Source organism: Nuphar pumila, chromosome 13, assembly GCF_984573655.1.
Source record: "Nuphar pumila chromosome 13, dmNupPumi1.hap1.1, whole genome shotgun sequence".
NCBI lineage: Eukaryota > Viridiplantae > Streptophyta > Magnoliopsida > Nymphaeales > Nymphaeaceae > Nuphar > Nuphar pumila.
Window position 1 is genome coordinate 17147624 of NC_143261.1, and position 139943 is coordinate 17287566.

General features: G+C 38.6%; 5 protein-coding genes and 1 non-coding gene across 9 annotated transcripts; 4 read left to right on the top strand and 2 right to left on the bottom strand.

The window, feature by feature from the left end:
• Positions 1-1374: 1374 nt before the first annotated feature.
• Positions 1375-9526, top strand: LOC149817943 (UTP--glucose-1-phosphate uridylyltransferase-like). The gene is made up of 21 exons (XM_089984594.1): positions 1375-1654; positions 1784-1831; positions 1960-2051; positions 2549-2639; positions 3154-3214; positions 3336-3413; positions 3513-3563; positions 3642-3715; positions 5740-5812; positions 5924-5981; positions 6115-6161; positions 6235-6300; positions 6964-6996; positions 7110-7162; positions 7254-7329; positions 7438-7494; positions 7604-7687; positions 7775-7873; positions 7959-8063; positions 9114-9185; positions 9271-9526. The coding sequence occupies exons 1-21, from the start codon at positions 1584-1586 to the stop codon at positions 9295-9297; spliced, it is 1416 nt and encodes a 471-aa protein (XP_089840720.1). The 5' UTR covers positions 1375-1583; the 3' UTR covers positions 9298-9526.
• Positions 9527-28703: 19177 nt separating this feature from the next.
• On the top strand, positions 28704-45202 carry LOC149817944 (protein VACUOLELESS GAMETOPHYTES-like). 3 transcript variants are annotated; one of them, XM_089984598.1, is made up of 3 exons: positions 28704-29282; positions 30454-30497; positions 44787-45202. In XM_089984598.1, the coding sequence occupies exons 1-3, from the start codon at positions 28895-28897 to the stop codon at positions 44787-44789; spliced, it is 435 nt and encodes a 144-aa protein (XP_089840724.1). In that variant the 5' UTR covers positions 28704-28894; the 3' UTR covers positions 44790-45202. The 3 variants fall into 3 exon arrangements, with proteins under 3 accessions (XP_089840724.1, XP_089840723.1, XP_089840725.1); XM_089984597.1 differs by lacking the exon at positions 44787-45202 and adding an exon at positions 38177-38406; XM_089984599.1 differs by lacking the exons at positions 30454-30497; positions 44787-45202 and adding an exon at positions 38177-38406.
• An 80-nt stretch (positions 45203-45282) lies between these two features.
• Positions 45283-69593, bottom strand: QPT (quinolinate phoshoribosyltransferase). The gene is made up of 10 exons (XM_089984595.1): positions 69468-69593; positions 69234-69376; positions 67740-67873; positions 67602-67665; positions 67406-67488; positions 66769-66852; positions 66524-66676; positions 49966-50142; positions 49751-49818; positions 45283-45470 (listed from the first exon to the last, which is right to left on the bottom strand). The coding sequence occupies exons 1-10, from the start codon at positions 69563-69565 to the stop codon at positions 45374-45376; spliced, it is 1101 nt and encodes a 366-aa protein (XP_089840721.1). The 5' UTR covers positions 69566-69593; the 3' UTR covers positions 45283-45373.
• On the top strand, positions 54530-54601 carry LOC149817946 (small nucleolar RNA snoR60). The gene has a single exon (XR_016427499.1). It is a non-coding gene; the product is annotated as a small nucleolar RNA snoR60 (small nucleolar RNA).
• Positions 69594-71511: 1918 nt separating the features above from the next.
• On the top strand, positions 71512-101542 carry LOC149817947 (nudix hydrolase 23, chloroplastic-like). The gene is made up of 7 exons (XM_089984596.1): positions 71512-71851; positions 72450-72581; positions 74223-74299; positions 99530-99665; positions 99758-99898; positions 100422-100480; positions 101135-101542. Exons 1-7 carry the CDS (start codon positions 71606-71608, stop codon positions 101193-101195), a joined length of 852 nt encoding a protein of 283 aa, XP_089840722.1. The 5' UTR covers positions 71512-71605; the 3' UTR covers positions 101196-101542.
• A 25884-nt stretch (positions 101543-127426) lies between these two features.
• Positions 127427-131781, bottom strand: LOC149817948 (actin-like). Of its 2 annotated transcripts, none has more exons than XM_089984751.1 (5): positions 131654-131781; positions 130019-130095; positions 129307-129700; positions 128067-128680; positions 127427-127771 (listed from the first exon to the last, which is right to left on the bottom strand). In XM_089984751.1, exons 2-5 carry the CDS (start codon positions 130076-130078, stop codon positions 127706-127708), a joined length of 1134 nt encoding a protein of 377 aa, XP_089840877.1. In that variant the 5' UTR covers positions 130079-130095; positions 131654-131781; the 3' UTR covers positions 127427-127705. The 2 variants fall into 2 exon arrangements, with proteins under 2 accessions (XP_089840877.1, XP_089840878.1); XM_089984752.1 differs by having other exon boundaries at positions 130019-130098; positions 131654-131778.
• Positions 131782-139943: the final 8162 nt, after the last annotated feature.

The following is a 139943-nucleotide window of genomic DNA, read 5'->3' on the forward strand; positions in this document are numbered from 1 at the left end:
AAGAGATCAAACTTTTATATTACTTATTAAACACCACAGCCTGGTAGCCTTGAGAGAGAGAGAGAGAGGGTTGGCCACCCACAGATCCAGAGCAGCCAACCAGGAAAGCGGATCACTGTCATTAAATGAAAAGTCAGACCTATAATCGCCATCCTCTTTGCGTCACGGTCGTTCTTTTTACCTTTTATATGTTTTTGTGCAACTTAAAAAGCGGCCTTGCACCCCCCTGCTCCAACTTCTTTAAAAGCATAGAAAGTTATGTTTATGCCCTCAACCTTTTGCTTAATAAAAAAATAGCAAAATAGATCGTAATAAGCATTTGCGGAGGGTTTAGTTTTTGTGCTTAGAGAGTTATGGTGGTTCGGTATAGGGCTGATAAACGATCGTGACTTGGCTCGGTTCGGCTAGCCACGAACTTGTTCGTGATCGATTCGTATAGATGATGAGCCGAGCCATGAGTAGCTCGTTTAGGTTAAACGAGTCGAGCCCGAACATAAGGTGTTTGACTCGAGTCGAGAGAGCTCGTATAAATAAAAAATATATTTTTTTATGTATTTTAAATGTAATATATAAAAAATAATACATAAATTATATATAAAAAGAGAAGGATGAATGAAAAATATATGCATAAAATATGAACTATTAAGTTTAATATATAAAAATTATATATTTTGAGTGTAATATATGAAAATATATATATTTCATGTATTAATAACATGAAATGTTTTTACATGAGACGGCTAGGCCGAGCTGAGCTAAAAAAGAACATGAGCCTAGCTACAAGCTTAATTTACTAGTAATTGAGTCGAGCCCAAACATGCCATGTTCGGTTCGTTCGGCTCCCAGCCCTAGTTTGGTACCACAATAGACACCCATGCCTTGGCATTTTGAACCTCGGTCCTGTTGTAAGGCATTTGACATGGGATCCACGAGAAGATCTGAGGTATTCAAACACCGAAAACTGAAATCCACCCCAAAACCGAGATTTTAGACTCAAAATTTGAATGGAGATAAATGGATCTTTGAACCGAAGGGGGACGGGAGTGTCGGGTCAAAGGCACATGCATCTCTGACCCTTGGATCTCAGATTCAATCGTCTAGATCCGAATCAAACGCCCCCTTAGGTTGTCGAGAGAGAGAGAGGAACAAAGGGTGTTATGGTAAATCTGGTCATCCAACGGTTATTGTCAGCCCTACGAATACGATAGCCCCATGGTGACTGTACACGTGGTGGGTGCCAGAGACTTAAGCGGGCCCACATCATCCAGGAGAAACGTAGCGCCATCGTATCACCCCCATCCAGGCCGTTCATTTCTGACACGCGTCAGAATCCCACAATGTCAAATATTGGCCGGAATATTCTCTCATCGTGCGCTGACGGAGTGAATCGGGCCCGGCCAGTGAGGCCTATAAATACCGACCGAATCTCGTTGCCCCCCTCCGTCACTTCACTTCCGAAGCCTCTCCCTCTCTCTCTCAACAGGATTTTCTCTTTTCCCGTTTTTCCAAATTCCCGATTTTATTCTCCACAGGAGAGGGAAGGAGAGACGTAAGAGATCGAGTGAGCTCCATCAACGCCGTCCATGGCTGCCGTAGCGGAATCCGAGAAGATCTCGACCCTCAGATCTTCCGTCGCCGAACTCGGCCAGATCAGGTGAGCTACGCCCTCGCATTTCCCGGCATTCGCGGATTTCTCAGCGTCTGATCGCGTCTTTTCCAGAAAGTTTTCGTGTTAGACGTTCAGTTTTAGATCTGATCGGATTTTTCTTCGTGATTGTTTCAGCGAGAGCGAGAAATCGGGATTCATAAACCTCGTTTCGCGTTATCTCAGGTGAAATCTTGCTTCCGATTTCGTTATTCTGGGGTGACCGTAATCCCTTTCTATTTTATATGTCTTTTGCTTTAATTACCGGATTATGGATTTGGTTACTGAAATGTATGCGTTTGGGTGGATTAAAGCGGGGAGGCACAACACATCGAGTGGGAGAAGATCCAGACACCGACTGATGAGGTGGTTGTTCCTTATGAAAGCTTAGAACCTACTTCTGAGGGTAATTATTCTGTTTTTACTCCTTTTTTTCCCTCCCTACTTGTAACAGCGATACCATGGTATCATCATTCTAGCGGGTTGATAAGTTTATCTAGTAGTTCTTATTGGTGGATGGCATTCAAAAACGTGCAATTCGTCTAAGTATTTGAAACACTCGGGATGGGCTTGAATCTGTATAGTGTGCAGGCAGCTTGGAGATGCACCAAATTCATTCGACGTTCATCTCCATAGATCAGAGTCGGGAGTGAGTGTCTGGATCCAGATCACTCAAGCTGATTATGTTGTCGATTTGTTGTGTATATATGAAATTCCATTTGTCTAAGCTCGGATTTGGCTTGGTTGGCCAACTCTTTCCTGTTCATAGCAACGGTAGTTTTCATCCATCTTAGCTATCGATTTTCAAATGAGTCCCTACCTTGTGATTTCGATACCCTGTTTCAAAGTTTGTTCATTGTTGTAATGCTTCTGATGCTCTTGATGGGAACGAACATTGTGCAGATCTTTCGGAAACTAAGAAGCTTCTAGATAAGCTTGTTGTTCTAAAACTTAATGGAGGTCTGGGAACTACCATGGGTTGCACTGGTCCCAAGTAAGTATCATGTGAACATATTTGATGTCCCATTCTTGTTGTTGCAATTTTATTGTGTGCTCCATTGTTAGCTTTATCCTTTTTCCTGTGATTACAACGTCGATGTTGTCTTTCTGAAACAATTAGTTTAAACTTTCTGAATCTGAAAAAGCCTCATATGCATATATATCCGACAGAGGATGCTATGGGACATTGTGTAGTTTTTATGTGGAGAAATAATTTTGACCCCTAATTTTTAAGCTTTTTGGCAGTTCTGGTGACAGGCTTTTCTGTGTCGAGAAAGTTCATTCATAAACAGTAATCAAGAATTGGTGCAGACATAAGAAATGCCCATGTTTGTCACTGTCATTGGGTCTTGTAAAATGCATAGGGCTGGGTGATGGCCAAAAGCAGACTTGCTTCAGTCTGCACGTTTTTCTTGCTGATCATTACTTCTATTGGATATTCTGGTCTTTAGCTCTCATAGTCTAAAAGCACCCATCTCATTGCTGTTCAAAATTTTTCCTTCCTGCAGATCTGTCATTGAAGTGCGTAATGGATTGACCTTCCTTGATTTGATTGTAATCCAGATTGAGGTAATTTATGATCTTTGTAGATTGTTACCTTTTGCTTAGTTTGTACTATTTTTCATTTCTTTATGTTTTTTGGCATTTTTTGCTATGGACCTTGAATGGTTTTGATGTTTTCTTGTTGTAGTCCTTGAATAACAAGTACGGATGTAAGGTTCCCCTTGTTCTGATGAATTCTTTCAATACACATGATGACACACTAAAGGTAATCAATATTGCCATTGACATCTAGGTCTCTAATCATGATAGGTATGGTTCTGGTGTATTTGGTTTACTAAATCTAACAATTGAATCCTGTTTTTAGATCGTGGAGAAATATACCAATTCCAACATTGAGATTCATTCTTTCAATCAGGTAATTGAGTCAACTATTTTCACTTTTGGGCATCTGCTTGTTCGGGGCAATAAAACTTACGGGATGATTTTCTTTCAGAGCCAATATCCTCGTCTCGTTGTGGATGATTTTCTTCCACTTCCATGCAAAGGTGAAACAGGCAGGGATGGATGGTATGGCTTTTCAAAATCTCAGCCTCTTCAGTTATCTCTGGAGTATAAAAGTTTGGTTGGTTAGCGAGATGTAATATACTAATATGAACATGAAATAAAAATCTTTAGATTAGGAGAATGACGTTTTCTATAACTGAATTTTGTTGCTATCTCTTCCTATGCATATCAGTCTTTATCAATGGGTCATAATTGACTCAGACACACTTAACAACTAAAAGATACAGCTGTTTGCCTAATAAGCCTTGTGAATGCAGAGTCTGGGTCTGCCAATCTTAACACATAGGGAACCTATTAAAACAAAACGAAGATGTAAAGTGCATGACCGTGGTATCTGGTGAAGTTTTGAAAGGTGTCACCATTGTCATTCATCCTCCACTAATCACTTCAATCCTGGCTGGAAAAGTCTGATCACTCTCCATAAACCATGCATATTTATGCTCATTTGCTGTGCATTTTATGTGTTAAATGCGTGAGAAGAAAGTTATTGAAGCATTGTTTGCTACAAAGAATTCACTTTAGCCTTAGTCTGGGCAAAATATTAGGTTATGCCGTTATGCAAGATGCTTGATTTAGCATAGTGATGGAGGTATATACCCACAATTTCTATTGGTCTTCCATGTCACACTTTTAGTTATGTTCTGCATTTTAATGTTGCACAGACCATATCATATCATATCATATGATACAATGAATTGCAATGTCAGAGGTCCATTCGATAAGATATGCCCCTTGTGTTGGAAAAGGGGTGTGTCATATGGCTCATATCATATCATAAGATACCATTTTTTGTTGGTTTTTAAAATCTGAAACTGTAAAAACAAGTCTCCCTGTTTTTCCTGTACAAATAAGACTACATGAATGTCCTATTGATACAACAATTGTTTTGGGATGAAGGCGTAGTTGTTGTTGTTGTTGTTGTATTATGCTAAACATGTGGGCCAAACATAGGATGAGAGAGAGAAATGCAATGACTTTAAGGAAGTAGACCAACATTTCAAATTTGCTTTCGTCATTATGTGTAGAAGTGTTCGGTAAGAGACATTGATAATCTTTTTTGTTATTATTTAGCATATCAATTTTAATCCTTAGGATCTCTATTCCAGAACTATACGTGAAATTCCCATCTCATATGTCTGCTCCCTTCTGCAAACATTATTTTGCATTAGGTCAAAATTTTGTCTCTTTTGCTCATGTTCAAAATCTAGATTGACAATAATGTAGTCTTGGGTTCAGTTTTTATGTACTGAGATTCAGGTTATGTTTTATAATAGTTTAAGAATAAGAAAATTGTAAGGTAAGAAAATAAAAAATTTTAAGGCGAACAATGAGAAGAAATAACGGTTGAAGGAGAGATGGATTTTGTGAATATTACAAGCTAAACATGAGATAAGATTGTCTAAGATGAAAAAATCAAGACCTTCCCCTCAGATAGTGGGATAGGAAAATCTTATTGAAAGAATTTATTAGAAGTGGTGATTTTCGTTAGAAAAAAGTTTTTTTTTTCTATTTTTTTTTGTTACAATCAATTTTAGCTTTAAGCGAGAAGATGGAAGATATGCTTATCAAGATTTTGGAGTATATTTGTGGTTTCTTTTTTTAATTTTCTTTGTATGCTTTACTCTGTCAGTACAAGAAAAAACTTCTCTTTAAAGAAAACAAATAATAACTTAAATGGTAGACCAATAATTTCCAGGATCATGGAATAAAATGTTGTTGTGATTGTATGCAAATCAGTTCATTCAGTGTAGGACAGTTGACTTCTCCTTGTTGAAGGGCTATCGTATGAAGAGTGTTTTGATAGAGTAGGTTTAGGTGTAGTAGTTTGTAATTGGCTTCTCAACAGATGAATCTTTAGCTTGAGGGATACTTTTGCTTTAGTTCAAGCCTGTTTGATTGGTACTCAGCAAAGATTTAAGTACATTTTCACAAATCTTTTTCATAACACTTCATGCAAGCAAATACAGTGAAGACTTTGAGAAACCAACAAGTTTGTCTCTGAGTTTGATTTTGATACATTATGTAAGGTACCCTCCTGGCCATGGCGATGTTTTCCCTGCCTTAGTGAACAGTGGCAAGCTTGATGCATTTTTATCACAGGTATGAACAGAACTTCGCCACATCCAAAAACTGCCAACAGTAAGAAATATGGCACGCTTTATTCTAGATCTCTAAGCCACTTTGCATTTTTTGTTTTTTTCCTGGTACCAGGGTAAGGAGTATTTTTTTGTTGCCAACTCAGATAACTTGGGAGCTGTTGTTGACATAAGTATCCTAAATAGCAATTCAAATTTATTTATATGTTTTATTTTAATTGATTATTTATTACTTTTTTTGTATTCAGTTTTTACATATGCATATAAAGAAGAAAAATGTTGGTTCTCCTTGACCAATTGTTACAGAGATCCTTAATCATTTGATAAAGAACCAGAATGAGTACTGCATGGAGGTATTCACTGGCCAGCATCGTGCTTATACTTGTTGAATGTGCAGTTCCACTCAAATGCTCTTTGATATTGCAGGTGACCCCCAAAACCCTTGCTGACGTTAAAGGTGGTACCCTTATTTCATATGAGGGAAGGGTTCAGGTGCGCATTGGAAACTTTTGACCCCATGCTTTTTTTTTTAAATTTTCTTTCCGATTTTCTTATAATTTTGTTTTTGAAACATTTTCATGCATCTGTGTGTGTGTGTGTGTGTGTGTGTGTGTGTGTGTGTGTGTGTGTGTGTGTGTGTGTGTGTGCATAGCTTCAAAGGATGGTCCTGATTTTTGTCTATATTATAGAGGAGGAGTTGGATCATGACTACCATTCAAGATTCACACAGCAAAATGTTGCCACCTTGAACAAACAAGTGCTTGTTTAGGTTGTTCTCTTTTGGAAGTTGTCTATGCCACAAAATCCTGGTTCTATTTTGTCAACAATCCTTGATCTAATAGAATGCACGATCTTTGCAGATTTCATGAGTTATGATTTTTTTTATTTTATTGTGATATGTAGAAGGTAATTGGCTATGTTAAAAATTATAAACATCATCTGCAAACATATGAAATTAGCAGATCAATTATCATTGCTGGTTTGGAAACTATTTATTCTGCATAATTATAAACCATTTTGATATATTGGTTTTAATTTTATCGGATTGAGAATAAACATTGACATGTGATGGCATTTTTATCTCATCTATGTGAATTTTCTTCCTTGTTTCATATGATGCATTGATGTCCTGATGCAGAGTTGTTTCTGTTGCAGCTATTGGAAATTGCTCAGGTCCCTGATCAACATGTAAGTTACTTTTCATGTGTCTGTGCTCGACTTCATAGACTTTTGATTACCAAAACTACCCCTATTTTTTACATTAGCAGAGATGCTGACTTAATATCTTATTATTTGTTCAGGTCAATGAATTTAAGTCAATACAGAAGTTCAAAATTTTCAATACCAATAACCTGTATGTGATTCTTGATATGGAAGCAATCATATATCCATGTATAAATCTTTTATTACGTTCTTATTTGAAATGCTAATTTCTCTTTCTGAAGATGGGTGAATTTGAAGGCAATTAAAAGACTTGTTGAGGCTGATGCACTTAAGATGGAGATCATTCCGAACCCTAAGGTTGGTGCCTTATCGTTTCATTATCTACTGGAGTCCAAAGACGCCATGGACAGTTTGGTTTTGTGTGATGTTAGTGCATGAAGTGTTGATCAATATATGTATCTGCAGGAGGTAAATGGAGTGAAAGTACTTCAGCTAGAAACAGCAGCTGGAGCAGCAATACGGGTACTCAATTTATCAAAAACTGTTGATTATTTTTTAATTCCGTAGGGCCATTTTCCATATTTTTTCTAGGAAATCCTAAACTCTATTTGATGCCTCTTTTGAACACAAGTTCTTTGATCGTGCAATTGGTGTCAATGTTCCAAGATCTCGTTTTCTTCCAGTGAAGGCGACGTCTGATTTGCTACTTGTTCAGGTTATCTATTAGATCTCTTGCTGACTTTGTTTTTCATTTTTCTCATCAGTAGTTGTTTACATGTTTTATTTTTTGGCTTTGTTGTAGTCGGATCTTTATACTGTGGTTGATGGCTTTGTGACTCGAAATGAAGCGAGAACAACTCCAGCAAATCCAGCAATTGAACTAGGGCCAGAATTTAAGAAGGTAATGATGTTATGGTCTATGCATTGATTGAAAATTACATTTGTTAGATTTGCTTTTTAATTTGTATTTTTTTTTCATTCTTCAGGTTAGCAACTTCTTGAGTCGCTTCAAGTCCATTCCTAGCATCATTGAGCTTGACAGCTTAAAGGTGTCTGGTGATGTATGGTTTGGTGCCAGTATAACCCTCAAGGTACTTCTCTTGTTTTGTTCCCAAATGATGCTCTTATATTTCCAGCTATTAACATACAATAACATAACCTCTCTATTGCAAGATAATTCATGCATGTCCAGCATTTGATTTTGCAATTCTGATAATATCTTTGCTTTATCAATTACTTCTGGAAAGAAAAGTTGCAAAAGTTATTAATTGGATAACGAAAACTGTAGAAATTCTAGCTGATAAACAGGATTGAAACATGTCTGTACAATAAATATAACTATCTAGAACCCTCAAGTATGTGGGACTCCCCATATTATCTTGACTATGTTGGCCTACTGATCTCTTTCAAGCCTTTCAATGTTGAATTTGTTGTAAACTATAGTTTTTTCTTTTCTCTTTTTGACTTCAGAATTATGTTTCCCGTTTTGTCCCCGTCTTTATAGGGTGTTATGTACAAGGATGGTTATTTCAGCTATTTCCTTGCCATCTAAGTCCGATGATGAATTTTCATGCTTATATCTTCTGTGCATGTGCATATTCATATGGAGATACGTGGCATGTGCATGCTTGTGTCACATTAGTTTAGCTTTCCAATATGAGACCATAAACAAGTTGAGATTCCTCCACAATTAACCAGCGATCAGGAAGCAACAATTCTAAGGGCATGGTTGACTGAATGTCTTATTTGGTGTTGATCAACCCAGGAAAACACCATGATTGCAGAGGCACAGCTCAGCTGGGTTTGTAAATGAAATGGATAATTGGATACTTTGTTTTCTGTGGAACTGCATTTGTTTGTTGGGAAGCAGTATCCCTATTTGTAAAGGGGAAGACCGAATTGTTCCTGATATCACAAATCAATCCTTGTCACAACAGGTGTTGGTTGCCCATAGTTGCCTGTGTTGGAGTTGGATGATTCCAAGATATGACCTAGGTTTTAGGCAGATCTTAAATAACATTACATGGTGACAGCAACCCTCTAAAGTGTTGGACTGAACAGTGATGACAATGACTCGTTCCTTCTGTTTTTGGTTATTAACAATTATCTGAGTCTATCTATTTTCTTCTTGAATCTTAAAGGGAAAAGTGAGTGTCATTGCTAATGCTGGGGAAAAGCTGGAGATTCCTGATGGAGTGGTCCTTGCTGATAAGGTACATGCTGCTCGCATAGCCTCAGCAATCGAAGGAGTAGAAAGAAAGCTTCAAATTTTGACTAACAATTGATTGTTTCTTTCAGGCTGTCAAGAGTCTTGACGACATTTGAGAGGTTATCAGAAGCCTTGTGTTGGCCCCATCCATACGTCCCTACCGTGTCTTTTACCCATGGAGAGTCTTGTTGCTTGTGTCACTCTAGATGTTTGGAGGGCTTAATGTGAGTTTTGACCGAAATCGTCAGATTTATGACAATATAAAGAGACTATATTTGGAGCCATATAAAATTTTGTGTAATAAGATTTCGACTTTAGTACCGTATGATCTTGTTCAATTTCTTCCATTATTATTTATTGCTTAGGTGTTGAAGGGCCATGTGCCAGTGAATGTTGGCCACCTTTTGGCAGGCCAAGCTGACCCCAATCTGCGTGTCAACAAATTATTTCAGATGGTTGCATTTACTTGCATGTGTGTGCTTGTAATAAGCTCAGTTGCAACACCAACTTCTAATGACAATGCTTAATGACAAATTCACTCGTTGCCAAAAATCTCTGTTTATAAATATGAAACATGCTTTGCAAATGTGGAAGTTTGTTACACCATATCAAAGCATATCTGATAGATCTGTGCAGCTGCTAGGCTTTTTGGGCTTGGAAGTAGGGATGACAGTGAACCCGGGGACAACGGGGCTCCTCCCAGCCTCGCCCCCTTTGGACCGGGGATGAAGGGCATGAAATGGGGATGAAGGTTAAAATCTATCCCCGTGCGGGGATGGACTTACACTTTTCCCTGTGCCCCATCCCAATCCCTGCCTAGCCCCGTCCCGTCCCCAATCCTTTAAGGAATGACTATAGACTAAGGGGAAACGGGCCCTGCCCCCGTTTGGACCGGGGGTGGAGGTTAAAATCTTGCCCCGTGCAAGGATGGAGGTGGGGGTGGAGGTTCGGATTTTGAAACGGGGCAGGGGTGGAGACCTTGTCCCCTGCCCCGGTCCACTGCCATCCCTACTTGGAAGGGCCACGTCCAACAGCTTGGCTTCCTAGGGTCGTATTGGCCAAAATCACCTAGATCACATATGTTTTAAGATGCATAGATTGTTTACAAAGAATGAGAACAAGCGACTCTCTTGGTTAAAACGATGATGTAAAACCCACTTTATTTTATAACAAATGGTTCAAACTCATCCCACCATCATTAGAATGAAGGATGCATTTTTTATTTCAGTTACTCTATTAAATGACATAAACAAGGAATCTTAACACAAGACAGCTCCACTGCACGCCAACACCAGTGGGAGGTCAAACAACCAAACTAGGATCCTGTGGACTCGCCTGAATAGGGAGATCCAAAGTCCAAACTGCCTCCACTGACATCCGCCCCTGTACCAACCATGGATCCAATATCCAAATCAAATCCAACTCCTCGATCACCTGTAGGTCCCAAACCCATCGTACCCTCGAGTCCATGACAGCTGCCCAAGCTTGTCAAATTATCCAGTATCCGAATCTGAGCCCCCACCAAGGACATTCAATGGGATATTGTTCACCATGTTCCTCATGGCCTTTCTCCTGAACCCTTTCATCAGGACATTGCCAATTGCATTGGAATTCATTGGACGTTGCAAATTCTGATTTCCACTATTGCTGCCTCTCACAGTTTCTGACAAGAGCATTTGTAGAAATCCCACAGGATGACTGCCAGTTGGCCTGCAGCTGGGGCTGGGGTTGCATCGATTTTGCAGTTGCACAATCTGAAAAGTATGTAATTAAAGAACTGAAAAGCCATTTGAAAATTGAAAATAGAGACACCCGTCCTGGTCGCTCGAGTGGCAGCAGGCATGGGGGAGAAGGTGCTGCTCTCCTAAGGCATGCAGGTGCCTTTAACTGGTGGGTTCCATAAAGGCTTGGATGTCAGTAACCTTACCCGCAGTTTACCTCACAAGGGGGTGGGCCTACTATGTGACCCAATTCTCGGAAAGGGTTCCTCATCGTTAAGGTCATGCTTGATGGCTTGTTCAGGTTTGGATAAAATGAACAAAAAGGACAGAACAGAAAATTGGTTTTGTTTGTTCTGTAACAACAATTTCAAGTCCAACGTTTGTTTCGATCGTACTCAGATGCCATGTTTCAAATGTTCATTGTTTGATAATGAGGTACAGACAATTTGGACAGTCATGGATAATGGGTTGAATTGTTTTGTTTTGGATTGTATGACCTGATTCTTACACCATTTTACATGTTTTAACAAGTTTATTATGATTTTTTGCCTGAATATGGATTCAATTACGAAATTATATCTAAAATAATGAATTTTTGCACTAAATATGGATTTGAAATTGGATTTTTGCCCCCAAATATGGATCTTAAATGAGATTTTTGATCTGAATATGGATCTCAAATTGGATTTTTGCCTCCAATATGGATCTTGAATTGGATTTTTGCCCTGAATATGGATTTTTGCTCTGAATATGGAACTCAAATTGGATTTTTGCCTCGAATATAGATCTCGAATTGGATTTTTGCCCTAAATATGGATCTTGAATGAAAATTTTGCCCCAAATATGGATTTTTGCTCTGAATATAGATCTTAAATTGGATGTTTGCCTTGAATTAGAGTTTTGCCTCGAATATGGATCTCAAATTTGATATTTGCCCTGAATATAGATCTCAAATTGGATTTTGCCCCGAATATAGATTTTTGACCCGAATATGAATATCAAATTGGTTTTTTGCCCCAAATATGGTTTTTCAAAAACTATTATACATTGTGTTGATTTATCAAGGTCAACATTTTTGGATTACCTCAAAGTCTTAAAAAAAGGTAAAGAAGATTGAAAGAATCTTTCAATTCATAGCATTTGTGGAGGCACTCGCAAGGTTATTGTTAGTTGTTTTATCCTTTGTCTCAATGAGTTGACTAAAATTAGCTTAAAACTCTTCTAGGAATATATCTTTTATGCATATGTATTTATCTTTATATTTTGCAGTTCATGGCATAAAATAGAAATAGTGTGCGATCTTTGTGATCATATTCACGGAGAATTGGACATGCTGCAGTTTAGATCAACTTGGCGTTGGCAATTTAGATCATTTAGTGAAAGAGCAGTATTAATAAAGATGCATGACTTCATGAAAAGGTTCAATTGAAAGCTCGAGACTTGTTCTAATATGAAGTAATTTTACCATCAAACTATTTCATATCCCATTATAAGCATCATTCAGTTGAAAGGTTTCAATCCTTATCTCAAAAGTTCATTTTCATGAAAAAAAGAAATTAGAAATATTTGAGGTTAAATGCACATGAAAGCAGCATCAATTGAATTATTAACAAAAAAAAAAACTCAAAGATGTAAAACTTATTACCAAGCACTTAGCTGATAGCATGATCAGTTTGCTGATCAAAATACATAATAGAAAGCAACACAGAGATGTAGTTTGTTGCAGCTGTCAACAAATATCACAATGTCAACTTTGAAATCAGCAGGATATGATTATCTCCAACCTCATTTGATCAAACATAACTCTATGCTTCCAAATCATTGCGATGAGCTAGACCGAGCATCTCTGCAATTTCAGAAATGAACCGTATTTACTTCTACATAACAAGATCACGAGAAGTCTAGGTTAGTTGCAGCCACCAACATCTACATTAGCACCTCATTTGCTTTTGTCTTTTCTTTTTTTTCATTCTCAGAAGTTTTCGTTCAACTACCCATTAATGTCTGCTCTTACAATTTCTCTTACTAACTAATGTACAGACTTTAGTCTTTTATATCCGCTCAAAATACCAATATGGAGGGGTATGTTAAGGAATTTTAACAATTTCTCTTCAGAATCTTCCTGAAAGCACTAAACCAAGGATTCCATAAACATTCTAATATTCTCAGAATCATGCTCATATTCAACATACTTTTGTGGCTTAAACAGTTGGGAAAATTTAACTGTCCGCTTGCTCTTCTGTACCTTTTCTTTGGTCAATTTTTCAAAGATGTTTTCACATTTTGGATACGGATTGACAAAGAAATTGTAGAATTTGTGCTTGCTAGGCTTCACCAAAACCTTCAATCCCATCTCAACACCAAGCCCACCTTGTGACCTCAGCCATTGAATGACCCTATATCTGGGAACAATCTGTTTCTCAAGATTCACACCCAAGTACTCTGGAACTTTAACCAGGGCACTGATTGAAAATCTGATTTCATTAGTAAGAAAATTGATCTTCCTCCCCACATCTGCTAAATCATAAATGAGAATTCTAGCCTCTCTCCACAACAATTTGAATGCATCTCTATGATTCAACCCGTGTCGGCAAAGGCAACCTACATTTCAAATTCTTCAACAGATTCACACATCTACCCAATTCCCCCCTGCTTCAATCCAAAAAATTCGTGGGTTGTTGACGGCGCCTTATTAATCTCAAGAAAACCAAAACCCAGTTCCCTAAACTCTGAAACTAGAGGTTTTAACCTGTCCTCCACCCCAAATTCAAGAACCCCTAGGAGATCTCTGACAATGCAATCGATTTCTTTGCTTCTAAATCCAATTCCCTTCAAATAATTGATCTTCGACACAATCTGCCTCGCACCCAATTTGAACAATTTCGAGAAATCCATCTAAATCCTTGTTATGGCTTCGTCTCCAATGTCGACATCCCTCATAACCCCCACTCTTGGTTCCAATTCCAACCACCGATCCAAGAAAACCAAACGCCCCTCCACTGGCCGACTCTCAGAGAAAGCTCGTACCTCGGCCTGGCTACCACCCCTTCGCCGGCCGCTGCTGAGAGAGAGAGTACCGCCCCTCTGGCCGCTACACAGGAGAGGGAGAGACAGCTATGAGAGAGAGAGAGAGAGAGAGAGTGTTGAGCGTCCGAGAGATGGTCCGGCATGCCCGCTACACAGAAGAAACCCTTGCTGGAGGAGCGACTTCCTCTGAAGGCGCTCTTGCAGGAGGAGCGGGTAGTGCCTGAGATCGAAGAGCTCGCGGGCGCGCTCGTCGAGAAATTTTTGTCTCCTCATCCCTATTACTTTTTGTAACAAGGGGGAGGGTGGAACGAAAAAACCACCTATATAAGAACGCGGCGGACGCGCTGAACGCCGTCTGTCGCGTCCAACGTTTGTTAGAAATCGCCTTTCCCAGCGAGATTTTCATCCAAATCACACTGGGAACGGTGCATCAAACATTCCCTTAAAAAATAGAAACAATAAAAATAGAGTTGCCTCAAATGGTTTGGATCGATGTGAATCGGAATCCAAGTACATAACCATTCCACCCCTTTTGGGTCATGGATTAAGGGCACCTTTGAAATCATATCCAAATCCAGATCCCGATGACATATTCCCATATGCCTGCATGCATGCAGGAGTGTGTCCGCACAAACACATGTGCAGAAGCTGTCAGTAGCATTCAGTGAAATACCGAATCATATGCATGGACACCAATCCCGTGAAAATGTTGGCTGTATGTAGGGGTGTCAACCGGTCGGGTTTTGGTTTAGACCCAGGTGGAACCAGACTTGGACTCAATTTTCGAGTATGGTATCGGGTCTGGACCCAGGTCTAATCGGGTTCACTATAAGAAAAACCATACATGTACCTGATAAGAACTACATGAACCAGACCCAGACCACACCCGGTAAAACCATATTTTTTATCTTTTTTATATTAAAATATTATGGGTCTTAATCCAAACTTGGGTTGGGTCCGAGTCAGGTATAAAATTTCACAAACTATACCCGAGTCCATGTATTAATCGGACCTTCGAGTCCAGACCCGGGTCTTATTATTTATCACCATACCCTGACCCTATAGGGTTTGGTTCGGGCTGGGTTAGGTAAACCCGACCTGTTGACACCCCTAGCTGTAAGCGCCAATACACACAGAAATCTCCATCCAGATAGCAGATCGAGTGATCTGGCAAGGTAGTCGGCCCAAACACTGTCGATGTCACAAGGACACTCCACTTTCAGAGTCTTTATTTTAATAACTTTTATTATTTTTAAATTTTATTTCAATAAAAAACTATTTTAAATGTTAAAATACTAAAAAATAGCTTCTGTAAAAAAATAAAAAAAATCTGTGTCCTCATGCAAATTAAAAAAAAATCAAACTTTCGAATCCAACCTGAATCCCATGTCCTTGTGTCCACGAATCATTGTGACAACTATCAGCCACGTCCCAAACCAGCACATACGAATGTCATTGGTTGTGTAGCAGCTTCAGGGTGATAAGCCGTAAGCACCCAATTAAGCACAAACCTAACAAATCACGAGAATGTAGGCTGCAGGCCGGAGAATAGATCTGGTGATTTGACAAAATACAAATTTTTGTATTTTGAAATCACTACCGTTCATCACTTATCACCACCATCTATTGAAATGATGACATCAGCACTTTTGTGGGTCCCAGTGTTTACACAATGAATGGTAGTGATTTCGAAACACAAAAAGTTTGTGTTTTATCAAATCTCCAGATCCGTCCTCATTGCAGGCCCCAACAAAGCAAATGGGACCCAGTTAACACAAGGAAATGAGATCGGCATGATAGTGACAGGATCTAATATCAATGCCATAAGCAATACTGATTCTAAAGAAAAAAAGTGACAAGCAATATCAATATCACAATTAGGGATGTAAACAGTTCAGATTTCGGATCTCAAAATAAATTGGCGAGTCCGATTGATTCAGATCCGGAATAACCAAAATTTACAAAAATTCCCCTCCTGAATCCGACCCGTTTGCAACCCTAATCACAATACCAATCGCATGTGCCCCATAAAACCTTGTGGGTCCCACTAAAAAATTCAACTGCAAACCCTTCACAAGCAGACAGACAGGATCGTATAACCGATTACTAAAGTAAATGCAAAATCATTTTGATATTAGTGCATGACTATGACTTGTTGACAGGTAATTTTGCTGAACTGTATATAAACGGGATCAAAGGATCTCTTTAACTGATACCTTCTGTATCCCCCACTACCCAATCACATGGAGGCATTACATGGGCCCTGCAACAACAGAATGCAGGCTTCCTTCAAAATATTGCCATGTGATTGGCTGGGGCACATAAGGGATCTTTTTAGGGATACTTGAATTGGCTATTTTGGCAAGTTATGTCACAGGGATTCGGCCAACAGGTTGTTGCACCCACAATGACACGATGCAACTCGGGTACGGGTGTGGCACCCGGTGCAATCAAGCCCACCTTGAGTACAGTTCATTAATATCTAATATTAGATTAAAAAAAAATTAAGTATTATAGATGGTAAGTTATCATGATAAAACTTTCAACAAGTACCCACAAAGACAACTCATCTAGTAGAGAATCAGAGGTGATTTGTGAACATCACTAACTTGACGAGACGTCGTAAGTTCAAAACCCATGTCTTGCAGTAAGGTGCAAAGCAGATCAGGTGATACCTCAAAATACAAAATTTATTGTATTTTGAAATCACCACCACCGGTAGCCTTAGTCTTTTTAATGATGATATGACATCAGCACATTCGGTGGATTCCACTCTTTACACAGTGAATGATGGTGAATATAAAAAAATTTGTGTTTTGACATATGACTTGATCTGACCTTGGCTGGCCGAAACTGGGTGTAATTTCTGGTGGGGCAGGGGACTCAGGGTTTTACCAGCCTCAAGCCTCACAATGTACAGTAGATGGGTGTGGAAGATTCGTGTTCCCCTCGGCCTAACATTAATGAAATGTAAATAAGCATGGTTGGTACGTATACGTAGAGAGAGCAAAGCAGGTTATATGTTTCCTTCAAGACGCACCGGTTGCTACAGTACTTGTTTGGGGTTCGAACGAGCGCCACGTATATAAGCTCATGGGGTTTGGATCCTCGTGTGTGTTGGCATCACTTAGCATCAGAGTCCAGTGCAGTTGCAAAGACTTAAGTACCGTTTTCTGCTATTAAGAAAAAAACAAAAATGTTCTCCATCTAAAAAGGTGAAACGATGGTTCAAAATCCTCTATCTAGAAAAGTGAAATGCCGGTTCGAGAATGATGTTAATTCTTCAAAGTCCAAATGTTTCGTTTTTACTCTAAGCAATAAACTTTTAAACCATCTACTGTATCAGGAGCTCCCTTTGACGATACACCCTTTGTCGTCGTCTACTACCCCCATATCCTCCTTTGTCTCCGTCTGCTTTCACCGGAGCACCCTTTTGCCTTCGTCTGTTGCCGCAGAAGCAACATTTGCCTTCGTCTGTTGTTGCTAGAGCAACCTTTGCCTTCGTCTGCTATCGTTGGAGCACCCTTTGCCATCGTCTGTTGTCGCTGGAACATCCTTTGTCGTCGTCTATGCAGTGGCGAAATCGTTGTCATCATCGACTGCGCCTACCTTATGTGTGTTTCTTCTCCACTGTCAGATTACCAAAACTCGTATAATTTTGATGAGTTTCGTGTAAGGTTTCGTTATGCAAATAAATCGATTTGTAAATCTGAATGTTAAATCTTACACCTGGTTTTACTATTCATGCTAAATAACACTTATTTTCATACTAAAACAAATCGATTTGTACCTATCTACCTTCTGGGCATCGAAAAACAGTTAGCATGATTTGTTCTTATGAAGCAGCAACGATTCAGACGTTTAAAACAATAATGATTTAATGAAATTACCATGATTTGTACTTAAGTTTGATAAATCGTACAACAATGTTTATATATGAAACCCAATCGTTACAACAATATGTACTTATGAAGGTTGTGATTTCTACAACGATTTGTAAGTTTGAAGCAACAACGATTTATACATTTAAAGCAGTAACAATGTGTATTTATGAAGTTTCCTCGATTTATACTTAAGTTTGTTAAATCTTATAACGATGTTTATTTATGAAGCCAAATATTGCGATGATTTGTAATGTTGGTAATTGTTTAACGAATGAGATAATTTATAATATTATATACTTGGGAAGGAAGTTTTAACATATAATGATGCGGTTAAATTTATGTGTTGCGCAGGTTAGCAATGTCTAAAGCTCGTCAGACAAGAAATTCTCTGTCGTTCGATTTCATGAGACTTACTAAAATGATCCGCCAGTCTCATCTATATGAGCGTTATGAAAGGTACCAAAATATAATGAAGATTGAGAATAATAAAGAAAGTGACAAAGTGTTGAAATTGTATTATGCAGAGCAATATCCATCAAATATCAAAGGAAGCATGAGGAAAAACTAAAGATGAAGAAGAAGAAGAAGGATGACGAAGAGAAGAAAAAGCAAAAAAAGGAGGAGAATGAAAAGTAAAGGCAAATAAAGAAGGACGAGGAGAGGGAGAGGAAAAGGCAAAGGAAGGAGGAGGAGAGAGAAAGGGAAAGAAAAAAGGAGAAGAAGGAAAGACAAAGAAAGAATAAGGAGGAGGAAGAGAAGGAAAGACAATTGAAGAAGAAAAAGGAGAAAAAAAGACAAATGATAAAGATGGAAGAGGAAAGGCAAAGGAAGAAGCATCAGGATGAGGAAGAGAAGGAAAGGCGAAGGAAGGAGAAGGAGGATGAGAAAGTGAAGGAAAGGCAAAAGAAGGAGAACGAGGAGGAGGAAGATAAAGAAAGAGAAAGGAAGAAGCAAAAGGAGGAAGAGAAGGAAAGGGAAAGGAAAAAGCAGGAGGAGGAAGAGAAAGAAAATAAAAGAAAAAAGCAGGAGGAGGAAGAAAAGGAAAGGAAAAGGAAGAAGCAGGAGGAGAAAGAGAAGGAAATGAAAAGAAAAAAGCAGGAAGATAAAGAGAAGAAAATAAAAAGGAAGAAAGTAATTGAAAAGCATAGTAGGAAGCCGAAGGAGCAAAGGAAGGAAGAAGAAAGTCAGAGGATGGAGGGAGGGGATAAAGAGAAGAAAAGTATAACCAAGGTACGTAAATCGATCATGTCTATCATGATTTACTGTGAGAGTTATTATTATGTATAATGATTACTATGTATAACGATTACTATGTATAGTGATTATTGTGATAGCGATTACTATGAACGATTTACTGTGATATCGATTACTATGTATAACGATTTATTGTTATAGGTATGATTATGTATAGCGATTACTGTGATAGTGATTACTATAAACGATTTACTGTGATAGCGATTACTATGAACGATTTACTATGATAACGATTACTGTGAATAATTTACTGTTATAGGTATGATTATATATAGTGATTACTGTGATAGTGATTACTATGTATAGCGAGTATGCAACGAATATTATTTATAACGATTAATGTGTACAACGACGTGTAGAACTACAAGTGGGACTAATTTTGATTTGATACGAATAATATGCTATTTTGTGTTACAGGGAGGTCACAAGAGAAGTAGAGAACCAGGTGAAAAGCTCAGAGGGCGATGTCAGTGGCTTGTAGTTATATCATAGTGTGGACAACTGAGTGAATATTAGAAAGATTGATTGTGAAATATGCATTTTGGCGGCCTTCTGAACCAGCAATCTTTTAAAATGTGCTGGAACACCATAACCCACCTGGTAAATAAGTAGAATAATAAGACAAACACATTCCAGTTTGATTTTTTTGAGATCACCATGGCCCTAGAATATGTGGCACGGATTACGAGCTTTAAGTCCCATGAAAGTGTTGTCCTATTATGGGATTCAAACTATACTGCAAGGGACAAGTGCATGGCCCTTCTAGGAATGTCGTTGGAGGAATGAAGGCAATGTATTTCTTGTAGAAGCAATTCCACATCAATTAAAGTTTATTCTTTTCGTAATAAATGGGAAGGCCGGTCCGCTACATATGCATCTGAAAGAGCTGACCAAGATTGCGCGACTTCTTTCTTTATTTTTTAGGACTTACTTTATTTTTTGATTTGTCTAGTTCAAGAATAAGTTACCTGTGACTGCAATTCTTGAAAGACTTAGATAAAGTCGACAACTATGCATGGAGTGTTGCTATGCTCGCACACTTGTACAGTCAATTTTACTGTGCGAGTAATGGTACAAAAACTATCGCAGAGTTTTAGCCATTTGTCCAAGTAATTGTTTATTACATATTTTATAGTTGTAGACTAAGATAGTTAAAGGTTATAGTCTTACTAATATATATGATTTTGTAGGCCTGGTTGTGGGAGCATATTGTCGCGTTGCGTCCTCAGTGTGGCCTTGCGATTTGTGGTTTTCCAAAGATCGATCGGTGGGCTAGAATAAATTTAATGCAAGATAATGCTAAGTTCATTTTAGATGGTCTGCAATTAAATGAGGTAAATGGTTTAAAATTGTTTACAATCGTTTCAACATTTATCATTCATTAATATAAATCATTGAAATGTTTAGCATTCTTAAGTAATCATCGCTGCAGGATTTTTACTTCATTAGTACAAATCATTCTAATGTTTAACATTCTTAAGTAATGATCGTTGCAGGATTTTGTATTCTTTAGTACAAATCATTATTGTTTTAGCATTTAACTTTCATTAGTGTAAATCGTTATAATCGTTAGCATTCTTAAGTAATGATCATTGCAGGATTTTGTATTCCTTAGTATAAATCGTTATCACTTTAGCATTTAACTTTCATTAGTCTAAATCATTGTAATCATTAGCATTCTTAAGTAATGATCATTGCAGGATTTTGTATTCCTTAGTATAAATCGTTATCGCATGTAAATCATTATAATCGTTAACTTTCTTAAGTAATGATTGTTGCAGGATTATTTCTTCGTTAGTACAAAGCGTTATCTTTTTAGCATTTAGCATTTGTTATTGTAAATCATTGTAATATGTAGCGTTCAATAGTGTAAATCATTTTAATACAAAGCTCTCATTAGTAACAATCATTGTAATATATTTAGCACTCATTATTATAAATTATTTTAATATTTAGCATTCATTAGCATGAATAATTATGTTTTTACCTAAACCATAATCTCCAATGTACAGGTTGTGTGGAGACTATATGGAGATGGGGAGGACGAGGACCAAGAGATTGTTGCTCAGGCTGTGAGACTGTCTGGCTGTGATATTTGATTGTTTAGCAATTATAAAGCCGAGTTGCAGCATGGTAGTCGAGTTCTTCTACAAGCTGGCTTGGGATAGTCTACCCCAAATCAACTTATGGAAGTGAGAAGAAAGATGAAAAGTGGTGGGGCCAGGAACATGAATTAGCACGATCGCTTCAGAGAACAATTTAATAGCTGGAACAAAGGAGGTGTTCGTGCCATTGCATATGATTATAAAAAATGACAATATGACCCCAACTATTTCAAAAAATATTAGGAACCCATGCGTCAAAATTTGGAGATTGAGAATAAGAATCATGAAAATGTTGGGAACCCATGCGTCTCTCCTGTCCTCCATCATGTTGTCTCCTAGCATAGAAAATACGTCCATCATGTCCCTTCGGCTACAATAACAATTTTCTCAATTACAGTACACGATGAGGAGTGAACACAGCTCACAGAAAAGAAGGTAGACTCTGCCACAAAGTTTGAGATATTAGAGAGGGAGAATAAGGAGTTATGGAAGCAGGTGAGGAATTTGGGGAGACAAATATAGTCACTGGTAGAGCTAATTACTAGTAGTTTTAATAAGATCATGGGAACCAAGAGGCAACCAAAAAAAGAGAGTCCACCAAGAAAAAGAAAAAGATGATTTATATGTCAAAGTCCATCTGAGTCATCAAGTGCCACTGAATAAATATTATATGATTTTTTTATCTCGATATTTATTTGTTGTAATTTTATAATTCTTTGTTGTAATTCTATAATTCTTTTTTGTAAAGTGATGTTCTATAAATGTATAATTCTTAATAAGCGCAACACACAAGTAACACTGAACAAATTGTTGTAATGTTCGGCCTTCATAAAAAAAATCGAAGAAGCATTTAGAGTTGTGTACTGTGCAAATTATGAATTGCGTTTACGAATTGTCTTCATATCATGATTTATACAAACATTGATAAATGAATGAAATAATTTATACGCATAAATACTATACACTATCATGATTTGCTATATCACGATCTATACAACCATGCCACCAAAACCCATCAAATAATCAAACCAAATTTGTTTGAATATTTGTGATCATCGCAAAAATTTTCCTCTCGTGGTTTCTCTCTCTTCCTTCTATTTTCCTTTCTATCCTTTATTTCCTCCTTTCTGAAGGGATAAAAATAAAAGACAGAAAAAGAAGAGAAAAGAGAAAAGAAAGGAAAGAAGAGAAAGAGAAACTCTTTTGCGGGGTCTCACTTGACCTTAATTTTTGAAAATATTTGAGAAAATGACTCGCCTCTGTTTTAAAATATTTGCGGGAAAACTGGGAGACGGGATTCGCTCGTCGATACGAGGTTCGACAGTTCCTGGGGCCTTTACCAGGGGTAATCGAACCAAGGGTTGAATTTATGCCTTTTGCTTTGCTAAGAAATTATCTAAGAATTTATTCTAAGTCTAGATGCACAAAGAATCATGTTTGTGCAATGCAAGGATGTATGCTTTTTTCAAAATGGTTTTGGAAATCTCCAAGTGCTCCGAGATGATCTTGATAATGGAGTGAAGAAATGATTTCTAACTTAGAACTTAAGATTTAAAGTTCTAAGTTTTCAGAATAATCAGAATTTGAGAATAAATCTTGACTTTGAAAGGAATGATTCTGAAGTTGAGATAAAAGGAGAAGAAAGGAAATTTCAAAGCCATAAATGAACTTTGAATCAGAATAGAGATGAAATGGAATTATATTCTAACTTTGAAGTTTGAAATAAAAATGAAATGTGGGGAATAGAATTGGTTTTTGGAATTTTGAGAATCAAGATAAACTTGGATTTTGAAAAATGGAATTGGATTTAAGGATTGGAATTGAGAATGAAAGTTGATTTGAAATCTGGAATTCAAGATGAAATTTGAATGACATGTAACACCTCTTTCTTGATCCATTCAAATACAGTTAGTGTATACAGAGCCGCAGGTCGCATCAATATCTTCATGCCAAAAGTTAGAGGTCGTGTATTGAAGCATTTCACGTCTTGTTCAAGCTCATTTTGTCTTAGACCGTCTACAAATAGTTCATATTGTTTTATGAAACGAAACATTGTTAAACATGAATACAAGGTTTTCTTCAGCGTGGCATGCATAGATTTAGCTCTTTGTGTGCTTATCATACCTGCACAAAAGTATTGTCTTCCATATGCCAATGCCCACTTCTCTTTTTCTGCATATAAATTTTGTAACCAGAGACAGTCTTTAAGGTCACATATCAACACTAAAACTCCTCAAAAATATTGAGCGGACCTTACACCAATGGGGTTTGATCTAGTGCCTCCATCTCAACACCCTCACAACTACCCCACTGGCCATGCGAGCAACCCTTGTGGTGGTAATACAAGTTTAGATTTGGTTTGGATGCATGTTAAAATGAACAGTTATGGTCTGGTGTAAAACCTAGTACAAGATCATTCTCCTCTATTCTCCACACTCTTTATCTTCATCTTACTATTGTCATTGTAGGTAGCTTTGTTTTTAGCTTCTTCAATCTGGGTATTGAGGTTGTCAACAACCTCAAAGTTAGCTAATGGGTTAAACTTCTTTACCATTGAGTTTTTCTTCTTCTTAGATGCTTTTGAGATGAAAGACATGAATGTGCCCATAAACTTTTCAATCTTTTTTTGCAAATTCTACCTCAAATTTGAGTCACGATGAAATTATTAGTTGATGTCTGGCCAACATTGAAGGTGTTAGTTGTTGCTTCTTGTTTGAACGTAGCTTTTTAGGTTTTTGATTAGTAATGTTGCATTTTCTATAGTAAATGTCAAACACTCAGGCTTTTGACCACGGAACATGCTTCTTCTCTGCCCACATGTCAACCCTTCTTTGTACTTTATAGTAGAATGTATTACTCAGATCATGTTTTTTCTTTTTTGACAAATTTTTGTGTTCCAACACTGGTAGATGATGTAGTTGTGGACAAAAAAATTCAGAATTTTCTACAATAACAAAACAAAAAATACAAGTAAAAAGGCAGGCAATATAAACAAGATATAGGCTATTAAAAAAATATTATAAAAAACAAACATAATATCCTATTCGCAATGCAAAAACTCAAATCATTAAGGAAAATATAAAAAAATAAACATTCATAATCATGTTTATAATACAAGATACACAACATATAAGCAACCAAACTGGAGGATAGAAGCATACAAATCGTTAAGGAACTAGTTAGACAAATGAACACTTACAAGCAAATGATTTAATCAATAAAAAAACTATAATAAACTATTGAACATGTAAAGATAACTTAAAAGCCATGCATTTCTTCTACAAAATAACTAATTAACTCCTGCCAATGTTTCAAAAAAATTACTAATTTAAACCATTGTTTCAAAAAAAATAATTGCTTCAACTGTTACATATGTACTTACTGAAAAAATTTGTCACTTTAGCCACTGATTCTGAAAAATGTGATGATGAATCGTTGTCGAAAAAGTTGCCAAAATTAGTGGCCAAAAATTATTGTGAGAGGAAAGCACGTTAGGGATCATAAAAAATCCTAGTTTATATGAAAATGGCTTTAAGTTGTGGACAATTAGTTTTTAAACAATCAAAGAGTCTCATTTAATGATCATATAAAAATCCACAAACAAGTAGAATAATCACATTTTTTTAAAACATTGGCATGACCTTATTTGCAATGTTTTAAAAGATCTACATATTTGTCAGAAAATTCACATATAAAGAGCATATTTGCTGAGCCCTTATTTGCGAAGTTAATACCTTATTTGTTCCTTTCGGAGTGCGAACTTCATAGAAATTTGCAACATATTATATGTGTAGAATGCCATATATTTGTGGATATCCTTGAGGATCAGTTACTAAAGGAGGTTCATAATGTATCATGCGAATTCGCATTATTTAAGTGAATTTAGTAAAAAAAAAATTGTATGAGAACCCTTTCACATCTATGCCAAAAACCTCAAAAAAAAAATCTTGTGGTGACTTGAGCCAAGTTTGAGCTCATCATAAGCCTGAGCTAAATGAGCTGAGCTCGAGCTGGTTTCTTTATGGAAAATGCATTTATTCAGAACCGGAAGTAATAGGATTACTAAAAAAAGTTTTAGAGCAGAAAGCAACAAAACTTTACCTCTAAACCGATTACTTGCATACCAAATGCTTCAATCATGTATTTCTTCACTATATTTCATGATGTAAAATATATCTAAAATGCATTTATTACTTCTTAACTACCACGTGGGAGCTGAGCTGAGCCAAACACTTGGTTTTTTCCTTTTTGGTTTCTCAAGTTTTTATTGTAGAGGACTTTTTTATTTGGCGTTTTGCTAACTATATAAGTCAGATAGACCTGATCCAAACGGAGAAACCAACTTGTCTATTCTCGACCTCATCGCTGTTCATGGTAGGACCAGGATTAAAATTTTAGACCCAGTTGCAGAATGTTTAGTTTCGTGGTCCACTACTATTTTAAGTCCCAAAATGTAAAAATCATACTCTGTACATCTTAATGAATTGGTTCTCTATTAGAAAGATGGGAACCAAGCGGATCCACACCCTATTTACGGTGAACAGTTATGTATACTCGAACAGTTAATGACGATATGTATCTGGACTGGTTGTAGCTGATGCAACTTCATGACCCCTACGGTTTCATCCTAAATGATAACAAACAAACTTGATTCAAGGTGGTCTCTATGTTAGGATCTAAACGATAACAAACAAACTTGATGCAAGGGCACTCTCAGGACTGAAATCGGTATATCATTTGCCAACTACCACCTCTGGATGGTGGTAGCCGAAAGGTGGAACCGGTGTCGGCAAATGCCATGCCAGTTTTCATAGTTCCTTTATTTTTTTCCGTCCCAAGCGGAAGTTGGTGCTGGGTAGGGTATTCTCTAAATCCTTTCCGGCTGCCTCGACGGAGAGTTTCCAAACAGGGCCTTAGTGTTCGGCCTGAAACACAGAACCACGCGTCTGGAAGGTAGCGATTTTCTGTGAGCTTCCTCGCGCCTTCCCAAACTCGTTTCCGTGGTACCCAAGCAAAAACCTGCACGAGACAAACGCACCACCCTCTATCCAAAGCAGGTTATATGTTCCCCCCCCCGAACAGGGCAGTTAGCTACATCTCATGATCGGGGGTCCCAAAGAGCACCACGTATGTAAGCATGTGCATCTCGTATCCCCATGTTTGTCAGCATTAATTAGCGTTGGAGTTTGATGCGATTGCAAAGACTTAAGTACCCTCTCCTCCATTGGTGCAAAAAAAAAATGACGGTTCTTGAAAAGGAGTGGTTGTAAAGACTTAAGTGCCCCGAAGATGATTATTTAAGACCCAGTCTCTGCACTGCAAGATTATCCGAGAAAGAAATCTTCCCTGGAGGAGGCCATGAACATCAACCCTCTTACTCTCTCTCTCTCCCTTCTATTTATGCTTCTGTGCACATCCATTAGAAGATCATACATTGCTCCATCAAGCACCGACTGACCTGCACATTGACTGTTGTGGAGCCTGATTCAAAGTTTTTACCCTTACAGGAGGAGGGTTTGGGGGCTCATCCCAGCGTGGGTAGCATCATTCAACTCTCACTCTCTCTCTCTCCCTTCTATTTCTGCTTCTGTGCACATCCATTAGAAGATCATACATTGCTCTATCAAGCACCGACTGACCTGCACATTTACTGTTGTGGAGCCTGATTCAAAGTGTTTACCCTTACAGGAGGAAGGTCTGGGGGCTCCTCCCAGCGTGGGTAGCATCATTCAACTTGAAGAGTTGTGGAGTCTGATTTAGAGTTTTTACCCTTACAGAAAGGGGGGTCTGAGAGCTCCTCCCAGTGTGGGTAGCATCATTCAACTTGAAGAGTTATGGAGTCTGATTCAGAGCTTTTACCCTTACAAAAGGGGGGTCTGAGGGCTCCTCTCAGTGTGTTCATGGCCTTTTGCCCTTACAGAAGGGGGGATTTACATTTCGTAGAACACCCGTCACCGGAACTAGATGAACACCCGTCACCGGAACGACGGCTCCGTTGAGACCTCCTCGCTAGGGAGAAGAAGACGACATGGTGGAGCTTCTGCTGGCCATCCTCAGCGCGACTGCACCGACTGGGTTGCTGTCGAGGAGGAGGGCGAGAACGGTGACTCTTAGCTTGGGCAATATTTCTTTTGATGATTGTGGTTGTAATGTATCGTTGAAGTTAAAATGGGGAATGAAATGACAATAGAAATTGCTGAAAATTTACAGAAATAAACTAGACTCAATAACGAAGACACCACTTTTTACGGATTTGGAATATGACCTCCGGTTAGGGAGATATGACTCTGACAAGTTGGTCCTAATTTGCGGAAGACACTACAAATCGCTATAGCGATTTGCGGAAGACACTACAAATCGCTATAGCGATTTGCGGAAGACACTACAAATCGCTATAGCGATTTGCGAAAGACACTACAAATCGCAGATTTGGAATATGACCTCCGGTTAGGGAGATATGACTCTGACAAGTTGGTCCTAATTTGCGGAAGACACTACAAATCGCTATAGCGATTTGCGGAAGACACTACAAATCGCTATAGCGTTTCGCGATTTACGGAAGACACTACAAATACTACAAATTGCTGTAGGAAAGCCCGATAATACTACAAATCATTGTTGGAAGGCCCAAAAAATTTTTGGTCCGGAGGGCGCTTCCCCCCGAGCCCCCCGCCAGGGGCGGTCCCCCCTGGACCCCCGCTCGCTGACCGCGCAGCGGGATCCGCGCCGGGGGGGGAGCCCCCGGACCCCCCTTCTGTAAGGGCAAAAACTCTAAATCAGGCACATAAGTAGAGAGAGAAGGGAGAGAGAGTGAGAGGGTTGGTGTTCATGGCCTTCTCCAGGAGGAACCCTTTACCTCTCTTGATTTCTTCTCTACAGAGAGAGAGGGTTTTACAGTGTTTTACGAAGAAGGAAGAAGAAGAAGAAGAAGATGACGATGCAGCAATGTAGGATCGTCTGTTGAATGTGCACAGAAGTAGAGAGAGAAGGGAGAGAGAGTGAGAGGGTTGATGTTCATGGCCTTCTCCAGGAAGAACTCTTTGTTTCCCTTGATTTCTTCTCTAGAGAGAGAAAGGGTTTTACAGTGTTTTACGGAGAAAGAAGAAGAAAACATGTTTGTCCTTTTTTTGAACAGAAAAAGAAGAAGACTTTGAAGAGTCAACATCATCCTCGACTTTCTGGATGGAGGACATGTTTGTCCTTTTTTTGAACTATTTGTTTTTTCTTTTTTGAATGAAAGGCATTTTTGTCATTTTCTCAAACCATCACTTTATGAGAAGAATAGCAATAAAGGGTACTTAAGTCTTTGCAACAACACCAGAGTCCGATGCAAAGTTATGTCAACATACAAGGGAATACGAGCCCCATGTGCTTGTATACGTGGTGCTCATTCAAAGCCCCGAACACAGACGTGGGATTCAGTGAATCATCGGGGGCGAACATACACCACCCTCTCCCCTCTATCCGCGTGAGATTAACGCACCCCTCCTTTGTAATATACCTCCTCTCTTTGAACCCTTCATTCATAGATCATTGAAATTCCATCTGTGCAAGAGAGCGACAGACAGAGAAATGGAGAGCTCGCAACATCCTCCTACAATTCCCCATTTCAGCCACGCCCACCCCCTGCAGCTCTGCAACATCTCTTAGATCAACACCCAGAAAGGAAGTCTACGTTGCTCCGGATGCAAGGAAGAGCTCTCCTCCTCCTCTGGCGAAAGCATGATATACGCTTGCGGTCCCTGCAAATACTTCCTCCATCCGGCGTGCGTGGAGCTGCCTCGCGAGCTTCTTCAGCACCTGGGGGATCCGCTGCACCCTCTCACTCTCGTCGCGGTCCCGCCGTACCCTGGAGAAGTGTTCAGCTACAAGGCGTGCCGTCTAACGGGCAGCGACTTCTTCTACCAGTGCAAGGCCTGTGGGTTGGACATGCACCCCCGGTGTGCCAACATCCCCGCGAGCATTCAACACCCTAAGCACAAGCACGCGCTGGTCCTCGCCACCAAGCCCGGCTACGGGGGCTTGGGTTTCTTCTGCGAGCTGTGTGACAAGCCTGGCCGAAAACGTTGGTATTACAGGTGTAAATCTTGTGGGTTCGAACTGCATGCAGGTGAGCAGTCGAAAGGTTGATTTTTTAGATTTTATTACGCGGAGAAACCATCCCCAGGATCAGAGACCTAGTCATGCTCGTTAAACCCTGTCATACTTGCGATAGCTGTTCTGCTAGAGTAAAACTCCAGAAACTTGTTACCCTCGGATTCAGAATGTGGGCTTACACAATAGAATGACACTCATGAGATTTGAACCTAGACCACCTACCTAACATATGAGTCCCATTCAACTATGCCAAACCCAAACCCAACCCCAAGGAGGTTGGCGTAGTGGGGTGGGGGGCCTTGGCTGCTAGGTGGGCAGTCAAGGTTCGATTCTCTCCTCTGTGCAAGCGAATCACGAGTATAGGGGTCATAACCTCTAAGTTTTAGGCTGTCGGTACAATGATCATAAGTATAGTAGGCTGAGCCAACGCGACCAGGTATTTGGGAGAGTTTTTTGGGGTTATAAATTAAAAAAAAAACTATGCCGAACCCCTTCGGGCTCTGTCAAGAGGTTGATTAATTTCCTATTCGTTTGTTTAATCCCACAACACGTCTACGACACGTCTCAGTTGATGGAGATGTTAGTGGCTCCACTCCCACAGTTCCCAAGTGAGATGTGTGGTGGGGATTGAAAAGAATTGTTCATTGGTTGTATAAAGTTGAGGAGAGGTTAAATATTTGACTGAGTCCAGATCCATTTAGTCAGATTCGGTGAAGAAAACCATATCGGATTAATTGTCAAACTTGGATTTAGTTTTGCTATTTTGAACTTTAGTCCAACTCAAAATTTGACTAATTAAGTAGGAAATGCTTACGCTCAAACACATATCAGGTTAGAAATATAATGCTAGGGTGATATGCTGAATTGGAACTTAATTACATCAAAATCTTGCCCACAAGGGCATTCGCTCATCTGGTAGAGGAGACTTATGAATGTCACCAAGTTGACGGGATGACTCACAGGGCGTTTTTTGCTGCAAGGTCAGCTTATGTGCGATCGGTGATGAAAGGGTTTTTCACATGGATTATAAAAAAACATTGCTGCAAAATCTTTCCTTCAAAGACTGGAGAAAAGAGAATTTTGATTAAATGTTTGGATCACAATTCTACCCAATTCCACAAATCCAAAGATGCACCCTAAACAAAATTTGAAGAGTCTCATGATGCATTTACTTCTCTTTGCAGAATGCGCACTCAAGGGAAAACCAGATTCGCCAGATAAGAGTTCGGTGAGTTTTCCCTGCTTTATTGACTAAATTTGTGTACGCATTGATCCAGTAGGTATCAGAAGCAAGTAGGAATATCAACGGATCGGGTATGACCGGATCTACCTATGCCGGATCCTACAGAGTTAGGGTTTGGTTACCAAGAAGCGGGTCCGATTAACTATCGGGATCAGACCCATGAGGTCTGATTATTAAATGGTCGGTATGGTTTATGAAATTTTATACCAAACCCTGTTCCAATTAAGATCCACAAATTTTCAATGTAAAAAAACTTTAAAAATATTACTTTATTGGGCCTGAACGGGTTTTAGTTTATGTAATTCTTATTGGATTCAGGTATGGTTTTTCTTATAAAAAATCTGGTTGGATCTGAATTCAAAGCTGATACACAAATCATTAGTCGGCTCCAGGTTTGAACACACCCATTTTGGCAAAGGACCGAACCAGTGTTGGCGTAGCGAGGCGCTCCACCAAAATATGAGGCGAGGCGTAAGCCTAAGCCTAAAAAAAAAATTAACTTAAAAAAACTATAAAAAATATCTAAAATTATAAATAAATAAAAAATTGCTTTATTGATGAAGCAACAACCAACAAGAAATAAAAAATCTCAAATAAATACTGAAAAAAGTAAAAAAAAAAATAGAGTGTGGCCGGGAGTTAAACCCCTACAAATAACAACAGAATGTATTAACAATATTTGCATCCTATGTTACGTAAAAAGAAAACAGGCATAGCCTGTCTATATTCTTGACAAAAGGATATGAATATCCTTAAACAGATCATCAACTACAACTATAACCAAAACAATAGAGAGCTTAACTATAGCAGACAAATAAATTCTATAAACACTTTGACTAAAACTAGATTGCTAAAATGGAAAAGAGACACACCTTTAATTTTGTCGCTACCTGCAAAAAGTAATCGTTTCCAAATAAGAGACATACATGGTTATAAAAAGAGAAACTATAATTGTTCCCTTGCGACTTACAGTGTACAATTGCGCTTAGAGTCTGTTTTGCTTTTGTTGAGTCTGATGTAAGCTGCCCGGTTCAGGTGAATCAATACCCCGAAGGGGCAACCCATATACTTGAACTGTAATAGCCTGCGGGCAAAAATGTGAATGAAGTAAATGCGTTGAGCTTTCTTTTGTTCACCCTCGTTGTGATTGCTCCTTGTGATTGCAATTTCTCTCCCTCTATTCTCTCTTGCTCTCTTGCACTCTGATTACAAGCTTTCGCGATCGGCAAGCGAGCTGACAAGTAGACTTGCGGCGGTGAGGAAGGACCGTCGCGCCGCGCTGGCCCATTGAAGGAAATAGGCCTGTGACAAGTGGTACCAGAGCCCGCTCTCGTGCTGGGGAAGGGACTCCGGAGTCGGTGTCGACAGACACGCCGACAGGCTGCGATTTGTGAGCAAGATATCGTGGCGCCTTATCAAAACTTGCACAACACCAAAGGCAAGGCAGTTGCTGAAGCTGAGGAGATGAGTTCACCTCGGAGCCAAGAAGAGTTGGCTGCAACTGTTAACAAGCTGGTGGAAGAGGTGACTTCGCATGAGAAAGTGAATTCATGCGCATGTGAATCATTTAATGGATTGAATGATGTGGTGGCGAGCCTGCAATAGCAGGTAACTTTATTAATGGGGCAGGTCACTTCGTTGACGACTACAGTGGCCGACTTGCAGACTGAAGTAGGGGAGCTTCAGTTGAAGAACCGTACGTTGCAGCGGACAGTGACCCTAAATGGCGGACATGGTGAAAGACCATCAAGGATTGATGTACCAAGACCCGCAAAATTCAATGGTTCTCGTGACAGCAAGGTCATTAAGAACTTCTTGTTCCAAGTAGAAGACTACTTAGATATCCAGAATGTGACCCTCGAAGATCTGAGGATTAAGGCTGCAGCGGCCTTACTTGATGGAGATGTTATCGCTTGGTGGAGGCGGAAGTGCAATGACATGGAGAGGGGTCAATGTGTGATAGACATCTTTGATGACTTCAAAATTGAGTTGCGCAACTACTTCATGCCAAGAAATGCGCAGAAGCAGGCTTACCGGATGGTTCGTGAGCTCAAACACACTGGTTCTTTGCAAGACTATGTCAGAACGTTCCAGAAGCTTATGCTGGAGATACTTAACATGCCAGAAGACGACATGTTCAACTGGTTCATTGTGGGACTTCAGCCATGGGCACAGTCTGAAGTGGAAAGGAGCAACCCCAGTATTTTGGAAGATGCATATGTGGCGGTTGAGCGCTTAGTTGACACTCAGCGCAAACCTTTCACCCCATCATCCAAAGTTGGGAAGAAGCCTGACCACAGAGGAAAGAAGGATGAGCAGCGCAATGACAAAGGTGAGGCGTCGACACGCCATCAATCCAAAAAAAAATAAAACTTCACAAAGCATAACAACAACAACAAGGGTGTGGTTGTGACATGTTGGTTCTGCGGTGATAGACATATCGCCAGGCAGTGCCCAAAGCGCCTTGTAAAGGACGACGAGCAAGCCAATGCTGCACGGGAAGAATGCAGTGATACTGAATGCAGTGACACTGAGACCATGCAACCAAGGATGGGGGTCATGCGATCGATTAACACAGCTAGAAGTTGCGCAGTTAAGAACATGAAGGTCAATAAGGAACTTATGTACGTAAAAGTCATTATGAATGAAAAGTCTACTTCAGCAATGATAGACTTCAGAGCCACACATAACTTTTTCTCGCGGGAAGAGGCAGAGCGATTGGGCTTGAAAGTTGGGCCAAAGCAAAGGACTATCAAAACAGTAAACTCTGAGGCCAAGCCCATCCTTGGTAAAGCAAGAGATGTGGCTACTCAAGTGGGGAGTTGGTTCGGCAAAGCCAACTTCTCTGTGGTGCCCCTGGACGATTTCAAGGTGATTCTGGGTATGGAGTTTCTGCGAAGCCAGAATGTGATGATGCTGCCAAAGTTTAACACATTGACGATCATGGAATCAGACATGTCCCACACAGTGCAGTTTCTTACGCAGAAAGACAAGTCTTTAGTGTTATCGGCAATGCAACTGAAGAAGGGTGTCAAGCATGGGGAGCAGACATTCTTAGTTGCAGTGCGTGCAGATGAAGGGAAGGTAGAAGCAGCAGTGCCGCCGACCCTAGCCCCACTATTGGAGGAGTTTCAGGGGGTGATGCCTCCGGAATTGCCAAAGCGTCTTCCGCCAAGACGTGAGGTCGACCACAAGATTGAGTTGACCCCGGAAGCGAAGCCTCCCGCAATGGTTCCATACCGTATAGGGCCAGCTGAACTGGAGGAGTTGCGCAGGCAGCTAGACGAGATGTTGGACGCAGGCATTGTGCGTCTATCAAAAGCCTCATTTGGTGCCCCAGTTCTTTTCCAGATGAAACATGATGGCTCTAAACGGTTATGTGTGGATTATCGTGCTTTGAACAAGGTCACAGTGAAGAACAAGTACCCATTGCCATTAATAGTAGACTTGTTTGATCAGCTAGGCAGTGTCCGTATCTTTTCCAAGCTAGATCTGCGATCGGGTTAGTAGCAGGTGAGGATTGTCGAAGATGATGAGCCAAAAACAAGTTGCGTCACCCGCTATGGTGCTTACGAATTTCTAGTAATGCCATTCGGGTTGACAAATGCTCCAGCCACGTTCACGACTTTAATGAACCAGATCTTCTACCCTTACTTAGACAAGTTTGTGGTAGTCTATCTGGATGATATCGTGATCTACAGCAGCAACATAGAGGAACATGTCAGGCACTTGCGAACAGTGTTTCAGGTGCTGAAGGAGAATGACCTCTGTGTCAAACGAGAGAAGTGTCTCTTCGGGCAAGAGAAGATCAGCTTCCTTGGCCACGTTGTGGGGCGTGGTGTGCTGCGTATGGATGAGCAGAAGATAAGGGTCATCTAGGAATGGGTTCCGCTAAGCAAAGTGTCAGAATTGCGGGCATTCCTCGGTTTGGCAAACTATTATCGGTGTTTCATCGAAAGTTATTCCCTCATTGTTGCACCCCTCACAGATTTGTTAAAGAAGAATCGGGTATGGCTCTGGACAGAAGCGTGCCAAAATGCCTTCAATGGCTTGAAGAAAGCCTTAGTGAGGGAGCTAGTGCTGCGACTGCCGGATCATTCAAGACCCTTTGAAGTCCACACGGATGCCTCAGACTTTGCCATTGGCGGAGTTATTATGCAAGATGGTCATCAGATTGCATATGAGAGTTGCAAGCTGAAAGATGCAGAGAGGCGTTACACAGTGCATGAACGTGAGATGACCGCCATTGTGTATTGCCTCAGGACCTGGCAGCACTACCTTTTGGGTGCCGAGTTCATCGTCAAGACGGACAATATGGCCACGAGCTATTTTCAGACGCAGAAGAAGTTGATGCATAAACAAGCTCGATGGCAGATGTTTTTGGCTGAGTTCGACTTTGCCTTGGAGTACAAGGTTGGAAAGATCAATGTTGTGGCGGATGCCCTGAGTCGTAGGGCTGAACTGGCAGTTGCGCGCGTGGAGCCTTCTGAAGTGCATTTGAAGGGTGCATTGATGAGCCGCATCTGCGAAGGTACGCAGCAGGATCCGACCACACAACACCTTGTTTCTCTGGCGCAGGCAAGGAACACTCGGCGATTTTGGCTACAAGATGACCTCCTCGTAACAAAAGGGGGATGCATCTTTGTGCCACGGTGGGGAAGCCTTCGCCGAGAGCTACTCAAGGAGTGCCATGATACACTATGGGTCGGCCATCTTGGTCAGGAGCAGACCTTAGCACTCCTTGAGCGCGGCTACTATTGGCCGCAGATGAGAGACGACGTTGAAGGGTATGTGCGGACATGCCTCATCTGCCAACAAGATAAGGGGACAAACTAGAAGGCTGCCGGTCTCCTTGAGCCTCTACCAATTCCAGAACGTCCTTGGGATAGCATCTCCATGGACTTCATTGTTAGTCTGCCGAAGGTAGAGGGTCTCAGTTCCATTTTGGTTGTGGTGGATCATTTCTCAAAGTATGTCACCTTCATCCTAGCTTCCAAGGAGTGCCCTGCAGAGTTGTTCGTAAAGCATGTGGTGAAGCACTGGGGCATACCAAAGAGCATTATGAGTGATCGCAATGCTCGCTTTACGGGCAAGTTCTGGCATGAAGTATTTCGACTACTTGGCTCTGAGTTGTTGTTTTCAATAAGCTTTCATCCGCAGACAGAGCGCATCAATGGGATACTGGGCCAGTACCTTAGGCACTTTGTTAGTGCCAATCAGAAAAATTGGGTGAAGCTCCTTGATGTGGCACAGTTTTGTTACAATCTGCAGAAGAGCGAGTCTTCAGGCCACATTCCGTTTGAGATAGCCACGGGGCAGCAGCCACTGACCCCGCACACTCTTGCCGCATAAGAAAAGGGAAGGTCATCCTTCGCCTATCAGTTTGTTCGCGACTGGCACGAGCAAAATGAGTTGGCGAAGGCATTCTTACACAAAGCGGCAAAGAGAATGAAAAAGTGGGCAGACAAACACTGTCGGCCCGCAGGGTTCCAAGTTGGAAACCAAGTGTTGGTGAAGTTATGTCCTGGTCGCACAAGCATCTTCCGCGGGCGGCACCGCGGACTACTCAGAAAGTATGGGGGACCCTTCACCATCACAAAGAAGGTGGGCAAGCTGGCATACAAGTTGGAGTTGCCCCCAGACTTCAAGGTGCACCCGTTGTTCCACGTGTGCAACCTTAAGCAGTTCCATCCAGATGATGGAGACCCGAAACGCAGTGTGCCACAACGCGCTCCCATCATGCAGAGGGCCACGGCAGCACAACGGGCCGAGAAGCACCTTAGTCAGATCCTTCGCCACAAGGTCAACTACTTGGGGCAAGCGAAGAAATACTTGGTGTAGTGAGAGGAAACAACGGAACCAACGTGGGAGCCTGCATTTCGAATGAACAGTCGCTACCCGGCTAAAGTCAGGGCTTACCACGAAACAGATGGCGCCGAGGACGGCGCATGATTTGAAGGGGGGAGCATGTTACCTTGCGACTTACAGTGTACAGTTGCGCTTAGAGTCTGTTTTGCTTTTGTTGAGTCTGATGTAAGCTGCCCGGTTCAGGTGAATCAATACCCCGAAGGGGCAACCCATATACTTGAACTGTAATAGCCTGCGGGCAAAATTGTGAATGAAGTAAATGCGTTGAGCTTTCTTTTGTTCACCCTCGTTGTGATTGCTCCTTGTGATTGCAATTTCTCTCCCTCTATTCTCTCTTGCTCTCTTGCACTCTGATTAAAAGCTTCCGCGATCGGCAAGCGAGCTGACAAGTAGGCTTGCGGCGGTGAGGAAGGACCGTCGCGCCGCGCTGGCCCATTGAAGGAAATAGGCCTGTGACAATAATAACTATGATTAAGTAAACATAATTGTTTACTATTCCTCATCCAAGAGAATAATGCTGACAGTGCTACACCGATTCCAACTCAAAAGAGAACGTGGAAAGACAAGAGAGAGAGAGAGAGGGGGACTGCGAGAGGCGAGAGAGAGAAGTGGGAGAGACTGAGACGAGAGGTGAGAGACGAGAGAGATGAGTGAGGGACTGAGAGAGAGAGAGAGAGACCGTGAGAGACGAGAGAGAGAGGGATTGTGAGAGAAGATAGAAAAATTAGGGCCCCCGACCCTCATTAGGGTCGGGGCCTTGATTTTATAAAATTTAAGTTTTGGTCAAATGAGGGCTTTGACCCTTAGTTGACCAAACAAATGAGGCGTGAACGCCTCACCTCGAGGCGTACTCCTCAAGGCGTATGAGGCATACGCCTCGAGGCTTTTACGCTTTATGCCTGCGCCTCAAAGCACAAAGGCCCTCGCCTTGAGGTGATGCACGCTTTTTGCGCCTTGAGGTGCATTTTTTAATAACACTGGTCCGAACCCATTGACACCCTCAGAAGCAAGGAATTTTAGATTTTCTTAGTATGATGCCACAAACCTAGCATTAATGAAGGGTTGTCTATAGAAGTCGGACTTACTATACTTTATAGCATATTAATTTTAAAAAAAAAAACTTCATAGTGTAACTGTTACATGTGCAAATTCGCATATATATATCATCACTCTTTTACTATAACTATCTTTTATGTTAAATCAATAATGTAAACTTTATGCATGTTATTTAATTGTTTAATAAACCATGGCAGCTATAAATACAAAATTGCTAGTTAAATAAAACTATAGACACTTCTCTATAAATATTGATAAAAAGCTTTTAACACCTTTATTTATGAGCTTAATAAGCTCCTAATGAACTTTTTTTTAGGCTTGAGATTGGCTTGAGCTAATTTTTTTTTCCTTGTGTTAATTTTGATTATGAGGCACTGTTTTTAATACTCATATCTTAAAATCAAACCACACCCAATGCCACGCTACCATGTAACCTACTTTATACCAACAGGGCCTCCACTTGGTTGGTAGGAGCTGTCAGTGCAAGTCTCCTTGTGGTGGGACGTTGCAGGCTCAAAACCCAGTGGTACGTTGAATAATAACTGGTTGGGGTCTGCCTTACCCCCAACTCACCTTCCAAAAAAAAAAGTCTACTTTATTTCACTAATTGCCAATGCATCTCAGACTTCATACACATGCGACAAATAACTATATACGAACTTGCCTTCAAATGATAGCTGTTGATATCATAGTCACAATATATTTTTAGTTGCATGCGACATTATTGCTTGATGTTGCAGAAAAAGAAGCATGGTAGCAAGAACAAACGAAGTGCTATTGAGAAGGAAGCAAAGAAGTAAGTAGAGAGGGAAGTAAAGAAGGAACTTGAGGAGGAGTTATCCGAGGTCATAGATGACATTTTAGATAGCCTACTGTAAATGGCTTTAAATGGTGCAATCACAATCATATTCGTCCAGAGTGTTAATGGTTAATTTATCCTTGTGATATTTGATAGGTTTGCATTTATGAAGGCTAAAACTTTTTTTTTTCTTTTTGTTTTTTGAGAGAGATGGAGGCTAAAGTATTAGATTGATGGCATGTTAAGCTAGGGACTTGTAGGCATGCATGTGATGATTGGTGCCTATATATGGTATTCCACTCACCAATTACTCATCCAAACCAAGTGACAAATATCGCCAACTTTTTGAGCAATTGATATTCTCAAAGGGCAATAATATACCAAGAAAACACGATATTTTAAAACATCGCCTGTTTAAAAAATATAATATTTTTTAACTTGATATTAACATGATAAAACACATTTTTCTTAGTTTTTATATTCTTTAAACGAATATGTTTTCATACTTATATAAAACGATGTTTTTCTCAGATTCTTCCAAGAAAATTCATGTGAGCACCGTGAATTCTTCCAAGTTGTAATTTTTTTTTTCTACTCACTTTTCATACTATGTTTCTTCTTCCAAGTAAAATTTTCTTTTATACTCACTTTTTTTACTATTTTTCTTCTTCCAACCGTGCCCAAAACATGACCACGTTGCTCACATGTTTTTAGATCATAATAACAAAATTGCTTTCTCAAGAAAACATTCCATCGACTGCCACTCTGTCGCCTTCCTCCTGTGCACCTCCATTTTCAACTCTCTCTCTCTCTCAAAGGAGGTCTGATCAACCCCCCTCTCCCTATATTCCTTCAATAAGGGGCTCACAGATTCAACCACACAACACCAGTAGCTTCTCACTTTTTTCAGCCTGTTTTTCTTATGAAAAATATCTGAACACGACAAAATGACACATTTCTCAAAATGCATCACGATTTTTTAAATCTACCCCATTTTCAAATTCTCAAATGTCTGTCTTCTTTAAGAGCTTTTCACTCTTGCATGAGCAAACTTTTTAAGGTTTGCGCAATATATGGATACACTCTCCTGATATTGTAAACTCTCACTAAAAAGTAGATTCACACATTTTTTGTGTGGACCTCATGAAGAACATCTTATAACTGAAACTTGTTCGCAACTACCATACTAAATTGGCATATATAGTACAGCATTCACGAGATACCATGCAAACCTCTTTTAATAATCGATCTTTAAGAAGATCCGCAAATATATGACGATCTATGTATATAATATGTTGTAAAGTTCACACAACCAAATTAGCGAACCTCACTAAAACCTGCATTACTTCGCAAGCCCCATGAGGGAGCATTTGTTTCACCCACTGCAAGAAAATGACCCATTTTCATATGAAAGTCGTGAGAAATTCTTGAGAAATAAAAATGTTTTAATATAAAAGTATATGAAAGTGTAAACAAAAACATAATAAAAGTTACCACAAATATTTCCAAAATAGGCCCTAGCATTATACAAGCCTTTGAAAATATTGTGATAAAAATCACAATATATTCAAAATATCATTTATATTCGTGGCATAGGTTGTGACATAGCTTGAGCTTTGTAAAATATGTCCGACAACCATCTGTTGTCACAATTTTTATTTGAATGGCATTGGAGCCTCTCAGCACACCTCAACAACCAGAAGATGGCAAACTGAGTCAAAAATGCTATCAGGTGCAAAACTACATTAGATACAAGGCACTTCATTTCACGCGTGTTCACATCTGCAACAACAGTACTGCTAAGTGATAAAGATCATGCAAACATGGTAGACCCAAAGAGTGCAGACGTGATAAGTCGGAAGAGTCTAGACTCAGAGAATCCGGTTCCAACTCAAGATTCTCGAACTGTCCAGAATTATGTGATTATCAAAAACGATAAGCAAAAAGACTTCTCTCAATGACACCGTTTTATGATAAACGATAATCTGGAGAGACTTATCTAGAGTTCTCTTTTGTACCCACTGTATACAATATTGTTTTTCCTGTACTATCGTTTTAATCTATAAATACCATTGCTCAGTCTCTCGGTGAACAGTGAGAGAAAATCAAGCTTTTAAACTTCTTGTATCTCTTTCATGGTGTCAGAGTCATCCATCTCCAGCAAGCTTTCAATGGCCGCTTCATTGTCTTTCTCGTCCTCCATGACTCAATGGAATGCCATCGCTAGCCTATTCTCGATAAAATTAAATTGAGACAATTACTTGTTGTGGAGATCACAACTTGAATCCATTATGATTAGCTAGGATCTCCTCAAGTTTGTTAATGAATCCTGTCCCCAACTAGATTTCTTCACTGTCGAAGGAGGTAAGATCGAAAATCCGAATTATCCTATTTGGATTCGTTTTGACCAGTTGGCCCTCAATTGAATTAAAGCAACTATTTCTGAAATTGTTCTCGGGCAAATCATAAGAACAAAAATGGCTCGTGAAGCCTGGCTTCTTCTAGAGAAAGCATATGGGTCTCAATCTCCTTTGAGACTCATGCTTCCGAAGAAAGACCTCACTTTTATCAAAAAGAAAAGTATGAAGATGTTGTCCTATCTGGACCGTATCAAGTTTTTATCCAACTCTCTTGCTGCTGCCTATTATCCTGTAGAGGACAAAGAACAAGTACAAATAACCCTAAACAACCTTCCTTTTGAATATAAAAGTTTTGTAACTTTCATTATAACCAGTTTAGCCATGTATACCTTCAGAAATCTGTATGATCTGCTCCTCAATTAAGAATGTCGTGTGCACCTCACTCATGTCAAGCCTCCTGAAACTCAAGAACAACAACAAATTGTTTTTACTACATTCAAGGGTAGAGGACGCGGTCACGGTTTCTATCGAGGCTGTCGTAGAGGACGCAGGAGAAACCTCCAAATATGTCCAACAACAATCATGTGCCCCAAACGCAGGGTGCTCGTGGAGTAGTTACTTGTCAATATTGCAGCAAACGTGGACATGTGGCCAAGACGTGCTAGGATATCCTTAAAACCTTTTCGGCTATGTCTCTCCAGCAAAATACTGATGAATTTCGGTATCTTGACACCGGTGCTACAAATCATCTAACCATGGATGATCACCACTTCTCTCAGAAATCACAATATCAAGGGGGTGAGCAAATCATGATTGGTAATGGTAAGATGCTTCATATCTCACATACCAGTAATCTTATTCTAAAAGCTCATGACTCTTCATTTGACTTAATGAATGTTCTTTATGTTCCTGTTATCACAAAGAACCTGTTATCTATGGGCCAATTTACTGAAGATGATAATTGTATTTTTGAATTCACTCCTTTTGAATTATGTGTTAAGGACCGACATATAGACATGATTTTCCTCAGGGAACCAAAATCCAATGCGAGACTTTATCCAATCAAGGTTGATGGTCATTTGCAGGTGGGGGCATATGCGAGCAAAGCAGCATCCTTTGATATATGGCACCAACGCCTTGGTCATGCAAATAAAAAGATTGTTTCTTACTTAAATTCTAATCACTATATTTCTGTTAATAAGCATAACAAAATAAAAGAGTGCAAGAGTTGTCTTATTGGCAAAGCTCACAAGGTTTCTTTTGGTAAATCTTGCTCTTCTATAATGTTCCCTCTGAAACTTCTACATGTTGGTGTCTAGGGGCAAGCTCCAGTATCTTCACGAGAAGCTTTTCGTTTTTATCTTCTTATAGTAGATCATTTTTCTCGATTTACGTGATTTTTTTTGTTACAAACCAAGTCTCAAGTTTTTTAGTGTTTTAAGACTTTTAAGCATATTACTGAAAAGCAACTTTAACTCTCCATTCGTACCTTTCAAACTGATAATGAAGGAGAGTTTACTGACCATGAATTTGAAAACTTTTTGTGAGACAATGATATTCTTTATCATTTTTCGTGCCCTCACACCCTAGAACAAAACAGTCTTGTTGAGCGCAAACACCGACATGTTTTTGAAAATGGTCTTAGCCTATTACACACTTCTTCCCTGTCTGACTCTTTTTGGCTCGATGCTTTTCGCACTACAGTCTATATTATTAACTGTCTCCCAACTCTTGTCCTTAATCGTAAGAGCCCGTATGAGCTTCTTTTTTGTAAATCACCCAACTATAGTCATCTCCGTGTCTTTAGGGATTGATGTTATCCCCTATTAACACCCTACTGTACCACTAAACTTCAACCCAAGACTCTCTCCTATATTTTTCTAGGCTATGCCTCTCGTCATAAAGGCTATCTTTGTTTAGACTCTTCTCAGCTTCGTGTTTACATCTCTCATCATGTTTACTTTTATGAGTCCATCTTTAGACTCTCGTCTTCCTCTTCCTGTTCCTCTTCCTCCAGCATGAGTTATTCCTTCTCCTGTTGTTCTACTACCTCCCGACCCTCTTCCTCCGCCCTCTTCACCCTCGGTCGTTCCCCTTGCCTATTCCCTTCCTCCTTCACCTATCCCTTCTTCCCCTATGAGCCCTATTCCCGACTCACCTGACTCTTCTTCTCCCATACCATCTTTCTCTCCTCTCTGAATCCATTGTCACTCGCCCACCTGATCACACTCACCCCCATGATCACTCGTTCTATGACCCATTCTCTTAAACCCTGTGCCTTGACCGCTACCCGCTACCCTTTATCCCTTGCTTTAACTCTGTTCTTCTTACCCCTAAATCAACTACATTCAAACAGGCTAACCTTGACCCCAAGTGGTGCACGAATATGGAGGAGGAGCTTCATGCCCTTCGCCTTAACCACACTTGGCACCTTGTTCCTCATCGTTCTCATTATAATATTGTTGGTTCCAAATGGGTCTTTCGCATCAAACGACATGTTGATTATTTTGTGGCTCGTTATAAGGCATGTCTCATTGCTAAGGGCTTTCATCAAGAGAAAGGTGTTGACTTTTTTAAGACCTTTAGTCCTGTCGTAAAGCCCTCCACCATTTGTGTTGTTCTTGCTCTTACAGTTTCGTCAGGATGGCATATACATCAGTTGGACTTTAATAATGCCTTTTTAAACAGTCTTCTTTCTGAAGAGGTCTATATGGCACAACCTCCTGATTTTGAAAACCTTGCTTTTTCCCGATATGTATGCAAGCTAGATCAAGCCCTGTACGGTCTCAAGCAAGCCCTTGTGCCTGGTACCAACGACTCAGCTCTTACCTTCAGTTCTGAGGGTTTCATATATTTCTCTCTCTGATGCATCGTTGTTTATCCTTCAAGATCGTGGCTTGGTTCTGTATATATTGGTTTATGTTGATATTATAATCACTGTCAGCTCTATGGTTGCTATCCAGCAACTCATTCGACATCTCAGTCTTGCTTTTTCCATTAAAGATCTGGGTCGTCTTAATTATTTTCTCGACATTGAAGTTCTTTATGGTTGGTCAAGGCTTCTTCTCTCCCAACGTGCTTATACACTTACTTCATCGCGCCGCTATGGTTGATGCAAAACCAATCTCTACTCCTTTTAAGTATCACTTCTCGGATGTCCAAAGATGATGCACCCCTCCATGATTTCACCTTATATCGCAACATTGTGGGCGATCTTCAGTACATCACCATCACATGGCCTAATATTGCTTTTATGGTCAATAAAGTTTGTCAGTTCATGCACCAGCCCACGGCTGCCCACTGGTCGGTCGTCAAGCGTATTTTATGCTATATCAAAGCGACTATTCATCATGGTTTGTTTCTCTCATGATCTTCCTCATGTTAACTTAGTGCCTTCTCCGATGTTGATTGGACTGGTAATCTCGATGATTGCAAGTCTACGAGTGGTTTCACAATGTTTCTCGAATCCAACTTAATCTCTTGGTCTTCTCGCAAGCAACGGATAGTTGCCCGCTCCAGCACTGAAGCTGAATGCAAATCTTTTGCCTGTGCTGCATCCAATCTTCTTTAACTCAAGTCTCTCATCCACGAGCTAGGTTGTGGGCCCACTTCACCAATTCTATGGTGTGACAACCTTGAAGCCTTATATCTCACCGCAAATCCAGTTTTTCATGCCCGCACAAAACATGTTGAAATTAATTTTCACTTTGTTCAAGATCACGTGCAAAAAGGACATCTCCAAGTTCAATTCATCAACTCCTCTGACCAGCTTGCCGACAGCCAGACTAAACATCTTTCATTCTCAGGTATCACTTTTCTTCGAGATAAGCTAAACATTTTAGACCCCACGTTGAGCCTGCAGGGACATGATAAAGATCACACAAACACAGTAGACCCAAAGAGTGCAGACGTGATAATTCGAAAGAGTCTAGACTCAGAGAGTCCGGTTCCAACTCAAGATTCTCAAACTGTCCAGAATTCTTTGATTATCAAAAACGATAATAAAAAAGACTTCTCTCAGTAATGCCGTTTTATAATAAATGGTAATCTGGACAGACTTCTCTAGAGTTCTCTTTTGTATTACCGTTTTAAACAGTAACCCGTGTATTGTGTAACTGTATGCATTATCATTTTTTCCCTGTACTATCGTTTTAATCTATAAATACCATTGCTCAGTCTCTTGGTGAACAGTGAGAGAAAATCGAGCTTTTCAACTTCTTGCATCTCTTTCACTAAGAGTGCATGAGGGATTTGGTAGGGGGAACTCATGAATATCATCAAAGTGAAGGGACGAGGGTGCGCATTCCTTGCTGTTAAGGCTGAAGTTAAAGTTTCTCCCAAATGGGCAAGGGGGACTCGAGGGTAAGCTCATCAGTGAGTAAGGTAGTTTTCTCCAGTTATCCCCAAACAAAAAAAGAAAAAACCAAGCAACAATTATGTTAAGAATGTTGATAAATGTCAACAAGCAAGCATATCGGGCACCTTAGCTAGGAAAAATAGACTTATTGTCTGCATATCCACGGTTTATAAATTATTGCACCACGCACCAGACTTATAATGTTTCACTAATTGCATTAAAACATGTTACAACTCTCTCTCTCTCTCTCTCTCTCTCTCTCTCTCTCTCTCTCTCTCTCACGCACACACACACACACACACACACATTTGGACTCTGGATAAAAGCACATTTTGTTCAAAAATAATCACAAAGATAATATATAGAGGGTTAAGGCATAACATTTTCAAATATCCAAAGTTTTCCCAAAGCAAATAGACATTCATGCACGGTTTGTGCGCCTACCAACTGCAAGAGCAAGCTCCGTATCAATCTTCAGTGAGATATCTAGCGCTTTCACAGAGTGGGTCAATGCCCCGCTGCAAATTTTTGGAAAAGAAAAATGACCAACAAAAAAAATGAAATGACAGTAAGAAAATCAGCAAGATGTCACTGGAAAGTGTGAAACATCTAGGATACCACAATAGAATGATGCATGAAATCAGTTTCTACTATTCATTGCTACAAAACACAACTTTTAACCATGATTTTGGTACTGTTCAGCAAACTTCAAGGTACATGACAGCTGCCTGCAACTTGATTGTGAGATGCAGGTCTAACAATTAGGCGCATCAGAAATTGATGTAACGATTTTATGGCAACTGTTCTGGAGTATGTGCTAGAAAAAGATCGCCTTTTGAACTGATCTGCTAATGTAGCTACTATAAAGAACTCCGTTGATTGTTATCCCGCAAAACAAGCTGTGGTTTCTCCCAACACTTCATCTCTGGTAGAAAGGCAGTTGAACCCTCCCATGGGCATGCAAGAACAAACCTATAGAAGCTATGCAATCATCTAAGACAGTAAAGTTAGCCCCACCAATTTTGTGCTCTATCCCTTTTTTTATCATAAACCAAACTAAGGAGAATTTTTCAGCTGCATAGCCTGCATGATGCTTAACCTCCCATGCAAGAAGAAATCCATAGAGCTCATGCAGTCATCTAAAATAGTAGGCTTAGCAAGATCCAATTTTATGCTCTCTAGCCTTCATGCAGCTTTCTTACGCCTGTGTATTTTGTGTGTTATGATTGAAGCATGTGTATAACTGTTTAGTTATACACTGTCGGTCCCAAGCACGGATAAAGGAGGAGGGTTGCGGTAGGCCAGTGACAGCCAGCATAAAAACTTAGTCATACCCAATGGATATGAACCAATATGAGAATTTCGTTGGGGCGTTTCCTACTGAGCGACGCGTTGTACTCTATAGGCCCGGAGGTAGTGATAAATGGGCAAGGGTTGCTAGGTCGTCGCCCAGAAGCGACACGTCACACCGGCGCCCAGGTGTGGTGTCAAATAGGCAAGGGTTCCCTCACTTTGTTGGATGGGTGGGGGTAAAGAAGTTAGTCCAAGACCATAAAATTAGGTTAGCCACTTGGAACATAGGGTCTTTAACTGGTAAGTTGGTAGAGTTAGTAGATGTTATGTGTAGGAGAAAGATTGATATTTTATGTCTACAAGAGACAAAGTGGGTAGGTGAGAAAGCAAAAGTGATAGAACCTTGGGGATATAAGATTTGGTATACAGAAATAAATAAGAATAGGAATGGAGTAGGGATTGTTATGAGTCGTGAGTTTATAAATAATGTAGTTGAGGTCCGTAGGAAGGGTGATAGGATTTTATTTATTAAATTAGTATTAGGTACATATATTATTAGTATTTATGCACCTCAAGTAGGTTTAGATGATTCCATTAAGCGTCAATTTTGAAAAAATTTAGATGAAGTAGTACAAGAGATATCTTATGGAGAAAAGCTTTTCATCGGCGGTGACCTTAATGGATATGTAGGCATTAGTAGGGATGAATTTGAGAGTATCCATGGAGGCTATGGTATATGAGAAAGAAACGAAAGTAGAGAAAGGATTTTAGATTTTGGTTTGTCCTATGATATGATCTTAGCAAACACTTGGTTTAGGAAGAGGGATTCTCACCTAATAACATTTAAAAGTGGGGTTAATAGGAGTCATAGATTTTTTTCTACTTAGAAAGAGAGATAGGGGTTGTTGCATCGATTGTAAGGTTATACCGAGAGAAAGTGTAGCTACACAACATAGAGTCTTAATTTTAGATCTTAGAATTACACAATGCCGCAAAAGGGATAGACATAGGATAGATCCTAGAATTAAGTGGTGGACACTGAAAGAAACTAAACAAGGAATGTTTGTAAAGCAGGTAGTTAAGGAAGTTGATTGGTGTCTCGAGGAGGATTCAGAATCAATGTGGAATAAGATAGCGGGTGGCATGAGAAAGGTGGCTAAGGAGGTATTGGGTGAGTCTAAAGGCGGTGCACCGTTAGGTAAGGATACATCATGGTGGAACGAGGATGTCAAATTAGCTATTAAGGTTAAAAGAGAGTGTTATAAAAATCTAAGTAAGAGTCGTGATAATGAGAATTTGGAGAAGTATATGATAGCAAAAAAGAAAGCTAAAAAAAAGTTCAAAACGCGAGGGATAAGGTATATAAGAAGGTTTATGACAAGTTGGATACCAAAGAGAGCGAGAAGGATATTTATAGGCTTGCAAAGAGGAGAGATAAAAAATTGAGGGATTTGGGTATGGTTAGATGTATCAAAGATGAAATGCAAAGGGTTTTAGTCAAAGATGAGGAGATTAAGGAGAGCTGGAAAGATTATTTTGATAAGCTATTTAATGAAAGTCATGCTCAGGATCTTGAATACTTCTCCATTCCGTTTCATGTGATGAATCGTGACTTCATGCGCAAGATTCAAAAGAAAGAAATTGCAGAGACTTTAAAGAAAATGAAATCAAGAAGGGCAGTTGGCCCAGATGGTATACCTATCGAGGCTTGGAAATGCTTGGGAGAAAAAGGTTTAGAATGGTTGACAAATCTTTTTAACAAGATTTGGCGGACAAATAAGATGCCTAATGAGTGGAGGAAGAGTACTTTGGTGCCTCTATATAAGAATAAGAGTGATATACAAGATTGCACAAACTATCGTGGTATAAAACTCATGAGTCATACTATGAAACTTTGAGACAGGGTGATTGAGTCTAAGTTGAGGAAGGTTGTCATGATATCGGAGAATCAATTTGGTTTTATGCATGGAAGATCAATTATGGAAGCGATACATCTTCTTAGACAACTTATTGAGAGAAATAGAGAGAAGAACAAAGATTTGCATATGGTTTTTATTGATTTGGAGAAGGCATACGATAAAGTACCTAAGGACGTTCTCTTGTGGACAATGATGAAGAAAAGTGTTTCTCTCAAGTACATTAGTATCATTAAAGATATGTATGAAGGAATAATAACTAATGTCTGCACTTGTGGAGGGGTGATAACCAATTTTCCTATAATGGTTGGGTTACATCAAGGATCTGCTTTAAGCCCTTTCCTATTTGCTATAGTGATGGATGAAATTACGAGATCAATTCAAGAAAATGTGTCGTGGTGTATGTTGTTTGTTGATGATATTGTTTTGATTGATGAGTCTAGAGTTGGGGTTAATGCTAAGTTATAATTATGGAGACAGACATTGGAAGCAAGAGGTTTTAAGTTGAGTAAGACAAAATATATGGAATGTCGGTTTAGTAAGCAACGAAGTAGTGATGAGAGTGTAGTGAAGCTTGGTGAGCAAGAAATATCGGTGGATGATTGTTTCAAATATTTGGGATCTATCATTCAAAAGTATGAAGAAATTGATGGAGATGTAAATCATAGGATAAAGGTTGGGTGGATGAAACAAAAAAGTGCAACTGCAGTGTTGTGCGATCATAGAATGCCATTGCGGTTGAAGGGAAAGTTTTATAGGATGACTATTAGGCCCGCTTTACTATATGGTACGGAATATTGGGCTGCCAAGAGACATCATATTCAAAAAATGAGTGCTGAGATGCGTATGCTTAGATGGATGTGTGAAAATACAATAAAAGATAAGATTCAGAACGAGGAGATACGTAAGAAGATAGGCGTTGCACCCATTGAAAATAAGATGAGAGAGAATCGTTTACGGTGGTTTGAACATATTCGGCGAAGGCCTAATGATGCTCCAGTTAGAAGGATGGAGAAATGGAAAAATATATTAGTTAAAAGAGGTCGGGGTAGGCCTAAGAAGGCATGGATGGAGATGATAGGAAAGGATATGAATGCTTTGAATCTCACCGAGGACATGACATTGGATAGAAATGATTGGAGAAGAAGGATTCATGTGGAAGACCCAAAATGATTTTCTTTTTTGGTTCATATCGCCGACCCCAATTGTTTTGGGATGAAGGCGTAGTTGTTGTTGTTGTTGTTGTTGATTGAAACATGTATTTTGTGTGAACACGTGGCTCTCTGCAAATGTGCATGTTGTGTGAGTATATTCATGTGCATGTGAGTATGCATGATAGCGCCTAACATCATCTTTAAGGTGGCTTTTGAATGGCAGATGTTACAATCTGCCAGATGTTTCTTCCATTTTCAATGTTCTATCCCCCAAAAGTGGAGATAAATAGACTACTTATCCACGGTGTCCAACGCACTCTAAAAGATGTTTTAACTTTTTCTTATACCAATTCATAAAAGCTTTTGACAAATAATCAAATTCAGTTAATAAAGATACCCAGCATAGTTCAAGGAAGAAAAGAAACAGAGCCTAACCTTGAAATATAGGTCACTCCAGTTTGTCCAATTTTCTTAACTGTTTCAATGGTGACATTACCGGAAGCCTGTGGTCATTATAAAGTTCTATAAGAAATTTGACAGTTGTCCTCATACTAAATTAAATGGATATAGGCCATTGCCGTTGATATAACCTTAATTACAATACTAGTCTTGCTACCTAAAGTGGCACATACTTTAAGCCAAAGACTTACCTCTGTCTCAAATCTCCCATTTATTAGGTCAACAGCTTCTTTAAGCATTGAGACATCCACATCCCCATCTGGAAGGGGTATAACCATATTATCCAACATTATGCGTGTCAATGAAGATCTCTTCTGCAATGCATAATTTAGTACTTCCTTTACTTCTTCAACTGTCCTTGTCTCAATCTAACATTAAAAAAACATTTTTGCAATGAGGAATTATTGAGCATATCAGGTCAACATTGCACCATCTAAATTACAAGGAAAGAAAAGCATACACAAAACATCACTATTGGTCATTTTCATAAACAGTAAAAAAGTAACCATTATATGAGTAAATTTGCCATTTTGTGATCAGAAACTCAATTTTTCATTCATTTAGGCAAACAAACACTATGCATTAATAAAAGATGATAAATGGGAAAAACCATTCCAAGACACGGTAAAAGTCCCCCAGATGCAGCATAATTATTGCAATAATTGTTGCTTTATCCAAAATTGCATCCTACCTGAATGATGTCATCCAAACACTAAACCATTAGCATTTGGATACTTTATGAACATAGAAAAAGAGCCTCAAAGAAAGAAAACCAAACTAATGAAGTCACATGTGAAATACCACACTAAAAGCTAGAGGAAGAGATGAAGACACTGATAGGTTGGCACTTTGAGGATCTTCTAGACCCAAAAGACTGCTAGAACATATGCATAAAAGTAGTAGTGTGGTTTTATCATTATCTATCCTTACACATTATTATATACATAGTTTTGTCTTGTAATTTACTATTAGTATTTGTTCATCTGCACTTAACAGTAAAAATTTGCTTTATGTTAATATTAAAGATTGATCCCAGAATGATAGAATATTGTGGAAGGTTACTTGGTGTATTTTCGTTATTTTCTTACTCACTAGAGCAACAATTTCATGGCAAAGCAAGGAGAGATGCCATGAAAGTGAACCTGTAACAAGATATGTACCTTCTTGGTCTCCAATTCTTGCAAGAATTCTAATCTTTACCTCAGTACTGTTAGAGGTGGGAAATGGGCCAACCCAGCCGTTCTGTCAAGCCTACTTACCAAAGGTTCTAACTGGCCTGAGGGTGTAACTGTAAACCCCACCCAAACAGGTCACTGAACCCATTTCAGTGGGTGGAAAATGGACCAAACCAGGCCAGCCTAGCCAAGGCCTTGTTTATCTAGGCTGACAAGCACATTGATGATCCACATGCCAGTAAAGCCCAGCCTAGCCTTCCAGTGGGCCAGTCATGGCTCAAAATGGTAGCCCAAACAGGTTAGGCCACCCTGGCCTGTGAGCATCCATGCCAATGCCCACCCTAAATTCTGTCCCATTACATTTTATTTAACTCATAGAGAAAAGTTTCCATGTTTCATTTCGTTGTTTTTATAGATTCTTATCATCCTTTTCATCTCTCTCCTCATGACTAATATGAATATGGATTGCTGAAAATTTTGCAATTTTTATCACAGCTAGTATGATAACAACACTAGGTAGCTGATCAATCAAAAAAATTTGTATTTATCAATTTATATAAATTAATACTTTTTGTAGGCAGACTCTAAATCAATTCAATTTGACCCAAATTTTTGAATCATTTGGAAAAGTGATTCACCCCTGAACCCATTTTATCACAAAGAGTTTCCAATCTTTTGATTAATGCCATAACTGACCCTTGTAAACGCATGTGTGCAAGGGCATGTTGTTTGAATTAACTCTGAGAACATTTTGTGCTGCTTTTTGCACAACCAATTATGTAATGTTAGAGGTATGAAACAAATTTTAAAAGAAAAAGTGTGAAATAGGTTAATGAAAAAAATCTACCACAATTTACTCACAAAATCTATGTCACACAGACTCTTCTAACAGGGCACCGCACCCGCGTTGCACCCACACCCAGGCGGGTGCGACACTTGGACACAACTTCCTTTGTGTTAGGTGAAGTCAACCCAGAGTTACCAAAAGCGCCTATGCTATAAAGGAAGTGTGCTTTCCCGATACGTGCTTCGGAAGCACGGAACACGACGCTTCTGAAACGCACAGGGAAGTGCACGCTTATAACAGGAAGGGGGACGCATACCTTTTTAATGGGGGATGCGTACCCCATCAAAGGGGGACGCGTACCCCATTAAAGGGGGACACATACCCTTTTAATGGGGTACGCATAAGCGTTTTACCCATTTTACACTTTTTTTTAAAAGAAAGATTTTTTTATCTTATAACAGGAAGGGATAGACATAGGATAGATCCTAGAATTAAGTGGTGGGCACTGAAAGGAGCTAAACAAGGAATGTTTGTAAAGCAGGTAGTTAAGGAAGTTGATTGGTGTCTCGAGGAGGATTCAGAATCAATGTGGAATAAGATAGCGTGTGGTATGAGAAAAGTAGCTAAGGAGGTATTGGGTGAGTCTAAAGGCGGTGCACCACTAGGTAAGGATACATCATGGTGGAACGAGGATGTCAAATTAGCTATTAAGGTTAAAAGAGAGTGTTATAGAAATCTAAGAGTCGTGATAATGAGAATTTGGAGAAGTATATGATAGCAAAGAAGGAAGATCAATTTGGTTTTATGCCTGGAAGATCAACTATGGAAGCTATACATCTTCTTAGACAACTTATTGAAAGATATAGAGAGAGGAACAAAGATTTGCATATGGTTTTTATTGATTTAGAGAAGGCATACGATAGAGTACCTAGGGACGTTCTCTGGTGGACAATGATGAAGAAAGGTGTTTCTCTCAAGTACATTAGTATAATTAAAGATATGTATGAAGGAGTAGTAACCAATGTCCGCACTTGTGGAGGGGTGACAACCAATTTTCCGATAACGGTTGGGTTACATCAAGGATCTGCTTTAAGCCCTTTCCTATTTGCGATAGTGATGGATGAGCTTACGAGATCAATTCAAGAAAATGTACCGTGGTGTATGTTGTTTGCTGATGATATTGTTTTGATTGATGAGTCTAGAGCTGGGGTTAATGCTAAGTTACAATTATGGAGACAGACATTGGAAGCTAGAGGTTTTAAGTTGAGTAAGAGTAAGACTGAATATATGGAATGTCGGTTTAGTAAGCAACAAAGTAGTGATGGGAGTGTAGTGAAGCTTGGTGAGCAAGATATACCGGTGAATGATTATTTCAAATATTTGGGATCCATCATTCAAAAGTATGGAGAAATTGATGGAGATGTAAATCATAGGATAAAGGTTGGGTGGATGAAATGAAAAAGTGCTACTGGAGTGTTGTGCGATCGTAGAATGCCATTGCGGTTGAAGGGAAAGTTTTATAGGACGACTATTAGACCCGCTTTACTATATGGTACGGAATGTTGGGCTGCCAAGAGACATCATATTCAAAAAATGAGTGTAGCTGAGATGCGGATGCTTAGATGGATGTGTGGAAATACAATAAAAGATAAGATTCGGAACGAAGAGATACGTAAGAAGGTAGATGTTGCACCCATTGAAAATAAGATGCGAGAGAATCGTTTACGGTGGTTTGGACATATTCGGCGAAAGCCTAATGATGCTCCAGTTAGAAGGTTGGAGAAATGGGAAAATATATTAGTTAAAAGAGGTCGGGGTAGGCCTAGGAAGACTTGGATGGAGATGATAGGAAAGGATATGAATGCTTTGAACCTCACCGAGGACATGGCGTTGGATAGAAATGATTGGAGGAAAAGGATTCATGTGGAAGACCCAAAATGAATTTCTTTTTTGGTTCATATCGCTGACCCCAATTGTTTTGGGATGAAGGCGTAGTTGTTGTTGTTGTTGTTGTTGTATAACAGGAAGGGGGACGCGTACCACATCAAAGGGGGACGCGTACCCATTAAAGGGGGACACATACCCTTTTAATGGGGTACGCATAAGTGTTTTACCCATTTTACCCTTTTTTTTTAAAGAAAGATTTTTTTTTATCTTATAACAGGAAGGGGGACGCGTACCGCATCAAAGGGGGACGCGTACCCCATTAAAGGGGGATGCATACTCTTTTAATGGGGTACGCATAAGCGTTTTACCCATTTTACCCTTTTTTTTTAAAGAAAGAAATTTTTCATTAAGGGTAAAATGGGAAATTTTTAAAAATCGTGAAAAATAAAACTTGAAAGAGGCTTAGGGTTTTTTTTTTCACACATCTTTCGAGCCTCGCTTCCTCCCTCTCTCGCTCAGCCGATTTGGCGACCTTTTACGGCAACCTTTCCAGCGACATTTCTGGCGACATTTCTGACGTTCGACGACCTCTGCCGATCGACGATGACTATATTCAAGTACATTTCTATCCTTACTCACCATTGGTCGCTCCTACCGATTGAATGGTCTGGTGTCAGATCGCGGTAACGGAGGCGGTTCGTTGCCTACGACGTCGCGGAAAGTTCACTGAACCTTATCATTTAGAGGAACTATGACATTGCAGAATGTTATTGGCAGGCAGCCTCTTTCCATCACATGCCAGTTTTTTGTGAAGTCCTATTTTTTCTTGTCTTCCACTTTTAACTTTGATAATCAAGTAAATATTTACTTTTGGTTCTGGTCTTTTTTTATCCTTGTTTTTTTGCAAAGCATAACATTAAATACTCAGATTCCCCTTCAAGACACTATTGGATGATGCTATTCGAGTTTTCTGATGCAAACTTACACCATGTTAATGTTGTGTGTTTCAGTAGTTTCAACTGTAGAAAGGAAACTTGATGTTAGTAATTTGTACTATTAACCATTGTCAGTTACTGTCTTTTATGGCCTAAATGACTATATGAGCAAAGTTGTGTCATCTGCTTGCTTATGGAGACAGTTTTTTATATAACATGAAATGCTTGTTTGCAAGTTACTAAGGCTAAATGAGGATGGTTTATGCCTTGTCTTAGTTTCACTGGGAAAGTAGGAATCTTTGGAATTGACTACTTGCATGCTTTCAGGCATTATGTGCATGCTTACAAGCATTGTATCCAATTCACAGTATGCTTACAAGCATTGTATCCAATTCACAGTAATTAGTTTATTTATATGACACTTGTTATTTACTGATCATGGTTCGGAGAAAAAGATTTATTTAGTGAACAGGTCATTGTGTCATTTGGTTTTGTTAGTAAAATAACATCATGGCTTATGTTTTCTGTGAACGAATTTGGATATCAAAACTGTGTGGCATCAAAGCAACAGGTAATTTTTTTCATTTCCAGTCGGTGTCAAACTGAAATCTTTGTTCTAGTGTTCTTGTGTGTCTTGGTGGCTGCACTGCTGGGAATACGTGTGGTATTCTATGTTGATCTTTTCAATCCATGGATTTAATTCATATAGCAATATTATTAATTCCATTGACTAGTTATTTCATTTCAGTTACCATCCATGTGGTGAAGCATAATTCTTTTGACTGTTGAAATTTCAGAAGTTGAATTCTTTCCGTATTACATGGAGTCATTCACTCTAAATGATGACCACTACTTAGTTTTTTAGTGTGTCTAGATTTCTAGATTAGCAAAAACGTATTTGTTGAGCCATTTGAGTTTTCACTTTGTGTGTTTAGAATAAAAAATGACTTCAAATTAATTACTACAAGTATTAGGCTGAAGGTAACTTGTCCATGGGTAGTAAGAATTGGTACTTGATGTGCTGCATAATCGAGCTCTTTTGTTATCTACATTCTTTTTTATTGTCATCCATTTGTCCTTGTGAATTTATCTCAGTATAAAGACAACCATATATGTTTTAATGGTCTTAATCTGTTGAGACTTGAGAATCTGAGATGCATATTTCTGTCTTAGATTACATTTACCTCACCCAATTCTCATTCAGTGTCAATCTGAATTTTGTCTTCGTTGTGATGTTGTCTTTGTTTAACAATTTTTCATAAATGCAAACTTTTGAAAGAACTTCCTTTCTTTTTCTTTTTTCTTTTTTTTTTAATTTTGTCTGCTTCATCATAGTATATTAAAAATTTAAAAATTTCACCTCTAAGAATGATGCTTATTTAAAAATTTAAAGTGTTTTAGGTTGATTCCTATACTTTTATGATGCAGGTATATTTGCATGTTCTTTGCTTCATTAATGACCATCACAAGCTATGATCATGACAATTATGATGACGATGATGATTCTTTGTACAATTTGGACTTGGAGCATGAATCGTCTAGTGGTATTGGGAATGACAATACAAGAAAGAGCAAGGGATCTTTTGATTGTCCATATCAATTTGAGGACAGAAAAAAAAATTTGAGGAGAAAGATGAAGAAGAATATGACTTGGATGACTACTATTCTGAAGATGACCAAGATGATGAACCACCTAGCATGCATAAAACAACAGTGCTATGGCGTCATGTATTGAAAAAAAAGAAGTGGGCAAGAAAAGCAAGGTGGAACTCAGGTTTTTATGTGCAGACACTGCAAAAATATTTATCATGGGTCATATACTTGAGTTTTTGTACATCTCATGAAAGCTCCAAAGGGACAAAGTGTTGGGATTGACTTTTGTCCTTTAGTTGCAAAAAATACAAAATTGGCAAGAAAAATTAAGAGGCAAGTTCGACGAGTGGAGCTTTCATCAAGTGCATTTGAGTTTAGGAGATTAAGAATTGATAAACCGAAGTCTATTAGTATGATTACATCTTCTAGTGAAAGCCGAAACACAGTTGATATTCGTGATACCTTTAAAAAGATAGAAAGAGATGATGTAAATCATAAAATTATCAGATTTTTGTGTGCAAATGGTATACCTTTCAATGTGCTTCGATCACCGTATTGGGAAGAGATGATATCTACAATTAGTAAAGTGTCTGGATATAAACCCCCATCATATGAAAAAGCGCAAACAACGTTGCCTGACAGTGAGAAAGAGTGTGTTTACAGGGAGTTAAATGAATTTCCTGAAAAGTTTGAGGAGTTTGGAGTTTCCACTGTCTCAGACGGTTGGACAAATATCAATAACAAACACTTGATAAATATACTTGCATCAAATTGTTTTTGCTCGATGTTATTATATGCAAACGATTTTTCTAATGTGCAACAGTCAACTGCAAATATTATCGAGTTTTTGAAGACGGGATTTAAACTTGTAGGTCCTTCTAATGTAGTGCAAGTGATTCCAGACAATGCAGCAAATTACAAGTTAACAGGTAAAGAATTAAAACAAACGTATAAGTATATTTTTTGGTCACCTTGTGTTGTACACACACTTAATTTGATCTTCAAGGATTTGACACATGAGTTTCATTAGTTGAGAGAAACATATTTGCAGAGTAAAGAAATTGTGAAGTATATGACAAATCATTCAAAAACACTAGCAATCTTTAAAAGCAATGAAAAATTAGAGCTAATAAAAATTGTAAAAACAATGTTTGCTTTACATTATACTACTTTTAAGCGCTTGCTTGATGTGAGGGAGAGATTGAGGCTCACAGTCATTTCAGATAGCTGGAGCGAGTGGAAGCAATCATGCACTGATGAAACTATGAAACAAAGGGCTATTACAACAAAAACAATTGTTCTTGATGAAGAATATTGGGATTTTGTTCGTTTAGCATTATTGATTACAAAACTCATATATAAGATGATTAAATTTTGTGATAAAAAAGGCCTTATAATTGGTGAAGTGCATGAAGGCATGGACAACATGTTGGGGGAAATCAAGGACAACCAGATTTGTATGAAAAGATTCATAAGATTGTCTCAAATAGATGGGATAGAATGAATGTGCCTCTCCATAGTCTAGCCCACATGCTTACTCCAAAACATTACGAGTCAGAGTATCTCAAGATCCCAACAATAGGAGGGGTCAAACGAGTTTCTCCTAGTAAAATTTTTATTTTATCTATTTAATAAAGTTTAAAGTTTAATGATTTAATTATTTTATTATTTCATTTGCATTTTCTTGTTATAGTTGTTGTAGAAGATGAACCGAACCCTAGAGAGAGAGAGAGAGAGACGGCTGAACTTGAAAACAGAAAACTTAATTCATCATTAGGGCTTCTCTCTATGTTAAATAGAGAGAGGCAAAACAGAGAAATTACATCTAAGTCCTTATGAAAATAATATTTCAGAAAACCTCTAATAAAGAACAACTTAACCTAAAAACCACCTATTCTCAACACTCCCCCTCAAGCTGGAGCATAGATATCTATCATGCTCAGCTTGTCACAGCATTTGGAGAAATTTGGCCTAGCAGGAGGCTTTGTAAACATATCTGCAACTTGGTCTTCAGACTTTAGGTATTTTGTAGTGATATGACCAGCTTGAATCATATCTCTTACATAGTGGCAATCAACCTCAATGTGCTTTGTTCTCTCATGAAAGACAGGATTGTTTGCTATATATGTTGCCGCTTTGTTATCACACATCATGGTCATTGGAGAGGAAACCTTCACCTGGAGATCATTAAGAACAGTGTGAACCCATATCAATTCAGCAGTCGTTTGGGCCATAGCCCGATATTCTGATTCTGCACTCGACCTGGAAACCACATTTTGTTTCTTACTTCTCCATGAAATCAAGTTGTCTCCCAGAAACACACAGAATCCTGTGGTAGACTTTCTATCTACTACAGATCCAGCATAGTCAGCATCAGAATAGGCTACTATCTCCAGAGTTCCACCTTTCTTTAACAGTAACCCCTTTCCAGGAGAGGATTTTAGATATCTGAGAATCATTATGGCTGCATTCCAGTGTACCTCAGTTGGTTTGTCCATGAACTGGCTAACTTTGCTTACTACTAAAGCAATATCTGGTCTAGTCATAGTTACATATAGTAACTTCCCTACTAGGGAGCGATAGCGTTTGCTATCAACAGGTTTTGACCTATGTCACATGGGTGCGGGTGCGGGTGCGACACGGGTGCGGCACAATTTCAAAAATTTTGGACACGGGGACTCGGCTATATATATATATATATATATATATATATATATATAAAAGCAATAACATAGCAACAAAAAAAATTTCTTAGCAATTTCATTGTCATTTATCAGTACATGAATATATAAAAATATCAAGTTTTTCAGTAGAGAAAATATGACTTGCATATAAAAATATACATCTTACAGGAAGAGGGCACATTCATGTTTCAGTTACCTTTGCTCTGGCTAAATCCTGGTTGTATTGTATTTATATTCCTTTAAATTGATAAATTGAAAGATATTTCAAAGCAACTTTCTAGTAGGCAGCTCACCCTTGGTTGGAGGAATCACGCTTCCCCTTAAAGATCACACATCCCCAATCAAATGGACTGCAGTTGCATAGACTGTGCAATGCAGTCTGTGACTGTGCACAGTCACAGACTGTGCAGTTGCACAGACTGTGTAGTTGCAGTCTGGTTATATATATATATATATATATATATATATATATATATATATATATATATATATATATATATTTAAAAAAAGTTATATAAAAAATGATTTTTTTTGTTTTTCATCTTAAAAATGGACATTTTTTATCTCGGTCAAAGTTGACCGAGTCCAAAATGTGGACGGACTCGGCCTCGACTCTTTGACCGAGTCTGACTCGGCGTTGACCGAGTCTGGGCCGAGTCCGAAGCCGCACCCGTGTTCGCACCCGTATCGGGGCGTGTCGACTCGGGTGCGGCGCCTCCCTAGCCGAGTCCGTGTGACATAGGTTTTGACCCTTCTTCAACCAACTGAACTTTATGGTCCATGAGAATATTTGCTGGTTTAGCTTCCAACATGCATGTTTCCTTTAATAAGTCAAGAACATACTTCCGTTGAGACAAAACCATCCCTTCACGGCTTCTAGCAACTTCTATACCCAGAAAATACCTGAGTGAACCAAGGTCTTTTGTAACAAAGTGTTTGTGAAGATGAGCCTTTGTGGCTTCAATAGCTTTCACATCATCTCCTGTAAGAATGATGTCATCCACATATACTACCATAACAACTATGCCAGAGCTAGTTTTCTTTATAAAAAGTGTATGATCTGCTGCTGATCTGTTAAAACCAAAGCTTGACATCACTTCAAACAACTTTTGAAACCATGCACGAGGACTTTGTTTCAAGCCATAAATTGCCTTTCTCAATTTGCACACCTTATGACACTCCCCCTCAACCTCAAAACATGGAGGTTGTTGCATGTAAACGGTCTCAGAGAGATCCCCGTAAAGAAATGCATTTTTCACATCTAATTGACACAAGTTCCAGCCATGCTGAACAGCTACTGAGAGAACAAGACGGATGGTACCCATCCGTGCAACAGGAGAAAAAGTTTCAAAGAAGTCATTTCATATGTCTGGGTATACCCTTTCGCGACTAATCTGGCCTTGTACCTTTCAATAGAACCATCAGATTTGTACTTTATTGTATATACCCATTTACAACCAACAATGTCAGCATCTGCTGGGGAATCAACTAGATCCCAGGTATGCTGAGATACCAAAGTTGTCATTTCTTCTTGCATAGCCATCTTCCAGCGATTATCAAGTGTTGCCTGCTGATAGTTCAGAGGAATGGTTTCAGCAGACAAGGCTGAAATAAAAGACTTCATCTGATGTCCAATTCTGGCATGGGAGACAAAATGAGATATGGGATATAAGGTGCATTGTCTTGTCCCTTTTCGTAGAGCAATAGGCCTGTCATCATCATCCTGAAGATCACTATTGTCAGTAGAACTTACCTCAGGAGAAGAAGAAGATGAAGGCTCTTGCGGAAGTGGAGCTCTACGCACATATACCAATGGAGGATTATTAAATCTGGAAGAGGATGAAGTTTGGTTCGGTAAGGAGGGCACAGATTCCAAAGGAAAAGGAGGTATAGGTAATGGAAAAGACTCAGCTGGATCAACCTGCAGCGGAGAACCGGAACTAGAGTAATATGGAGAGGATTCCAGGAAAGATACGTCCGCACTGACATACTCTCAGCGAGAAATAGGATCATAACATCGATAGCCCTTTTGATTTTTTGGATAACCAATAAATATGCATTTTATAGCTTGAGCGGCTAATTTATCACGGTCAGGGCCAAGTTTGTGGACAAAACAAACACATCCAAATATTTTTGGTGAGAAAGAAAAAAGTGGGGCATTAGGTTTTAGGATATGTAGTGGAATTTGATCACCCACAGAAGACGAAGGCATGCGGTTGATCAGATAGCAAGCAGTGGTAATCGCATCACCCCAGTATAACGCAGAAACATTGGATTGAATCATAATGGTCCTGGCAACATCAAGGAGGTGCCGATGTTTTCGCTCAGCCACCCCATTTTGTTGAGATGAATAGGCACAGGAAGTTTGGGGTTGGATGCCATGATCTTGGTAAAATTGTAACAGACCTTTTGATTTAAACTCGAGAGCATTATCAGTGAGAACAATCTTGACAATAGATTCAAACTGAGTTTTTATTTCAAGAATTAGGGATTTGATAAGACTTGGAACTTCAGATCGTTCTTTTATTAAAAATACCCATGATAACTTAGAGAAATCATCAACAATAACAAGATAATACCGACACTGAGTCCCAGTAGGAATCTTACTAGGACCCCATACATCTGCATGAAGAAGTTCAAAAACTTTATTACTAGACTGACTCTGACTCAAAGGGAACGAACTTCGATGATGCTTGCCCAACTGACATGCTTCACACTGAAATGATGTGGTGGAAGGAATCTGACGAAAGACCGACCGAAGCTTTGACAATGAAGGATGACCAAGACGACGATGCCACTGAATAGGACTGAATGAATGTTCCACTGCAGCATGAACAGAACCCATTGGATGATGTAGGTAGTAAATTCCATTTTCTTCATAGCCTCCACCAATCTTCTTCCCCGTCAGCAAATCCTGAAAATGACAACCCATTGGATCAAATATTACTCTACAATTTTGTTCTTTTATAAGGCAACTAACAGAAAGTAAACTTTGAGGAAAGTTTGGAGCATAAAGAGCATTTTTCAACTGTAATGAGGAGGATATAGAAATATTTCCCTGACCAACAACCGGGGAGGAGCTCCCATCGGCTAATGAGACTCCAAGTTGAGCCTTAATGACCTTTAGATCTGAAAAAACACGTGAATTTCCACACAAATGTCTGGATGCACCAGAGTCAATAACCCACTTACTATCATTCGGATGGAGATGATTCCCGGTTGAATAGGCAATACCAGCTACAGGAGAAGTGGAACTCAAAGGTCGAAGAGCAATCAACTCATCATATTCCGCACGACTAAGGGTGATACTACTTTCATTTGCAGTGATATTCTCTTGTGCATTTGTTGCCTCAATAGTAGTAACATGAGCTTCAGGGTTATATGACTTTGATGCAGAAGAGACTGGCCGACCATGCTTATCCCAACAACGATCTTCTAAATGTCCAGATTTTCCACAGAATGTACATTGAAGCTTTCCTCTGCCTCCCATACCACGTCCACGTCCTCGTCCTCTGATATTCTGAATATTTCCACGGCCATAACTAGATGGGACAACAAGAGAAAATGTCTGAGTCACAGGTTGAGATTGTGGCAGAGATATCGCAAGTCTACTCAGACGATTGTAAGCGTCAGCAACAGTGGGAACATCTGAACCAGTCAACATTTGAACTTTTGCAACAGAAAAATCTGAAGAGAGACCTGTAAGAAAACGAGCAACCATGGTTTGTTCTTGATGATCCTTTTGCTTCGAGCAACACAGAGGCCGGTGAGCATTAAGTCTTTCAAACGCAGCTTTGACAGAGGCATAGTACTGGGCCAAGGTCTGATCTCCCTGTTGCAAGTTGTATATTTCCTGTTCGACTTGTAGGATACGACTCACATTCGTTTCTTGTGAGTATGTATCACGAAGATTGTCCCACATTAGTTTGGCTATATTATAGTAGATCAATCCATCTGCAATATGGGGTTCGACACTGTTCATGATCCATGACATAACTATGTCATTATCTTCATCCCAAGTAACATATTTTCCCAATTTCTCAATGGGTTCGCCTTCCAACAAAATATGTTTTCGACGATGTCCAGATACCGACATCATAAAAGTTCTGGACCACCTGGCATAGTTGGTTTCATTCAACCTAACAGAAGAGCCATACGAGAAGGGGTTGGCAAACGCCTTATACTCCCCAATATGTTCCATTTTGGAATCACCTTTCGACGTTTCAGCCATACTAAAAAAAACTCACTTGAACAGCAAGTGTTCAAGAAGAAAATTTTTTTTTCTTCAACTCAGCAGGAAACCACACCTGTTGTTCCACAAAATAAAGTTCAATCCAGCAGGAAATCACACCTGCTATTTTCCATGACAGAAGAGTAACTTCAGCTTCCGTGCTTCCTTAAAAACAACACTCGACACAACAGGGAGTCACTGAAAAACACATTCTGAAATAAACCAACCCACACAAAAAAAACTAAATTTTAGTTGCTGTAGATACCACAGAAATCCCGAACATTGCTGCACCCAAACACATCACCACACATGATAGAATGCAGTCGCAAAAACACAATGTTTACTAAACCTGTTGTTCTCCAACATATAAGGCATGACATCCAGTAAATATCACACACAATCAGCTTCTGCAAGAACTCAACACTTACGGCCACACAGAAAAAAAAATTTGTTGCTCCCAAACAGCAGGAACACACCTCGACAAGAATTCAACACTCACGACAACAGAAAAAAAAATCTATTACTTCCAACCATCAGGAATACCCTTCGACAACTCATGAACCAAAAACAAAACTCGTCATAGCAGCAACAAGACTCGGCACCACCAGGTCGCAACAGGAAATCCAGATGAGGAGAACTGATTTAGATTTTCTCCTAAGATCTGAACCGCAATCAAACTCCCAACAGCGTAGGTAGTCACGAGGAGAGAAAACAAAAAGAAGGACGAAGAGATACGACACCTACAGCAGGCATCCACGACCAGCAACATGCCCAGAAAAAAAAATTTAAATTGCTGACCTGATTAGAAACATTACTCAGCGTGATCGAAGTTTGATCACGATCATGAAAGCCTCCACGATCGACTGTGTTCTGGTAAAACACGATCACGCTCCCACGTCACAGTCGATATCTCGATCACGCTCCCACGTCACAGTCGATCACGTTCCCACGATCGGCTGAGCTCTGATACCATGTAGAAGATGAACCGAACCCTAGAGAGAGAGAGAGAGAGAGAGAGAGAGAGAGAGAGACGGCTGAACTTGAAAACAGAAAACTTAATTCATCATTAGGGCTTCTCTCTATATTAAATAGAGAGAGGCAAAACAGAGAAATTACATCTAAGTCCTTATGAAAATAATATTTCAGAAAACCTCTAATAAAGAACAACTTAACCTAAAAACCACCTATTCTCAACAGTTGTTAAACATTTTTTTCTACAAAAAAGGATAATGATATCTTAGATGGTGCAATGCTCGCCCTTGAAATCATATTTGCTGGAAATGAAGAGCTCTCTACACTTTATAGGTCACAACTTGTGGCTTTTGCATCAAGAAGTGAAAGATTTAACCGAAATACAACAAGAATAGATGCATTGAATCATACAATGACGGTCCTTAATTGGTGGCGTTTGGTGATACACCTGAGTTGAGAGCATTAGCCATTAAAGTTTTATATCAACCTATTAGCATATCTTCTGCAAAAAGAGTGTGGAGAACCTATAGTTATATTCACAATGTTAAACGAAATAGGCTCAATGAAGATCGTGTTGATACCTTGTGTATATTCATTCCAATCTTCGATTGATTGACAGGTATAATTAAAGTGTTGTACTTTTTTTTGGTATTTTCTTTTTCTCTTTTTCTATCATTGATTATTTATTAGCATTCGTATTTTATATTCTTGTTATAAAAAGATGCAACAATCGCTACAAAAAAAGACCTAGTCGAAAATGAGATATCAATTCGAAACTTTCTATTGTAGAAGAAAATACGTTAAGATTAGAAGACATGCGTTGGAGAGATTTGGATGATAGTGTACAACAATCAAGCACTATTTCCAAATCCAAACTCAAAGATGCACAACCAAAAGCTCCATTGCCTCCAATAATCATACGTACAAATGAAGTTGAAAAGGATACAAATCAGTCCAACAAAGCTAGTAGAACTAGTGCAAATATACAAGAGCAACCATCAGTTCCTCAAGGTCGGATTGATTGTTTCTTTAGCAGCAGACCTAGGCAAGGTATGTTGATCTTGGTCATGTGTTTTTTATTTTTACTTTCTTATATATATGTATTTTTAATATTTTAAATTAAGGTTTTTGAACATTTTAATTTTTTAACATATTCATTATAGGAAATGAAGGGAGGAGCAGAAGGCATGATCGTGGAGGACAAGGAGGACGTGATGATGAAGAAAGTTCTCAATCTATTGCTGACCTGAAGAAGAAGAGAAAGATGACAGATTATTGATTGTTGACGATAAAATGAACTCTTGAATTCTTAATTATTCTTTTGATGATGTAGTTGGAGTAGTCCAACTTAGAAACTTTTATGTTACTTTTTTTGTCATGGTCTTGTAATATTTTGTTGGTTTGATATGTACTTTTTATTTTGAAGCTTGCATGATGAAGTGAAGTAGTGGATTATGTTAATTTTAAGTTTACACTTTACAGTTTCGAACTTTATAGCTTATAGTTTACAATGTAGGACTTTATAGCTTAAAAATTTAACCATATCTTTATATAATCTTTGAGTTTATTGATCTCTCATTTTCTATATTGCAGAGATCACAAGATTTATAACAATCAAGTCATTTGATTCTTTCATTAAAAAATGTATGTTTTTTAATCAAATTTATTAATTTTCTTAATGCATTATTTAGTGCCTGCATGCATTTGTTAAAAGGTAGCAACATGAATGTGAATTATGATATTCTCTTGATGTATTATTTTTTAAATGCCTGAAAGTTGCAATATGATGCATTTTTTAGATAATTGCAACTTATATTATTTATTGTCTTATGTACATGTTTTATTTTGTCAATGATGACATAAATCTTATTTTTTGATAAAATAAAAATATATAATTACATTTTCACTTTCCTTTCAATTCTTCTTCGCTTCCCACTCAAATCCTAAGTCGCCTCTTTCTTCGCTTCGTAAGTCGCTTCCTAAGTCGTCCCACACTTCCTGCTTCCTAATTTTAGAAGTGTCTCGCTTCCCTCTTCCCGCTTCCCGTATCGCTTCTCGCTCCTGCTTCCTCGACTGACAACTCTGAGTCAACCATACTGAGGTCCATTTCTATCCCAAAGTAGATTCAATTAACCCTAATCAAGTCCATTTTTATCTATATTATATATATAAATACATAAATGCACACACATACACGTAGTGTTAACTTAAAACTGTTAAAAATTATATATATATACCCTCCCCGCACCCCAGCACCCAAGTTTTTTTAAAGTGCCGCATCGCCACACCCACACCTGCACCTATGTGACATAGCACAAAATTTAAGACATCTTGTTCCAACTTGACTAAAGAACTGAACAAAAAAATAACAGCATAGAGCTGCCCTAGTGTTTTTTTATTTCCAGTCACAACACCATTTAGATGCTTTTTATCAAGCCATCACTTCCCAATAGTTAAGAGGTATTTCCAAAAAGGAGAAAATCACCTCCACACCCATTTGAAGATTGTTATGTTCTAAATAATCATCCACGGATCTCATTGCACTTGTAACGCCTCCAGCTATTGATATATGGTTATCTTTGATCATGACCATGTCAAATAATCCCATTCTATGGTTCTTTCCTCCACCAATCAGCACCTGAAACATATACATCCATACAAAATCCAGCATAAAAACAGGTGAAACACAAACAAACTCATGATCTTACAAGCAAGAGAAGTGATAGACACCGCCCACTTATCCACCAAACGTAAACCTGGAGCTGTTTTCCTTGTCTCTAGAATGCATGCAGGACTTGCAGCATCAGCCATTGCCTTCAATATCACCACAAATAAACAAGGCAAAGCAATTATCAAGGAGATGAAATAAAAGAAATTCGAAATTACATGATATTAAGTAATATTATGAAGTGAGTATGGTGAACTTACAAAAAAGTGCCTACTACTATTGATCATGTTCCAAAAGTTCATGCAATAAAAGTTTTACATAAAACATCACATGAAATCAAGAAATCTTAAAATCAAAAAGAAAAAGTCAGGATTATATCCTCATCCTAGCTTTGTGTCGTTCGCTACATTGCAGAATTGAAAAGGTATTCATGTCGGCAGAGGGATTTAGGACGTGAAAGAAATCATTATGGATAACAATGAATTACTTGACCAATGTCGGTAGTTCTTAGAAGAACACCTCATGCAGACAGCAGAAGTAGCAATCAGCCTAGAAACTTGATTGTCCCATACAACCAAAACATACCATAGTTGGACGTAGAAAAACAAAAGCATTTTTATACATGACCTCAACCAACTGCATCACTGTTCTCATTCTAAATACTACTAATTGATAATAACAAAAAAATTAAAAAAACACCTTTGTATGTGTGGCAATTCCACTCATTCTTTGCATAAAATTGAGCACAACTCTCTCTGCAACAAGTACACTGTGCGCACATCCTGTACATGTCCATTCACAAACTTTAGAAAAGAACATTTCTATTCCCACCCATCGATCAAAACAACTCCCACAAGAAGTTCTAAATCATCTTAAATGTGATGAGAGAATATACCATGCACTTGACCAAATTGTGTACCCTTTTGTATGCAGTTCCCATCTCTTACAAACCATTCAACCTGAACCAATTTAACTTCATAATGGCCACAAAAAAAAGGAACACTCTAACAAGAAAAAATATACAATGTTATACCTTCAATGAAGGATCAACCTCCTTGAAAATCATGTCAGAGAGTGCAATTCCAGCAACAATACCATCCTCCTTGGCTAGGAAGTGTGCTTCCACTTCCTCATTGATTGGGATGGTAGCCAAACAAGTAACATCTCCTATAGCAAAAAAAATTGTCATTTTGAAATCCAGAACCAACCGTATGCATTGGAGAAAACAGCCATAACTTGATCGATATTAGCTAAAAACCAAAAGAATCATGAACTTAAAAATGCATCAAACTTTACGATACTTTGGCTGTATCTGCAAAATTAACACATTCATGACTTCCAACAAACTTCTACAGCTCTAATATAGTATGAAAGATAAAATAGTTAGCACAAAAAAGGAAACGCGTGAAAAGGAACACAAGAAAGCATAAAAAGACACGACCCTTTATTTTTTCAGACAAAAATTAATCAGCACTTAGGTTTCTTTGATCATTAATTTTGTATCTCTTTAGTTTCTCAATACCATTAATTTTGAATCTCTTTAGTTTCTCAATACACAAGCCTTTGCAATCACAGCTTTTGAGCTGCCACTGGTTCTGGCAATTTGTCTATTTCATGAAACATAATCTTATTCTACTCATCGGTAAGTGGTGAAATATCCTTGTTGAGGAATATATATTAGCACTTTATCTCAGCACTCCACTGTGGATCATAAGTTGACATCACATGAGCATTTTCCATAGCCAACAATAAGCTCATGCTTTATGTTTGGATAATTTTCTATCCGGTACTCCAAAGAAACATCATAAGGTGTCTAACTCTCTCTGTCACATATGGCTGAAGCCTCTTATTATGAATATGATTAACACCATAGGTAGTAGTGGCCACTACTTCTCCCCAGAAACTAGGCCTAACGGATTCATCATTTATGATTGGGGCATGACCAACAATCCATTCTAAGTGAAAGCGATATTCATTTCAAGCTCAAGAAACCCAGTGACTTGCAATTTGACTCGTCCAATATTGAATGAGACTCGGCCAGCTCAATCCCATGGCGCTATTGACATATTTTATAAACACAATAAGAATATACTGCATAAATAAAAAAATAGTTGTCTACAATGGCAGAGACGTCCATAGTTACCAGGGAAAAAATGGATACGAGAATCGTTGCGTAAAGCTGAAACGGGAAAGCGAGTGTTAAAGAGTAGTATGAAGCGGGAAGCGAAATAAGGTTGTGAAGTGATTGTGGAAGCGCATGAGAAAAGAAAATGAAATGCATATGAAGCATAAACGAATAAGAAATGACATAAAACAAGTAGAAAGTGACATAAAATCAACACGCAAGCTTGTTATAAAATAGATTAACAAAAATTAAATAAATTGCATTTTCCACCATTTTTTGGGAGAAAAACGGAGGTCAGGCTAACCCCCAAAATCCCAAAATGCCAAAATACCCGTCTATGCATATAATCGATAAGGACGATCATCAGGAACTCTGGGGAGGTGATCGAGAGCAGAAGTTCACCTCGATCGCCGGCGTCTTCGGCGAGAGCGAGCCTTATGACGGCCTTGAGATCGTAAGTAGGGTGGGAAGGAGGGCCTACCACCATAGGATCCACGGGAATTCTCTGAGCCACGTTGGTCAAGGAAGACATCGTCACTCCTCTCCTGCAAGTTCCCAAAGAGCGAGAGACTAAGAAAAACAAAAGTTGCTCCAAAGAACTTACACAAGAAGAAGAAATCGAGATCTTGTAGAGACCTTCGAATCGGCAGAGAGCGTGTGAGAGAGTTGGTGTGAAGGGTGGGAATAGATAGCAAGCAATGGGGAAGAGCGACGGAGGACGAGTGCTTTAGCATCGTCTTCACGGCTTCCACACGAAATCGGGCAAAGTTTGACGGGATGTCTCCTTTTTTTCATGGGAGTAAATTTTCTCACGATGCGTGGGGCTAGCCGGACCAAGTCCACTTCAAGATCCAGGTCCAAATTTGCATGGCACCTCGCACATAATGAACCGGGTCTTAATTAGGTCCATCATGAATCCAGATCTCATTTGGAAAGAGACAAGACCAGGTCGCTTGAATACCATTCCACAAATCATACCCGGCTTCATATACTAACCGGACCCTATGGGTCTGACTCGAATTCCAATTGGGCCTCCTTTATTACCAAACCCTGACCCTATAGGTTTGATACAGGTCAAGTCCGGGTCAAACCCAATCCATTGACACCCTAGTTGACAACGCTAGGTTAAATCCTTTTAAAAAACAACAAGCCTATAACCGGTCCACCTAATACTCGGATTCTCTAGGCAAGACCGTTTTAACTTTTATCAGACTATTGTTAGTGATTTTGAATCTGATTGGACAAATAGGTAAGTTCTAACAAGCTTAACCTCCTAATCATCCTAACTTATTCCAACAAACAGAGGTACAGGTTTTTTTTGCTTAATATGAACATGTAGATGCTTAATTTACAGCTTATTTAGAGGAAAACATGTGTTATATTAGGAATTTTTCATGTTTAATTTGGTTTTAAAAGATACTCCAGTAAGTAAACAATATAAATGTATTTACAGTTTTAGATTAAGAAAAAAAAACTTACAGATATGCTTTTTTAAGTGGTAGTTAGTACGGTTCCAAGGATAAACTGGGTAGGGCCTACTTGTTGGTGTCCAATTATAATCGATTCATTACAGATCAGATTCTCATCTGCCTAACCAATTGGCACTCATAATTAACATATGGTTTTGGCAATAACAGCAGCATTAAACTACAAGGTCACACTTGTTTTAGACTTTCACTGGTTGGCGAGAAACCTAGCTTTTCATATGAAAATGGCAGTATGCTTGCGTAGTGAAACAAACATGGGAAAATGACTGTTCCCACCCCCACCCACCCCTCAATAATTGTTTTGCATTGAACATCGAAAAGGTAACTTTTGATAAGGCCTATGCCGCATCTTCCTTTTTCTAGCTTTGTTTTCTAAATCATGAAATAAACAACAAGTTTTTCATGAGAATACTTGTTCTCATTAGCTTAGAAAATACCGTGTTCTCAAACGTAGTCTGATTAATTATTATAAATCAAGAACCTAAAAATTCTCTGTCAATATCTATATTCTCACCCATGGCCTCAAGCATGCACCATGATTTTTTAATCAAATGAAATGACTTTTGTAAAACCAAAAGCAAGTTGCAAGTATTACACCTCTCAAAGTTCTTTTAGCCATAATAACAAAACAAAGACGTATTTATGAAAAACAACTGCATTAAGATTATTTAGAACTCCAAGTTTCTGCTTGAATACCTCAAATTGTAAACAAGAACAAAACAATATTTTTATTGATATGAAAGCAAAACAGCAAACCTGTCATCTTAAATGAGATAAACAGGAAGAAATAAAGCAAAAGATGGTAATATCATTAATCTGTTTGAACTGGTTCTATTATTTAGGGTGATTCATAACATCAAATTGTTATCATTCTTTATCCTAACTACTTGAAATCAATTCATGTGCCCACATACTTTTTATGTTTTGTTAAAATTAAAAGAAGCATACGTAATTAGTAAACTAATCAAATTAGTACAAAAGTTAAACGTCAATACCTACATGCTCATGTTACCCTCTGACTGTTATCAGAAAATGATAACAAGCAGCTATATTACCTCAGATAACAGGTAGCTATAATTTGTCATGAAATGAAGACCGGGCCCACCATCAGAATACTCAATCTCCTGAGTCCTGACTTCCTATGCACATTCAATAACACAAACAGACGGGTCCACCACAAAAATTGGGAAAGTAGAGCCCATGGAGGCAGGGAACTCGCACCCTCTGCCTGCAGGCTTTTGGCCACACTGAACTGCACAGGTCGTAGTCCCGAGGAGATAGATAATAATGATAAGGTGTTTACAGTTTGGGGTCTCCCCCTTGCAGAAGTGGAAGACCCATCTGCTCTTCTCCTCTCTGTTAGCACCATCTTCCTCTTCTGGATCAAGGCTTGGGTTTTTCTCCCCTTCCCTTTTGCCCGACACAACACGTTACTGCAGGCACCATCCGTTGCAGATGTCTTCTAACTTTTCTCCATCGAATCCTGACTCTGATATCGCCTCTTCTTTTTCGACTCTCTTGCCACCATCGACGGTATGTGATTTGAGTAATCCATCGATGGCTTATAGCTTCGTCTATTTTAATGCATTTCGCCAATTTCGTATTTGGGTCTTTTTCGTTTTTTTTTCTGAAAGGTGGCCCAGACTAGGTTTCAGCGTCGAATTTAGGTTCTTGGGTTTCTCTCCTATCAACCCTTTTGTGATTGGTGGAAATTGGATTGTCTAAATCTAGTTAATTCTATGGTTTTGTTTTTAATGTTGGATGGCATTCTTTGTAGTAAAATGGGTATGAAGTTAGTCCTGGACTAGACTTCTGATTCTTGCCTGTGTTTTTCTCCTCTTCCATTTGTTCTTTGATTTGTAGATCTGCTTTTTTCAGACTGGAATTTGTGTTGTTATTCTCTTTTTGGATGCTCATATTTTGATAAAGTACTGTATTGAGAGAGTGCTTGATTCACAAATTCTTTTGCACGGACGTGTATTTTACATTCTAATGATTTTACATGCAAGATTTGTGCAAAAGCTTGTTTCAGTTTGGTACGTTTAATGTTGAAAATAGCTATAGTTTGTGTATTTCTCTAACCACATAAACATAAGCTAGAAAAACTAATTGGTGTGTTGTTTACTTGCAGTTTCATATACCAAAGATTAAGTTTTGTCAAACTTGTGGAGGCCAAACTAAGCATGTCGTGCCTGAAGGGGAAGAGAAGCTCAGAGCTGTCTGCACACTCTGCAATAAAGTGTACTACGAGAACCCAAAAATGGTCAGAAAATGATGCAAATATTGTATACCTAATTGATGCACTTGAATATTTAGGGACCACGGTTTTCATCTTCCATGTTGTCCTGGTCATTGCCATTGTCTTCATCATTGTTGCTATCCTGTATATATTGATTATTTTGTTTCCAAATTTTTACTTAATCGGTTCTAGAGAAAAGTAAAGTTACACCATAGATCTCTTTTTCTCATTAGATGTTCAATTTCTGTTGGATCATGTTATACAAACCACAACGGAAACGAAACAAACCTCAAGATAAAGGGAAGAAAAGAACATTAGAAGACACAAGATTTACATGGTTCGACAATCAGGCCTACATCCGCAGGCGAAAGAGGAGCAAAAAATCCACTAACAAATGCGAGAAAATAAAGTGGCGAGATTTAGAACTCTCAAAACCCTAATCCCCAATACACCCAAATTTCTCATACCCAACTCTCAAAAGGTGGCGGCTATAAATATTGCAAAGGGCATAAATCCCTAGCCAGTACAAAAGGAAAAAAATACAAAACTGGACAGGTCAGTACTAAGGTTTGATCCCTCCACTACCCCCACAAACCCCCATTGGAAATTCACATTGTACTGTCACCAAAATATTTCGGCCCAGAGCGGGTCCAAAAATTCAAGACACTCACAACATATCAGGATTAGCTTTCATGTCTTCTTCAGGTGTAGTCTCTATGTTACCTATTTTGATGAATGCCCTACCTTTTATATGAGTCTTTATTTTGTGTGCAGTAAACCGATTAATACTATTATCCTTTAATTTCCTTAGCTATTTTTATGTATTTTCCTGAATGTCTCTCTCTTTCTTTCATGCACACATTCTTGTGTGAACCAAGGTTGCCAGACTAGGAAGTGGAAGCAGAAAACGATATGGGAAGCGTAAGCGAGAAGTGATGCATTTTAAAATGTATAGAAAGTGAGAAGCGAGAAAAAAAAATGAAATATAAGAATTGAATGGGAATCAAAATGAAACACAAATAAAAACTAAAATAATAGTGACAAATATTAAATTTCATGTTTTTTTAGTGTAAGAATTAAATTTTTAACAAAAACTAAAAATGATGACTACCAATTTAGAGAAAGCACATGGAAGTGAGTGAGAAGAGTGAGAGAAAACACATAAAAAACAAGAAAAGCTGAGTAAGAGAACATCTAAGAAGAATAGATGAAGCGTTTGGAAAACATAGGAGAAGCGTGGGGGAATCAAAGTTCTCATCAAGTTTTAGAAGCGAGGAGTATCACGCTTCTAAAGCGAGTTTCCGAGAAGCAAGCTTCCCACCTATCTAAGAAGCTTCTGGTAACTCTGGTGTGAACACAGTCATGTGCATGCAAGCTACTTATATTACTTTCTATAAATTTTACTTTTTCATCATTGCTGTATTGTTCCTTTGAAACATTTGGTTTTTCATAAGATTGTATGCAGTGGCGACTAGTGAAGGTGTGGTTTCTTTGTGTGTCTTGGTATTCAAATTGGATTCTAGTGGATTTTATTATGCATCATTCTTTCAATAGCAGAGAATTAGTGCCACATATTCTTCAATTACAGTGTTGATTACAACTGATAACCTTTTGTTCTTCAGTAAGCTACAATATGATTTTCTTTTTATGTTGGAGATGATCCAGGTTGTTGGCTGCTTAGTTGAACACAATGACAAAATTTTGCTCTGCAAACGGAAGATTGAACCATCCTATGGGCTTTGGTATGTGTCAACTTATGTTTTTCTTTGTGCTCTACTTTCTATTGTAGCTGTAGTTCTCTATTTTTGTCTTTTACCTGAAAGTGGGTTGTAACTGACGCAATTAGATGACCATCTTCATAGCCCATGCCTTTGCTTACAAAAATAAAGTAATTTTATCAAGAGATAACATCAGTTGGGTCTGGATATTGGATCCAGATCCAGCATGTATAGAAGATCACTTTCTGTGCTACTTTCCTACTTTGTATACTTTCCTTATTATTGTTGTTTCCTTTGCATTTCAGTTTCCTTATTGAATAAGGAAATAGTTGTTATGTAAAGAAGGATTCTACGTCATCTTTTATAAAAAAGAGCATCATATCACCTATGTCACAGGGATTTGCCAAGACAGGTGTCGCACCCACATTGACGCGATGCGACGCGGGTGCGGCACCCGGTGCGGTCAACCCGACCCTGGGTGCGGTCAATGCACCCAGAGTCATTTTGGTCCGTTTTTTGGATTAAAAAAAAATTGCTTTGGAAAATTTTAAAAAAGAGACCCTTGCTTTAAATTCATTTAAAATGCATTGAACAACATTATTTTCAAGTGAATAAATTCTCATTAAACTCTCTCTCTCTCATTTAATAGTAATAAAACTTCCTCTCATCCACAAAAAACATAAAACGAGTTTCTCAACAAGGCAGCTTTGGAAAGTGTTGATAATAGAAAACAGTTTCCTAAAATCTATCTTGGAAATTAAAAGCTTTAATTGAGAATAGGAAAAGTCTCCTAAAGTCCAACGTGTAAATTAAACCCATATTTTGAAGTTTTAAATGATTTTATTTTGATTCTTGGAAATTAAAAGCTTTCATTGAGAATAGGAAAGGTCTCCTAAAGTCCAACGTGTAAATTAAACCCATATTTTGAAGTTTTAAATGATTTTATTTAGAAGTTTCAATTTTGGACCCCCCTTCTCTCTCTCTCTATATATATATATATATATTATTTTTTTTTTACATTTTTGCCCTTGTCGCACCCCCGCACCCGCACCCGCACCCGCACCCGCACCCATGTGACATAGCATATCACTAAGTTCCTCATTGGGAATGTGACATGGCGAATGTGCATTGATAGTCGAGCTATCAACAAAATAACTGTCAAGTATAGGTTCTCCATTCCAAGATTGGATGATTTGTTGGACCAACTGACTGGTTCAAAAATATTCTCCAAATTAGATCTACGTAGTGGATATCATCAAATACGAGTTAGACCTGGAGATGAATGAAAAACCGCATTCAAAACTCGTAATGGTCTCTATAAATGGCTCGTGATGCCATTTGGATTATCCAATGCTCTATCTACCTTCATGAGAATCATGAATCAAATTTTCCGACCTTACATCGACAAATTTTTGGTCATCTATTACGATGATATTCTCATTTACAGTCAAACTGAGCCCGAACATATGAAACACTTACGTTTAGTGTTCGACGTCCTTAAACGAGAGCAATTTTATGCATTCATAGATATTGTGTCTTCTGGGCCACTGAAGTCTTGTTTCTCGGTTATGTGGTGTCGACTTCAGATATATCTGTTGACCCCTCGAAGGTCGATTTGAGATTGGTCTGTGCCAACTTCTATCACTGCCGTTCGCAGCTTTCATGTATTAACTTCTTTTTATAGGAGGTTTATCCCGCATTTCAGCAGTATAGCTGCGCCATTGACTGATTGCATCAAAGGAAAGACTTTTCAATGGAATCCGAAAGCTCAACAATTTTTTGAGCGTTTAAAATCCTATCTTTGTTCGACGTCTGTGTTGGTCTTACCCAATTTCGAACTTGCTTTTGAATTATCGTGTGATGCGTTTGGAGTAGGAATAGGTGCTGTTTTGAGTCAAGAAGGTAAGCATGTTGCTTACTTTAGTGAGAAGCTAAATTGAAGTATAACACCTACGATAAAGAATTCTATGTGATTGTTAGAGCCTTAATGCACTGGAGGCATTATTTGATCCATCGAGAATTTATTCTCCATACTGACCATGAAGCTCTCAAATACGTCAATGGTCAGCATAAATTGAATGCCCGTAGAACCAAATGGGTTGAATACCTGCAAGAGTGTACTTTTATTTTGAAGCATAAGGCAAGAAATGATAATGTTGTGGCAGATGCCTTAAGCAGAAAAACCATTCTTCTGTCTACCATGAAGTTATCCGTTTGGGGTTTTGAAGAATTCGCTTCGTTATATGAGTCAGACAGTTATTTTTCGAAAATTGTTAATGAAGTGAATAATCATCCTCATGATGATTTCTCTCTAGTCGATGGGTTTTCATTTAAGGGCAATTTGCTGCTCCCTGAGACAACATTTAATTTCTAAGATACATAAAAAGGGATATTTTGGTCATGATAAAACTATGCAGTTGGTTTCTTCAACCTACTTTTGGCCCCACATTTGAAAGGATGTGAATAAATTTGTAGAAAAATGCCATGCGTGTCATATCGCTAAAGGAAACTTTACATATGCAGGGTTATATTTGCCTTTACCTATTCCTGAGAAACCTTGACAAGATATAACCATAGATTTTGTTTTAGGGTTGCCTAAGACCACTCATGGTCTTGATTCTATTTTTGTGGTCGTCGATCGATATACAAAAATGACCCGATTTATTCCGTGCCGGAAAACCATGGATGCGTCTCACATTGCAGATTTATTTTTCAAAGAAATTTATAAATTACATAGCATTCCAAAAACTATCACTTCTGATAGAGATGTTAAATTTGTAGGGCATTTTTGGCAACAATTATGGAAAAAGTTAGGAACTAACCTCCAATTTAGCATTGTGCATCATCCGCAGACCGACGGTCAAACTGAAGTTGTTAACCAGTCTTTAGAAAACCTATTACGAGCCTTACTTAATGATAAACCTAAGACATAGTCACAAATACTTGCACAAGCCGAATTTGCTTTCAATAAGTTTGTGAATCGTTCTACTGGATTTAGCCCTTTTACTGCTCTTTATGGTTTTAATCCATGTTCTCCTGTTGATTTAGCTTCTATCACTGTTGTTGGTCCTGTTTTAAATTTTGTTCAAGATCGTATTTCTTTTCTGCAAGATATTCATGAACATGTACATTTGAAGCTTCAGGACAACATAAGTATAAATCAAGCTACGACAAGAAGCATCGACAAGTATTGTTTGAAGCTAGAGATCTGGTATGGGTAACTTTTACTAAAGAACATTTGCCTCCTGAATTACATGGTAAGTTGGAGCCTAAGCGCATTGGTCATTGTGCAGTTACTGACGTCATTAATTCTAATGCTTAGGGTTCAACTGCCACCTCAATTCAAGACTTTGAACGTGTTCAACGTCAAACACTTGGAGAGGTACCATGGTGATGCCGGGAGCAAGGAGCCGACTTTTAGGACGAAGCCTTTTCAACCTGGGGGGGGATGATGCAGAGCATTCAGAGGTTCAGAGTTCAGAAGCGGAGTTGGATCCTAGTCCAACTCTCCAGACCTGATTAGGGCATCGCTACCCGAGGCGATCCACCCACGTGCAAGACATCCCTTGTCTTAGTGGATCCACTATTTAGTATATGCTCGCCTTGATCCTTCGCTTGATTCCATTACGCTCTTCATAAAATCACATTTTGGACATTTTGTTGTCAATCCTTATTTTATGTAATTTTTATTTTATTTTTATTTTTTTAGGTGCCAAATTCTACGGATCCGGATCCTGTAAGATTGTTTTGCGGCACTAGAGGGTGTATGAGGTACTCAGGGTAATTTTTTGTTTTTTCCGATTTAAAAAAACCTAATATCGTGAAGGGTTTTTGGAGCAAAAACATCATTTGGATCTTGGATCTTATCCAAGATCCAATTTAACCCAAACCCTAATTGGCACCACTTTGGGTTGGACACATGTAACCCCTTTTTGAATCAGTTTGACCGTAGGAGGTCAAAAGGGGCCGCTGGAGAAGCAATGATAGCCATTTTTGAAAGGAGCTCATGCATTGGGCAAGTGGGCGGTGACTTGGGGAAGTCCACCTCCCTTTGTGCATGATTGAAGCAAGTGGGCGGCAGCATTATGACACCTTTTTGAGAGCTTAAGACCCTCATGGTGGTCGACCATGAGGGCGGGTGGTTGTTTTGAGAAAAAAAGAAAAGAATTTCGAAATGGTGATAAGAGAGGGGAAGCTGTTATTTGAAGGGTGAACATAGTCTCGGTATTTTGACCGTATCTCCCTAGATACTGGTTCAAGTTGCATGATCTTTAGCTTGCTGGAAAGCTAAGATCCTGATTTACAAGTTTTCTGTTTATCATTTGGCTTGATTCGGCTCGGTTAAGCCGCTAAAGTCCTAGACAAGTTGCCTATTGACGACATCAAGGAAGAAGGTGAAAGGAAAACGCGAGTTGGAGCTTGGCGTGTGCTTGAAGGTTCAATTGGAGAAGGGCACGTTGGTTGAGTTGTTGCAGGAGTCACATGCACGGCTGGAGGGCTCATCATCTCCCACCTTCCACGAACTGGTGATGGTGTTGGCTGCTGCCCAGCTGCACCATCTTCTTTACGAAACTATGTTTGCATCCCTTGATATCTTGTTATTTTTGGTGCTTCGATCTCGATGTTCGTTGAATATAACCGCAAACTAATTGATTGTTGTCAATGTACTGAGTGTTTAGAAGCATTTATTGTTATTGAATGTGATTTTCAGTCATATCTTGATTCTCAGCATTGTGGTTTATCCATTTTGTTTTTCTGTCAAAAATCGAATTCCCGGTTTTGGAGTTGTCAGAGACAACTCCAAAGAATCGACTGTATCTACTAAGATACTGGTCCGATTTCGGTGTTCTTGGGCTTTTTGGAAAGCTAAGACACGGGCCTACAACATTGTTGTTGAGGTCGCGGCCTGATTCGGCCGACAGGGTCCCGAAAATTCCCTATCAAGCGGTCGGTCGGACAAAATCTGTGAGACCCTGTTCCGTCCAGAACATTGTGAACAATGTTTCGTATGTTGGGGATTTCTCACGATTAGGGGTGGCAATCGGGTCGGGTTGGCGAGTTGGCAGGTTGGCGTGTCAGCATACCTCAACCCGAACCCGACCCGTTTATTAAACGGGTCGGCTGTGGCAAACACGAACCCGACCCGTTTAATAAACGGGTAACCCGACACGACCCGCCAACCCATTTAATAAATGGGTTGGGTCGGGTAAACGGGTTTTCAGGTTCGCGGGTCGGGTTGGCGGGTTGACGGATTGGGTTGGCAGGTAGGCAGGTTGGCGGGTCGGGTTGGCGGGTCGGGTTGACGGGTCGGGCAGACGGGTTGACGGGTTGACCCACCCGCCTAACCCGTTTATTAAACGGGTCAGCCGGGTTGGCAGGTTGGCATACCCCCAACCCGAACCCGACCTGTTTAATAAACGGGTTACGCGGGTCGACCCGTTTATTAAACGGGTTGGCTTAAGCCCAACCCGAACCCGCCTAAGAGGCGGGTTGGCGGGTCGGGTCAGAAATTGCCACCCCTACTCACGATTCCTTCCATTAAAATGTGATCCATTTGTTTGTGTAGAAAGATAAAACAAAGATGTAAATTTTTCATGTTTTCCATTTTAATCTATTCAGACTGCAAGTAGCCTGAAAAAAGTCTATCTTTCTGTATTTGTCTTAGGTTTGAATATAATATTCACTGTTATAACATTCTGTGTATGACTGCTTAATTTTCGAATATCTGAATATGTATGGTGTGAAATCGAAATCCGAAAGTTAGTCTGGTTAGCTAACATTCGTCTGCACCATAGTGAAGTTCGGGGTTTCTTCTGAAACCCTCATCTGTATGCCTGAATTCGAGGTGATTCGCGTGGCCAACTAAAACCCCTTTATCAGGTTAGGTTAGTTAACAATTAGATCGTCAGGGATCTTTAAAATTCAATAGAGGTGCGTAGGTTTGCTCAAAAATTACGAGCTATAGCTTTCTAGAAAGGTATGAATTAGACCTTCAGTTCATCTATTGGGAGTTTTCGCAAACTCCATCGTCTAAGGCATCAAAACCCTCTTCAAACAGGTTGTCCACCGAACCCGGAGAGCCTGTCCCAGATTTGACTATCAGTCCTGGTTTTGAGTCCGTGGAGCGGTCATTCTTGATCTGAATCCAGTGATTTTGGATTCATTGGAAAGGTGTGCGAGTCACACACAACTTTCCTTTGGACCGCTTCTGTCGAAACAGAGTGCACGAGTCCCGAAAGCCCTATTTTCAGAGTCTTGTTCAGACTCATCTTAATGAAAAAGCTTCCACGCGTATTGAGATCCATTTGGATCTTGGATCGTGGATCGGTGCATACTGAGTCTACATCAGTTTTGTACCGATATTTTTTGTTCTCAATCTACTTTGTACTACTGTTATATGATTAAGTGTAACACACCCAAAATTTTAACCTTAATTATTGTTCAAATATTGAAATTTTATGACCATTTTTTTTGATAAGTATAAGTAAATCATATCTTATAATGCGAAAACGATTTTAAAAAATGGTTAAGTCTTTGACGGGGTTACACTAAAGATAACAATCAAAATGTACGGGATATACACATTTCAAACCACGTACAATATAAGACTGAAATATGAAGAGTTTTAATTTTATTTCAAATTAGATTATAAAAACAATAGTTCTGTCTCTACATGATCAAGTATTTAAAATGAAAAGATCATGTTTACCAAGGCCGCAAGGTAAGAGTGGACCCTCGAGGATGCAGTCTCACAAGCCTTTCGCTCCAACTACTCATCATACTTTACCTGCATTACCTATCCTCCGTAAAACGAGACCAGACTTGCTAAAGTCTAGTAAAACAACCCAAACTTAAACTTAAAGAAAACATATCAAGCATAAAAAGGTAAATACATGATATATTATTCATCAATCGTCAAGTGATAGACAAGGGAACAACGTCCTATGAGTCATTCATTTCAATCATTCGAACATAAAGCATTTAATCACTTAATATTCTATTCAACCTTAACTCACATAATAAAGTATAATCTATATGCATTCAAGTCATACAAATCATCGCATATATATATAAGACATTCAGATCATTGCATAATTTTCATATGCATTCATAATTCTTATAAACACTAAGTCAAATCACATTTGACCATTCTTGCGAGAAACACGCGCATATATGTTCTAAGTAATTTAATTAGATATTCGTGATACACATCAATCGTAATACATAGGTGTAATATATTCACTCATATAATCATAATGCAATCATTTGCAATGAAACTATGTAGGCGTGATGTATCATTCACCGAATAAGTCAAAATTAGTTATTTGTAGGTGTAATGTGTCATTCACTTATACGCTAACATAAGCCTCACAATCATAATCTCATATTAAGATCTAAAATCAATAAGGATCTGATTCTCACATCTGAGTTCAACATATAATCATCTACAACAGAAAAGTCAAATCTATAGATTTATAACTGGCTATCTCAATCAACTCAGAAGATCATCACAATTCATCATAACATTTAATCGTATAAATATTCACAAGATCCACACAGGATTGCCTGGTCTGGGAAATGTCCAACCTCACAATATGTTACTGCCCTAGACGGATGGTTTGCCTGGTCTTGAACAATGCACTTTCTTATAGAAATATGCCGTCTTCGCGAGCTGCCCGTTCTTGGATAATGCACTTCCTCACAGAGACTTACCGCTCTAGCCAGATTACCTGATTTGGTCATGCACACCCCCACAAAGAATCCTTTGGGAACAGTTTCTCAACGGGTATCATATTCAATGAAAACTATTGTGATACATGCATCAATACAATTGACCACTCTCAGGGTCGATAGCCAACAACATGGGCACAAACATGTATACAATCAATATTTATCACATCATACATCACTTCATATGACACTTAAATCATAAAATCACACATTTAACCAATAATGTTTTATGAACCAGAGTTTACTATTGAACTTAAACATTTATCGCATGCATCCATAATTTCATATCACGTGATATTTAAATCATATCAGAAGCATATTATCTTATGCATCATATCATTACCACAAGAAACATTGCATTTCGTAAATTAAACATCAAATCATGCGTAAACAAAACATGAGTTCTATGCATGCATACGTGAACATGCACATTTCATAATACGAAGCAACTAAACCTCAACATGCATAACCCCTACGTAGTTCGAGTTATGCACATAAGATTCAAATCATATATGCATTGTTTCTCCACATGAATCAATATGCAAACAAACATTTCATGCATAATGTGTCTTACACATTATATATATATATATATATATAGCATTCACACAAGTCATGGTTCGTTCATGAGAGCACAGGACGTATCAGTCCATGCATAACGATATTTGCATAATCCTATCATGAACATGATTCTATCGCTTATGCTTTCGTGCATGATTATACAATTATTATTTCATACTAGTATTCAATATGATCATGTCAAACACATCAATTTATGCGACATTCATTCATAGAAATGCATGCTCAAACATGTACCTGTAACAAACACACTCTATATTTTGCTATCTAAAATCATGATGATTATGATCACCGAATTACGATAAGAAAACCACTTCTATTCTCATACATTTAAATCATGCTCAGCATGATCTCCGAACTACAATCACAACAGTACTAAATATCTACAACTAAGTGATATGTCTGGGTAAGAAAGTGTTGCATACAATAAAAATAAATTTATTGGGTGATGCATTTGTGCCACGTACTTACCACGGGCATTTACCCGATTTGCATTTCGCATTGCATTGCATTTAATGCACATTGACTTATAGTTGTGTTAATGCTTAGCGTAAGTATCACATTTTTAGTATATCTTGCACTCAAATCAGTTAAACATATAGGCAGCCATAACACCTCTAGATATCCACAACTACGTGCGGTGTGTGCGCATAACTTGTATTTGCAATTCAGTGAAGTATTTAGTACAACATCATGCTTATGCAATTAGTGCCTAAACATGCTCTCTACAAGTTCAGTTAAGGAAACTTACTTTATAATGTGAAGAACAATAAATCGAAACCCAAAAGACCGAGGGGTTTCAAAATTCGCAAAGACCGCTCAAGCAACGATGCACTGAACGCTTGGTGCGCGATCGAAAATGCCAAAAGCTCTAAAAATATGAAATCCCTAAATATCCAGAAAGATAGGGTGAACTACCAATAAATATTAGTTGCTGAACAAAAAACACTGTATACACCAACATCTTTATCTCACCAAATTTGGTTACTGCAAAACATAGATTAAATATTTTAAATAGTACTTTTGATTAAAATGACCAAAATGCCCACAAATGCATATTCATTCACACCATAAGAATGTACATGAATAACAAATTTCATATGCATATGGACACATCATGTTTTATCTCATGCATATAATTCATGCACATTGACTATATTGACGCAACATAATTAACTTCCAAAAAATCAAGTGTTCATAATATGCACATTTATGCCATTATTATATTAGATTTGCATGATCATGAATACAATCATTACTTTTGTTAAAATCGGGCAAATCGGTTATAACACATTGTTACCGAGCCCCGAAACTATGCTGCCCACACACGGGACAACAGTGGTAGTCACATTGAAAATATTTCCAACAATTACATGGAAGCATACCTAATAACTATATGAAAACATGCATAACAATCCGGTCATAAAAATGCATAATCTGGACATGGGCAAACACATAAATCTGAATATTAAACATGTATAAATTTAAACATTCAACATGTATAAATTTGAACCTTTAACATATGTAAATCTGAACATAAATATGAGCATTTAACATATGTAGATCTGGACATTTATCACGCATACACATGAATATGTAAATTTGGACATTATCAGGCATATTTATCTATTTTTTTGAAAATTACCCAGTCGATGCAGTCGGCTGGGTTCAGCAGGGTGTGAATCTGCCCAGCCGATGTAGTCGGTTGGGCTCAGTAGTCTTAGAAACTGCCTAGCTGACTGAAGGTCGGCTGGGCTTTACAAAAGCCCCCTTTTTTTTTCTTAAACTGTGTAAGAATATATATTAACTCCGCCTGTGTATAACTGTTTAGTTATAAATAAGATGAGAGAGAATCGTTTACGGTGGTTTGAACATATTCGACGAAGGCCTAATGATGCTCCAGTTAGAAGGGTGGAGAAATGAGAAAATATATTAGTTAAAAGAGGTCGGGTAGGCCTAGGAAGACATGGATGGAGGTGATAAGAAAGGATATGAATGCTTTGAACCTCACCGAGGACATGGCATTGGATAGAAATGAATGGAGGAGAAGGATTTATGTGGAAGACCCATAATGATTTTCTTTGTTGGTTCATATCGCCGACCCCAATTGTTTTGGGATAAAGGCGTAGTTGTTGTTGTGTAAGAATATATATTGAATGAACCAGAAGAATGCAGTCACTTAACATGTTTGAGTATGAAGGTTAACTGGACATGGGCAAAAAACGTATTTATAGATGCTTGTCTGCATTTTTCAGGATACACATTTAACTGAGCTAGAAACAAAGGCATGAGCACAAGACACGCCAAAAATCAACAAATAAAATGCTCACAAAACCTAGGTTTTCTCAACTGCTACAAGACTGAAATAAATTAGATTTTGTTTAGTTTACCCAAGACAGGAAAAAGAAATGACACACAGACTAACTATGTTTTCTTTTATCAATAAACGCATTCCCTACATCCTCAATAGATTTTTTTTTTATAGACAACGAACAAACACTAACAACATTCAGCATGGCACAAATAGAAAATTGCTCCAATAGTCATGCTAATTCAATGGAGACATCAACTGCATTTGGTTCATGAATAGGATATGAAAACATTCAAATATGTTCATAAGGATATCAGAATTTCTCAATAGCAAACAATGTTACAGCAAATTCTGGAAATCAACATTAACAATTCTCACTTTCGAATACTAGAGTAGGACAAAACTGAACCACAAAGAGGATTGGTGTTAACTCTGCCCAGCCGACTGCAGTCAGTTGGGGCTTAATAGAATATAACTCTGCAGTTGGCTGGGCTCATCAAAAGCCCCACTTACTATTATATATATATATATATATATATATATATATATATATATATATATAATGCTGCGGCAGACCCGGTTTGTGTCAAATCTAGCCCAAACCGCAGCTGTGATTCACATAGACAACATCTTATATATGTACATAGGCTTTGACGCATATGTATATATATGCATACATACACGTATATGTGCATTAATCATAAATAAAACATGTTTTTTGCCATGAAAAAGGGTTTAAATCTGAAATACACGTAACCAGCCACGCATAAGTCATTTTTTTTTCATAAGTTAAATATGGAAAACTAAATCAGATTCATGGGTTCCTTCAAAAATATCACCTAAATCTGATTTAGGCTCTTTTTTCCCATTCGAATCAAAAGAAAAAGCCCTACCTTCGATCGGAGATGAAACCCCCCCGAAAAATAACGTCGAATGATTGGAACGGAAGGAAGCCCTCTTTCTTCTTCTTCCTTCTTTCCTTCCTCTTTTCCCTTTCTCTTTTTTTTCTCTTTCTTTCTTTTCTTTCTTTTTCCTTCTTCCCTCTCTCTCTCTAGAAAACGAAATCTAGAGAGAGGGACAAGTTAAACCATTTTATAATTTTTTTAATTAATTTTTTTTTTGTCTTCTAGAGAGAGGGTGACGTCCTTCTCGCGATTCTCACCCATTTGGCTATGAGATAGAGTTCTTCTAATGTAAAACTCTATCTCTAACTTCCTCTTTCCTTATTTCTTTATGTTGACTTTTCCAAATCCTTTCACTATCCAATTACTTACTTTTTTGTTTACCCAACCAAATTGGGCTCTTCTAGAGACCCCACCATTTGGTAACTATTATATTAACAAAAATTTGGAATTTAATAATTTTTAATATTAATTTAATTAATTATTATTTATTTATTAATTAATTAATATCTAACAAATTCTAGAGGGTGCCTTATCCCTCTGAGAGCCTTTTTTACTTTAAATTTCCTTAAATTAAACCTTTATATTGAATTTTACAACTTTAATTTTTGTTGGATCTGGATCCAGATCTAAGATCCAAATCCAAATCCAAAGTCTATTTGAATCCTAAGCTAGATAAGATATTAATTAATATGGGTCTTGGACTGAGTTCAGATCCATATTAACTTGGATCATGTGGATTGGATCCAGTCCGATCCAATCCAGACCCCCGTCCCATCGAAACAGGCCTTTTTTGAAAAAATGCATCTTTAGGCCCAACCGTAACCCGAATTCAGAAAAATCAAATACCGTTGAACTCAGAATTTTGAGGCACATCTAGCCATATATAATTTGTTTTTCGCCTCTGAATTTCACCTGAATTTAACTTGAATTTCGCTTGATTTTAAAGGTTGAAAATAAAAGTTTTTATCACCTTTTAATTGGCTTGTTTCGATCTCGTTGATGAGACCTGGGCTAAGCCCGAACTCACATATTATAACCTAACATCGAGTGTTTTACCAACATTTCTATGACACTTAGTCAAATTTTCAAAAATCTATTAATTTAACTAAGTATAAAAACACACGATATTACATTCATACCCCCTTAAAAGAATTTCGTCCACGAAATTAGAATGTACCAAAAAGGTGTGGGTATACATCTAAAATATGAAAAGTTATTAGAAATTATACCCTGATCAAACCTACCCCCTTAGGATTGATCCTCGCAACAATCATAATTGCAAAATCACGTCAAATTCCTAATTCACATAAAAAGGAATTAAGCCATTCTCACAGTCTATTATATGAAATTTAAACAAATTCATATTAGTAAAAAAAAATCAGATATCCCTTACCAGTGATGGAGACTGCTCTGGAGTACGAGTCGTGACGTTCTGACATTTTTGACAGAGCTCGACTGCCAAAAAAAAATTTGGTACACAAAAATGGTTAAAATATAAGATATTGTGGTTTGCTCTGATACCAAACCTGTAACGACCCCAACTCATTCCCGTTGGAAAGTAAAAATTTTATTTTATTTTTAAAAACAATTGTGGAAACTATACCCAGAGATCCAGGGCCTTACAGACATAATCACAATCCACACCACAAGGGATCTTACATTAACTATCAACTAACTAAAATAACTTTATTCATCAATAACTAGAGTTTGAGAACAATAAGCAAATGAATATCAATAAAAATAGGGCCACACTGTCCAAAAGTAAAACGTCAAAGCAATCACGCAGTTCTCGTAGGCTCCTTGTATTAATTGGTTTCATCACTCGGCTTCAGAGGTTGTAAAAAGCATAAATAATACGGGATCCAAATTATAGATCTTGCATTCGACTTTCTCTAACAATTCAAATAGGCAAAAAAAGCATAAATCAAATTCATGTAACACTTTTAAAGGAATACAACTACAATAATTTCATAATCCAAATAATCATTCATGCATTAAAGAACAATTTTCATGTAACAACAATATATCATATGTGAAAGAATAGGTAAAGATGCATGAACTAATGCAAAACATTAAATATGCATGATATCAATGCACATGCGAGAATAACTTATTAAGTTATTATTAGAGTTTTTTTTGTATGCATGTCCCTATTAAATGCACACAATTTTAGTTCTACTTTCCATTAAAAGTCGCGGATACTCAAAACGGGCACAACAAATTCTCGAAGTTCAAGTTAAGTTCTCAGTTGTAGCTTAACACACAATTTGTATTTTATTACTGGGTTTCACACTTGTCCCTCGACCGATATCAGCACCATCCATCGGAATATTAAATTAAGCATATATTATTGTTTCTTAATTGACATCAATATTGGTTTCTTTATTTCTTTTCTTATTTGAAGTCACTTTGGTTATATTAGATCTGTCCTTGCATGTTCAGTCTTACATATCTGAAAATTTGATTTGTGATTCAGATCTAAAACTCCTGATTGACATCAAAATAGTTCCTTTCTTTCTTCCTTGTTTAACATCACACCCTTGAGATTTTCCTATTCTGTTTAAATTCTTACCGTGTTGTTTTAGTTTTACATATCTAAAATCTGTTTTAAAATTGTTCCTTATCCAGTTTTTCAGATCTGAAGCCAGATTACAGAAATTCTGTTGTGCTTATTTCTTCTTGATCATCATGTCACCTCTTGGCCTTTAATATAGATATATAAAAAAAGGGAGGTTATTTTATATAAAAAATTGTGGGTTTCTGAACACCACATGACTCTTTATGTCTACTATGTTTACCTACAAAAAAAAATATTGGTCCAGCTTCATTTGCATTGCCGTGATTAATTAAGTATTCCTTTTGTTTCAAGTCTTTTATTCTGGTATGGTTTCCCATGGATTCAATTCCTCAACGGTCCTTGTCCTCCGCCTTTCTACCCTAATTGGTTTCTGAAAAATTAAACAATTCCAACTTTTTACTTGGAAGAGGCAAATAACTTTTTTTATTAGGAGTCAAGATTCCTCTGGATACCTTGATGAGTTCATTTTTCCTCCACCAGAATATGTCATCAAGGAGAACACGGATAAGAATTAGGTTATTTCATTTGTTCATGTCAAGAAACCAGAATTTATTTTGTGGGTGAAAAAAGATCGGGCTTTAGTTGCATATGTTATCTCCACTTTATCGCAAGAGGTATTCATTGGGGTACCCAGATGATTGCCCAACTTTACAGTTTTGGACTAGGTTAGTTCATACTATTCTCAGATATTTGAGTCCAAGGTCATGTTTCTGAAAAAAAATTCAAAATTTGAACAAAGGTTCCATGACCATTATGGAATACCTCAATAAGATGAAAAATATCATTGATCAGCTTGCCATGGTTGGTTACGAGGTTTCAGATAATGATACGGTTAAAAAACTCTCAGTGGTCTTAGCCCTAATTGCCATGTTTTTTTCACTACTTTGTAGTATTCAGATATGCTCCCTACATTTGAGAATTTGAAGGCCTAACCGTTACATTATGAGATAACTCAGTGCTGATACAGGGTACCTCTCATAAACCTCAGAAAGTTTTGGTTACTAATGTATCACGTGGTCGTAGAAGATAAAGATATTTTAGAGGAGGCAGGGGACGAGGTATACTTCTTACACCTAATATTTTCCCTAGTATTGTTGCATAAGGGCAACGTCCTATCCTTACCTGTTTCATATACAAGAAACTGGGGCATGTTAAGGCAAATTATTGGTTCAAAGATGATCTTAAGTATAATCAAGGAACAACACATGCACAATATAAAAACCAAGACAAAGGTCAATCTGGAGGTTAGAGTAGCGGTGAAAGTTTGTTTGCTATAGACAAACAACTATTAATTGTAGCTCCTGCAAGATTTAATCTGAAGTAGAATGAGTAAGGAGTGTGGTATCTTGATTTTGGAGCTGCCAACCACACCACAGGTAATGAGGGTAAGTTCTCAACTTTGATTCCTTATCATGGCAAAGATAGTATTGTTACCGGGGTTTAAACTCGTCATCCTATCATGCACACTAAAGATGTATCAATTCCCTTGTCTAAATCTAATTCTTTGAGTCTTTTTAATGTCTTCTTTGTTTCTAACATCAAGAAAAATCTTATTTTTGCCATCTTTGCATGAAGCAGATATTCGCTGAGAGAAAAAGATTGGGAAATATGTATGTCTTCAATGAAGATCCTGCGTTCAAGACTGTTGGTTCTGTTTCGAAGCCTAGTCCAAATTTATCGACTCCATCTATTTTATTCAGTTTTCTAGTTTAAATAAAAACAATCTTTGGCATCGTCGTCTTGGTCATTGTAGTCAGGGTTTCATTGAAAGATTGGCTTCTAATAAACTCATTCTTGAGTCTAGCCTAGATAGTGAGTTTGTGAATGTCATATGTTCAAGTTGTCAAGTTTCAATGAGTCATGTGTTTCTATTTAATTCTTTGAATGAAAGAGCTTTGAAACCTTTTGAAGTTGTGCATTTTGATGTACGGAGACCAATACCTAAAGCTTTTTCATTTGGTAGTCGTTACTATATTTCTTTTATTGATAACTTCTCTCATTATACATGGATATATTTCATAAAGTATAAACACGAAGTTTAACATGGTCAAAAATCAGTTTTCTATGTCTATTCTAAATTTTTAGTGTTATAATATATGTGAGTACTCTTCAAAGAAATTCATTACTTATCTTAAAAATAATGGGATCAACATAAGAGTATCTTGTCCTTGTAGACCTCAACAGAATGGCTTGTTGAAATGAAGCACTATCATATTGTTGAAAGTGCCTTAGCTATGTTATATGCTAGTAGAACTTTATATCTTTTGATAGAGGGATTTCACGCGGTTGTTTACATTATAAATATGTTGCCCATGAAGATCAAAAATTACAAATCTCCTTATTATGTTTTGTTTGAGAAGCACCCTGGCTATGATTCTTTATGAGCCTATGGATGTGTTTGCTATGTTCACATAAATAAGTCCTTGAGAGATAAATTTAGACCTAGAGCTTATGTTTGTAAATTTGTTGGCTATGCTGATAGTTATAAAAGCTTGAGGTGCTATGATGTCAAAAATAAGTGTCTATGAATTTTCAGAAATGTGTTATTGGATGAAAGTTCTTTTGAGTGTGATTTTGGTGCAGAACAGGTTCAAAAGGAAAAAAGGAATAATTTCGAGTACTATCAACCATGGTTAAGTGAAGAGTTATTTTTAGCACCCATTGATGATATTTCACCACAAGGAGGTGTCTCAAACAATCTTGAACAACAAAGGGAAATCCCTTTTACTGTTGAAAAAAGTGCAACTATAGATAGGAGATATAAAGGTCGGGTTTACACTCGAAGAGGCAAAGAGACAACCAATGAAGATGTCGAACAACAAATCCAAAATGTAAGCAATGATGAAAATGCAGTCAACCAACATGATGAAATTGTTCCACAACTAGAGTTTAGAAGGTTAAATAGGGTTAAACATCCTATTGAGAGATGGATAAGTTATGAAAACTTCAACACAAATTATCAAGTTTTCCCCATGCAAATAGAGAAGTAGAACCAATTTCGCATTTTCAAGCTATTAGAAATAAGAATGGGTTGAAGCCAAACATGGGAAATAGTTAAAAGGCCTTAAGATAAAAATATTACGGGATCAAAATGGGTTTATAAGATTAAATATAAACCTAATGGTTGTTAAATTGTAATACCAATTCAATGTAATTGTATATATATATATATATATTTATTTCTTGTAATAGTCAGAAGGGTAGTTTAGCCTTTTTGCGCATATCCATTTTTGGATATGTTGTAATTTCTTTTTATTTTTTACTTTTATTTTTTTTCTTTTTCTTTTTTTTTCCTTTTTTTAATCTAGGTTAGTGTGTACCTTGGGGGGCCCAACATCTAGCAGAGGAGCCCCTCCAAGGTCTCCACCTCTATATAAATGGGGGTCCTCCCTTTGTATTTAATTTATGGCTTTGGGTCAAAGCCCAAGTGTTCAATAAAGATTATATTCTTTCTTTTAGTGCATTTGTGAGATTGATTGGTTTGTACCTTTGTGCACAAGTGTTCTAAGTGTTCTTATTGTGCATGTGTGCACTTGTCCTTCATCAAAAATATTGGGTCTTGATTATATTATCTTGTTGAAGATACTTTCACATGGTATCAGAGCGAGGTTGAAGAAAGAAGATCGTGTGGATTCTCACTTTTTATTGGTAACTCAAAAAACGTGTCCTCAAATTTTTGGCGATTGGCGTGGATTCTCTTATTCATCCAATATTTTAGAAGCCTCTTTTGTCAAGAAAAATATAAAACTCTATTGTGGTACACACCTTTTTCCCTTGTTTCTCCTCTCTAATGGGTGAAAAAGACTCATTTCTCTCTCGATTTCAAACTTAATGGCTCCAATTATAACGTTTGGGCCAGAAGCATGAAGGCTCATATTAAAGGAAAAGGGCTTTGGGATTATGTCCAAGGCTCGATTCTGGAACCAGAGCCTAAAATCACTTTGACGGAGAGAGGAGAAATAAGGATCCTTGAAGGAGAAGAAAGAGCCAAGGCGCTTGAAGATTATAGTAAGAAGCATGAAGAATGGGAGGTGAAGAACTTTAAAATCCTCTCATGGATTTTCTCATCCGTTGAGACAAGAATTAATGCCAACATTATAAAGTTCAAAAAAGCTTCTCAAGCGTGAGAATACCTTGAAAAAATGTATACTTCAAGGGATTTGTCCCACAAATATTGCTTTCAAAAAAGAGCCTTGACCCTTCAACAAAATGAAATAACTATTAGAGAGTATTTCGCGGAGTTGTCTTCCATTTGGGATGAGCTTGCCATGCTTGAGCCCAAATGGAGCGGAGAAACTATTGAGCTTAGGCATAAACAATTAGAGGAAGATCGTTTTTTTAATTTCTTGAATGGGTTTAGGCCCGAATTCGAATAAATTCGGTATTCTCTTTTATCCGCCTTCACTTCATGAAATTACTAAAGTAAGTGGGGAAGAGACTCGTACGAGTATAAGCAAGAATAACCCGAGTGTTCTAGCAATACCCTCCAATAATGAAGAAAATGAAGGTGTTAATGTCGTCTCAAAACTGGGGAGCAACATAAGGACCTACAAGCCTCCCCACTTCAAGAATCAAAACCAAAGTTCAAGTAGTCAAGGTGGAAAGAGGGATTATAGCAAGCTTGTGTGCCACTTTTGTAAGGAACCGGGGCATATCAAGCCTATTTGCTCAAAGTGGAAGAAGTTGCTAGCTATGGTTACCACATTCCAACCTCAAAAGGAAGAGTGCTCGTCATCTTCTAATTGAGCTCTCACTACAACAAATTGTGAATGCACTTCAACCTCCTCTAAGGGGGCTATTTCTGGAGCCGCTATGTCAACATCTTCTCCTCTCGGTAAGACCTCGTGGCTTTTAGATTCGGGTGCTTCATTTCACATTTCCCCAAGTATTAGTTCTTTTTCAAAATATTCAAACAGTCTTTCTCTATCCTTTGTTTCAACCGCGGATGGAACATCTCTTGAAGTAAAATGAATTGAAAATTTTGAAAAACAAGGGTTCTTTATTCCAAAAATTAGATTTATACCCAAATTAAACTTAAATTTGCTTTCGATTTCTCAACTCTCGGATCATGGGTGTGATATAAAATTTTCATCTAACAAATGTTGGATACAGTATCGCCAATCCGGGAGGTTGATTGGGGAAGGCTCTAGGAAAGACGATCTTTACTATGTCGATTCTCTTCAAATTCTAAAGAACCCATTTTGTAATGTTATCCAATAAAAGGATATTAATGTATGGCACAAGAAACTTGGACATCCAAATGTTGTAAAAAAAATTCATTTACCTTTTGTTAAAAATCTATGTAAAAGTGATTTCACTTGTAACGATTGTACTCTTGGGTAAATGAAAAAATTACCTTTTGGTCAAAAATCTATGTTTACAAGACCTTTTGAAATTGTACATTCAGATGTATGGGACCAACACCTATTTTATCAAAAAGGGGTTTTACATATTATGTCATTTTTGTTGACGACTACACGAGATATTGTTTGATATTTTTTCTTAAGCACAAATATGAAGTTTTTTTGACTTTTAAAACCTATCATATGATGATTAAAATTCAATTTAATGGAAATCTAAAAATTTTTAGAATTGACTCTGGTGGAGAATACCTTTCAAGTGAATTAAAAAATTATCTTGAAAGTCATGATATTCTCCACCAAAGATCCTGTCCAAAAACCCCTCAACAAAATGGATTAGCCGAAAGAAAGCATAGACACATAATAGGGACAACTCGAGCTCTACTTATTTCTCAAAACATCCCAAAAGGTTTTTGGGCTGAAGCTGCCTTAGCGTCTGTCTATCTGATAAATCGGCTACCTTCTAAAATTTGAACAATATCTCGCCTTTTAAAATGTTGTATACCAAAGAACCCGACTATAGTCAGTTGAGAATTTTCGGTTGCAAATGCTTTGCCCTTATTGACAAGAACTACAAGCTTTCACCGAAAGCCATTGCCTGTGCCTTTCTTGCATATTCCGAAACGCAAAAAGGGTTTTAATGTTATGATATAAAAAATGATAAGTTATATGTTTCCAGAAATGTGAGTTTTTTGGAAAATGTTAGCGGTTTTGAGAGAAGTGGACCTTATAAAGAAAACATGGATTACTCATTTTTATTTGAGTTGTTAGCACAAGATGATGATGAACTCACTCATAATGATGCTAATGATAAAGAAGATGAATAAAATATTTCCTTCCATCCACCTATCTTCCAACCTAGTGATGAAGGGGCATCGAGAGATCCTGTAACTGTAATGAAACAAGGTACAATGAAACAATAGTGAAACAAACACAATGCCAACAAAAGGTTTTAATAAACTCACTTAAGGTTGGTCACTAATGGACCAAATACAATCTCAAAAGAGATAAAGATACCAAACAGTACAAGAGGCATACAAGCCTATAAGATGGAAAAAAACTCTAGAGAAAACCCTCAAATGCTTCTAAAAGCATTGAGGAATAACAAGAGAGTGAGGCTCTATTTATAGAGCCCCACTCCAACACATGGGAGGCAGTCCAGCTCTTTGGACTGCCTTCCAACAGTCATTATTATGACTGTTGGGTGGTAGTCCAACGTCTAGTTGGACTGCCTCCCAACGGTCATATTTTGACTGTTGTGCCCAACAGTCATAAATATGACTGTTGGGCAGTTTATTACCCTTATCGGGTATTTGAATACAATTTTATTTTTAACACTCCTCAAACTTATGGTGAAATCACCGAAAGTTTGCTAAGAAGATACAAAAATTGAGGCAGTGGAAGAGCTTTGGTGAAGAAGTCTGCAATTTGAAATTCGGACTGGACATATGGCAATGTAATAGTCTCCTTCAAATATTATTCGCGAACATAGTGACAATCCATCTCAATGTGTTTTGTTCGCTCGTGAAATGTGTGATTGTTGGCTATATAGATGGCACTTTTATTATCACAACATAGCTTTGAAGGTTCTAAGACATCAACGCCCATATCGGAAAGTAGTGCTCTCATCCAGACAACTTTAGTGGTTGTGGTAGTCATTGCCCTGTAGTCAACTTCCGTAGAGGATAAAGACACTTTCTGTTGTTTTTTGCATCGCCAAGAAATGAGAGAATCACCTAAAAACACACAAAAGCCAGTAGTTAAGTGACGATTATTAGGATCTCCTCCCCAGTTAGAATTAGTATAAGAAATAAGACTTAAAGATGAGGAAGAGGATAAGAATAGTCCTTTAGATATAGTTTTCTTGATGTATCGAACTATTTTTAATACTGCACTCATGTGGATGATTGTGAACGCATGTTGAAATTGACTTGCAGAATGTACGACATGCACAATATCTGGCCTTGTAATGGACAGTTTCATCAACGATCCAATAAGTTGTCGATAAGGGGTTGGATCATCTAATAATACTCCATCTTCAGCTCGCATTTTCACATTTATTACTTCAGGAGTATCAGCATATTTTGTGTCAGTAATTCCTGAACACTCAACAATATCAGCCGCAAACTTGATTTGAGATAAAATGTATCCTCTTGGTGAGTAGGTTACTTCAATTCCTAAAAAGTATCTCAAAAAACCAAGATCAGTCATATCAAAGGATTTTTTAAGCAAAATTTTAATATCTTCAATTTCCTTTTGATCATTCTCTGTGATGATCATATCATCAACATACAAAAGAAGAATGATGAATGAGGTACCTGTAGATCTCACAAAAAGCGCAGTGTCAGTGTAACAAGTTTTAATATCGTACTACTGAACCGATCATACCATGCTTTAGGGGCTTGTTTAAGCTCGTATAGGGCTTTTTGAAGACAAAGGACCATGCCTTATTCAATAGACAGACCAGGGGGAGGATCCATGTATACTTCTTTATTTAAGTTCTCATTCAAGAATTCATTAACATCTAACTGATATATCGGTTATTTTCGAATGGATGCTATAGCAACTAGAGTTCTAACTGTAGTCATACGAGCTACTGAGGCAAAGGTCTCTTCATAATCTATACCATATTCTTGAGAATATCCTTTTGCAACAAGTCTTGCTTTATATCTCTCAAGAGACCCGTCACTTTTTGTTTTAATTTTAAACACCCATCTACACCCTATTGTCTTTTTTTCGATAGGAAGAGGTTGAATTGCCCAAGTGTGAGCCTTGTGTAATGCATCTAATTCAATTTTCATTGCTTTAACCCATTCGTTTATATTTTTGGCCTCGTTATAATTGGATGGTTCATGATAGGAATGAATGGCTAAAAGACATGCCCTGTAGTTTGGTAAGAAGGATTCGTATGAGACAAACCTACTTGGAGGCCTATGTGTTCGTTCTGACCTTCTAACACTAGTTTCTTCAGTATTTGTTAGTTGATTATATCTGTCAAGGGCACATGGATGCTCCCCAGTATTTCGTCTAGAGTATTGAAGAAGATCTTGAGATTGTTCACTACTTGAGTCATTAATAGACTCGAAGGTTTCAATATTATTACTAATACCTTTCTAGAAAATGACAATGGATTTGATTTTGGAATATCTATTCGTAGTTATGATCTAATCAGATGCAGATTGGGTAGGTGATCCAGACGAAAGAAAGTCAATTTCAAGATATTGTGTATTTATTGGACGTAATCTAGTTTCATGGTCAAGCCGAAAACAAAGGGTTGTAGCTCGATCCAGCACTGAAGCTGAATACCGGGCCATGGCAGTAACCCCTTCAAATAAGGGTGTCAATGGGTCAGATTTGGTTTGAACTTAGGTGGAACCAAACTCAGACCTAATTTTAAATGACGGTATCGGGTCCAATCGAACCCACCATAAGGAAAACCATACCCGGATCCTATAAGGATTACATGAACCAGACCCAGTCCATACCTAATAAAATAATAAATTTTATCTTTTTTAGATTTAAAATTTGTGTATCTTAGTCGGGACTCGGGTCGGGCTTGGGTCTGGTATGAAAATTCACAAACCATACCTGGATCCATATATTAATCGGACCCTTCAGGTTTGACTCGGATTCTAATTGAACCTTCTTACTTATCACCAAACCCTAACCCTATAGGGTTTGGTACGGGTCGGATTCGAGTCAAACCCGGCCCATTGACACCTCTAGCTTCAGAGTTGACGTGGATACGAAATTTGCTACATTAACTGGATGAGACAATCCCTAGATCAGTTTTATTTTGTGACATTCAGAATGCCATAAAAAATTCATTGAATCTTGCGCATCATGAAAAAACTAAGCATATAGAGATTGATCAACACTTCAGCAGAAGTAAAATTGAAAACGGAGAACTTGAAGAAAGATTCATTGGTTCAAAAAATCAAATGACAAATCTCTTTACAAAGGTCTTGACAAAGCAAGACCTACAAATGTCCAACTTGAGGGAGGCTATCAAGAGATAATGTCAGCTGCATCTGGATATTGGATCCAGACCCAGATCCAGTGTGAATAGAAGATCACGTTATGTGCCACTTTCCTACTTTGTATACTTTCCTTATTATTGTTGTTTCCTGTGTATTTTAGTTTTCTTAATAAATAAGGAAATAGCTGTTGTGTAAAGAAAGGATTCTATGTTGTCTTGTATAAATAAGGGCATCATATCACATGGTTCCTCATTGGGAATCAGTTCAACAGTAACCTCTCCTTTTCTCTTCTTACTTCTTGAGACTGTTCTGGACATCAAAAGGTGCCATATTTATTAATTTTTTTCCTATTCTTGATTTGCACAAATCAAGATTTTGGATTGTGTAGCTGCACATTCTGTACATGCATATGTCTGTGCATGTCTGCATAGGATCTCAGCCTTTTTAGCAACAATGGACTCCTCATGAAAGACATTCTTGATCTCCCTAAAAGCTTCTCTTATCTTGGGCAATGAGAGTTTATGGTCACTTTTTAATTTTGGCACTTTCTTGTGATGCTTTTTTGCTTTGGATCCTTCTACAGGGTTTTTCTTCCTTTAATCTTTCTTTACTGAGGCCTTGAATATTATTTTCTATAAAAGATTGGGGAACTTAGGTTGCAAGGGTAGCAGTGGAGGAAGAGGAGGGTGGAACTTGGTAGGAAGCTTCATTTCCATGGTGAAGATGCTAGGGACATTCAGAAAGCTTCTTGGGGCAAGTCAGATTCTTATTACTGGATGAGAATTGATTTGGCAGAGTTATAGTGGAGGCCCTTGACTTTCTGATCATCATATTTTAATTTGACATTTGGTAATTTCTTACATGAGCTTGAGGGAAACAAAGTTAGAGGGCCTACTAGATTGGTAGGGTTCTCTGACAACCTTCTTGTAGTGTGGCCAGAAACTAATCAGAAAAGCTTGCAAGATGGCCAAAGTTTATGGCTGCATCATTTTTTTTTGTTAAGGTGTTTGTCAAGGGATGGTTGGAGCTGGCTCAAAAACTCTCTGCTTAGCAATACCACGTCTAATTAATCATCTTTGGCACTGCCAGGTAGGTGGTGTGTTGTGTTTCCTAGTACCGATAGGTTGGAGGTTGGGTTCCAGACTGACCTGGATCTGAATTCTTGGATTGGGAAAAAGGAGAATAAGATCCAACTATAAAAAAGATTGGGTTTGGGATAATAATCAGAATGAGGTGCGTCAGTGATCTTAGAAAGTGATGCTATAGTGGAGTATTAAAGATGCTCCATCAAGAATCCCTTTCTTCAAGGCTTAGCATAGGGGTAGATTTGTTGAGTTGTGTGTTTGTTGTATTATCACTTAATGTTTCACTAAGAAAATTACCATATTAGTTCATTCATTGAACAAAACTGGGGATTCTATCTTCTATTTGTGCATTCGAGTTAGAAGATCACATTATGCAGCCTTTACCTTCTCCTTTTGTCGTACAAGTTATTTGTTAATAAGATATCCTTATGTCCAATCTACAAAGCATGCAGTTTTACTTGAGTTTGTCAAACTCTAGCATTCTCGTCTTGTGAACCACTCTTTTTGCTTGAGCTGGTTTTCTGCTGTTGATTGAAGTGTACCTGTTGGTTATGGATGTCAGTAATTCTTCAGTTAGCAGCTTTTTATTTTGTTTAAAAATCACAGGTAGATGCACTATATATTTCTTGCAAAATCTTCACAACAAAGAGGATGACTAAGATCATCCTTCTCTTGCATATCTTGAAATTTGTATGACAGACACTGAACCCATCTTATGTTGACAGGACACTTCCTGCAGGGTACATGGAACTTGGTGAGTCAGCAGCAGAGGGGGCAGCCAGAGAAACATTGGAGGAAGCATGTGCTGAAGTGGAAGTGGTTTCACCATTTGCCCAACTAGATATTCCTCTTATTGGCCAAGTAGGAAATGCAAAATTTTTTGGTGAAAACTGCCTTTGCTTTGTTGATCTGCTAAAAATGCTTCACTACTTTTGGTGTGATATGCAGTACAGAGCTACATCATCTTCCACGCTAAATTGAAGAAACCACATTTTTCTCCAGGCCCGGAATCTTTGGAATGTGCATTATTTAATCTCAATGATATACCATATGATTCACTCGCTTTCTCTTCGGTTTATGTTACACTGAAAATGGTAAAGTGCTGGCTATGGATGAGCTTATCTTATTTTATATATTCAGTTGCTACTGAATTATTTTTCTTATTATGGTTTTTCATTACACCAACTTTTATCTGTTCTTATCCAGTGAATTTTCTGATATAGTTTGTTCTATTATTCTATTTCCTAGATCTCATTGACCTGCCAATCAGGTTGGATCACTTGGGCCGGTCAGGTCCATGTCACCTAGCTATCTGGTCCAGTCCCATTGAAGCTTGGCACCAAAATTAGTTGCATTTTGTTGTGTGCTACAGTCATTTGATTGATTCAGTCTGCATGCTGGGCTGCTTGCATCAACTGCATGCATCGGCTCGATGTCAAGTTAGTGAACTTTAAGTTGAAAGGCACGAATATCCAATGTCTCAAACTTAAGTGCAGTTCCCCAAATAGTTAATGTGCCTCCATTGCCTGTGTGAATATCATTTTCCATTGTGATATGTTGGAACATCATTCTTGATGTTGAGTCATTTGTCCTTCCTAAATAATTCTTTTGTTGCAGTATGCTGATGATGTCAAGAATGGAAAACTCAAGTATCATTATTGTACCATAAATAAGAGGTAAAGTTTGTTCATTCCTATTGTTTGTATCCTTTTGTCTTTGGCTAGTTTTTTAAAATTTAAACCATTGCTGTGTCTTGCGCCTAAGCACAAGCCTCTATATTTTCGCTGATGTCAAGGCTGCTTTTTCATGCAATTGTTTCTGTACTGAGGAAATCTACTTTGCTTATGTAATTCTGGAAGTGTAAGAATTGTAAGATATTTGAGTCTGCTAAATCCCTTTTTATCTTCTGAAGTGTTAAAAATCTTGGGGCTTAGCTTGGGAATAAGGGTTTTGGAGTTCATTCAGTGGTTAATAAACATGGGATATCCACTTTGAGATTTTTGGGGCTTCTTGAGCTGCTGATGGCTTCCTTTGGGTTTGATTGGTTAACGTATGGCCCAAAGAGTCGTATGTCACATTGATAGGATTTCTTTATGTTGCTGTTTATTTCATAACTTTCTGTGTTGCAAATGATGCTCTTTGGTGGTTGATTCTGGTTGCCCTAGGATATCTCATTGTACTTCAGCAAAGAAGGAAAAGATTTGTGTATTGCTTGTAGAAGCTGTTGTCCTGTTTTATCTTTTTGAGTGTGTTGAAATCATTATATTAGAAAGATCATTTTTTTGGTAATTCATTTAGTGATGTGTTTCTATGATCAATGTGGTTATCAGGCCAGGTGCAAGTCCATCTGATACGCAAAGTTTTGCAGTCTGCAATCATTTGTGCATGTGAAATATTTTTGCTGCTCGTATTGCAGTGGATGTACGAGAGAGAATGATCAGTTCTGAAATCTGCTCTCATTATGGGACCTGTTGGATGAGTGGCTTGTAGGCTTACAGCGAGGAAATATTGGAAGGTTTTCTTATAGTTTTGTGGCACAGTTTAGGTGGCTCTTACAGGTATTTGGTGGCTCTCACGGGAACATTATCATTTAGCATTCTTTTTGTTCTGCAAGTGCTTACCACTTTAGCATGAGAATCACTCTATTGTTGCAGTGTACTGGTTTTCATGTAATCATCAAGGATATGGCTTAACTTTCTTTGGTATAAATGTTTAGAGATGTCTTCCTGCTTGGCAAATATGCTGGGTGACAAAGAAGTCTCTTTGCCACTCTTTTGGATTGAGGAAAAAAAGAGAAAAAAGTATCATTAGGCTTTGATTCATCCAGCAGGAATTGGTATTGTGGGTCCTATCTCTGTTTATTGCGAGTTTCTTTCCTGTTGCCTCCCTCCCGCAAGCAAAGACTAGTCAGGAGGTTTTTTTGCATGCGTCTGCGGGAACCAATGGCCAGTTGAATTGTTGAGCTGCACATCTAGTATAATCTAGTAGTTACTTCTACATAACAGTGTAGAGTGCAGATGATCTTATCTAAAGCAGTCACTAAGCTCGTTATTTGGTCATTCTACTTGCATAAGCAACCATATATATGCGGGTCCAATGGACATCCTTTGCCACAAATTCTGTTTAGTCATTGAACTCGTTATTTGCTGATCCTACTTGCATAATCCATATACGTTGACAATCATCCAAAAACATCCTTTTCCGCATAAATTGACTTTAATATTTACTTTCTCATCAGCTATTTCCATGTAATTTCTTGCCCAGATGAATGTACCTTCTTGTTCTTTATATCAACAGTTGCTACTATTACTACTTTTTTAGTGAATTCCATTTGAAATTTCTCACCTCATGTGTATAGACAAATACTATGAAGTTCTTTCTGATAGTATGTCCAGGTTAGTGACAACGTAATAATGAAGGCTCCCTTGTTAATTAACGTGCCTTTGAAAGAACAAAAAATTTGAACTCCTTTATCCTAAATTTGAATTGTCAAGCATGTGTTTGCTGTGGAATAAAAGGATGGGTCCGTCACTTTATTTGGAAACTAAAAGGCTTCATCTCTGTCTCAGGGGCACACAGTTTGGGGTCCTTGCGTACAGAACATGACACGACACACTGACACCACATGACACGCTTGTCATACTATTTTGACATATTTTAATATTTTTTAAAAGATTTATATTTTATTATTAGTAAATATGTTGTATTTATTATACCTATTAAAATTATATCATCTTCTAAAACAAACGGATAGATTTAGGGCCATTATTTTACAATTCTGAGGTTTGATAGAGATGTACCTAGTGCTAACTGCTAGTCAATAACGTGTCTACAACTATGTAGGCACAAGCAATTGTTAAAACCCTTCTTTTTTTTTTAAGGCAGGCTGGGGAAACCTCCAAGACTCGAAGACCTAACCATCCAGCTATTTCATTGACTCCCTACTTCGTTAAAATGCTTGTTAGCCGTATAATGAAACATCAAATCACTTGACTCAAAGACATTAAACCACTCAAGTAGAAATAACAATTGTTGAACAAATGATGAGCTCATTATAGCAGCTTATAATATGTTGGGATCATAATTTTTTCAACTTCGTGCTTGTTGGATGAATGAAAGGTTTTCAAGATCAATCCATCATGGTTTTTCTTTCATGAGAGATCATGTATGAAGATGTGAGATGAGCCAGCAATAGACAGCTTAACACCTTTGACTAGAAAAGACATGGTAAAATAGCGAGCACAGGACAGGTGGGATCATCGAACTAGAAGGACGACAGATGAGGTGCAATCACATTGCACACTTTTAGCGTGCTGCTGCACCTGATCTGCCCTCCATCTTCTGTTGGACCCCACAGATGACAGGCTATATCATGGAGAAGGAGGGCGGTCAGGTGCAGTGGCACACACAAAATGTGCAATGTGATCTCCCCTCGATTAGAAGAGGGTTCTTTGACTAGGGAGGCAGAAGGTGTATGTAACCAAGGCATCACACTGGTGCCACAAAATTATGCACAAAAGACTTCTTAGCAGAAGCCATTACGACATTGACATACAGTGTGTTAGAACACTAGGTCGTGATATCCGAGCATAGGCCTGATATCAGGTTTGCCATTCTTGGGAGATCCTATTGAGCTCAGTCTGTTCAATTGCTGCAAGATTGGCCTTTGCATATCGCTATCGTATGTATTTTCTTCTTTCTCTTTTTATGGCATCTCACATGAGTAGTGCCTCTTCCCTTCGTCTGTTGCCTGCTCCTACTAATCTTCAGTATTTTTTGAGTACGATAATTATCTGTTATGAGAATCACAAATTACACAATTTTCGCTTTCATATGACCTGTACAGATTTATCGATGGATCTAAGCCATGTCCTCCTAGGACTAAGACTGCTGTTGATGGGAAGTCTGAAGGGCCAAGTTCAGATTATGTCGTTTGGATTAGGCAAGACCAGCTTTATTAAGCTGGATTATCTCGTCTTTGTCTGTGAGTGTGCATGCCCAAGGGGTGGGCCTTAAGTCTTCATATAATGTGTGGAACACTCTTAAGAGATATCTATGCTGCTCACTCTCGCTCGCGTATTATGCAACTCAAAGAGCAACTTCAAACTCTTAAGAAAAGGTCTCGTTCTATTGAAGAATATATTTAAAAGGCAAAGATGATTGCACATCAACTTGCCTTAGCTTTGAAACCGACGAGTGATGAAGATATGATTTTACATCTTCTTCGGGTCTTCCTGCTGAATATTCAGCCTTCAAGACCACAATCACTACTAGAAAAGGTTCGATTACTTTAACCAAACTTAGTGGATTATTTTTGTCTCACCAAGACTCTGAACCAGTGGCAGAGCCAGGGGTGGGCATGGGTGGGCGGTCGCCCACCCCAGAATTAGAAACCGAAAAAAAAAAATCTAAGAAGTGCCAGTATAATATCAGTAATAGTTTTTTGCACATTATCCACTAATTCTGTTACTTTACCTTATATTTTTACGTACCTTTGCTTAAACGAGTCTTTAATTAGCCCATAAATGAATTGATTCCCCCTAGTTCGGATTCAGACCTAAATTCACACTGGTCTGGACTGTAGTCCGACCTGTATGCAGCCCTAGACTCTCTCTTTCGCTCTCTATATGTCTCTCTCCCTCTGCCGCCAAGGCCGAAATAGAACAGGAGAAGACGGCCATCTCTCTCTGAAACCGATGGCCTGCACCATCGATTTCCAGTGTCTAGATGAATTGCTGGGAGGCCAGAACAGCAACAAGCGGAAGAGGTCGACTGCCGACGACGGTGGTCAGCCCCTCGCCATGGAGATCGACAACCACCCATCTTCGAAGAGGGTGGCCCTCCCTTCCGCCGAGGACTCGGAAAGACCCACCTTCGGCAAGCCCACCTACGATGGAGTCATCGCCGGGAACTTCTGGCATTGTCCCTGAGACCCGAGGTCTGCCCACCCAACGAAAAACTTTTGGCTCCGCCACTGCTCTGAACATGGCATGCCGGCGGTTAATCTAGTTCAGCAACAGGGGAATAATGTGTTGTCAAGGCAGTTCAATAGTGGTGGTCAAGAAAGCACACAGTTCAGCCAGAATAGGGGGCACCGGCGTGGCCGTGGACAGCAACAATATAGCCGTAGTGATAAATAGAAGAGCCTAGTCATATGCCAATATTTTGAGAAACTGTACATGTTATCAAATCACTCATAATAATGCTGCCAACATAGGTAACATGGCTCCCAACAGTACCCAGCCTCAGGCCTATCATGTTGGGCCATCCAGTGCTGGTGACTTTAGCTGGTACCCGGACTCGGGGCATCACATCATGCGATGCATGATCTGAATCAGCTCTCCTTTCACTCATCATAGGATGGTCATGATGCTATTAAGATTGCCAATGGTTTAGGTTTGAAGATGTACAATATTGGTTATTCAAATTTTACTCTTTCAAGCTCTTAATTAGTGTTTAATGACATATTACATGTTCCCGAAGTGAATCGCAACTTAATTTCTGTGAATAAATTTTTTAGAGAGAACAAAGTAATATTTGAGTTTCACCGAGTTTTGTTGCGTAAAGTATCAGGTAATAAAGGAAAGTACTTTTACAGGGCAAGAGTGATCATGGTGTCTATTGATTCAGCATGGTGTCTATTGATTCAGCTTACCTGTTGGTCAAACGAAGGAGGCTTATGTGGGCGAGAGAACCATCTTGAGTCAATGACATCATCGTTTTTGGACATCCGGCTTTTCTTATAGCCATGCAAATGGTTAGTCAGTTAGGTTTACTTTTCTTCTGCAAGCTTGAAAATAGTGTGATGCTTGTCATTAGGCAAAAGTCATTCTTTACCCTTTTCTGTATAATTCATCTCGATGTGTAGGCCCTACTTCAGTTATTAGTGTTGATCATCATTTTTTGGAAGATCAAGCCCGAGGATCTATATGGTTTTTATTATCATGTGTATGCAAGTTTTTAAGAGCGTCAAAAATCAATTGTTTTTTGAATCACGTGATTGCGACATAAAGATATAATTTTAAAAGCTTCAAAAATCATTGGCCTGCGAAGTACCAAAATTTTATGTATAAAAAAAATCATATTTTTACATGATAAAACCACAGTCTAATGTTTGTTCCTTGGCAAACAAACCATGCTGAATACATCTATGTGGTCAGATTGAGTTGAAACAGCTTGAAACTATGATTTCTAGCTCAATAGTTCCATACCATTATCATTACAGGAGCTTTTTTTTTTCCTCATGCGTACAAAGAATGTTAACTATTTATTGGCTTTTGAGTTTTAATTAAGTCTATGAAACAGCAAAGACGTGTAAATTGTATAACCATGGGCCGCATAATGACAAAGAACGTAGTATTGAAGATCAACAAGCGGATTAATTATGAGAATTGAAGATTTTGTGGATTAAGACATCCAGTTTGACTCCTTTAAATATTTACAACCGTTGATACGGTCGTTTTCCAAACCCCTGTATTAACGAGCTGCAGCTGTTACTTTCAACAAACTAATTAACAAAGATTGCTTGCCGTGTGGCCTCGCTCACATGTGTTGCGCTTCCTCGACGAGCGCTTCCCAATATCAGATACCGCGGAACTGTATCACAAGTGCGCTTAAGCGCAAGCTGTCCTCACTGGTTAGCGCGCTGCGTGATTGTTTATGTTCTTTCCCATTCTTCGTGTGCACACTTGCGCAATAATGTTAAAGCAAACGCAAGACTGTTGCAAGGGTTTACACCGTCGGAACAACGATAGTAAGTACGTCAGGTTTAGTCAGCGCAATTAGGTTTACCTGTCCTTCGTGGAAAACGCAAGACTACATAGCAGTGATGTTTTGTTGTGGAAGAGAGGGCCGATCCACAGTGAATATCAACCCACCTGAAACGGGTAAACAGGAGAGGGTTGTATATGTTCGCCCCCGATGATTCACTGAATCTCACGTCTGTGTTCGGGGCTTTGAATGAGCACCACGTATACAAGCACATGGGGCTCGTATTCCCGTGTATGTTGACATAACTTTGCATCGAACTCTGGTGTTGTTGCAAAGACTTAAGTACCCTTTCTTGCTATTCTTCTCATAAAGTAATGGTTTGAGAAAATGACAAAAATGCCCTTCATTCAAAAAAGAAAAAACAAACAGTTCAAAAAAAGGACAAACATGTCCTCCATCCAGAAAGTCGAGAATGATGTTGACTCTTCAAAGTCTTCTTCTTTTTCTGTTCAAAAAAAGGACAAACATGTCTTCTTCTTCTTTCTCCGTAAAACACTGTAAAACACTCTCTCTCTAGAGAAGAAATCAAGGAAAACAAAGAGTTCTTCCTGGAGAAGGCCATGAACAACAACCCTCTCACTCTCTCTCTCTCTCTCTCTTCTCTCTCTACTTCTGTGCACATCCAACAGACGATCCTACATTGCTCTATCGTCATCTTCTTCTTCTTCCTTCTTCGTAAAACACTGTAAAACCCTCTCTCTCTCTAGAGAAGAAATCAAGGGAGGTAAAGGGTTCCTCCTGGAGAAGGCCATGAACACCAACCCTCTCACTCTCTCTCTCCCTTCTCTCTCTACTTATGTGCCATATTTAGAGTTTTTGCCCTTACAGGAGGGGGGTCCGGGGGTTCATCCCAGCGTGGGTTGCTTCATTCAACTAAATGAGTTGTAGATCCCGATTCAGAGTTTTTACCCTTATAGGAGAGGGGTCTGGGGGCTCCTCCCAACGTGGGTAGCATCATTCAACTTGAAGAGTTGTGGAGTCTGATTCAAAGTTTTTACCCATTCATATTTTAAGGCACTAGATCTCATGTTTGAACATCCACGCATGTGCAGTTTGTTTTCATCATGTTCAGTTGCTTTCTAGATTATACTTTGAATTCTTGTGCATTTTAGATCTATCGATTTGTATGTAACCAGAGCTCATTTTAATTTTAAATTTTTACTGCAACTTTATGCATATGTCTTCATGCTCTCCACCAAAAATCAAATCATTCTGAGTTTATTTGACCCACTTTAAAAATCGAGATTCAAAACCTGTTATTTTGCACCGTCAGGATTTTAGCAGAATCAACACCAACTTGCGGAAGTGATTTCTTCCTAACCAGAGATGATTTTTCCAATCCGTAAAAAGGGTTGTTTTCTAAATTGAATCTAGTTTGTTCATACCAAATCTCAGCGATTTCTATGGTGTTTTCGTACCAGTTTTGGGTCAAAAACCATAACCCTGTCACCCTGTGTCATTTTAACGGCTCAGATTTTGATCTATTTTGTTTGAATTTTATTTTCCTAATGGAAGATCATTTTTCAATTCTGTAAAACGGGTTCTCTTCGTTTATGTGTCTAGTTCATCTCTGTAAATTTTCAGAATTTTTCATGGTCAATTATTATTTTATTTTGATTAAATACCAGAACCTTGTATCCAGATTTTATAAATGTTCTGATTTTGGCCCCCATATCATGACTGTTGTAGCACTTCTTCAACAAATCGTTATTTGATTGGCAATATTCTTTAGCAAATTATTGTTATGATTTTTTTGAGTCTCTAATGAGTCTCTACTATGATTTGTAGTATTTTTGGGACTCCAACGAGCCTCACAATGATTTATAGTGTTTTCGATCTTTTAACTATGATTTATAGTGCTTTGGGGTCTCCAACGAGCCCCACAACGATTTGTAGTGTTTTTCGGTCTTTTAACTATGATTTATAGTTTTTTCGGGTCTCTAACGAGACCCACAGCGATTTATAGTGTTGTTGAACCTCGCTATAGCGATTTGTAGTGTTTCTCGCTAAACACTACAGCGATTTGTGATACAAATTGCTATCCGAATCATAACCAACTTGTCAGGGTCATATCTCCCTAACCAGAGATCGGATTTCAAATCCGTAAAAAGTGGTATCTTTGTTATGAAGTCTAGTTTATTCTAGTAAATTTTTAATGATTTTTATGGTCATTTGATACCTCATTTGGATCTAAAACCAGACCCCTATCAGTCTGCCTTATTTGAGTGACATAGGTTTTTATTTCATTTTGTAAGAGTCATATCTCCGCAACGGAAGATCATTTTCCAAATCCGTAAAAAGGGTTTTCTTCCTCTATGTGTCTAGTTTATATCTGGAAAGTTTTATAACTTTTTATGCTCATTTGATATTTCGAACCTGTTAAAAACCGAGACATGTTATAAAATGTTATAAAACTTAAAAAGTTTGAAACTTCCTCTATGTGTCCTGATTTTTAACAGGTTTGAAATATCAAATGAGCATAAAAAGTTATAAAACTTTCTAGATATAAACTAGACACATAAAGGAAGAAAACCCTTTTTACGGATTTGGAAAATGATCTTCCGTTGCGGAGATATGACTCTTACAAAATGAAATAAAAACCTATGTCACTCAAATAAGACAGACTGATAGGGGTCTGGTTTTAGATCCAAATGGGGTATCAAATGACCATAAAAATCGCTGGAAATTTACTGGAATAAACTAGACTTCATAACAAAGATACCACTTTTTACGGATTTGAAATCCGATCTCTGGTTAGGGAGATATGACCCTGACAAGTTGGTCCTGATTCGGATAGCGATTTGTATCACAAATCGCTGTAGTGTTTAGCGATTTGTAGTGTTTTTCGCTAAACACTACAGCGATTTATGATACAAATCGCTATCCAAATCAGGACCAACTTGTCAGAGTCATATCTCCCTAACCAGAGATCGGATTTCAAATCCGTAAAAAGTGGTGTCTTCGTTATGAAGTCTAGTTTATTCCTGTAAATTTTCAGCGATTTCTATGGTCATTTGATACCTCATTTGGATCTAAAATCAGACCCCTATCAGTCTGCCTTATTTGAGTGACATAGGTTTTTATTTCATTTTGTAAGAGTCATATCTCCCCAACGGAAGATCATTTTTCAAATCCGTAAAAAGGGTTTTCTTTCTCTATGTGTCTAGTTTATATCTGGAAAGTTTTATAACTTTTTATGCTCATTTGATATTTCGAACCTGTTAAAAACCGAGACATGTTATAAAATGTTATAAAACTTAAAAAGTTTGAAACTTCCTCTATGTGTCTCGATTTTTAACAGGTTTGAAATATCAAATGAGCATAAAAAGTTATAAAACTTTTCATATATAAACTAGACACATAGAGGAAGAAAACCCTTCTTACGGATTTGGAAAATGATCTTCCGTTGGGGAGATATGACTCTTACAAAATGAAATAAAAACCTATGTCACTCAAATAAGGCAGACTGATAGGGGTCTGGTTTTAGATCCAAATGGGGTATCAAATGACCATAAAAATCGCTAAAAATTTACAGGAATAAACTATACTTTATAACAAAGATACCACTTTTTACGGATTTGAAATTCGATCTCTGGTTAGAGAGATATGGCTCTGACAAGTTGGTCCTGATTCGGATAGCGATTTGTATCACAAATCGCTGTAGTGTTTAGCGATTTGTACTGTTTCTCGCTAAACACTACAACGATTTGTGATACAAATCGCTATCCGAATCAGGACCAACTTGTCAGGGCCATATCTCTCTAACCAAAGATCGGATTTCAAATCCGTAAAAAGTGGTATCTTTGTTATAAAGTATAGTTTATTCCTGTAAATTTTCAGCGATTTTTATGGTCATTTAATACCCCATTTGGATCTAAAACCAGACCCCTATCAGTCTGCCTTATTTGAGTGACATAGGTTTTTATTTCATTTTGTAAGAGTCATGTCTCCCCAACGGAAGATCATTTTCCAAATCCGTAAGAAGGGTTTTCTTCCTCTATGTGTCTAGTTTATATATGAAAAGTTTTATAACTTTTTATGCTCATTTGATATTTCAAACCTGTTAAAAATCGAGACACATAGAGGAAGTTTCAAACTTTTTAAGTTTTATAACATTTTATAACATGTCTCGGTTTTTAACAGGTTCGAAATATCAAATAAGCATAAAAAGTTATAAAACTTTTCAGATATAAACTAGACACATAGAGGAAGAAAACCCTTTTTACGGATTTGAAAAATAATCTTTCGTTGGGGAGATATGACGCTTACAAAATGAAATAAAAACCTATGTCACTCAAATAAGGCAGACTGATAGGGGTCTGGTTTTAGATCCAAATGAGGTATCAATGGACCATATAAATCGCTTAAAATTTACAGAAATAAACTAGACTTCATAACAAAGACACCATTTTTTACGGATTTGAAATCCGATCTCTGGTTAGGGAGATATGACCCTGACAAGTTGGTCCTGATTCGAATAGCGATTTGTATCACAAATCGCTGTAGTGTTTATCGAGAAACACTACAAATCGCTATAGCGAGGTCCAACAACACTATAAATCGCTGTGGGTCTCGTTAGAGACCTGAAAACACTATAAATCATAGTTAAAAGACCGAAAAACACTACAAATCGTTGTGGGGCTCGTTGGAGACCCCAAAGCACTATAAATCATAGTTAAAAGATCGAACAACACTATAAATCATTGTGAGGCTCGTTGGAGACCCAAAAATACTACAAATCATAGTAGAGACTCATTAGAGACTCAAAAAAATTATAACAATAATTTGCTGAAGAAAATTGACAATCAAATAACGATTTGTTGAAGAAGTGCTACAACAGTCATGATATGGGGGCCAAAATCAGAACATTTATAAAATCTGGATACAAGGTTCAGGTATTTAATCAAAATAAAATAGTAATTAACCATGAAAAATTCTGAACATTTACAGGGATGAACTAGACACATAAACAAAGAGAACTCGTTTTACAGAATTGAAAAATGATCTTCCATTAGGAAAATAAAATTCAAACAAAATGGATCAAAATCTAAGCTGTTAAAATGACACAGGGTGACAGGGTTATGGTTTTTGACCCAAAACTGGTACGAAAACACCATAGAAATCGCTGAAATTTGGTATGAACAAACTAGATTCAATTTAGAAAACAACCCTTTTTACGGATCGGAAAAATCATCTCTGGTTAGGGAGAAATCACTTCAGCAAGTTGGTCCTGATTCGGCTAAAATCCTGACGGTGCAAAATAACAGGTTTTGAATCTCGATTTTTAAAGTAGGTCAAACAAACTCAGAATGATCTGATTTTTGGTGGAAAGCATGAAGACATATGCATGAAGTTGCAGTAAAAAATTCAAGTTAAAATGAGCTCTGGTTACATACAAATCAATAGATCTAAAATGCACAAGAATTTAAAGTATAATCTAGAAAACAACTGAATATGATGAAAGCAAACTGCACATGCATGGATGTTCAAAAATGAGATCTAATGCCTTAAAATATGAATGGATAAAAACTTTGAATCAGACTCCACAACTCTTCAAGTTGAATGATGCTACCCACGTTGGGAGGAGCCCCCAAACCCCCCTCCTGTAAGGGCAAAAACTCTAAATCAGGTTCCACAACTCATCAAGTTGAACGATGCTACAGTTAGTGTGCAGGTCAGTCGGTGCTTGATAGAGAAATGTTGGATCGTTTGTTGGATGTGCACAGAAGTAGAGAGAGAAGGGAGAGAGAGTGAGATGAGGTTTTAGCCCTCTCTTGTAAGGGTAAAAACTCTGAATCAGGATCTACAACTCATTTAGTTGAATGATGATACCCACGCTGGGAGGAGCCCCCAAACCCTCCTCCTGTAAGGGTAAAAACTCTGAATCAGGCTTCACAAGAGTCACTGTATAAGTCAGTCGGTGCTTGATGGAGCAATGTATGATCTTCTAATGGATGTGCATAGAAGCAGAAATAGAAGAGAGAGAGAGAGTGAGAGGGTTGATGTTCATGGCCTCCTCCAGGGGAGATTTCTTTCTCGGATAATCCTGCAGTGCAGAGACTGGGTCTTAAATAATCATCTTCGGGGCACTTAAGTCTTTACAACCACTCCTTTTCAAGAACTGGCATTTTTTTTTGCACCAATGGAGGAGAGGGTACTTAAGTCTTTGCAATCTTATCAAACTCCAACGCTAATTAATGCTGACAAACATGGGGATACGAGACGCACATGCTTACATACGTGGTGCTCTTTGGGACCCCGATCATGAGATGTAACTAACTGCCCTGTTCGGGGGGGAACATATAACCTGCTTTGGGTAAACAGCCACCAATATTATTCTGTTGTACGTCGGTCTTCAAAGATCAATATAAAAAGTCAAAAGATTACAATCAAAACCAAACACTGTAATCAGTTTAGAGATGAGAGAGAGAGAGAGAGATGGGCAGAATTTCTGAGGGAGAGGGAGAGATCCAGCATTTCAGCCACATCCACGCCCTGCAGCTCGCCCCTTTCACCCAAGCCCACCAACCCAACATCAAAACCCAGTGCTGCGGACCACCTTTCGACGTCAACCATACAAGGACCTCCGACCCTCTCTACGCCTGCAATTCATGCAACTTCTTCATCCACAAGAGCTGCTCCAAGTTGCCCAACCTGATCACCCACCCTTCCCACCCTCACCCCCTCACCCTCCTCCCCTCCCCAAAGTACCCCACCGGATCCTTCATATGCGACGCCTGTTCTCAGAACTCCAATGAGTTCTCGTACCATTGTGCGGAATGCTCCTACGATCTCCACACCCACTGCGCCTCCATGCCACTCACCGTCAACCATGGTCGTCACCATCACCCTCTTTCCCTCTCTTTTGGCTGCCCTTACCCAGAGAAGGCCTTCAACTGTGATATTTGCTTCACTAGGGGAGGAAACACCTGGCTCTACCGCTGCTCACACTGTGGGTTCGATGCGCACGCCCACTGCGCCCGAACCAAGCCTATAAGTCGAACCACTAGCGCGCCTGTTCGACCGGTGGGTCAGTGGCCAATTGCACCTAATCGATCTATGAGCCAAGTTATGAGACCAACCGGATTTAATAACCGGCCTATAGGCCCGCCCATGTATGGACCAAATCAGCAAATGCGTGGTCAGATGATGCCTTTTCGGCCTATGAGTCCAGTACGGATGGTGCCTCAGCCGGTCCGGCCTGTTGCCCCAACGCTGGGCCTGTCTCGGCTGGTGGATCAGGTGATCGGAGCAACAGCGACGGGGTTGACTCGTCTGACAGCTCTGGCACTGCCTCCGGCTGGGTTCGTTCAACAGAACCAGATGCTACCCACGGCCGTGCAGTTGGCTTATGATAGTGCTGCTGCTGCTAGTGGGGGAGAGCAAAATGATGGTAATTTTGTGGATCAAGTTGAAGGGGGGTGGAGGAGGGTTTGATGACAGTTTTGATTATCAAAGTAATGATGTGGTTGAAGTGCAGGATGATGGTGGGGCAGCGGACGAGGCTTAATTATGGCTGTTTTGATGACTTTGATCTGTGAGGTTTGAGTGTGGTTTTGGGCATTTCAGGTGCATAAACGAGATGGTCGAGGTTTCTATCAGAGCATTTCATGCTTGACAAGGAAAAGAAAATTGTAAACAAGTTAACATGCACGCATCGAAGTCACAAGCATTTGCAGTACCAGACTTTGGTTCACATACTCTCTCTCTCTCTCTCTCTCTCTCTCTCTCTCTCTCTCTCTCTCTCTCTCTCTGCTGAGCTTGATTGTGATCTCATTCATGTACCCTTCAAATTTCAATAATTTGAGGAAATTTTTCGGCATCAACCTCTAGTTGTATTGGAGGAAGGCACGAGGGACGGATAGCTTTCAACATTCTTGTCCAATTTCTAGTTTTTCCATAGCATCGTGCAGAACTGTCACTAATAATTAACATATTTGTATCTTGGTCAATGATAATAGATATGAATAGACCTTTGACCATGCCATCTAGTATCCATCTAGAGAGAATCAGAGGCCGAAGGCTTTGGCCCTGCATGGTTTACAATCGGACCAGCATCAAATCTTGAGGTGCAACAACATATGGGCCTGACACCCTGTTCAACCACAGAAAAAGATACCTCTTTGAACATATTTTCTAGATCCAAGCATGATTGAAACTGGTTCTTGGCTCGAGCGGGGTTAAGACTTCTTGAGAGGTATATTTGTTAAAGGTTCAGATTTAATTAGTTCCATAGCATCAGCGTGTCTGCCTGTCTGGTGCAATATGGTCTGCCTTTAAGATTGATTCAGTGTTGGATGCAAGTGGATTTGGCTGACTACTTGTACCTCCGAATGTTGAACTAGTTGTGCCCGGGTTGGTCTAAGCATTCCCAAATTTTGGCTGGGGATACACTCAGGTCTTCAATTACACCATCTTCTACAAGAACAATAGGACAAGTAATTACCAGTTGGGACAGCAATTGGGCTCAGCTCCCTTCATACATGAAACTTGAACTGCAAGTTGCCATCACACTTCGGTGATTCTGTGTTGCTTATTTGGTGGTGCACTTGCATCCTCCCTGTTCCTAAACTTGCGTGTCCTCAACATCGATTTCGCTACCCTTCTTTTTCTTTTCTTTCTTTTGAAAGGCAAGCTGGGGTTAGGCAGACCGCTACCAGTTAAATAACTATACCATGGGGTTTTGAACCTGCGACGTCCCAACACAAGGTCACGTGCACTAGCTGCTCCTACCAGACAAGCGGAGCCCCCAGTTGGTATTTCGCTACCGTTCTTCATATACACTCTACCCAATATTCCAGTCTCACTTTCATGTTCTTGTGTACTTTGCATAGAATACATTCATCCAAGTTTCCAACTGCAAAAGATTTGCGACTTTCTTACTAAAGCGAAGGTGAAATATGGCCTTGAATCAACATAACAAGCATGTGTTTCATTTTCTTTTATTTACAGTAAGAGAAAATATTGGCTACACTCTAGAGTACTCTCCAGTTGAATCTTATAAATGCAAGCTTATTTGGCCAATTTGATCCCACGACTGAATTCAGCATAGTCCATTTACTGGGAAATGCATTTTGGATTGGGTGGTTTAAAATAAAAATACGGTTTTCATAATATTGAAATTTTGAGAAATTATAAACCGTTGCATGGTATACCCCTTAGAAAATCTGCTTGTATAACACAATTGGATGATATAAAACATGTTTTTAACTATGCAAACCATAATAATCATACTTGTGGGTGACTTGAATTCTAGACCTAACTCAATCCATGACCTGCAGATCCCAAATATTTTGGTGACGGCACAATGAGAATTTTCAATGGATGTTTATGGTGGTAGTGGAGGTATCGGGCCAATAGGCCCGAGACCGGAGCCCGCCACAAACCCCTCCAGGTGTGCGGGAGTGGAGCCCCTTTGATATGCATCTATCCAGTTTTATAAAATTTTTTTTTACCAGCTAGGATTTTATGCTCTTAGTCGTGTGTGTGTGTGTGTGTATCGCGGCTTTCTTTTGAGAGTTGGGGATGAGAGTTTTTTAGTGTATTGGGGATTAGGATTTTGAACGCTATGTATCTCGTTGTTATTCTCTCATATCTTGCTAGTAGATGTTTGCTCTTCCTTCACCTGTGGATATAGGCTTGAGTGTCGATCCATGTAAATCTCATGTTTTTTCTTATCTTTTTCCTTTGTTTTTCTGGAGGTTTGTTTTGTTCCAATTGTGGCTTGCATAACAATACCCATAGGGCTTGAAGGAAGGGTTGGTTTATTCTAAAGGGTCTTTTTTTTTTCTTTTTCTTTTTCAATTTGTAACCCAAAAAAACTGCACCCTACATGAAGACCTGGTGGAATTAGCTCAGCCTGTAATACATATAGTCATTGTACCGATAGCGCTAAACTATGAGGCTAGGGACCCCACCCCTGGGGCCTATGCTGAGTGTCGGCTTGCATAGAGGGGAGACCCACATGAAAATTGAATCTTGACCGCCGGTCAAGTGGCCAAGGCCCCACCCCACTGAACCAACCCTGATTGGGGCTTATTAGAGGGTACCTTACGCTCAAGAATAACCAATATTTTCCTCTTATAAAGCAAGAGATTTATTTTCTCAATCCATCATATATTATATTTTATTACTTATATATTTATAAAAAATAAGACTCAGAAAGATGGCCCTTTGTAATTAGTACAAGGCTTGATGATGATGATAATAATACTACAGTATATATATGGTGGCAGGGCTGATAAAATGAATCGTTTTGGTGAAGTTCGTTATGAACTCATTTGGTTCCTATAGCTGGCAACCCGAGCCACGAGCAGCTCATTTAGCTTAAACCAGTCGAGCCTGAACACTGGGTGTTCAACTTTGCTTGGCTCGGGAGAGATCATATAGATAAAAAAAATATACTTTAGATATAATATATATTTTAAATGTAATATATAAAAAGAATAATGCATAAAAAATATATATATAAATAGAAGGATGAATGAAAAATATATACATAAAATATGAATTACTATTAGGTGTAATATATATATATATATATATATATATATATATATATATATATATATATATATATATATATATATATATATATATATATTACATGTATAAATAACTTGAAATGTTTTTACATGAGTCATCTCGTATTCGGCTCATCTCATTCACGGATAAGCCGAACTCAAGCTCATCTTCGCTAAAAACAAACATGAGCATTATGAGCAACTAAGTAAATATCCCTACTAAATAACATTGATTATACATCATCATCGTCCAAGACATCTATCTATATATGTTGGACATTTAATTTTAGAGAACAACTATACTGATGGATCATTGATTATTTCACATATCCGATTTTATGAGACATCAAAGCTATAAATTATTTATAGCTACTATTTTTGAAAACTACTATAGATCTTCAAATAGAGTGATCAGTGTTATGGTAATATATTTTAACTCTTTTAGAGGTCATCATTAACTACATACACCAACGACACAACATATCATTTTTCTAATAAAAATAGAATGTGAGAAAAGGATATTCATATATATTTCATGTAACACCCCAAAATTTTAACCCATATTTTTAGAAGTTTTTTTTTATAACAGCAGAAACAATAAATACTATAGGGTTAAACATCCCGGAACATTACAGTGGAGAGCAACCAAATCACTTATTTTATTTCAATATCAATGAATAATGACATCAGAGTTTTAAAGACATAAAATGAACTCAAACTATCTCTGGAACAATAAATCCAAAATCTTGATATGATGCTCCATCCCGCAGTCGCTCATAAACTCTATTCTTCACCTAAAAAATGATAAATTGATAGGAATTAGACTACAACTGTCTAAGTATGAATTACTATAATTTTTTTTGCAGGTATATCATGTGTCAAGTACGTGAAGTGGGTGTCATGTATGATTTTCAGTATATACATGATCAATTAAAGAAACTATACAACAATAGTGACATATATATCATTTAACCAACAGTGACAACATTAGCTTGGATAACATTTAGCTACACATCAACATGATTCAAATATCTCACATTTCAGGATTGCATCTCATCATAAGCATAGAATATAAAATATGCTGAAAGAATATGAAAATGTTTTTCTAGTAACTCCACTCATTGTGATACCTAACCGTTCTAAATAGTATTTATATTATCTTATCTCGTGGGTACACGCGGGCCGAATCACCCGTAACGGAAGAGAACATTCGAGGGTTTATTATTCATGAATGTTTTATTAACCCGAACGTCCTAACCAAAACTGCAAATCCTAAGGGAGCGGCCAGTGACCGAGAGAACTTCCCAAAGGCCAAACCAAAACAGGATGCATTCCCAACTTTTGCAGAAGAACATGGAGCTACCACCTATGACACATTTGGTAGTCCAGGTCCCCCAACTCCGAGGACTGGGGACCAACGAATCACTTTAGCTCGAAACAGTTAAACACATGTTCCCAAAGTTTTATACCACCTACCCTCTCCAAGGTAAGCCCAAATCTGAGTGGGTTAATCTTTTCATTTATTTAAATTACCCAAAGTACATGGACATTTCCCCAAACTATCTCCTACTATCATAGTAGTAGGTCTCCAACCTTAGTCATTTTACCAAGGCATACACATCACAATTTTTTTTTATATTGATTGCACAAACCCACTCAGAGTGCTCTGGTGCCTTTAAACCAGTCAAGCACGAATGACCCAGTGCCTTTAAACCAGTCGGGCAACATTATTATATTCTCATTTTCATGTGAATTCACATCATAACTTTGATGGTCTATGCATGACCCTCAATACACTGGCTTGACATTCATATGTCTACAACAAACCGACCCATAGGTTCGGTTACCATATCATCATTCATCATCATCATTATTATTTATTTATTCTTCAATAGCAAATTGTCACAACGTACCATTAGGTTTTAACTTGTGACATCCCAACATAGGGTGGCATATACTAAAAGCTCTGTCAAACAAGCAAAGACAGTGTTGGTATCCTTTATTAAGCATGCAGTGTAATCTTAGAGATTTGGTAATACAACTAGATACCTTTCTCCCAACACATTCGCATTTGAACATTCTAAAAGATATACACTTAATGGACATTTTCAACATTTTAAGAAATATGCATTTGAACGTACTAAATTGTGCAGCTTAGGATATAAAATTGAATATCATTTTACCATGCAGCTAAATATGCATTTGAGCATTAGTTTAATATACAACTTCATGTAACAGTGAATAACAACCTAATATGCCGTTAAGTTTGCATTGAATATCAACTTGATATGCAGCTTTGTACGAAGTTGAACATACACTTACTATGTAGTTACATAGGCATTGAGCATCTAACTAATATGCAGCTTCATATGGAACCGAGCATCCACCTATTGGCATCTAAATAGGAATTTGCATATTAACTGAATATGCAGGTAAATGTTAACTTAAATTTCAACTTAACATGAATCCAACTAGATTCCCATTTATACATGCTTCCAAGATTTTTCCCACAATAGATTACCAGGTATGTCTATTCAGAAATAGCAAATGTTTCAATCCATTTCCAAACAATTTTAATAATCCCACAAAATAAGCATGTTGATTCCTAATCCTATCACATGATGTTATGAACCTATAGATTTCAATTAACAGAGATCACTGATATCACATACAGAGCTAGTCAAACTAAATTTCCAGAATCCTATGATGAAAGAACAAAATAGATTAACATTGATCCTCCTTTGAGGTCCAATAATAGTATAGCTAGTATGACCATTTTACAGGAATCAACAATTAAGAGAAGTCTACATTTTTAGAGCCACACTTAGCACACATATCACTACAAGAAACCTGTGGATTAGCGACGACCTAAATTCGTCGCTAATCCGACGCTAATTCATCGCTAAACTGTTTAGCAACGGATTAGCGTCAGATTAGCGACTGAAAACTTTCATCGCGAATTTTTCGACGCTAATTTGTGCCAGAACTTATCTGCCGCTAAGTCCGTCGCTAATTTGCAACGGATATGATCCATCGCGAGTCCTTCGCTATTTTAAATTAGCGATGGATAATATCCGTCGTTAAATTTTTAAAAAAAATTAAAAAGAAATTGCTCGCTGCTTCTCCGGCAAGGAGCAATTTTTTTTTCACAGAACCGGCGTGTTCCTGCAGGCTGCGACTCTGCGCGGATCCGGGGGAAGCTCCTCTTCAAGTTCCAGGTCGGCCACGAGAACCAGCCGAAGAGCTTCACGGCAATGGCGCGTTCCGGGGGGAGCTCCTCTTTAAACCTAGCATCGATTTATTCAAAGGACTATGCAGTTATACTCAATCAAATTCAAAGGACTGGGGTTTCAACACAGATTACCACAGACTAAAACACACGATTAATCTAAACCTAGCATCGATTTAACACACTGTGTCATCTTTCGTATTATTGACTTACACATAAAATTTCAACATGGAAGGCATTAGCTCGATTGAATACCTCTTTCAGGTATCCAAAATCCCCAATTCAATCGATTTGGGATTTCCGACACCAAAAGCTCAAAATCCTCTATTTCTGTTAGGGAATTTTTTTTTTGGCCGCCCACACAGCATGCTCGAACCATGACATACCAAACAAGGAAAACAATAGTAAATCCTACCTTATTTGATGATTTTTCCTCTTGTTCTACCATCAATCTGGGTGCAGCCGAACTTCTGCTCATCGATAAGTGTGAGAATGGAAGGGAACGAGAGGAGAGTCGTCGTCGGGTGATGCTGTCGGAGAAAGGGGAAGCGAAGGTGGCAGCGATGTCATCGAAGCTCGCAAAGGAGAAAAGTTGCAGGGAGGATATAGAGGACAACGACTCGAGTTGCCGATAGGTTCGGGTGGCGGTGAAGGGGTCAGTGGGGGATTCAAGGGAAAGGGGTCATTGACATCCCGCCGAAGGTCACAGAGAGAGTGAGAGGAAATGAGGGGGCATGGGAGGAAGAGAGGATGGAAGAGAGGAGCGAGCGTAGGAGGAAGAGACGCGAGACCCCCTTTTAAAGAGGGGATCGACTTTCCCTCCGGCGGCTCTGCGCCCCTCCCCTTTGCATCTATCAAGTTAGGGTTCCTTCAGAACCCTAACCAAAAAAAAATTTCCTTATTATCGGCAGGTCTTGCCCTTTTTAACTCGAGGTTATCTTTTTTTTCATTACACGGGGCACGGGTTAGGTCTGAGACCCGCGAACCAACCGTGTCTGAAATGCATATTAGGATCCGTGATTTGGATCCGTAATTCATCTGGGTTATGGATCTACAGGTTGGATCCGTGACTCAACGATAGTTTGGGTCTGCAGGTTGGATCTATATGGGTCCAACTGTGGATCCAAGTATATTTTATTGTTATATTATTTATTATTTTATTTTATTTTTCTAATGCATGCGTGTGATATTATATATATAGGGACCCCTACTTGATATGGATCCTAGATCCCAAAAAAATTCTCTTTATTACATGATTGAAACTATGGATCCAGATTATGTAATTTGGATCCAAACCTAGATGAATATGGCTCTAAAATATACTATTATGGATTCTATTTAAGGTTTTTCTTAAGACCCGTTTTAAAATTCGTGGATCCTTACAATTCATCAAGGATCCAATATCAATTTTAACCCGGATATTGAGGATCCAAAATCAGAGGTCCAAACCAGAGATTGAAATTTACTGTTAGATATCCACATAGTATATTTGTGATCCAATATCTACGATTCGAATAGAATATTAGGGATTCGACATTGAAGATCCAAACAGGATTTTCGAGATCCAATTACAAATAAACAATAAGAATAACCTCATACCAGCTTAACGACCTAAATTTCAAGTTTATTTATCAGATAAAATTTACGGGTATTACATTTTATATATTTAATTAATATAATTACATATAATCACTCAAAAAACTTACTACTCACAATAACCTCCTAACCCCAATTCAAATGCATAGTCAACCTTAGCGTCATTACACCAAAACAAAAATGTCGAGTATTAACTAAAAGACAAACAAATAAATATAAATCATTTATAACATAAATAATTATATATTTATAAAAAACTAAACATAATAAACCTTAAACGATGAATCTAGTGGCAAATATTAAAATAAAACACAAGAAAATATGCAAAAAATATCTACAATAAAAACAAAACACAAATACTCATGAGGCTATTAAATGCTTATATATATATAAGAAAAAAGTTTGGAATGAAACTCACCTTTCAACCTAATTGAGAAAGTTTATGAGAAGAAAACTGCAACCTTATTGGAATGCATAAAAAAATCATGAGAATCACCACAAGAAAAGAGAGAAAATGTTGAAGGTTCAAAAAGAAAAAAAATTAAGGTTTTTTAAAAAAAATGAACAAAAATGATTTTATATATGATTCAATAAGCATGTGGATGTACGAAATTTTGCATGCCAAAAATTTGTATAGATAGCCACATATTTGTGGATCTCCTTAATGATCAGTTACTGAATAGTGGTTTGCATAATATTTTGCAAATGTCGTACTATATATGTATAATTAGTATAATATTTACAAAGTTAAGCAGGTTCAGTTATAGAAGGTTCACAAATTTGGTTATGCAAACTTTGTGTGGTTCAAAAAAAAAACGTGTAAATCTATGTTTTAGTGAAAGTTTGTGATACCGTAAGTGTACCCATGTATCTCGCTCGTGTAAAGGTTAAAAAGCATTTGCGAATTTGGACCTGGGTGAATTTTAAAAGTTGTAGGCCATATTGGAAAACATGTCAATTTACCTAATGTACTATCATTTTTTTTTATAAAATTGTAAAAAATGGTTATTTTTCTTGAAGAAAAACTTGAGCAAATTATCTTTGAGAGGGCGCTTGGAAACGCGCCCTACTTATAGCAATAGTCATTACTATTACAGTGAGTTTGACTTTATCAAAATAATGAGAACCACTGGGGCAGACACACTTTACCAACCACATGTATTAAGCGACAAGAGAAGCGATACTTTTGACTTAGGTTCCTCAACAACAATGAATGAAGAACAAGTCTTCCTTTAATTCCTTCAACACGCAAGTGAAGTCAACCAACAAAGAGTAGCACCACACTCTGTACGTCTTTGTCCCACTGCATCAATAAAATGTCGACAATTACATAGAATTACAAGCCAAAGTTGTTGTCATAAGATTCAATCTCTTTTTGTCGAAAGCTTCTTTTGAGAGAGACAGAGAGAGAGATGGGCAGAATCACTCAGGAAGAGGGAGTGATCAACCATTTCAGCCACATCCATGCTCTGCAACTCATCTCCTTCACCCAATCCCATCAACCCCACATCATAACACACTGCTGCAGACTCCCTTCCACCACCAACCAGAAAAGCTCTGACCTTCTCTACACTTGCAACCTCTGCAGCTTCTTCATCCACAAGAGCTGCTCCAAGTTTCCCAATCTCATCATCCACCCTTCCCACACTTCTCACAACCTCACCCTCCTCCCCACCCCGAAGTATCTCAACGGAGCCTTCACATGCGACGCCTGTTTGCAGTGCTCCAATGGTTGCTCATACAACTGCGCCGAATGCTCCTACGACCTCCACGCCCACTGCTCCTCCCTGGCCCCTCACCATCAACCACGTCTCTCACCCACACCTTCTCTCTCTCTCTCTATGTTTTGCCTACCCTTATCCAGAAAAGGTCTTCACCTGTAATCTTTGCTTCACAACTGGACTAAACGTCTGGCTCTACCGCTGCTCTGCCTGTGGGTTCGATCTACACCTCGACTGTGCCCGATCCCGGGCCGACTCGACCCGGCCCATGAGCCCAGCGACTGGCGTGCCTGTTCGCCCGATAGGTCCGAGGCTAGCTGTGCCTCCTGTCCAACCCATGAACCCGGTTCCTCTAATGGGTGCAGGGCCGACCATGCCCAGACTAGGTCAGCTAATGGGTGCAAGACCCATGATGCCTGGCCGGCCTAACCTACGCCCACAAATGGGTTCGTCTCAGGCGAACATGAACATGACCCAGCTGATGCTCTCGCTTGCAGGTATACGGCCGAGCTTCACTCATCGGATGGGTTAGATACTTGGTGCGCCCGGGTTCAGATGATCAAACATGGTGCAACCCACGAACTTCTCTCATGGCGCTGGTGGTGGTGGGATGCTGAGTAAGGGTTTGATGGTGGCAATAATGGATGGCAGAGTGGTAATTTTATGGATCAATGCCAAGGGGACTTTTTTAGGTAGTGATAGAGGTGATGGAGGTTATGATGGTAATTTTGATTTTCAAAGTCACGGGGATGGGATTTCAGTGAGGGGATGGATTGCTTTGGAGGTGGAGCCGTTGATTTTGGTGGCTTTGATACGTGAGATTTGTTGGATCTTGGTATTGGTCTAGTATACATGAAACTCATATGTTGGAATCTAATGGTGGATTTGAAATGTGAATCTAAGTATTAAATCCAATGATTTAGGTAGTAAATTGAAAAGAGTTGTTTTTGAGCATTTCATGTACATACATAAACAAGTTGAACATGGTTTAGATTGAAGCATTATAATTTGCATCACAAGAAAATTGTAAACAAGTAGACGTGCCCAGTGCGAGGGATTTGTTTTTTTTCCTGTTTCCTGTTTTTTTCTTTTCGTTTAAGTGTGTTTGGCAATGGAAAACTTCATGATTTTTAACTGCATGCAGGCAGTGATTCCTTTGTGTGGTATTGGTTCTTTAGTGACAAGCATTTTCCATCATATACAAAAAGTAGATGACATGTATTTTTTATTGGGAAAATATTGGTTACCCTCGAGTGTACTGTACCTCTACCAGAAACAGTCCATTCCTTCACATTTTTTTGTGAATCAAGCCATATAGAAATGATGTATATGGTTTGTTTATTTTGAGACATACTTAACATCTTTCAATAGCATTGTAGAGGCTGAATTTTTTTAGGGTTGCTATATCCAATGGTTCATAATGTGCCAAAATTTTTCAATTACGCCCACAAGGACTACCCTCATCTGATAGGGGTGACTTGTGAACGTCACCAAGTTGACAGGAAGTTAAAAGTTAAAAACCTGCAGGTGTCATCTTGAAGCTGGGTGTAGTGGCAAGAGGGGACCTCAAGGGTTTACCAACAGAAAGCCTCAAGGTTTTTACCAACAGAAAGCCGACCAATGTAGTGATTTGGGGTGCGGGTGTCCCTTGAATTATCCAAAAAAAAAAACACAATTAATAAAGTCATATTATTATGTTGGAATAGCTCAGTCTTAAGTGTGTTATCTAATGAATGGCCTGAACACATCTATGGAGTTAGATTCATCAAATAATGCTCACACCTATGAGATTTAGTTAACGAGTACAATATTCTAGAGTGTAGTCAATATTTTTCCTTTTCTATCTCTCACAAAAGAGGATGGGTTACACAACAAACTACAAATAATACAACCCACATGCATGCGCTAGGACTAGGGGTGGCGAAATCTGATCAGACCCGCCAACCCGTTTCTTAGCCGGGTTAGGGTTTCGCTTAAATGGGTTCATGTCGTAGACGGGTCGACCCGCCTAACCCGTTTATTAAATGGATTGTGTTCGTGTTAGGGGTATGCCAACCCGCCAACTCGTTTGACCCATTTAATAAACGGGTTAGGCGGACGTGTCAACCCATTTACACGAACCCGTCAACCCGCCGACCCGTTTATATATATATATATATATATAAACTTATCTAACCTTAACTCCGACCCGCCAACCTGTTTGACCCGTTTAATAAACGGGTTAGGCGGGCGGGTCAACCCGTTTACACGAACCCATCAACCCGTCGACCCGTTTATATATATATATATATATTAACTTATCTAACCCTAACTCCGACCTGCCAACCTGTTTAATAAACGGGTCGCCGTGTCGTGTAATCACGTCATGTCAACCCGACCCGTTTATTAAACGGGTTAACCGTGTCATGTCGGTTTACCTGTTTAATAAATGGGTCATGTTCGTGTTTGCCACATCCGACTCATTTAATAAACGGGTCATGTTCGTGTTGAGGTATTCTGACCTGCCGACCCGACCCGATTGCCACCCTTAGCTAGGACTAGGGCTGGTAAACAAGTGAAATGGACCAAACATCAATTGTTTAAGCTCTGGTCATTTTTGTAGCGAGTCAAGCTGAGGTCAAGCTCATACGTAGCTCAAGCTAAATGAACCAAATTTGAGCCGGCTCATTTTCAAAAAAGTACATTTTCTCAAAGCTGAAAGTAATAGGATTTAAACTGGTGACTGATGCAGCAATATTAATTTAACTCTAAACTTTAAAGACTTTGATTATTTATTTTATACTACATCAAACAAAATAAAAATATATCTAAATTTTATATATTACTACTTAATGAGCCTATTTGCGTTGGGCCGAGCTGAACACTCTTTGTTCATATTCAGTTTGTCAAGCCTACTTTATGAGTAGGAGCAGCTAGTGCACGTCACCTTGTGTTGGGACGTTGCAGGTTTGTATAACTGGTAGGGGTCTTCCAAACCCCAGCTTGCCTCTCTACAAAAAAAAGCCTACTATGAGTACCAACGGGTGCTCCGTGTGATTTGTAGGAGCTGTCAGTGCACTTCTCCTTGTTGTGGGACGTTGCAGGTTATTAGTATGGATGTAGACAGGTGGGTCTTGGGTTGGGTCTAGGCATTACAGAGTCTGACCTAATGAAATCTATCGTAATCCAATCCAGAGTCAGGTTCAGAGTCCAATCCATATCAGCTAAAGGCGAGTCTGGATTCAACTACCTTAAAATCTAACGTTAACATGCATTCGGATTCAGATGTTGGTCAGACTCGGACTCAGATTCAGGTGCAAAACTCAATACCGAGTCTGAATCCAGTTATTAATCGGGTTTAACTTGGCTACAGAATCAAATTACAGATTTGGATTTGGATTTGGATTTGAACGGATGTCCAACCTGAATCCTAGCTGTTCCTAGTTCCTGAAAAACATGACCAAACAAAACCTAGTCATGGCGAAAATAGCAAGGGCGTATGACATTCATCACAAGCAGTGCATTTAATGCTACCCATCAGTATAACAATTTGGTTCAAACTAAACTTTATTGTAATTTACATTAAGTCTAACATAGGGTCAATGAAAAATGTAAGTCGATCCAAACTTGCCAAAAAGCAAAGAAAGCAAATAAAGCTAGGATCACCAATCAATCTCCACTATGTTAATTAAGCATTTATTCAAAGAAAAAGAAACGTTGAAACATCTTTAGATGCTCGTTTCTCACTTATGCTTCACTCAATTGCTTCTCACACTCACTTCTTTAGACACCAACATATATCCATTTATTTTTTTGGTGTTTTTGATTGCCATTAAACTGAATACAAATAAACTGATCATAGTACCAAAACAGAAACAATCTTCAGAAGCCCCCCCTAGCAAGTATCCAGTTTACACAATTCCTTCAACTCGTTGAAAAGGGAAAAGCAAAAGGAAGAAAAAATTGGCCACATTTTCCACTGAAACATCGCCATACAACATATAATCCAAGACTTGAAATGGAAAAAAGGAAACCAATCAGCAAATGCACCTAGTAGTAATCTCTCATCATCGCTTGCAGCAATCAGAAGCACTTCCTGTGAACGATCGATGGCCCAGACTCATCATACTCAGCCTTGGAGATCCACATCTGCATTATAAGAACAGTTCATCAATCATGCAAATCCATTACGACCTATAAAGCCTATTATAGTTCTATGTTTTCAAACAGATGCACTATCCTCCACCAACACCGTGCCAGCAACTTGTATAGAATGGCAGATGATTATACTGACAAGTGATAATAACGTTATGAACACTAGTGCTACAACGCCACTATCAGAACTGATACTTCATCCAATAAAATGTGTGTGCGCTTGTATGCATGCACATGCATGCGTGTGAAGAGAGTTCTGTAAAAAACGCAAAGTTATATGTTCACCAACCTGTTGGAATGTGCTGAGGGATGCCAAGATTGACCCTCCAATCCAGACACTGTATTTTCTCTCAGGTGGTGCAACCACCTTGATCTTCATGCTGCTTGGTGCCAAGGCAGTTATCTCCTTGCTCATACGGTCTGCTATACCTGGGAACATAGTGGACCCACCACTGAGCACAATGTTTCCATATAAATCTTTCCTGATATCCACATCACACTTCATGATTGAATTATAGGTAGTCTCGTGAATTCCTGCAGCTTCCATCCCAATCATGGAAGGCTGGAAGAGCACCTCTGGGCAACGGAAGCGCTCGGCCCCAATGGTGATAACCTGCCCATCAGGCAGCTCATAACTCTTCTCTATGGAGGAGCTGGTCTTGGCAGTCTCAAGTTCCTGCTCATAGTCAAGAGCAATGTAAGCAAGCTTTTCCTTCATGTCACGGACAATTTCACGCTCAGCAGTGGTGGTGAAGGAGTAACCCCGCTCAGTCAGGATCTTCATGAGTGCATCAGTCAGATCACGCCCAGCAAGATCAAGACGCAATATTGCATGTGGAAGGGCATAACCTTCATAAATTGGAACAGTGTGGCTAACACCATCCCCAGAGTCCAACACAATACCTGTGGGAGAGGAGAGGTTATATCACAAAATAGCCCTCTGAAAAACTAAATTTGAATCATATTATCAATATAACACCAAGACTATATTCAGGTACCACAGAAAATATGTTACCACAACATCATCCATGTCTACTTGGATCCAAGTAGCATTTTTGATGTAACAATTGGGGAGTGTTTTATGTCCCAATATGTGTACTTATCTATGTTCTCCATTATACCTGATGTGAGCCATCATAAACAAAACAGAATGAGAACAGAAACAGTAAACCGACTAATATTCCACTCAAATTCTCAATCTTAAAAAGATAGCACAAAACTGAAATTCATAATCGGACAATTTTTAAGCCATCTATGGTAGTGGAAAGCATAAAGAGTAGGGCGACTTGTAGTATATTTGCATGCTCAAGCTTGAATGATTAGGTCAAAATTTGTCAAAACATCACCAAAATTTAAAGAATAAAAATGACCTTACAAAATTGATTTGCTAAATAAGCTTAGAATTGGAAGAAAGAAAAAGAAATAAGAAATGGAAGTGAGGGGTTAGAGCTCCGGTAACAAAATGATCCCTACTCTTGCAGCTAGCCTACTAGTTAACCAAGAAAAACATTAACAAACAACTTCCTCACCTGTAGTACGACCACTGGCATAAAGAGATAGGACAGCCTGGATGGCAACATATACAGCAGGGGAATTAAATGTCTCAAACATGATCTGGGTCATCTTTTCACGGTTTGCTTTGGGGTTAAGAGGTGCCTCAGTAAGGAGAACTGGATGTTCTTCAGGAGCAACTCGGAGCTCATTGTAGAAAGTGTGATGCCAGATTTTCTCCATGTCATCCCAGTTGGTCACAATCCCATGCTCAATAGGGTATTTTAGAGTTAAAATACCACGCTTGGATTGAGCTTCATCACCAACATATGCATCCTTTTGGCCCATACCAACCATGACTCCAGTGTGGCGTGGGCGACCCACAATGCTAGGAAAAACAGCTCTGGGAGCATCATCCCCAGCAAAACCAGCCTGTGATGTGCAGAAATTTGTGAGATCCATTGCATGCTTTAAAATTAGGCATGCAATATAATCAGAACTAGCAGGAAAGAACTTGCAATGACATCCACATCAACAAATAGCAACCAAAAAAGCTTTAAAATCATTTATAGAATAGCACAAGGCACAAGATATCATGTGGACCATGAGTTGGCCCATGTCTGGAGGCACAAAACCTCAGCGGGACTAGGTCAATCTTGATGATAACAAGACCACCTCAAAGTCGAGTTGACTTGATTATTCACTTATTTTCTCTTTCGATTTTGCATGAGACGGATGGTGTTTCATTACCTTCACCATTCCAGTTCCATTGTCGCACACAAGAGGCTGAATATCCTCGGTGTCCGCCATCTCTAGACTTTAACTGACTGCTGCAAGTTAAAAAAATGTAGTGGTCAAAAGCCAAAAATCCCACATAAAACGTTCAAACATGAAAAGAAGGCAAATAGGAAGTGATCTAAACAATAAAACTGCACCAACAAAATAGAAAGAGAACAAAAGAAGGAATGTTTTTATTTGAACAATTGTTTCATAAGCAATTACTAGAAGAAACAGAAACAGATTTCACTGCTTCTGAAAACCCACATTGTGAAAACCATTTCAACAGTTTAATCCAGAAAACCATAGTACTGCCTCAAAATGGCCAATTTTTAGCATCTTAATGCAAGCTGCTTAGTTGAGGCCCTCAATGAGAAACGTTACTGAGATTACTCATATTCTGATATGAAAACAAATCAACTCAAATGAATTTCATCCGAAATACATCACATGTGATAACTAATCCTTTCCAATTGTAAAGATGCCACATAACCACATCAACAGATGAAACAACAATGGGAGAGTGATGAATAACTAGAGATTTCAAGTACTATACCAAACAAAAACAAGATTACCAACCCAGATAAATAGATACCAGCCATGCATCAGAGAAGAAAACAGAATTATAAGCAGATATTAAGATTGGGATCATCCAGGATCTTACGTGTCCATGATCCGGGCAATCAACCTAGAAAAACTGCTCATAATGCGAAAGCCTATTTTTTTTATGATGGATCAGACTGTTGCGGCACGGATCCTACTGAAAGATCTGAGAAACAGGTTTTCAGGGCACATGCAGACTTCACAAGTCATTTTCTTGTAGAAATTTCTTCAAAAGAACGTGATAATCAAGAACGTAGAAAGTCTCTACAAATCCAAAGATAGAAAAGCTATTGGATTCAGATCCCTTGGAAAAATCATCATCTCTTGGCGTTAAAAATGATGAATGACAGTCATCCAGATCCAACTGAATTTAACCAATGACGTTTCTGATTAATTTGGAAAACCAGAAATGTCATTTGGAATAAAACGTTGTCATCCTGAATCAAAGAAATAATCCAATTTTATTGCATGCATGACCCTTCTCTCAAAGAGAAAAGGAGAATTTAATCATAAGAAAAAACACAAGGAAAGATCAGATAATGCCCAACAAATTCCCAAACTTAAACAACTTTCTCAATACATAATACCAATCAAGAAATAATGGAAAACAAACAAAAAGCCATCTACTGGAAACCGTCTCACGATCCGAAAGAAAACCAAAAAAAAATTCAAAACCCATAACTCCAAATCGATGAATCACTCTATGATCAATCGAAAAGTGCCGCATTGCGCCCCTAATCTTGCCAAATGACTGAAACCCAACAGAATTCCTAGAACTTTTATAACAATTCTGCCGCCAAACCTCCAAACGCATCAAAAGAAGCCAAAAATCAATCAAAAATCTATAGACCGTCTTCGTTTCTCAATCCATTTTCGACATGATCCTTCGATCCGTTCAACACCTACAAATGAGAGAAAACCAAAAACGGACCCACCATCGCATTCTTCTCAAGAAACCAAATCGGAAAACCAAGAAACCCAACAAAACAGAGATCGAGAGATCACCTTCCGACGAGACCCCGAAATCCTTTGATTGAGAGAGGAGGAGATGGGGCGTTCTTCTATCAGCAGAGACACGCAAACAACCCCTCCCCCCCGCCCTTCCGTTTAAATGAGAACCAACCCCGCAAATCAAAACGCCCGGATTACCCCACAAATTCGCGCTCCCATCAAATCTTAGCCGTCCATCACGCCCTTCCACCCCTTCTCCCAGGTTCCTATCCCCAACATCAGATTCTGGCCGTTCGTTAGAACGCGTGTCACAAATCTGTTGCTATAGATGTCGAACCCCGTGGTGACCAGTGCCAGCTCGAGTGGGGGCGTCGACCGCTTCTTTCCACTGGCACGTGCGGAAAGGAAACCCTTTGTCAACCAATAATGGTTGTCTCCCACACGAACCGGTCAAGACCCACTTGTTTTGCTCCAGACCCGGCCAGCTAAAGCTGTGAGCCTGTGAGAGTTTCTTCCAATGACTTGCTGCCACGTTCTGTCTCTCCCCGCAGCTTTTTTGCCTTTTCCTTCCTTTCCATTTTTCTCTTTACTAGTGCCATGGGCCCACCTGACCATGCGTTGCTGGATCTGGGTCAATATTCATGTGCATCCGGGACCTATACGATACCCAGGATCTAAGATGTCCAGATCCGGATCCCATCCATGCTTATGCATTTGGATTCATTTTGGTCAGTTTCAATGTCAAGAACTGTGTTTATCGCGTTAAATAGTGATATTCTTGAAATAAGCATTATTTAGACAACATCAAGTGTTTTTTTTTTTTGGTATTTGATAATATCACGGTATTTTAGCATTAACAACGATGAATAGGTTGGTTTTACTGTAATTGGGCCAGGTTTGGACTCACAGGATGTATGCTTGATCCGGATCAAGGTTGATAATCCCTAAATGAGATAGGATCCGACCCGTTTATTATAGTTTTATGGCTCTAATGTCGAGCTGGATCTGAATTGAGATCCAACTTGTTGGCATCCCTATTTTTATTTTCCTGAATCTTCGGATTCACTTGAGTTGGCTGGTGCTGGATCCAATCCACATTGTCCGGTGGCTCTGGCAAACAAAGTTCAGGGGCATTTCACTCAGTCAAAGGCAACCCGGATGTGTTGTTTAGTGGATCTAACCCAATGCATCTAACTCCGGATCTGACTTGTCCTACTTTATAGGCTTTTAGTTTTATTAAGCGTAGGTGGTGGACTCAATCCAAATCCAATAATAGAAAGACCTATTTATCAAGTCCAGATCCAGATTTGTGAGTTGGATCTGATCCTAACAGAAAATGGTTTTGTTCATCGCTCTTCAGGTCCTAGTGCGGTAAAATACTATTTATACATATTTATAATCTGGACATGAACTGGATCCATCAGGACCCAATTCTGGGTCTCATACATGTGTATGAACGAATCTCTCCAGATCCTACCAGTTTTCCTGCTTCTACTTGATCCATATCCAGGATGAATATTTCAAGATCGTCGTGGAGCAGATAATATAGAATCAGTTCATTTGCCTATGGAGCATGACCTCACCCAGAACCATGGTCCAGGCTGACCCTGGCCAAGTCCACTTGGGCCAAGGGTGTGGACTAGGGATTTAAACAGGTTGGATTCGGGATGCTTGTAACCTATACCAGATCCCACTAATCAGATATCGGTTGATCAGATTCTGATTCAAATGGAGAAAGGGTGGGACCAAATCTGACTAATTACATGTATTTGGATTCGGATATCCATTGATTCGGTTGTAAAATCCTAAGCCGATTTTGAATCCGATCATTAATCGGATTTGATTTCCTTTACCAAATCTAACTAATCGAAGTCGGATATCATATAACATCAGATCCATCGACATCCCTGGCGTGGACCGCTTGGTTCAGCCACTGGAACTGACCGTTTGGTTTGGCAGAGTTGCAATGCACACTGTTGGATCTAGAATATCAGATGGATATGGACCAGGTCTGTTCACCTGATGCGGTTCCTCCAGGCACCCAAAAAGCCGGTTCTGGATCTAATGATCCAAATGATGGGCTCATCCAAGTTGCATCGTTTTTTTCTAAATGGGACCTACAGATTTGGACGGTGGGTCCCACAGAAAAGTTTTGCATGATTACATCTGCCAATGTACAAACTGGTTCTCACATGTGACGTGGGGTCACAATTGATATGGGCTCATCTATCAGTCACCCAAATTGAAAAAGGTTCTGCTTCTCCTTTTTCGAACCTAAGGTCTAAGTAGCTGGCCCCACCCAAGGTGTGTGGACCCACGAGATGAACATGGACTTGCATCCCATGAACGGCTAATGACATGGTAGTATGAATTCACCTACTTTTTTTTTAGTATAAACATCATATATACTTATTATTTTTATTTTTATTTTGAAAGGCAATATAAACATCATACATATATGCTTGCATTAATAAGTTTAATTATCTCAAACTTTGATTATGCATGGTAACCAACATAATAGTTTAGCATACTTTAAATCATATCTTGAGGAAAAGCCTTGTACCATCCAAATTGATACTGGATTTGAAAAACAGTATTTCTTAATTCATTTCTATTGATAAACTATGAGTCTCCCCCACATTCCTAGGTGTTACTATTTATTATATATATATTTTTAGTCAAATTAACCAAGCATAATCAGTACAAACTACTTAATTAGTGCATATCCATGAATTAGTAGTTAAATTCAGACTGCAAATGTTGACTGGACCTGTATTGACCAATGAATCGATGCAGAATTTCATCAAAGAAATTTATAAGAATTAAAAAAATCAAACAAATAGGATTCCTTATAAAAAACTAGGTACTTTTCTTGCATTTTTGCTAGGTTCACAAGAATGTAGCTTTCTTGGTTCTTTTGCAGGAAAGATTAAAAAAATAAAATAAAATAGCTCAGATTTATCAAAACAAATCATTTTAGGTCACTTCTCTGTTAATATGGTAAGAGCCACTCTTAAATGTCACTAAGTTGATGGGACATCCTGAATTTAAAACGATGGATTCCCATACTTTGCCTCGAAGCCACACATTATGATGTAAATCTGAGGTCGGATTTACGAGATTATATAACCAATTATGAAATTATCTAAGGGAAAGCAAGAAATCGAAGAAAAATGCAGGAAAATGAAGAAACCTAAAAAATTAAAGAAAATAAAATAACTGAATTCATATTCCATTCAACTGCCCAATTACAAAGATCTCTCATTTATGTATAGATGAGGTTTTTTTCCTAATTCAAAATCAACTAAATTACCAGATAAGCTTATATAAAGATAACACTTATCTTAAATATATGGATCAAACATAGTGATCCTCTAAATTCAAAGATCTAAAATCTAAAATAGATTCAAACATATCTTTATAAACCTGGAGTCGAGGTGAGGTTTTATGCCAATAAACTCTATATGTGATTCTGATTTCCTGAAGTACAGAAAAACAAGACATTTTTGGTACATCATATTCATGATCCTGCTAAGTGAAAGTTGCAGTGAGCTAAAGGTGCACAGTACAGGTCATCGTTGGTTGGTTAGCTAGCTGGGTTAAGTTCAGGATGAATCACAGATCGCCTTTTTTTATTGTTAAAGCTTTTATCTTGTGTTTCACCTCTGTCAATCACATCAGCCTACCTTTTGTATATGGAAGATTATATTTTAAGGATCACAACCTGTTGGGATGATCACATTTTTGCAGCTTTGCTTCTGTGTCACCATTTCTTGATGTTGGTTGTTGCATGTGGACTTATAGCAATTGACTTTAAGGTGTAACAGTTGATGAATGATGCTCACCTAAGAAAGAAAGCAAGGCTGGTGCAATTATAAAACTTTTCCTTGCTTTAAAGTTATGGCAATGAGAAATTGATTTGAACTGGCATGCTTAGACATGGACCACTAAGGAATGTGAACCGAACCACTTTACTAGGAATGCCATTGAGTAGGATTTTATCCAATATTCCATTTAGTTTTATTTGGTAAGCCACTACAAGAAAAACGTTAATTAACGACAGAAGTTTGTGACAGAAATAATCCGTCATAAATTTACGACGGATTAGCTAGAGAAAACTATTTGTCGCTAAAATTTGAATTATTTGCAGAATTAATGACGGAAAAACTTCTGTCACTAATTCTGTCATTAATTAGCGACGAAAAATTTTTGTCTCAAGATCCTTCGCAACTTAGTGATGGATCAGCGGCAGAAATATTTTATCGCTACTCTGTCACCAAGTAGCGACGGAATTATTCTGTCGCTAATTTCCCTCATAAAACTCTAATGCGAGCCTCTTTCTTTCCCTTTCCCTTTCCCTTTCCCTTTCTCTTTCATCCCTCGCCTATCGCCCGCCGCCCGTCGACCTCCCCATTCGACTCATTTCCCCTCTCACCTCCTCTCTCCTCTCTCTCTCGCTCTCATCATTTTTTCGGTTGGCGAGTCCCGTCTGACAACCCCCTTCCGACCTCACCCCTTTGGGGTTTCCTGAAACGGCTCCCCCCCCCCCTCGAGCTTTCAAGTGGTCGTAGGAGAGAACCCAGGTTGTGACCTCCTCTCTTGTTCCCTCTCACGTTCTCTCTCTCGTTGCTCCCCCTCTGCGATTTTGGCGAGCCGATGACCCCAGCCTGCTCTCTCTGCGTCGACCTTGCCTGCGATGATCGTTGATGCCTCCCACAGGTAACCCTCCTCCTTTCCTTCTTGTTATTTCTCCTTGAAATCAGCATCGTCGGAGGTCTGGCATAGGGCCGCCAACCTCTGTCGGAGCCTCCCCCTTCTCCCTATGGTTGTCGGAGGGCCAACAAAGGCCTGACAGCCTTTGTCGGGCCCTCCCCACCCCTCTATAGTTGGCGGGGGCTGACAAAGGCCCCGATCGCCTCTGCCAGGCCCTCCCCTTGCCTTTGATCTCTTCAATAGAACAGGGGGCTCCGCCATTGTCTCTTGTTTTCTTTGGCAGGACAGGGGGCTTTGCCCCTTGTCCTCTTGACTTCTCTAGTAGTGGGGCTCCGCCCCCTTGTCCTCGTTATGATCGGTAGGGGGAGAAGCCCCCTGCCCTTTATTTTACTTGGCAGGAGTGGCTCTGCCGCCTCTGTTCTCGATAATTTCGACAAGGGACGAAGCCCTCTGTCCCTTGTCTGTTTTCCGGCAATGGGCGAAACCCCCTGCTTTGCTATTTTGCCTTGGCACGGGGCGAGACCCCCCTACCTCATGATTGATTCTCGGCAGGGGGCTCAGCCCCTGCCTCCCGATGCTTCCCTTTGGGGGGCACACACCCCCTGCCTTCTGTGAATGTTTCGGTAGGGGGTTTCGCTCACTGCCTTAACCTTAATGCCGGCAAGGGCAGAGCCCCTACCTGTCTCGCTTTCAGCAGAGGGTTGTGTCTCCCTGTCGGGGCTCATTTTCGACAGGGGGCATCATCCCCCTTGTCATTGGGTAATAAACTTCATTTTAACGCAGTGTCTTCTGTAGATTCCGCAACGGATCTCGTTTGTGCCTCGTGACCCGAGCCCTGCATCGCCTACACACATATAAAATTTATGGACTCAATTAGGCTTGATATCGTGTACAAAGTATGAAATTCATCTGAATGTGTTATTTACAACTAAATATACCTGAATTTGTTACTCGAGAAAAAAATGCAAAGGCAAAAGCAATGCAAATCGGGTAAATACCCGTGGTGAGTAAGTGATGCAAGCGCATCACAGGTTATTTAATTTCTTGGATGCAACATTTTTCTGTTCACACACTCACTTAGTTGTAGATATCTAGGACTGCTTTGATGGAGTTCGGAGATCATGCTGAGCATGATTTTAATGTATGAAAATAGAAGTATTCTTATTTTGGCGTAAGAATTTCATGCTAGTCATGGTAGTAGTTAGCGGGATATTGGAGTGTGTTTGCTGCAGGTACATGTTTGACATTAATTTGATATGAATGATTTGAATGTATTGCAATGTTTGATGTGACTGTATTCATGCTTGCATGAAGTTATTTTTAATTTGATTATGTCTTCCATGCAAAATTGTATCATGAAAATATGCTTCAAATGAATGTATCGTGTTATGAATGGGTTTGCATATAAAAATGAATGATAAGTTATCAATGCTTCAAATGTGCTTCAAATGAATGATTTTGCACAAGAAAATATTAAGTTATCAATGCATGCATCATAATTCTTGTGATTGAATGACATAATATATATATATATATGTGTGTGTGTGTGTGTGTGTGTGTGTGCGCGTGTGATATATATATCAAATCATTATATCCACCATGAATGTATGATAAATTAGATATTTTCTTCATCATAGCATTCTTATGATTCTCTTTTAACTAGTTCGGATAATATTCGTAACATCATAGGACAAAATGGATACAAACCGTGAATGGATGTATTGTAGGATAGTTGACAATGATGTATCGCTTGAATATATGGATGGTGTTAACAGTTTTATTGAATTTGCAATGGCAAGTGTCAGTATAGTAGATCTCACAGGTCGGATCAGGTGCCCATGCACGATGTGTAAGAACAATCGATTTGTAGAACCTCATGGCGTTAGACATCACCTATACAGGAAGGGTTTTGTGAATGATTATCAGAATTGGATGCTTCATGGTGAAAAATTTTGAAACAATTTTGACGCACGGGTGGATGTGGTGCACGATAATCCATATGTGGATTTGATATTTGATGTCGCAGGACCAGAACTGGGTTCTGCTATGGGTCTTAGTGATGTACCAACAGGGATAGAGAAAGAAGCAGCAAATAATGCAACTAGTAGATTTTATGATTTACTTAAAGATGTTGATGAGCCACTTTAGAATGGTTGCGAGAGTCACACTATCTTGTCTGCAGTTTTTCAACTAATGAATTTGAAGTCCGAGTATAATTTGAGTTAATCATGTTTTAACCGTCTGTGCTCTATTGTGAAGAGTATGTTGCCCAACGATGAGAAATTGCCATAAAATTTTTATCGTACGAAGGTTATGGTCAACGCTTTAGGTATGAGGTATCAAAAGATAGATGTTTGTCCAAATCACTGCATGTTGTATTTCAGAGATCAAGAAAATAGCAGATCATGTCCGTCATGTGGGCATCCTTGGTTCAAGCCAAAGAGAAGAGGCAATGGTAGTACGAGGTCAAAAGAAGTGTCATACAAGTCGCTCTGCTACTTCCCTCTCACCCCTAGATTACAACAATTGTATACATCTTCGAGGATAGCTACACACATGAGATGACATGCAAATAAAGTTCGACATGATGAAGACAAGATCACGCATCCTATTGACGCAGAAGCTTAGAAGCACTTTAATCGTACTCATCAGACCTTCGCAATGGAAGTGAGAAATTTTAGGCTCGGTTTATGTACAGATGAATTTAATCCATGTGGGGGTAGATCAACCTCATACTCGTGTTGGCCAGTATTTGTCACCCCATAAAACCTTTCTCCAAGCTTGTGTATGAAGCATCAAAATCTTTTCTTGTCTCTATTGATCCCTGACCTAACGTCTTTGGGCCAAAATCTTGATGTATATTTAAGGTTATTCATTGATGGACTGAAAATATTGTGGGATGCCCACAAAAAATAAAACTTCAATATGAAGGTTGTTGTTCTATGGACAATTAGTGACTTTCCTGCATATAGTATGTTATCTGGTTGGAGCACATATGGAAGGTTGGCATGTCCGTACTGCATGGAGGATATAAAATCTTTTAGATTGACGCATGGAAGAAAGCCGTGTTGGTTTGATTGTCACTGTCGATTTTTACCCAACGACCATCTGTTCCGATGACAAAGGAATGCGTTCAAAGTAGGCACAACTAAAATAGAAGGTCCACCTACACGGTTGTCTGGCATAGAGATTTTAAAACAATTGTGATATGTTTCATATGGACTGGCAGATGCCCGTAGTGCGAGGCCCTTCCTTGGATTTGAGAAGGATTACAATTAGACAAAGAAATCTATATTTTGGGAAGTACCATATTGGCTGACCTTATTGATACGACATAATTTGGATGTGATGCATGTAGAGAAAAATGTGTTTGATAATGTGTTCAATACGGTAATGAATGTCAAAGGGAAAACGAAGGATAATTCGAAGGCCCGTATGGATTTAAAAGTAATATGTAAAAGACCAGAATTGGAACTCAAAGAGTATAATGGCAAAGTACTAGAACCAAAGGCAAGGTACGTGCTTGGACTAGATCAAGTAAAGCAGGTATGTCAATAGTTGAGACAGTTGAGATTTTCAGATGGATACGTCTCTAACATTGCTCGGGCTGTGAAGATAGACGAGAAACAAT

What these genes read in the sequence shown, in the direction of transcription:
- LOC149817943 (XM_089984594.1), top strand. Translation starts at nt 1,584, where the DNA reads ATGGCTGCCGTAGCGGAATCCGAGAAGATCTCGACCCTCAGATCTTCC. An exon ending in TTGATGCATTTTTATCACAG is followed by an intron (nt 5,813 to 5,923) that starts GTATGAACAGAA and finishes TCCTGGTACCAG; the next exon opens with GGTAAGGAGTATTTTTTTGT. An exon ending in GGGAGCTGTTGTTGACATAA is followed by an intron (nt 5,982 to 6,114) that starts GTATCCTAAATA and finishes CAATTGTTACAG; the next exon opens with AGATCCTTAATCATTTGATA.
- LOC149817944 (XM_089984597.1), top strand. Translation starts at nt 28,895, where the DNA reads ATGATATACGCTTGCGGTCCCTGCAAATACTTCCTCCATCCGGCGTGC. An exon ending in TGGGTTCGAACTGCATGCAG is followed by an intron (nt 29,283 to 30,453) that starts GTGAGCAGTCGA and finishes TTCTCTTTGCAG; the next exon opens with AATGCGCACTCAAGGGAAAA. An exon ending in ATTCGCCAGATAAGAGTTCG is followed by an intron (nt 30,498 to 38,176) that starts GTGAGTTTTCCC and finishes TTGATGTTGCAG; the next exon opens with AAAAAGAAGCATGGTAGCAA.
- QPT (XM_089984595.1), bottom strand. Translation starts at nt 69,565, where the DNA reads ATGCTAAAGCACTCGTCCTCCGTCGCTCTTCCCCATTGCTTGCTATCT. An exon ending in GTTTGGTGGATAAGTGGGCG is followed by an intron (nt 66,677 to 66,768) that starts GTGTCTATCACT and finishes TATATGTTTCAG; the next exon opens with GTGCTGATTGGTGGAGGAAA. An exon ending in GGAGTGACCTATATTTCAAG is followed by an intron (nt 45,471 to 49,750) that starts GTTAGGCTCTGT and finishes AAAAATTTGCAG; the next exon opens with CGGGGCATTGACCCACTCTG.
- LOC149817947 (XM_089984596.1), top strand. Translation starts at nt 71,606, where the DNA reads ATGATAAGGTGTTTACAGTTTGGGGTCTCCCCCTTGCAGAAGTGGAAG. An exon ending in TTTATGTTACACTGAAAATG is followed by an intron (nt 99,899 to 100,421) that starts GTAAAGTGCTGG and finishes CTTTTGTTGCAG; the next exon opens with TATGCTGATGATGTCAAGAA. An exon ending in TATTGTACCATAAATAAGAG is followed by an intron (nt 100,481 to 101,134) that starts GTAAAGTTTGTT and finishes TGTGGTTATCAG; the next exon opens with GCCAGGTGCAAGTCCATCTG.
- LOC149817948 (XM_089984751.1), bottom strand. Translation starts at nt 130,078, where the DNA reads ATGGCGGACACCGAGGATATTCAGCCTCTTGTGTGCGACAATGGAACT. An exon ending in ATGGAACTGGAATGGTGAAG is followed by an intron (nt 129,701 to 130,018) that starts GTAATGAAACAC and finishes TGCACATCACAG; the next exon opens with GCTGGTTTTGCTGGGGATGA. An exon ending in CCCTCAGCACATTCCAACAG is followed by an intron (nt 127,772 to 128,066) that starts GTTGGTGAACAT and finishes CTTATAATGCAG; the next exon opens with ATGTGGATCTCCAAGGCTGA.